Source organism: Delphinapterus leucas, chromosome 19 (assembly GCF_059928025.1).
Source record: "Delphinapterus leucas isolate spDelLeu-1000000601 "Yukka" chromosome 19, BTC_Dleu_Yukka2, whole genome shotgun sequence".
NCBI lineage: Eukaryota > Metazoa > Chordata > Mammalia > Artiodactyla > Monodontidae > Delphinapterus > Delphinapterus leucas.
The window spans coordinates 58,421,617-58,553,449 of NC_143147.1; the positions used below are offsets into that span (position 1 = coordinate 58,421,617).

Here is a 131,833-nt window from a genome sequence, read left to right on the forward strand (position 1 = left end):
GGGACAGAGGGAGGATTCATGCCTGGGCTCTGCTCCCAGCCTCCGACCACCCAGCCTCTCTCAGGGAGTCTGCAGCCCCAGTCCCAGAGTAGGGAGAATCACAGAGACCCCATCGTCTCACCCGCGCCAAGACTGGGGGTGTCCCCTGAGGTCTTATCAGCTCTGGGCCCACCTGCGGCCCACTCATCACCAATGTCAGCTTCCCCAGGGGGAGCTAAGTGGCCCGATCATGGTTTCCTCTGTGGACCACTCTTGTGGGAAGCCACAGAGTCCCAGTGGCCAAGGGAAACAGTGAGGTCAGGGAGCGGGGTGGCAAAAGGCTAGAGATGAAAGAAGGGGTACCCAGGGGCAGCTGCTGGTTTGGGGGAGCAGCCCCATCCTTGGCCTCCCTGGAGGGCCATGGACAGGTCTCCCCATGTGACAGTGGGCTCCCAGCGGGAGAGGGGGCTGGGAGGACCTGGAAGGGGCCTGGCCTTCACCTACCTGGGGAGACTTGTTCGGAGGGAGGGGCCCATGCTTCGGTCAGAGCTGGGTGGGGGGGACCCCGGAGGTGCTGGCGCAAGACCAGTTCCTTGTGTGGAGAAGGGCGGCAGGCAGTGACATCAGCACAGACAGAGATGTCTTGCTCTGTTTGAGGTGGGCTGAAAAGAGTCAGAGGGTAGCTTTGTGTGTCTCAGGCATGCCAGGCTCACTGAATGTTATACTTGTGGGTTAGGCCCAGTGGGATTTCACCAAATGAATAAATCCCTTCTCCCCATGTTCCTGACAAAGAAGGAACATAGGAGAAAGGCCTACCTCCGGCCTCTGTGCTTTACCATGGGGACTAGTGGCAAAATGAGCCCAGGACCTGTAAGGACAGTGGGTGACGCCAAACCTGCAGTGCTCAGTGAGCCATCGATGTGACACACTGACTTCCCGACTTCTCTTTTTCTATTTTTTGTCCGTGCCACGCGGCATGCGGGATCTAAATTCCCTGACCAGGGATCGAACTTGTGCCGCCTGCAGTGGAAGCTCGAATTCTTAACCACTGGACCACCAGGAAGTCCCCAACTTTTCTAGAAATGTTGCTGCTTTACATTTTCCACATCACAGGCTTCCCGTAGCAGCAAAAATGCTCAGGACAGAAGCAACCAAGATTTCTTTTCCGTAGATGAACGGGTAAATAAACTGCAGTCCATCCAGACAATGGACCGTTACTCAGCACTAAGAAGAAATGAGCTATCAAGCCATGAAAAGACTGGAGGAACCTTAAATGCATATTATTAAGTGAAGGAAGCCAATCAGAAAAGGCTACATATGGTGTGATTCCAACTCTATGACATTCTAGAAAAGGCAAAACTATGGGGACAGTAAAAAGATCGCTAGTTGCCGGGGGTGAGGATGGGGCTGACTAGGTGGAGCACAGAGGATTCTTAGGGCAAAGAAACAACTCTGTATGGTCCCACAATATGGTGGGTACATGTCATCACACATTTGTCCAAATTCATAGAAGGTACAAAACCAAGAGTGAATGCTGATGTAAACTGTAGACTCTGGGTGATGATGACAGATCAGTGTAGGTTCATCGATGGTAAAAAATCAATGGTACATCACTCTGGTGGGGATGTAGATAATGGGGAGGCTGTGCCTGGTTAAGGGCAGGGAGTATACGGGACTCTCGGTGCTTTCTGCTCAGTTTTGATATGAGCCGTGTTGAGAGCACGGACCCTTGACGTGACGTGGTGAAAACAGCAGCTCCAAGAGGACAAAGACTCTGGTCTCCCTTGTTCGTTGCTGTTTCTCAGCGCCTAGAACGAGGCCTGGCACTCAGCAGCTACTGCAGAAGAACTTGTTTAGTGAATGAAAACATTAATCAGAAGCAATAGAAAAAAAAGTAATAACACACTCCGGGAAATGTTAAAGCCACAGGGAGATGTGAAGAGAAGACACTCCGGGAAACTTTAAAGCCACAGGGAGACGCGAAGAGAAGAAACCCAGAGGTTTTGGTAAAACCTGATATATGTGTACTACCTAGTTTTAATGACCTTTGCAGGCCCTTTTAGGAAAATTCTTTAAATATATTTTGAATAACATTGCTTTATTTGTACATGCAAATACTTGTTACAATGTGTGAAAGTTCACTCCAGCAGCAATGAGCACACCTGGCACCCAGACCTTAGTCTCTTACACCATCTCCAATAAGAGGAACCAGGGCTCCTTGGAAAACACCTAGCGGGAAACGTGCAGGATGAGCCCCGGGCATCTTGCAGTGCCTGCAGTGAGGAGGTGCCGAAAACCCCACCCCCATTGATGGGGGTACGTAAGGGGACACATGGAAGGCTTTGAGCAACAGAATAAAAAAATATAGTTTTGGACTATAACTCAAAGTATAAAATAAATGTGTAAAGTATAAAATAAAATAAAATAAAATAAATTTATAAATAAATTATAAATAATTTATTTATAAATAAATTAAATTAAATTTATAAATTAAATAAAATAAAATAAATTAAGTGGGGGAGAAAAAAAAATCTCTTTGCAGAGTTCCAAATAATTTAAGCATACACCCCCCTTAAGCGTGGGCCACGCATGGTGACATCCCGCCCCCAGAGAGAACAGGATGGAAAGGGGGAGAAAGAGGAACTCCCCAGTGGAGACACCTGACAGACACACCTCAGCCAAGTGACCAAGGGCACAGCCACGGTGAGGAGTCATGTGGAGAGCACAGGCCCTGAAGGGATGTAATGAGAAGAGGGCACTTTCCCTCTGTGGTCTCCCTCCCCCAAACCCATAAGCCCAGACTAATAATGAGAAAGACATCAGACAAACCAGCAGAGGGACAGTCTGCACCTCCTTGCCCAGCCCTCCTTCAAACCGTCGGGGTCGTTCAAACCAGGAAAGTCTGAGAGACCGTCCCAGCCAAGAGCAGCCGGAGGAGATGTGGTGACTAAATGTCCCACGTGGGGTCCGAGACAAGTCCTGGAGCAGCAGGAGGACATGAGGTTAAAACTGGGGAAACCTGAATAAAGTATTCACTTTCCTTAATAATAGTGTATTAATAATGATTTATCAATATTGGCTCATTAATTGTAACAAATGTCCCATAAGATGTTCCCAATAGGGGAATTCCCTGGTGGTCCAGCGGTTAAGACTCCACGCTTCCACTGCAGGGGGCCTAGGTTCAATCCCTGGCTGGGGAACTAAGATCCTGCAGTCTGCGTGGCGCAGCCAAATAAAATAATAAAGAGAATTAAAAAAAAAAAGGTGTTCCCAATAGAGCACACTGGATATGAGGTATATGGGAGCTCTATCAGTGCAGTTTCTTTTTGCATCTACAGCTGTTCTAAGAAAATAAAGTCTATTTAAAAATTTTGTAAAAGGAAGGTTTTTTTTTTTTTAATCTTTTTTACTTTTTTGGCCACACTGTGCAGCACGCGGGATTTTAGTTCCCCGACCAGGGACTGAACCCATGCCCCCTGCAGTGGAAACTCAGAGTCTTAACCACTGGACCGCCAGGGAAGTCCTGTTTTCAATTTTTATTTTTATTTTTTATTTTATTTTTTAAAGCAAGTTTTGTATTCATACAAGAATATAAACCTATTTATACTTCATTTATTATTTTTTAATTTTTCATTTATTTATTTTAAAATTATTTATTTATTTATTTTTGACTGGGTTGGGTCTTTGTTGCTGCGTGGGGGTTTTCTCTAGTTGCTGCAAGCCAGGGCTACTCTTTGTTGTGGTGTGTGGGCTTCTCACTGCGGTGGCTTCTCTTGTTGAGGAATAAGGGCTCTAGGCGCGTGGGCTTCAGTAGTTGTGGCTCTCCAGCTCTAGAGCGCAGGCTCAGTAGTTGTGGCACACGGGCTTAGTTGCTCCACGGCATGCGGGATCTTCCCGGACCAGAGCTCGAACCCGTGTCTCCTGCATTGGCAGGCGGATTCTTAACCACTGAGCCACCAGGGAAGCCCTACTTCATTTTTTTTTTTAATTATTCTTTTTTTCTGGTTTAGGAAGTAGTGCCTATTTATTTTAAAACTGGAAAACACTGAAAACCCAAAGAAGAGCCAAAGCACCTCGGACGTGACAGTGGGGCATCTCAGGCTTTTACTCAGCCTTTCTCTCTCTTCAGAGGCACATGTGCCCACAGGTCCTTTTGTCTTCACGCAGATCGCTGTCCTTGTGATCTCCCACCACGTTACCTGATCTTCTATGAGGCGACTTCAGGGCATCCTAAGTGTCCCACATGTGGATGTGCTCAAGTTTACTCCCCAATCCCTACTGATGAACTTTAAGTGATTTCCAGCCACATTTACTTCGTTGATATTTCCACGCTGTGGGAAGCTGTCAATTTAGAATCGCTCTGTTTCTGAAATTGTAACACGTTAGCAAAGCTCACGAGCAGAAAACATTGTCACCAAGTAGCCCAGTGGCCAAGCAGCTGGGAGTTGGTGTCTAGAATTGGGAGCATGGCCTATGGCAGGGTCCAGGAAGCCTCACCATGGTCCAGCCATGAAGCAGCCGCCCAGACCGTGGTGGGGACCCCAAGCTACCCTGGGCCCTGTGGGCGGGCAGAGCTAGAATGGCAAAGCAAGGAAAGATGATTTTGTTGTGATTTGTTCTCAGATTCTCACGGCCTCTTTCAGAGAAGGAGCTGATAATTTTTAAATTATTTATTATTATTATTTTTTAAAGAATCATTTTTATTTTTGGTTGCGTTGGGTCTTTATTGCTGCATGTGGGCTTTCTCTAGCTGTGGAGAGCGGGGGCTCCTCTTCATTGCAGTGCGTGTGCCTCTCATTGCAGTGGCTTCTCTTGTTGCATAGCACAGGCTCTAGGTGCGCGGGCTTCAGTAGCTGAGGCACACGGGCTCAGTAGTTGTGGCTCGCGGGCTCTAGAGGCCGCTGGCTGGGACACTTCAAAAAATTCAGTGTTATGAAATATTAAAAAAGCAGAGACTATTCCAGAATAAAGGAAAATGAGAGACATGACAGCCAAATGCAATGTATAATTCCAATCAGATCCTGGAGCAAAAATTAAAAATGCTATAAAGTGTAGTTTGGGGGCAGGTGGGGGAAAACTGCAGGACTGTATATTAGGTGATCATTCGTCAATTTCCCAAGTGTGGTAGCTGTGTTCAGGTTCTGTAGGAAAACGGCCTTGCTTTTAGGAGGTGTCCGTGGAAGTATCTAGGGGAGAATTGTCATATCTCCAGAATTAATTAATGTTATTATTAATTATTAATGGGGGGGAGAGAGAGCACAAACAGGGCAAAGTATTAATTATTCTTTTTTTTTTTGGCTGCAGCCCGCGGCATGCGGAACTCCCCTGACCAGGGATTGAACCCTGCGCCCCCTGCAGTGGAAGCACGGAGTCTTAACCACTGGACCACCAGGCAAGTCCCAAAATATTAATAATTCTTAAATCTGGGTGAAAGATATATGAGTGTTCATTGTGCTATTTTGCAACTCTTCTGTAAATTTGAAATTTTCCTAAATGAAAAGTTGGGGGAAATACACATAAGGCTGTATATATAGTGTCAGAGGGGATTGGTTCCAGGACCCCCTAGGATACCAAAATCCACTGATGCCCAAGTCCCTTGTATAAAATGGCATAGTATTTGTGTATAACTTACGCACATCCTCCCGTACACTTTATTTTTATTTATTTATTTATTTATTTATTTATTGGTCAAATTGCTTGGCTTGTGGCATCTTAGTCACCCGACCAGGGATTGAACCTAGGGACACGGCAGTGAAAGTCTCAAGTCCTAAGCACTGGACCGCCAGGGAATTCCCCTCCCATATACTTTAACTTATCTCTAGATGACTTATAATACCTAATAGAAAGTCAATGCTATGTAAATAGTTCCTGGCTCATGCCAAATTCAAGCTTTGGTTTTTGGAACATTCTGGAATTTTTTCCCCCAATATTTTCAATCTGCTGTTGGTTGAATCCGTGGATAGGGAACCTGTGGATACAGAGGGCCAACTGTATACACGGGATGTTCATAGGGGTTGAATCTAGGAGATAGAATTACAGGCAAATTAATTACAGGCAGATTAATTACTGGCAATCTTTCCTTCTCTTTTTCTGTGCTGATTGGGCCTGAGCATGTACTACTTTGACAGTCAGAAAAATTTCTTTTCCTTTTCAAAAACATTTCATATATTTTTAATATTTTAGACTAAAACTGGGAGAGTTGAGTTTTCCCTAGGTGTTTACATGTCTAGGAGGGACAAGTAAAGTGCTCCATTATGATCCCCCCAAATAATAACTAAAACTTAACTCCCCTAGGTCAGGCTGGGGGCTGTGAGAAGAATGAGGGTGGGCACCTTTGGGAGGGGGCACAGGATCTCCACTCCCCTTTCCCACCACCTCCCAGGAATCCAGGCTGAGTGTGGGCCAAGGGACAATGACAATGGGGTCCTGAAACCATCCCAGCTCTGAACCGAGCCCTGCAGGGCTCCCAGATCCCCCACTGCCTCCCTCTCCTCCCTGTGCCCCTCCCCCTTGAAGCTGCTGGAGCTGGGTTGCCTGGTCCTCTCTGCTCTTCTCCCTCCTCCTCCCCCACGGGCAGTGGCACCGACTGACCGACAGAAGCAGGTGCTTTGGAGGGGGGGATGGTGCCAGCAGCCAAGGGGTTAATGGTCCTGGCAGGGGCTCGATGGATCACAAGGGTCAGATGTCCCTCCCGGATAGGGACAGGCACAGGCACGCAAGCTGCTATTCCCGGGCTCTGATCACGGTCACCTATTTATAGAGCTGGGGGGGGCCTCGGCCCTCCCCACACAGGCGGTGGAGAGGCTGCTCTGCTGCAATGTCACCAGCGTCACTGCCACTGCAGGCTGCTGGCATCTGCCGCTGCCGCAGGCTCCGGGGCCACCAGGCACCGTGTGAAGCAGAGACTCGGCCGGCCACATGGGCAGCACCATGGAGCCCCCCGGGGGTGGGTACCTGCACCTGGGCGCTGTGACATCGCCTGTGGGCACGGCCCGCGTGCTGCAGCTGGCCTTTGGCTGCACCACTTTCAGCCTGGTGGCCCACCGGGGCGGCTTCGATGGCGTCCAGGGCACCTTCTGCATGGCCGCCTGGGGCTTCTGCTTCGCGCTCTCGGTCCTGGTGGTGGCTTGTGAGTTCACCCGGCTGCACAGCTGCCTGCGCCTGTCCTGGGGAAACTTCACAGCAGCCTTCGCCATGCTGGCCACGCTGCTATCCGCCACAGCTGCGGTCATCTACCCACTGTACTTCACCCAGCTGGAGTGCCTACCCGAGCCCGCGGGCTGCACAGCCAGGGACTTCCGCCTAGCAGCCAGCATCTTCGCCGGGCTCCTCTTCCTGGCCTATGCCACGGAGGTGGCCCTGACCCGGGCCCGGCCAGGCCAGGTGGCCAGCTACATGGCCACGGTGTCGGGACTCCTCAAGATCGTCCAGGCCTTTGTGGCCTGCATCATATTTGGGGCGCTGGTCCACGACAGCCGCTACGGGCGCTACGTGGCCACCCAGTGGTGTGTGGCCGTCTACAGCCTGTGCTTCCTGGCCACAGTGGCCGTGGTGGCCCTGAGCGTGATGGGCCACACGGGCGGCCTGGGCTGCCCCTTCGACCGTGTAGTGGTGGTGTATACCTTCCTGGCTGTGCTCCTCTACCTCAGTGCCGCAGTGATCTGGCCTGTCTTCTGCTTCGACCCCAAGTACGGTGAGCCTGGGCGCCCCCCCGACTGCCTGAGGGGCAGCTGCACCTGGGACAGCCAGCTGGTGGTGGCCACCTTCACCTATGTCAACCTGCTCCTCTACATCGCTGACCTGGCTTACTCCCAGAGGATCCGCTTCGTGCCTACCTTGTAGCCCGACAGGCAGCAGCCCGCCCACCTCTGCTCTCCAGGGGCTCAGGCACCATGGGGGACCCAGGTGAGCCCAGACCTCCAGAGACAAGCCAGAGGGAGGCAGCCAGTAGAGCCATGACTGGGCTTCTGGCAGTGCTCAGCAGCTCATCTCAGGGAGGGGCAGAGGGGGGACAGAACAGGTCACGGGGAAGGAGTCTCTGCCAGGCAGCTCCCAGCCCCTCTCTCTCCCTGTCTATCTCTCTTTGTCTCTCTCTGTCTCTCTCCATCTCTCTTCATTTGCTGGCACACCCTGCCTCCGTGCTGGCCACTGTAACACATGAGAAGACTTTGAAGCAGGTGCTGTTGTGACCCACTTTGCAGATGGGGACCCTGAGGCTAGGATTAAGAAGTTGGCCCCAAGCGTCCATAAACGTCTGGAGACCACATTTGGGCTGAGTAAACTAAGTGGTGTGAAAAAGGAGCGTGGTGAGCCTGCGCTTCCTCTAGCCTTGAAGGGGCAGTTCCTGGAAAACTGGAAGGACAGCTATCCAAGCACGGCCCTGCCGGGGCATCTGTGCCAACTCGAGGAGGAGCTGGGAATCAGGACCCCGCCTTGCCGCCTCTCAGCGGCCACAGCTTTGGAAGCTGAGCAAGGACTCTGGTGTGGTCACACAGGGCAGCCTCATCATGCTGGAGACAGTGCAGGCTTGGAGGGACCCATGGGGCGGCAACACTGACAAGAGCACAGCATGCTAAGGAGAAGCTGGGTTCCCACCCAGGCAGGGAGCCGCCACTGGGCCCCCGCTGTCTGCCCCGATGCGGCAGCTTCTGCAGTGCCTGCCATGGGCCCCGGGGGGCTGGCCTAGGGCAGCCCTGACCCAAGGGAGGACCAGCCTGGGGCAGCCACTGGGGCATGGAGCCTGGGCACCAGGCATCACCCTCGTGCTCACAGGCCCACCACCTCTGTTCAAGTGTTCATTTGCCTGGCTGCCAACCACGAGGGCCTCCTGGGGCCATTGCCCTCCACACTCCAGGGAGCTTCTCCCACTCAAGAGCCCAGACTGGGCCAGCCCAGAGTAGCGCACTAGCTGCCGAAGCACAGCAGCCACTCAGCCCATCGACTGGCCCCTGGCCTTGAGCAGGAACTAAACACCAACGCTGATTTGCGAGAAGTTTCTGCTTAGGACGTGGTAGCCAGAGGGGGTGGTGGCCAGCTGTACCTCCTGGGTCATCCACCAGCATGTTCCCAGAGAAGAGACTAGACTGGGCTTGGCTGAGGAAGGAGGCAGCTGCGGGAGGGCTGGGGCACTCTGGGGGTAAGAGTGGTCTCCTGAGGAAGTAGTGTCCTCTCCCCAGGTGGGTGACAGTAAGGGGAGGATGGGGGTGGGGAGCTCTCGGCACTCACCACCACCGCTGGGGTTTCCAAGGGCCCTGGGCATAGCAGTGGGCAGAGGGGCTGCTACACTCGTGGCAGCAGAGCCCAAGCAGCTGTTAGGCACGGGGTCCAAGGGCTCCCTGTGCTGGCACCATGCACAGTGTGAGAGAAGTGGCCTGCCTGCCCGCTGGGGAGGGCACACGCACAGGGGTCCTTTACCTGGAGAGGCCCGTCTTCAGCAGCAGATCCCTGAGGGGGCAGGGGCCCCTGTGTCCTGAGGCATCGTGAGGGCCCTGCTGGCTGAGGGAGGGCGGGGGTTGGGAGTGTGTTACCAGGTGACAAAGGAGCATATGGGCCACACCCTTCCCAGCTCACAGGGAGGCCTAGACAGTCTTCCTTTTCTAATCAAATTTCTGAAATGAGTTAACCGTCACCAACTCCCAATTTCCTCACTGTCCTATGGACTTCTGCCCCCAGAGCTCCACCCACCCTAAGTTTCAAAGATCCTGAGGGGGAGAGAGAGGAGGCAAGGGGTTCCAGGGCTCAAGATAAGCATGGCAGATGTTGTCTGGCCTCCGGGAGGCTACCCTGGGGATTGTCTTCATGCTATTCTCTCCCTGGATCAGAGGACTCTTGCTCTTTGGAGGAAGGAGTTATTTGTCGTTGTCACTTGAGAAACAATACTTTTTAAAGGATGGACTCTGTTCTCTGATTATATACAGTCAGTTAAAATGGAGTGGGACCCCCAAGTTTGCGTCTATGGGTTTGAGTCTGGGCCACTCCCTGAACAGTCCACTTTGGACCGGATCTTACTATAGCTCCTCCCTCAGAGGGTGAGGACTGAACACCAGAATAAACATACGAGGAGGCCTGGACATCTGCCGCGTACACACGCTCACTACACAGTGGTCTGGTGGTGTTGATGTTGGTCATTATGTCAAGGAGAACTCACAGCCCTGCTTCTGCGGCACAATCATCCAAGTAACACTGAAATTACATTTCAGAACAGTTTGTCGTCATTTAAGATACAGAACCGAAAAAATAAAGCAGCTCACCCCCTCCCCTGGTGGGGGGATGGGATGTCAATGATGATGCTTCTTACTTTGCCCTTAACCCTGCTGCTGACTGGGACCCCAGACTATCCTGAAACCCAAATGCAGACTCAGCTCAGACGAGCCCTGAGCACGTCCTCAGGGGGAGATGACTAGAGCTTTTTTCTTCGGAAAACCTAGGGTCAAAAAATTCCAGACCCTTCAGATGAGATGTCAGGAGACATGGGTGCTCTGTGGAAACTGGGGGCACTAGGGGGTCATCTTCCTCTATCTACTGGTTGATCACCACCCACCCTGAGAGCCTGTTTGAGGAGGTTCACGCGGTAACAGGCCAGTGGCCCCCAGTGTCATGCAGTTTTCAAAGGGCGCCTGAGCCTTAGAAGAGACTTGGAGAGCAGAAACCCCAGGTGGGAAGGAGGGGGTCCAGATCTCAGGGGGACCGACCTAGACCTCCCAGATGCCTCCCCGCTTTGAGATTCTGAGAAGGTCCGGGCTATGTCGCCAGTTTCCAAACCCGAGTGAGGGCCACGCCGTCACGGACGCCAGCCTGACGTGTCCGTGTCCATGTCCAACGACAGGGCCCAGAGAGAAGAGCCCTAGCCCAGGGCCACTCTTTGAGGGCCCAGCTCCTGCCGCCCCTCCCCCGGTGCCCTCAGTCCTCAGGCGCGGTCCCGGGGGATAGGGGTGGGGGCGGCGAGGGTTTCGGTGCGCTGGGGCCGGGACTGAAGGCGCAGGTTCGGGAGTGCGGGGGCGACTGGACCCAGCGGGAGGGGGCGGGGGTGAGCGGATGATGCAACTGCCCCTCGGCGCCTCCCGCGCCCCCAGATTGGCCAGTTCCAGGGCGGCCGCGCCGCGGATTGGCTGGGGCGGGGGGCCCCCCGGCGCTGGGTGCCGCGTGGCGGGCGCGCAGCTGCGGACAGGGGGAGACTCGCACCGAGTAAGTGGGTAATTGGGAGCCAAGCTGTGGGTCGGGGTTCGGCTCGGGCGGGAGGTGGTGCCGCCGGGCAGAGGGAAATGCAAGTCCGCGCACTCGCCTCCGGCGTCGGGGGGGCTCGGACCTGGGGGAGCGTGGGCGTGGGGAGGGGATTCGGGCGTGGGGGCGTCCCCCTACCCCATGTCTTCCCGACCCTTTCCGGAGGCTGGCTCACCCCTCTCTGCCTCCTGTCCGGGAACCGCAGGAGCAGGTCGGGACGCTGCGGTGGGCGGGGGCACCGGAGCGGGGGAGAGTTAGACCCGCTGGGATGGGGGTCACCGGTCGGCGGTGGAGTGGCCAAGCCTGGCACTGTCCGCCTAACTTCTTGTTCTGGATTCTGTCCATCTTCCCGCAGCTGCTCCTGCGGAGGCGGTGCCAGCTGTGAGGGCAGTGGGCGCAGGCCTCCAGACACCATGAGCGTGGGCTTCATCGGGGCTGGCCAGCTGGCCTTTGCCCTGGCCAAGGGCTTCACAGCAGCCGGTAGGCGCTGCGGCCAGGAAGGGGCCAAGCGTGAGAGGGTGGGCCAGTTACTCTTCCCCAGGCTGCGAGGTGAGGGTGGAGTCTGCATTAACGTGCCTCATTTGAGCACTGTGGGAAACGGTAGCCTTGGAAGGTTTGGGGTAAGGCAGGGGTTGCTGTCTTACCCTGGGTGGTGCGATTTCTGTTCTTCCTGAGGATGTGGTGGAGGGACGCCAAGACTGGCCTTGAGGGAGGAACTCTGTCTCTCACAGGTGTCCTGGCTGCCCACAAGATAATGGCCAGCTCCCCAGACATGGACCTGGCCACTGTTTCTGCCCTCAGGGTAGGTGCAGGGTGGAGGATGACCAGTCAGTATTTCTAGAGGCCAGTGTGTGATAGCCCTGACCCTGGAAGGCCAGGAGTAGCAGCCCCAGAGGGAGGCACCATGCCACAGTCCCCCACGCCAATGAGAAGAGGGTCCCTGGGCTGGAGTATCTAAAAGGCCCTGCCTCCTGGCCTGCAGATGGGTCCCCTCCCTATGCTTTTGGGAACTTGGTGACTGGCACATGTGCCGCTGGTGGTCAGGAATGGGGTTCCCCAAGTGGAGCCACCACAGGGGATCACAGTATGGGGGCCAGGAGAGACCACCTGGGGGCTGAATACAGTTTCAGTTTGCCATAGCTGAGTGAGGGTTCCATGTCCAAGGGTGGGGGCAGGCTACCAGCTTGAGACCACTATCCACACCACCACCCGCACTTGACGAGGTGGTCAGGGGTTTGGGGGCTGCAGCCCTAGGTGGGGTGGGCTGGGACTGTGGTTTGGATGCAGTTTCGCTTGTCCGCCCACAAAAAAAATACCTTCCAGATCAGGATGCTTCCTCCACTTTTGGGTGGGAAGGGCAGTTAGACGGTGTCAGAGCCCCGTGCCTTGAGCCCCCAGCCCTGCCATGCCCACGTTCCCATCATCCTCTGTGCTGTTCTACACAAGGGGCTCTCGGCCTGCGGGGATACTAAGGGGGCCAGCCAGCCACATACAGCAGGCTGAGCTCGCCTTGGCGCTCCCTGCAGAAGATGGGGGTGAGCCTGACGCCCCACAACAAGGAGACCGTGCAGCACAGTGACGTGCTCTTCCTGGCGGTGAAACCACACATTATCCCTTTCATCCTGGATGAGATTGCGGCCGACATTGAGGATCGGCACATCGTGGTGTCCTGTGCAGCTGGCGTTACCATCAGCTCCATCGAGAAGGTGGGCACTGCGGGCCAGGGTCCGGCGGGGTCTGGAGATGGGGAGGAAGCGTGCACTGCAGAGGGCTCAGGAGCCCTGGCGTGCTCCACACCTGGTTCTCCATCTTTGGAATGGGTGTGTTTGTATAGCTCACAGAACTCAGGAAGCGTTCAGTTGGGTGAGCATGTTCACACCCGCACCCAGCACAGCATGCTGGGCAAGGGGCTGGGATGGACACACAGCCAGTTTCTCCCCCAGAAGCTGACAGCGTTCCAGCCGGCCCCCAAAGTCATCCGCTGCATGACCAACACGCCGGTCGTAGTGCGGGAAGGAGCCACTGTGTATGCCACGGGCACCCACGCCCAGGTGGAGGATGGCAGGCTCCTGGAGCAGCTCATGGGCAGTGTGGGCTTCTGCACGGAGGTGGAGGAGGACCTGATTGATGCTGTCACGGGACTCAGCGGCAGCGGCCCAGCTTATGTGAGGACTGGGGAGGAGCGGGGGCAGTAGGCAGTCCCCAGGATCTCAGGGCATGTCTGCCCATCTTCCACCCTCCTCCTTGCTCTGGGCCCCTGCGGGCAGAGCTGCCGGACTAACCACTGCCTAGAGGACATGGAGAAAAGGCCTGGGACAGCAGCTTAGGTGCTTTCTCTCTGCAGGCATTCACAGCCCTGGATGCACTGGCTGATGGGGGCGTGAAGATGGGGCTTCCAAGGCGCCTGGCAGTCCGCCTCGGGGCCCAGGCTTTGCTGGTTAGTGTTCTTCCTGACCCTCTGGTGGGGGCCACTCCTTACCAGGACCAAGACTGGTGCTCTGGGGTGGATGGGTGGAGAGTCAGTGGGTGCTGCATTGGCTGGGGCTGGAAGCAGTACCCTCACAACCTTCAGCCCCCCCCTCTGGCTTCAGGGCGCCGCCAAGATGCTACTGGACTCCGAACAGCACCCAGGCCAGCTCAAGGACAACGTCTGCTCTCCCGGTGGGGCCACCATCCACGCCTTGCACGTGCTGGAGAGCGGGGGCTTTCGCTCCCTGCTCATCAATGCCGTGGAGGCCTCTTGCATCCGCACACGGTGGGCCCCCGCTGCTGCCTGCCCACTCAGTCATTCACTCACCAGATGTTTATCAAGCTCTGGCCTACCAGCGGGTAGGGTGCGGGGAGCCCTGAGGTTCCCTGGGGTGGCGGTGTGCAGCATCCCTCACCACGCCCCATCATCCTGTGAAGAGGGGCCCTCTGGGCCCACGCTGGGCTCCGCACGTGATTTCATCACTTGTGGCCTTCAGACTGGGGTGGTCCTCCAAGCCAGGGAGGCAGACCACGGGGAACCTCTGTGGGGCTGATGATAACACATTCCTCTTGGCCTTGCCGGGGAGACTGAGAGAGTTAGAAGCACAGGATGCGCTGGCACAACGACAGCACATGAGAGCTGAAAGAAATCCAAAGAGCAGGGGATGGACAGGCCTCCAGGATGGACAGGGCTCTTTCTCACCGCCCTACCTGCCCTCCAGTCCAAGCCCACAGGCTTCTCTGCCACTGCCTGACAGTGAGGCTAGAACGTAATGCTGCTCTCCTGGCACCAACCTGCAGGGGAGACAGATGAGGCATGTGTCCCGTGCTCAGGGCCATGAGGGCTCAGTGTCTGGGGGGCTGCTGGTAGATTCGGTCACCCTGAGCTGGCTTGAATGAGGTGAGAGGCTGCTGAACGGCAATCTAGGGGAGAGGTAGCTGGCGGCGGGAAGCGCAGGGGCAAAGGCCCTGAGGTGGGAGTGACGACACAGCAGCACCCTAGGCTGGCAGGTGCTGGGAGCTGTGCGCTTCTTGCCACTTCCACTTGGACCCCTGGGCTCGGAAGGAGGCGGAGCCCTGGACACAGCCCTCCTCGCTGTCTCCCCAGAGAGCTGCAGTCCATGGCCGACCGGGAGAAGGTCTCACCAGCTGCCATCAAGAAGACCATCCTGGACAAGGTGAAGCTGGACTCCCCTCCCGGCACCTCACTGGCCCCTTCTGGCCACTCCAAGCTGCTGCCCCGCAGCATGGCCCCGGCAGGCAAGAAGGACTGAGGTGTCCAACCTGCCCGCAGGCCACTCTCTGCCTTTTCCTCCTGGGCTCAGAGCTCTGTGCTGGGAGTGTCTAGCCCCAGGCCTCACAGGATGTCCTCACATCCCCCGTGGCTCTGGTCCACTTGGGTCAGTGGAGCTGTAGCCAGGGAGGGGGCACATCACTTCCCAGTGGGAACCTCCATGGTCCCCAAGTGTATCCTGGTCCAGAACAAGGAAGGATTCTCTGACCTAAGCCTCCCCCTTCCTCTGCCCCCAAACGAGGTCAGGACCACCTTCCTCCAGAGCTCAGGAGGCTTGGGGGGCTTCAGCACCCAGTGTCAGCTGGCTTGGGCTTGAGTACAAAGGTCAAGGTCCCCCCCGACCCACCCCACCCCAACCATGAAGGCCCAGCCAAGGAGAGAGCTTGATCCCACTCCTGCCCTTTCTCCACTCTCCACTCCTTCCTCAGTGTGGGAAGGGCCAGAGGGTCCCTGGAATCCAGCAAAAGGGCCCATAGTTCTTGGCCAGCGTGACATTTGAGAAAAGGGCTCCTCAGATGGTTGAACATCCGAGGCCCCAATACACTCAGGCCATCATCTCCCATTCCTGGTCCAACCAACAGATGCTGTCATTTCTGTCTCTGACTTTTCAGGTTAAATAAATTGGTTTCCAGCCCCAGTGTCCTGACTTCTAACTTTGTCACCACCTGTGGAGGGAGGCCCAGACCTGTGCCAGAGGGTCATTGCTGTCCGATGTAACACTGAAGGCTGAGCCAGCAGCCCACAGGCCCAGAGCCCTGCATTCCAACGCAGCCAGTCTGGCTGGTGGGGCTGAGTCTCCAGTGAGCAGAGGGGGAGGGGGCTTCTGGGGCCTCAGTCACTAGAGGCATGACTGGAAGCTGGCACTGTAGGCTGGGCTTGGGAGGCCCTGCTGTGGGAGGGGCATCAGCCTCAGCACCCTCTATGCCTCCTGGTTTGGTGGGGGCAGATGTCTCCCCGACTCACCCAGGTGAGGCCAAGGGTGGGTGAGGAAGAAGCTTCCTAGGAAAGTGTATTAGGGTTCTCCAGAGAAACAACCAGTAGGAGATGGCTTATATATATATAAGAGGGAATATAGAAACAAAAGAGATTTATTATAAGGAGTTGGCTCACACAATTATGGAGGCTAGCAGGCAGGCTGGAGACCTGGAGAGAGCCAATATTTCGATTCAAAGGCCGTCAGGCAGGGAGGGCTGATGTTGCAGGTGACGTCTGAAGGCAGAGGCTGATGGAGAGTTCTGTCTTACTCTGCAGAGGGTTGGTCCTCTATTCAGGCCTTCAACTGCTTGAGTGATGCCCACCCACATATGGAGAGCAATCTGCTTTATTGGTGAAAATGTTAATTTGGTCTAATGTTGAAGTCTACTGATTCACATGTTAATTTCATGCAAAAACACCCTCACAGAAACAGAATAATATCTGGTCACCCCATGGCCCAAAGGTTGATGTAAAATTAACCATCACAGGAGGCCCACGAGATCAAAGGAGCTGCTGAGGTCAGAACCCTTTATGGGGCCAGGAGGGCTCACATTTGTTTGATCAACAGTTACTGAGCACAGAAACAGTAAGACACACACACACCCGGGTGAGTATATCAGAGGAGCGGGGCTGGGTGTCTGTAGGGTGTTGGCAGGGGGCACCCAGGTGAAGCAATGGGTCCCAGGAGGGGCAGGGGAGGGGACCAGGAGAGCCCCTGGGCAGAGGTTTTCCAGGAACTACATTGCAAGGTCTCAACTCCAGTTCGTTTCCTTCCCCTGGGCCTACTTAGAACCAAGGCCTGATGCAAGTGGGGTAGGAGAGGGAAATCTACAGGAGACAGGAAAAACAGAGCAAGTGAGGGGCAAGACCACATACCCTTGACCCTGCCAGGGTGGCCTCCAGAGTCTAGGTCACACCCCACGTACTGACTGCCCAAGGCTCTCACGGGGCCTAGAGTCCCTACAGGGCCCTCCTAAGGCATAAGCCCCTGGCACAGGCCACCATGCTGGTGGATAGAAGCTGGCATGAGGTGGGCTGTGGGCCTCCCCTGGCAAAGTACTTGGCAGTGCAGGGAGACCCTGGCACCCTCCCTCTGGGGAAAAGATGTCCCAGAAGAGATTGTCCCAAAGGCCACACATCTGCCCAGGACCAAAGCTTCCCCCTGGCTGTTCCCTTAAGTCAAGGCCAGTCTCACTGTTTGAGTGCCTGCTGTGTGTGTCAGGTGCTGACCAATAAGACAAGGGGGGCATGCTGCTGCCACATGTGCCCTGGGTCTGGGGTCTGGAGGAAGCCAGCAGGTGGCTCTAAAGTGAAGAATCACACGTCACAGCCTGGGAGGAGGCACAGGAGTCCAGACGAGCTTTGCGGTGGGCTTTGCGCCACCCCGTGAAAAACACACTGGGTTTCAGCAGGCAGGAACGTGAGCCTTGGTCCCAACCACCAAAAGCCAGATGTGGGGAAGTGGGGCAGAGCCACATGGGCCTGAGAAGGGGTGTGATGCGGGAAGAAAGCTATGAGGTCTCTGGTGTTCTGCAGGGACTGACACCTGGGGAACCCCCTGCAAGTGTGAGCACAGACCTGAGCAGAGCAGGCCAGAAGGAGCCGGCAGCTGGTGGTGAGGATGCTAGAGGTCCAAAAGGACCTCTTTCTTGGCCTCAGAGGCAAGTCTTTGTGATTTAGTACAATAAAAGTTGAGGGCTTGGGCTTCTCTGGTGGCGCAGTGGTTGAGAGTCCGCCTGCCGATGCAGGGAACACGGGTTCGTGCCCCTGTCTGGGAAAATCCCAGATGCCGTGGAGCAGCTAGGCCCGTGAGCCATGGCCGCTGAGCCTGCGCATCCGGAGCGTGTGCTCCGAAACGGGAGAGGCCACAACAGTGAGAGGCCCGTGTACCGCAACAACAACAAAAAGTTGAGGGCTTTAGAAGTCTTGCCCTGGGCATATTAAGGCCCTGTAGGTTCAGAGGGAAGCTACTGGAGTCTGGCAGAGAGAGCTGCTGACACCTTGATGTCCCCTGGCTCTGGGGGCCTCCTGGGTTGGCCTCCATCATTCATTCAGTGGCACTGAATCCCCTTGAGGACCCAGCAGCCCTCACTCATCCCTCTTTCAGCTCACCTGATTTCTACTGACCTGCCTGACAGAAGGGTAGGTCACCCTTCCTGGCTTTACACTTGAGAAGGTAAATCAACGTAGAAATTGGATCCCTTCAATTTCGCTTCTTCCTTTCGTCACCTCTTTCTCTGGGAATTTTGAACAGCAGTGAGAACTCCTTACAGAAAGTGCAGGAGCAGACATGGACCAGTGACCTGAGTTCCAGGCAGATGTTGATGAAACAGGAAAGGAAAGGTGCAATTCCTACATCAACTATTAATTCAACAGATGTTTACCCCACACTCACCCTGAGCCGGACTCGTTCCAGGAACCGCCTGAGTCCTTGTCACTCATGTGAGCTCTCGGGATGTTGCGTGAAGACAGACCATTACACAGAGGATCTTGGAGGCGGCCTTGAGAAGACCTAAGTTTTGAATCCTGGACAAGCCCTTCACCTACAGGAGCGTATGGGTCTCCTGTGTGCCAGGCCACTGTTCCTGGCAGGGATGAGACCCGCTCCAGTTACGGAGGCAGTGCATGCAGTCTCACAGGCGGCATCAGAAACACCATGAGAATCTTCTCCATAATGCGTGGGGACCTCGGGTCCGAACCTGCACCCTGGACACGTGGCCTTTGAAACGTCTACACAGAAGGCTCAGGAGAGCATTTGGGCAGGATCACCAGGCCCCGCCTCGAAGGGGGCGTGGCCAGTCGGGAGCGCACTCCCGGGCCAGTCCCGCGAGACCTCACCCACCAGGCGCGGCTTGCGTTGCCCGGGCGACAGCGCCCGGGCGCGCAGGCGCAGTGCGGGCGTGCCCGCCCCCCGCCGCCGCCGCCGCCGCGCCTTCCCCTTTAAGCCCCAGCCGGTCGCGTCGCCGCTTCATGAATGGAGCCCACGTGACCAAACATCATGTGACGTCTGTGGAGCGGCGGCGGCGGCGGCAGCGGAGGAGGATCCGGAGCCCCAAGCCTGGTCCGGCCCGGCCTTCCCAGCGCGCTCGGCCCGGCCCGCGCAGGCGGCGAGCCCCCACTCTGGGCCCGGAGCCCCCGCGCGGCCAGCCCCGCGCGGCCTCGGAGCGCCCGCCCCGCCCCGCCCCGGCCTCGGCCCGCCGGGCCCGCAGTGTGGTGGGTGAGTGCGGCGGCGGCCGGGCCGGGGCCGGGGCCGGGGCCGGGGCCGGGGCCGGGGGCCAGGGCCGAGCGGGGGGCGGGCGGGTGCTCCGATCCGGGGGCGGGTGCTCGCGGGGCCGCTGCTCCTTCCGGCGGCCTGTGGCGGCGTGGTCCGGGTGCTCCGGGCTTTGGGTCTGCCCTGTGCCCTGCTGGCGGCCCATGCCTCGATTTCCCCACCGGTCCGGAGCGGCTCCTGGTCCCTCCGCCGGGGGTGCTGGGGTGGGCGCGCGGGCCCGCAGGGGCGGGGTGGGGCGTGCGCTGGTCTTGCTCGGTGAAGCCGGGGAGTCCTGGAGGGAGGGACGGCCGGGGTGGCGGGAGGAAAGGGTGGGGTCGAGCGGGGCGCCTAGGGCTCCGTGGAAGAGCGCGGCGGCCCCAGCCTGAGCTGCTGATTCATCAGGTGTCTGTGTCAACGCCTCCCAGGCGCGGGGTCCTCGGCTGGCTAGGGGGAGGAAGCGGCACGTGGGGGGGGGTGGCTGGGAAGACCCTGCCCGCTCCGGCTTCGCTCCGTCACACGCTTGCCAGAGCCCAGAAGGAGACTTGCTGAGTCATCAGCATGAGGTCACTCGATGCTCGTCCTGATGCCTGGGGGGATTAGAGCTAGGGGCCTGAGAGGCCGGGAAACAGGGGTAAGAGGGAAACCGTGGGGAGTGAGAAGGGGCCAGGCCCTGGGCTGGGGCGCCTGCTTAAGTTTGGGCTGATGTGGGAGTTTAGGGTAGGGTGGGTGAGGAGTAAATGGAGAGGTCGCGGTGCAAGTTATCCCGGGGTAGAGGGTGAAGCCCCTGGCCTGTTCATCCCCTCCCAGGCAGGCTCTTCTCAGGCTGCTGGTCCCTGACCCGCCTCTGGGACAGCTCCCCAAACTGGGAAATAGTTGTGAGTGAGAAGAGGGGAGGAGCTTAGGGGGGCCGTGCTTGCGGGCTGGGAAGTAGGCTTTCCCTATGACTGGTCTGTTTGGCCAGGCTGGAAAGTCTCCCGGTGGGAAGAGACCGAGGCAGTGGGTGAAGGAGGGATGCCTGTACTAGAGTCCTGGGTGACAGTGGACAGGGCAGAGGGCGAGTAGGCGCAGCTCTATCAGGAAATTGTAAATGAGAGGAGGCAGCAGGACTTAGACTCTGATCAGGGGAGCGAGGTGTCTGGTGAGCAGGCTGTGGCTCTCTTCGCAGCCTGGCCTTGGGGTCCGGGTTGAGGCTGTGGGTGGTGGTAACTTTGAGGGCGCCCAGCAGGTGGACTGGTGTGGATGGCATGGGTTGAAGAATCCCAATCACCCCAAAGTTGTTCCACTTGAGGTTGGGGCGCAGTATTGTGCAGGTTAGCAAAGAACGTGGCCCTGATGGGTGTCAGGCCAGGTGGTAGGGACTCCTGGGGAGTGACAGCCTCAGGGTGGTGTGGCTTGAGCCACTTTTCCTGGGTGTATGAATGGTTCCTGGTCTTCAGGGGTGGGGGAGTGTTTCGTCTAGACCAGAGCTGACCATTCTTGCCCATGCGTTCGTGGCTAGGTAAGGCTGACCTTGTAGTTTGTCCTCAGGCATTCCCTGCCGCTGCCCTCTCCCCCATCCCTGAGCTTATAGATGCCAGATGTCTTAACACTTCAGCTGATCTTTTGGCTGGAATTTTATGCCCCAGGAAAATGCAGATTCCTGGAGGGATTTTTTTTCAGATCTTCTCAGCTACTTATGCTTTGGTGGAAATTAAGTTTTAGACTTTTTTCAGAGGGCTTCTGGAGGAGGTGGGTCTAAAGGGCAGGGTGGGAGTGTAGCGGGCTAGGTGGGGGCTCCAGAGTGACCAAGGCCACACCTGCCTTGGCTTGGGAGGCTTGGCCACTGGGGTTTGCAGGACAGGAGAAGGAACAGGGGCGGGCTGGCCTCTTGTCTACTGTCCATGCCCTGGAGTTTGGGCCCAGGGGAAGGGGATGGAGTTCTTTCCCCTTTCCTGCTGGCTCTCACCTTGAGTGGGTGGCCCTGAGTACCTTGGTGGATCAGTGCTCTTGGGACCACCCATGCCTTCTCCACAAAATGTGCTCAGCCTCAGGGGGAGCAGAGGCGGGAGGAGGGCTGAGGGTTCTTGATCTAGTCTCTGGGATCCCCTCCCTCTGGTTTCTAGAGGTGCCCTGAGCCATCAGTCCTAGCCCATGCCCAAAAGCTGTCTCTGTCCCATCAGTGTGTGCCCCCAGGTAGTGGAGACAAGGCCGGGAGGCTGGAAACATGGGCTGTGCTGAGACCCACCCCTCCCCCACCCGAGCACAAGCACACCTTTGATTAGGAGGCGATTGGCTTCACTTGTGCTGAGTTCAGGGCTTCTGTGGAGGGTGAAATCTGCCGAGGAGGCACTTTTTAGCTCCCAGCCGCCACGCTCGGCACTTTTCTGTGTGATCTCTTCAGGAAGTCACCGTGTGCTCAGCATTCGTAGGGTGGAGGGAGGATGGCGGGTGGGAAAAGCTGGTGCCAGGGCTTTTCCTTTGGACTGACAGTGGCAGGACCAGTGCAGTGACGCTGGACCTGGACCTGAGGTTGGGGGAGCTCCTCCAGCTCTGCCTTGAGGACTTGACTCCCAGGGTAGGCGTGGGGCCCTGAGGACCTTCTGGCCTCCAGCTCCTCTGCCCCATCCTCTGCTCTGGAAGAACATTGGGGCCGGAGCCTCGGGGCATGGCTGTGGGGAGGCGTCTCTGGCCCCCTTGCCTGCAGCCTCGCATCCTGATGCAGGGCTGGGTGAGGAGGGGTCTCTACCCTGAGTGAGTGTTTGCCTCCACCTCGCCAGCCATACTTTAGTGACCTGATAGGGCTGAGAAGACCCCGCAGCCCCAAATTGCCTGAGTGCTTGTAGCTTCTCCAGGAGGGCACCACAGTGCTTGTTAGGCCTCCATTTACCTCCCTGCATCTAACCTGGAAGGTCATGGAGGGAGTGGGGGGGGGCAGAGGGGGTCCAGCTGAGCCAGGAATCCCAGGACTAGGTGGGTAAAAATGTCCTTGGCAGGGCTGCGGAAAAGATGACCAAGTGGGTGGGAGGGTGGCCTCTGGTTTTTGTTCCTTGCCCTGTGGGTGCGGACCCTGAGCAGGGAGCCAGAGAGTAGTCAGTGGCCAGAGAGGGCTGAGCAGGCCGCTGGGGGTCGATTGTGGGCACTCTTGTGAAATACCCTGGATAGGGTGGGGCAGAGTACAAAAGGCTGCAACCCAAAGCCACAGGATGGTTACTCCATCAGCAGCAGAGGTGGACAGAGAGGGCCAAGGGGCCTGGGGCCCGGCTTCTCCGGCTGGAGTGTCTGCCACCAGTAGGTTTGGGGAACTCCCACCAGTGTTAAAGACAGAGTCAGAGCTGGTTGGACAGCTCCGTTTGCTGTTCTTCAAAGTGAGCAGTCTGGGAGAATTGGCGCTCTCCTGCATCCTCTCCTCTGCCCGAGTCCCCAGTGGGGACACCCAGTGAGCCTTCATGGGAGCAGGGCTTTGCCCCAGGCCAGCTTAGGGGAGGTAGAGCCCTAGAGTACACACTCACAGGGGCGCTGGCGGTGGCCCTCACCTGCTGTTGGCCAGGCTGGCCTTCGTTGCCCCAGCAGCTTGCTGCTGCCCGTCCCCTGGAGCTGTGTTGGCTGGCGGCCTTGGGGAGTGCCAGGCTGGTGAGAGAGCGGGAGCGATGTGCTGAGTCAGCATGACTCGCCAGGAACAGCCGTGCTCTGGGGCGCACTGGGGTTATTTTTAAAGCTCCCGGCTTCCTTCTAGGCTGGCCCCTCCCTCATCCTTCTAATCTCTCCCCCGGCCCCTTTTCTTGCCTCTGCCTCCCTAATAGCCCTTCAGTTCCCCTTCCCCCATCAGACCCTCCTGGTCTCCCACCTGGTTCCCTAGGGGCAGGGGGACAGGGAGCAGCCCAGCTTGGGAGAGGCGAGGCTGAAGGGCGGTCCTTGAGGCCAGGTATCAGGGGAATGGGCGGGCAAGGGGTGAGGCTGGGGACTGGGTGCCTTCCCCTGAGTGGGCAGAGGGTGTAAGGGGGCTCAGGGCTCTGTGTGGACTGGGTAGGGGAAGGGTCTCCAGGGTCCTGACCTACGCTCCCTGTCTCACAGAGTGCCTGCTTGCTGTGCCCTCGGGTTATGACGACCCCCAATAAAGGAAACAAGGCCTTGAAGGTGAGCAGATAGGGTGGGCAGTGTCTCAGGGCTGGGGTGGCACAGGGGCAGACTGCCCCCACTTGGCCTGTGACCTCGTGCGCTATGCCCTCCCCAGGTGAAGCGGGAGCCGGGAGAGAATGGCACCAGCCTGACAGATGAGGAGCTGGTGACCATGTCAGTGCGGGAGCTGAACCAGCACCTGCGGGGCCTGTCCAAGGAGGAGATCATCCAGCTGAAGCAGCGCCGGCGCACGCTCAAGAACCGCGGCTATGCCGCCAGCTGCCGCGTGAAGCGGGTGACCCAGAAGGAGGAGCTGGAGAAGCAGAAGGCAGAGCTGCAGCAGGAGGTGGAGAAGCTGGCCTCGGAGAACGCCAGCATGAAGCTGGAGCTCGATGCCCTGCGCTCCAAGTACGAGGCCCTGCAGAACTTCGCCAGGACCGTGGCCCGAAGCCCTGTGGCGCCAGCTCGGGGTCCCCTTGCTGCTGGCTTGGGGCCCCTCGTCCCTGGCAAGGTGGCCGCCACCAGCGTCATCACGATAGTAAAGTCCAAGACGGACGCCCGGTCGTAGGGATGCGCTTGCCCAGGCGGGTCTGCAAGGGGCCAGTAGGCGCATGGCAAATTCAGCAGCCCTGTCCCCTTCTCCCTCCCTCCTCTTTCTCCTCTTCTCTTCTTTTCCTCCTCTCCTACCTCCTCCCTTCCCTGCAAAGCACAACCTGCACCCCAGGGGCACCAGGCTGAGCCCCTTTGATCTCGTCGTTGTCATCGTGTGTTTTGTACGTTGAGATTGGTCAGTTTGGTGGTGACGTGGGGTTGCACCTGCCCCCTTTGTCCCACGAGCAGGTGGGCTTGGAGTCCAGAGTCGGCCTGTGGGAGTGGACAGAGAGAAGGATTGACCGGGTGCTCTGGGGCACATGTGTCCCTGAGCAGGGAGGGCTGCAGGGCAGGAGAGAGGCTGTTCTCCTTGCAGAATGGCCCACAGGCTCTGACAGCCGCCAGGCTAGCGGGAGGCTGGGCAGTTCACTCTCAGCTCGGCCTGCAGGCGTAGATAGGCACTGCTCTGCAGAGTAGGCTGTCCCTGAGGGCCCTGGACAGGTGGGCCACTGGTCTGGCGCTGGGGGGGATGGGGTGTCGTGTGGCTGTGGGCCGGGGGCCTTGGCACTCACACCTGACGTGTTGCACTGAACAAGACCAAATCACTGGTTGTGAGCGTACGTGAAGGGTGTGTCCAGTGTCCTGCGATGGGTCCTGTGTCACTGTTTACATGACCTATTTGTGTGGTTACATAGCCCTTTATTTAAAAGAGAGAAGTTCCTTTTACGAAGTTATTAAATTATATGTTTAAAAGCTAAAGAAAAAAAAGCTGCAGAGTATTTATAAAACTGTCTTTTTAAAAAAAAAAAAAGCAAGAACATTTGACCGTATAAACAGAAAAGGGAAGAAAGTATAATAGAAACTTTGCTACTTTAAAAAAAGAAAAAAAAATCCTTTCTTGTAAACTTACAGACAAGTCTTTGTGGCTGTTGAAGTTTAGTTTTTATATACACAGAGTTATCAGACGTTATTTATAAAACTTAGTTAAAAAAAGACAAAAAAAAAAGCCAAGCCGTGAGCGACCAGAAGGCGCGTCCTGACGTCCTCTTTGCTATCTCTTTTGCAATTGTACCGAAAGTGACTTACTCCTTTGCCCTTCCTGCTTCCGTCTCTTGCCGGTGCCGTGGTGTTGTCTGTGCCTGGTGAGGTCTTGTGCAGCGTCACGTGCTGGTGCTTCTGGTGACCTTTGACCTGTGGGTGTCACTTCTTGTGTCTGTTCTCCCGTGTTTGTTTTTTGGATTTGGTTGTGGTTTTGCTTCTGCTGGCTTGTCAGGCCTGGGCTGTAGTGCCAAGCTGCGCCTGCTCCAGTGGAGCTTGGGGTGTCTGTGTCTCCAGCCCAGCCTCTTCTGCTTTGGCACCCACCCCGAGCCCCCGGGGGGTCAGATGCAGGGCTCTGCCACACCCCTCTGCTGACCCTTGGTTTCGCATGTGTGTCTCAGGCTTGGGCTGATCCAGTGGCAGGGTAGGTGAAACTGGGGGTCATCCTGGGCCCCCCTCCCGCCCCCTCACTACTTCCTTGCCCACCATCTCTGGCCCTGGATGGGGGCTTGCAGGGACCACAAGGAGTCACTGTGGGTGCCCGCCAGGCCAGGGCCAAGCTGCCCCCGACTGTCTTCCTTCTGGCCTCCAGTCAATGTGTTTGGGCTCCAGCCACCAATCTGGGGTTTGTTCCGGTGGGTTTTGTGTGGGCCTCAGCAGGGGAACCCCAGGGGCCCGCAGCCCACTCATCCCAGAACTGTTTCCATGCTGCGGGACGGTGCTTCCCAGGCAGAACCAGGTGGTTTCGGGGCCCACCTGGGGCAGCCCCTTCTCCTTGCCTGAGGGCCTGGGGGTCTCCACCAGTGCCAGACAAGGGCTACGGTCTCCAGGGCCAGGTCCTGTCCCCCCTCTCCCCCTGAACATGCTGGCAGCTCTTGGCTATGGGCCTTCTTTCAACTCCCTTTGGGGTCTGTGTCTTCCAGGGATCCACTGCTTGGCTTGTGGAGGTGCTTCCCCGGGGCTGATCCCACCTCCCCGTCCTGGCCACTCAGTGAGGCAGTCAAGTCTCCCAGACTTGGCTCAGGCAGCTGCTCGTAGGCATGTGATGGGGCTGCCTGTGGTGCCTGCTCCCCAAGAGGCTACTGCCCTGGCTCTGGCCGTGTGGGGCTTGGCTACTCCTTGGAGTTGCTGGTTGGCTTCTCTGGGGGTCCTGAACCCCTGAAAAGGCACAGACAAGTGAGCTAATGAAAAGAAAAACAATGCGGCCAGGCAGGGTTTAACCTTGTGGACAGCAGAATCTTCATCCCAGAGTTTACAGTGTGCCTGTGGGATAGGAGGGGGGATGTGCTGTCAACTTCTGTTGTCTTGATGGGCTGATCTTGGCCCTAGATATTCAGAGACATTCCTGGCTGTACCCAGGTTGGCCTGCAATGGAGATTTTGACCATTGACTCTGAATCACTTAGTGGCTTCCTTTGCCTGCCTGCAGTCTGGCTTTGTCTACCTAAGGTCCAGACGAGAGTAGTTGATGTTTCTTGTAGCAGCAAGTTGGAATCATATCATAAGAATCCCTAAAGAGAGATCATTCCCTGTCCTGGACAGGGGGAGGGACAGGCTCCCCATGTCCAAGTACAGTTCCCACTTTTATCCTGGCTGGGAGGTGGTCCTCCATCTCTGTGCACCCCTGCCATGCTGTAGACCTAGAGAGAGGAGGGTTTGAGGGTGAGCATGTGCTGAACAGAAATTGCAGGTCTTTGGTTTCGTTTACAGACGCTTCTGGAGTTAGTGAAGCTATACTTCCTTTCGAGGTTTTTGGATTTGGAGCAACTGTTCCTTGGGTCTGGGGGAGCATCCTGCTCCCATCAAGCCAGTCTCTCTGGGGCTGCTGTGCCCCTTCTCCCCTTCACTTTGGTTATTGACAGTAGATCCTGTGTCCACATGTGACCATTTGGCGTCTTTCTGATTCTCGTTAATTCGTTTTTCCTACTGTGAGCGTGTTGTGTTCTCTCTCCTCAACTTTTTGACACAGCGAATTGAGGGCTTTGGCCGAGGCCAAGTCTCCCAAACTTGTCCGCTAAGTAAACCATAATGTGCACCTTCCTTCACACCTTGCCCTTGCCCACATCCTCCCTATCCCAACATGGACACTCAGATTTCAGAGGAGAACCCTTTGAGAACAGGTCAGCTCCTTCCCAGAGTATGGCCCCAGGGAGCCCTCCCCATGGCTCTTGGCTGCTGCTCCAGGTGGCACTGCGTTTGTGCAGGTGAGAAGTTGTGGCTGCTTTGTGGTGTGCTGGTTTGTGCCGGGTGCCAGGCCTCCCTGGAGGCTTTTCTACTCTTGGTCCAGGCTTCAGGTCTGGGCATAACCCTGATCAGCAGCAGCAGCCTTGATGGTCGGTGGCTGGGCCCACGGCTCTGATGAGCTGCAGCCTGCTTTGGGATGGGTGGTCGAGCCCCATCTTGTCCCTGCGACTTCCCTCTCTGGGGTGGCCGGTTGGCCAAAGCTTCCGTCCACAGCTGGGAAGCCACAGCCTGCAACACTGTTTCCGCTCTAGGATCTTTTAAGTTACTTTTTTAGGCTGTGGTTTGGTGAAAGGAACCAACACATTAACGATTTTTTTCCCCAGAAGCCACTGAATAATTCTTGCTGGCCGGTTTTCGCCTTCCTTTTGGCTGTCTGGTTTTGAAGCAGATGGGAAGAGGCAGGGGTGTGCCCTCGAGACTGATGGCTTGTCCTGCTCTGGCCTGTGTGTCCTGAGCATGTGCTGTACCTGTTGGACCAGTCGCACACATTTCCACCCCACTCTGCAGCAGCAGCCTTGGTACGTGGGTGTCCCTTCAGTCTGAGCTAGAGTGTAGGAGAGCTTGTCCCCGATGACCTGTGAAGGGGGACCCCTCTAACAGCCTCATGTCCCAGCCCCCCCCTTCCCCACATCCCCTCAATCTGAAGCCTTTAACCAAACGGGAGTGGGTACAGAAAGCCTTCTCCTGGCATCTTAGGGCAGCAGGACAAGGGCTGTCCAGTGTGTCCAGCTCTGCTGCTCTCCTGGCGCTGAGAGGTGGGCGGAGCAGAGTTGATCAGACCCTGCGTGCCCTGCCTAGGGCTGAAGACAGGAGGTGGGGTGGGTACGCTGGGATCTGCCGGGGCGGGCGGGGGTTGTTGAAGATCCAGGTGGGGAGGGGCCCCACTGGAGCACTCTGGCTGACCTGGGTGGCGTCGGCCTCGCGCCCTCCCTACCCTGTGCAGTATTTATTGCTAAATTATTGTCCAGGAGGGGCGGCACTGGGCCGGGCCCCGGGTATTTATTGCTGTACATAGTGTATGTTTGTGATATATAAGGTTTTCTTTATTTTGTATATGATCAATAAACACCTTTTAAAGAGACTGGCAGGTGCTTCCTTGGGGCGACGCAAGGGCGGGGCGGGCCTCGCGCGCATGTGTCGGCGCGCGGCCTGCCGGGAGGCGGAAGCGGAAGCGCGAGTCTCCCCGGGAGAGATGGCCGCCGGGGGTCTGAGCCGGTTGGAGCGCAAGGCGGCAGAGCGGGTTCGGAGGCTGCGGGAGGAGCAGCAGAGGGAGCGCCTCCGCCAGGTACGGCGTTGCCCGCCCCGCGCCGCGCCCCCAGTCCGCGCCGCCCTCACCGCCTGCCCCGCGCCCGCAGGTGTCGCGCATCCTGAGGAAGGCGGTGGCCGAGCGCAGCGCGGAGGAGGGCCGGCTCCTGGCCGAGAGCGAAGACCTGGTGACCGAGCTGCAGGGCCGGAGCAGGCGGCGCGAGGGCCTGAAGCGGCGGCAGGAGGAGGCGAGTCCGGGGTGCGGGCGGGCCGGGCGGGGGCGCGGGCGAGCCGGGGCCGGCTCACGACCGACTTCGACGTCTCGGCAGGTGTGCGACGACCCGGAGGAGCTGCGGAGGAAAGTCCGGGAGCTGGCTAGCGCCGTCCGCAACGCCAAGCACCTGGTCGTCTACACGGGCGCGGGGATCAGCACGGTAAGGAGACGAGGCAGGGACGGCCGCGCCCCGGGTCGGCTCCCAGGTTGTGCGAAACACGGACCGCCGGGGGCGGGCGTGGGGCGCCCCCTTCTGGGTGTCGGACCCCAGCACCGAGCACCGTTTTCTGTTAAGCAACAGTACCGATTCGCAAAAGCTCGACTTAAAAGCACTTCTTGAGGGTCTTTCTTTTCTTAGAGACACTCAGAACGACTCTATTTGGAACTTCGAAAAATAGATAAACATTCTTAAATGCTTGAATTTTGTATTGTATCCAGTTAGAGACAGGAAAGGAAGAGGGATAAAAACGGGATGTAATAGTTTGGTGCTTGTCCCAAGGTTATGTATTGGCAGAGCTAAACCCCATACTATCTTCTGATTCCCCATTCGTTGTGTCCGCTGAATGTTGAAGTAAGGTAAGTGGAATGCAAGGCAGTATGCATTAGAGTGCACCAGGTAAGGAAGAGAAATGCTTTGGCTTTTGATAAGTTTTATCAGGAAGCTACCTGGGTGGTAGAATGTGACTAGCTTTGACAGTGTGGATAGCACGTTGTTAAATTGCTGGGTGCGAGTTGAGTGTGACCTACATGTAGGTCCAGCAGAGGTGAATAGCAAGGATTTCTGTGGAGAGGTCCATAGGTGATGATAATAAACCATATAAACGAATGACTGTAATGTGAAGCTGGCTGTGCTAGGCTGCTAGAATAGAAATCCAGATACGCCTTCTGTGGTCTCTGAGAGCTGGGAAACCCATCTGGTTGTTTTTTTATGAGAGGTGGCATTGAGTCTGGGCCTTGAAGGGTGGGTAGGATTTTACAGATACTTACGAAGTAAGACACTCCATACAGGGATGACTGAAGAAGCCCAGTAGCGAGAATGCGTGAGGTATGTTAACTGCTTTAACTTATCAACACTTGGAGCCCTGGCACATGTGACCTCTTGTCATCATGTAAAAGCAGTAATACCATCTTTTAAAGAACTGTAAGCAGCTACTAAAGCCACTTGCTGTTCATTAATTTGCTCTGTTACTGTTTGAGGTTTCCTTTTTCCATGTGGGTCAGACCCACTGGTCAGGTGGGCATTTTTCTGAGCTTTAGCAACAGGGAATAGACAGGGCTCCCTACAAGGGAGGTCACTCACACCTCAGGAAGCACAGGGCACCTTGATCCTGGCACACTGTCTGTTTTCTTCTCTCGGGGTGGCTCTGTTTCACTGGATTGGGAACTTGGGAGACGCAGTAATGTTTATCTCATTGAAGAGGTTGGTCTGTGTGGAGGTAGGCCAGGAAACACTTACAGCATCAGGATGTGAGGACGTGGAGGGAGGCATGCAGTGAGCCTAACCAGTCCTCCCTCTCAGTATGAGGACAGACATGGCCACAGAGCCCAGGCTGTACTACATGCTAGAGAGTCTCCCAGGGCGGGCAGGGCTCCTTGGAGCCTAGAAGGATGAGCTGGACCAGGTTTGGGTGCAGGGGTCCTGGCAGAGGGAAGGAGCACAGGGGGTGCACTCCATCTGGGAGGACAGGTTAGACTAGGAAATGCTCAGCCTAAGGAACGAATTGAGGCCAGTCTGTGGGCCAGCACTTCTCAAAGTGCTGGGAGAAATTATTGGGAATTCTGCCAGTGCCTACAGTGATGTCTTTTCACTGGGCTTATCTCCTTTCTGAACCTGCAGGCGGCTTCTATCCCAGATTACCGGGGTCCTAATGGAGTGTGGACGCTGCTTCAGAAAGGAAGAAGCATTAGGTAAGCAGCCTAGCACAGCCTTCCCACCTAGTTAAGCAGGGACCTGACCTTGAAGCTCTCCTCACCTTCATTTCCCGTCTGCCTGGCAGTGCTGCCGACCTGAGTGAGGCCGAGCCGACCCTCACCCACATGAGCATCACCTGCTTACACGAGCAGAAGCTGGTAAGAGCCCAGGGTGGCTGGTGCACAGCCATCCTTCGGTATCCCCCTTGGATACCAAAAGCTGAGGGTGCTCAAGTCCCTTGTGTAAAATGGCGTAGTGTTTGTATATAACCTGCACACCTCCCCCCATACTTTATTATTTACTTATTTATTTATTTTTAAAATAAATTTATTTTATTTATTTTATTTTTGGCTGCGTTGGGTCTTCGTTGCTGCGAGCGGGCTTTTCTCTAGTTGCGACGACCAGGGGCTACTCTTCGTTGCGGTGCGCGGGCTTCTCACTGCGGTGGCTTCTCTTGTTGCGGAGTTCAGGCTCTAGGAGCGCAGGCTCAGAAGTTGTGGCACACAGGCTTAGTGGCTCCGCGGCATGTGGGATCTTCCCGGACCAGGGCTCGAACCCACGTCCCCTGCATTGGCAGGTGGATTCTTAACCACTCGCCACCAGGGAAGTCCTCCCCACCCTCATACTTTAAATCATCTCTGAATTACTTGTAATACCTAATAAAATGTCAGTACCACTTAAACAGATATAAATACAATGTAAATGCTACACAGATACTTGCCAGTGTGTGGCAAATTCAAGTTTTGCCTTTTGGAACTTTCTGGATTTTTTTTTCCCCGAATATTTTTGATCTTTGGTTGGTTGAATCTGCGGATGTAGAACCGTCAGGTACGGAGGGCTGACTGTACTCACTGGGTCCACGGCGAGGACCGGGAGGGCCACCTTGGTGCCCAGGTGACAACTGCATCCTACTTCCATCAGCCAGTGGACCCTGTGATGAGTGCCCACCAAGCAGTTTAGATTCCTGGTTTGAGCCTACCTCTACTCCTCCTGTGTTTCCTCTCCAAGAGTAGAGAGCAGCCTCTCCGCTGAATCATCACATAGAGGGTCCACACAGGCCCAGAGCTCGTGAGGGTAGCCCCTTCCCCTTGTGTTTCTCTTGCATTTTTCCCACAGACCTCAGGAGCCACCTAGATACAGGGGAGGCTAGTAGGAAACCTCTGGAGATCCTCTACTAAGCACCTGCAGCCGAGTGGGGAAGGGGTCGAGCCTCCTGGGCCTTCAAGGACCTGAAGCGTGATGACCCAAGAGAGCATCAGTTTGGGCCCCAAGCTCCTTTCCAGCCAAGAGGGGGCGGTGCAAACATTTGCCCTCCTGGGGGCTCCTAGGGCTTCTGAGTCGTTGGGGGTGGGCCCAGGGCCCTCCCCACCGGAGCCTCCTGAGTCCTACTGGGACCAGCCTGCTGCCCTGGGTTTGCCTTCGATGCTTTGTGCAGGGTCGGAGTTGCCGCTGGCTTGGGGGCTCTGGGGCGGGCAGGGCTCGGTATGGTTTCACTCCTGAGTGCTGCTTCCCCCCTTCCTCCTGCTGACTGCCACTGTCGCCCTTCCAGGTGCAGCACGTGGTGTCTCAGAACTGTGACGGGCTCCACCTGCGGAGCGGGCTGCCTCGCACAGCCATGTCGGAGCTCCACGGGAACATGTATATCGAAGTGAGCGGTCCCTCTGGGACTCGGGGGCCTGGGCAGGCCAGTGGCTCCTGCTCACAGGGCCCTACTCTCCTCAGGTCTGCACAGCCTGCACTCCCAACAGGGAGTATGTGCGGGTGTTTGATGTGACGGAGCGCACTGCCCTGCACCGACACCAGACCGGCCGCACCTGCCACAAGTGCGGGGCCCAGCTCCGGGACACCATCGTGCACTTTGGGGAGAGGGGGACATTGGGACAGCCTCTGAACTGGGAGGCGGCCACCCAGGCTGCCAGCAGAGCAGACACAATCCTGTGCTTAGGCTCCAGCTTAAAGGTATGCGAATGGCACTGTGGATGGGAACGGGTGAGCCTGCCCGCAGCTGGCCAGCTCAGCCTTAGACCCCAGCTTCCTGTAGCCTCCTTCCCTGGTGTGTGTGTGTGGTCTGTCTGTCCATCCGTCCATTCCCGCAGGTTCTAAAGAAGTATCCACACCTCTGGTGCATGACCAAGCCCCCCAGCCGGCGGCCCAAGCTCTACATTGTGAACTTGCAGGTAACTCAGGTGTTCAGAGGTGCCTCCCTAGACCTGGGCCTTAGGAGAGCCAGCAGTCCCTGGGACATTTATGTCCCACACTAATGCACCACGAGGTCTGGCTGAGTAGGGGCCAAGGCCAGCAGGCCATTGGGAAGGAGTGAGGTGCTGTCCTCACTTACCTTCTCCTGTCCCCAGTGGACCCCGAAGGATGACTGGGCTGCCCTGAAGCTGCACGGAAGGTGTGATGACGTCATGCGGCTCCTCATGGATGAGCTGGGCCTGGAGATCCCCCGCTACAGCAGGTGAGGGGGCACAGACACATCCCCCACTTCCCTGCCCCTGTGTGGATGGGTTGTGTTGTCTTTTGTGAGCTGAGTGTAGAGAAAGCTCTGAGCTGCGGCAGATGGCATCTGAGGCGTGACTGCAGTGTGGTGGCCTCTGCAGGGACCAGCCCCAGCATTGGCTGAGGTGTCCTGGCTGGCGTGATTCCTGCGGGGAGAGGGAATCTGCCAGGGCACACCTGGATGTCCCCCTTCACCTCAGGCAGCCTGGACGGGAAGGTGCCTTGAAGGGATGTGCTCTCAGCAACTCTGCTCGTCAGGATCTGGGTGCACTGGCTTGGGGAGCTGGAATACTTTGGGGAAGCTTAAACAGATTGTGCCTGAATACAGAATTTGTGATAATTGAGATGTGGTGTGTGTATTGAGTGAAAAGTTTACACTTTCTTTCTCTGTGAATTTTCAGGGTCTTATAGGGGAAATCAATAACTTCTTTTAATCAAAGGGTTGGAGAATTAAGGATCCCTTCACCTTCTGGGCCTGGCAATTCTTGTATGTTATGTTTGTGGTGTTCTGTAATGTGGGCCTGTTGTGTACTGTACTTTTTTTTTTTTTTTCACATTAACTTAGCTCATTTTCTTTATCAGTGCTTATCTGTATATTAAGTTTATGATATGTGGTTCTACATCTCAGTCAGACACATGATCTCTTCACGGTGTAGTGTTTAGGCCACGCCTCCCTAGTCAGCTTCCCTCCCATCAAGTCCTGCAGTCTGGGAAGGGGAAGAGGGTCTGGTCTACCTGTCCCTGGCCGTACAAGTGAAAGGTGGGGCCCAGAGTTGGCTAGTGACTCACCCCTCCTGGGGCTACTGCCGCCCTACCCCATGTGTGCACAGCCCCCTCAATCACCGACGAGGACTGAGTTCTGCAGAGGCTGGGATAGTCTGGGTGCTGGCCTTTGAGTTACTTGCGGAGCTTACCCCTCTCGCAGATGTTGTGGAGCTACCACTGAGCAAAGCCCAGCCATGGTTAAGACGTGGGAGGGATGCAGGGTGACCTCAGTCAGCTTTCCCGTCCTGGGGCGGGTTGTGATTGTGAGGGGCTCCCAGGCACGCCTGACCCAGCTTTCCCTTTGCATAGGTGGCAGGACCCCATCTTCTCGCTGGCCACTCCCCTGCGTGCGGGTGAAGAAGGCAGCCACAGTCGCAAGTCGCTGTGCAGAAGTCGAGAAGAACCTGGGCCTGGGGACCGGGGTGCACCACTTAGCTCAGCCCCTATCCTGGGCGGCTGGTTTGGCAGGGGCTGCACCAAGCGCACAAAAAGGAAGAAAGTAACATAACCTGTTGCATGACCGAGAACAGTGATGGCACTTTGCAAATGACCGGGACTCTTCTTCAGGGGCAAGTGGCACTGTTAAGGCCAGGACTGCCCCTGGAATTCTCTGGGGGTGACATTTTCACCCTGACATGTTTAGCCATTTGTCATTGTGGAAAGCTCCCTTGCACTGCTGTGGTTGCCCCCCTGCATGGGCCTAATGATGGAAGACACCTCGCCCAAGCAGCCTCTTGTAAAGAGGTGGCAGCCACACCCTCTGTGAAAACAGGACTCGTGTTATTTCACACTTGGCCGCAAAGAGGAAGCACACGGCTGCCTTACCTCATTCACTAGGCTAGTCTCAGGGGCCTCAACTCTATTTCTACCAATTCTTACTAAAAATGTTAAATTTATAGAAGCCTTTTTCTGTATTGGGTATGCTGCAAAGGAGTGGTTTTTGAGCCTTGGCTCTCAGCAGGCCGTTTTATTGTTATTAAACATCTCTGCACTGTCTTCCTCCTGTCACCGAGTGACTGCCTTTCTGAAGCGGTGGGTGGGAGCGGGCGCCTGGCGAGACTCCTGGAGGGGCGGATGCGCCCCACGTGGTCCTGCCCCAACCGCCGCTCCAGGTGGGAGCTGAGGGCTGGTGGGCGCAGGCTATTGGCCGGGAGCGGAGGGGCGGGGCCTGGCCCGGGCGGGGCTCGCCATTGGCCGCGCGAGGGAGGTGAGGGGGCGGGGCTCCGCGCGCGGGGCGGGGCGGCGCTCGGCATTGGCTGTGAGAGGCGGGTGAGGCCCGCGTGACGGCGCGTGCGTGCGCGAGCTGCGGCGGCTGGGAGTGGGGAGCCGGCCGTGCCGCGCCGCCGGTTCGGGGCCATGATCCGGAACGGGCACGGGGAGGCAGGCGGCGCCGAGCGGCCGGGCCCAGGGGGCAGGCGTACCGTGCGGGTGTGGTGCGACGGCTGGTGAGCGCGGTGGGGGGCGGGGGGCACGGGCGGGGCCGCGGTGACAGCTGTGGTCTCCTTCGCCGGGGTCGGGCGGCCGGCTAGTGCGGGGCGGGCGGCGCCTCGGCCGCGTAGGACGCCTGGAACCCGGGTCACCGCGTCGCCGCGGGCAGCGCGGCTGAGGGTTGCTGGAGTCTTTCTGCGGATCCCTACATGAGCGCCTTCCCCGGACGCTCCTTCTCTCACGTTTGCCTTTAAGCCGGAGACCCAGCAAGGCTGTCCCACCTGCCTAACTCGTGCACGATAGTGGCCAAAGTTGCGTGTCTAACCTTGATGACTTTAATCATCTCAGTGCCCTAGGAGCTCTTTTTGTCAGAAGGAGCCGTGCACCCAAAATGTCTTCCCAGAGTTCTCCTTGTCCGGCTCCCAGCTTGCCGGCACAAAACCAGGAAGGTTCTTCTAGGTATCTGGGCAAGCGTCAGCGCAGGCATTGCCCGATCTGCGTAAGACCCTAATGAAGCCCCCAGGCTCCTGGGTCCATCTGAGGAGGGCTACAGTGCCGAACTGTCCTCTTTTCTGGCAAGCCAGATAGCTGGAGTGGTGTTGAGATAAGTTTGAGGCCGTCAGCAGACAGGAGGAAAGTGAACCTCTAGTGATAAGTTGACGACTTGGATGCTTCCTCAGACCTCATTTGATGGAAGCAGAGAAAGAAAAACATCTGGCTAGCCCAGGGCTTCAGCGGCCAGCAAGTGGGGCTGCCATACTCCTGGGCCTGCACCTGAGTCACCTTGTGGAGGGGGCGTGGCTTCCTGTCCGTTGACTCTGACCTTGGCCCTGACCAGGCCTGGCCCCTGCCCCAGCAGGCCACAGCCACGGCCACAGTGACTGGGATACAGCCTGGACCCAGGTCCACCCTGCATTCTGTGCCATGCACCCTCCTTCTGCCCAGCCTGTCCAGTGGGCACAAGGGCCTGCCAGGCTCCTGAATTTGGACTTCCCTCTTCCCTTAGCCCAGGACCAGAGCCCTGTGCCCCACAGGGTTGTCTGCTGGAGCCTGATGTGCTGGGGTGGGGCTAGCAGGTGGCGCTGAGCAGAATGGTTTTGTACACCTGGGTCACCTGGAAAAGCAGGGACAGCTCCACCTACTCAGAGGGCAATACAAGGCTGGGAAGAAGCAGAGTGAGAATGAGGGCCCACCTCAGGGCCCACAGAGAAGTGGATGTCCCCTCCGCCACACATGGCAACCCGAGTGGAGCTGTGGTGCTGTGTGTGGCCTTCAGCTGAGAGTTCACTCTTAACCAGGCCTGGATTTGAGGATGAAAGCTCTAGTACCAGGTGACAGGGAGGTGGTTGTTGGCCCCAGAGAGCAAAGCTTCACTGAGTTTCCAGAGGCCTTGGGGAGCAGGCAGGATTTCTAAAGCCAGTGACTGCCCTTGTTCATTGGCTGGACTTTGTTTCGTGTTCGCCCGCGGGACTGTCTGGCTGTTTCGCGGTAGTACAGAGCCCAGTCCACCCCTGAACTAACATTGCCTTCTATTACCTTTCAGAGGGACTGCCCGTGACAGTTTGTATTTGGGAAGGGGAGGGGCTGAGGGCAGAGTGCTGTCCCAGGTGTGGGGAGCAGGGGCTGTTCTGTGCACTCACCAGCCCTCAGGTCTGCCAGGCCTTGTCCCCGGGCACAGCCATGCTCGCTCAGTCTGACCTTGAGCCCAGGGGCCAGTAATGTGGAGAGCTGAGCACCCCGCCCCTCTGAAAGCCCAGGCCCAACCGGAACCTGGGAGCAGTTCCCCATGGTGGCTTCTCAGAGGGCTTCCTAAGGATACTGCAGAGGAGCAAGACTGCACCCCCAACACTGGGATGATGGCCCTGCCCTCTCCACAGCTATGACATGGTACATTATGGCCACTCCAACCAGCTGCGCCAGGCACGGGCCATGGGTGACCACCTCATCGTGGGTGTACACACTGACGGTAAGCCGGGCTGCCAGGCCCACCCTCCTCCCTCACGCCCGTGACAGACGCCACAGGTCCCCGTGGTGGGTAGGGCCAGGCCCAGCCGTCCTCCCCAGAAGTGCAGCTCCACAGGCTCGCCCCAACCCCGGCCCAGGCCAAGCCATCCAGAGCTTTCCCGTCTTGCATCCTGTCGTGAGCTTGGGGGGCAGGGGTGGTCCAGTGGATCAGCTGAGGGCCCGATGAGAGACAGCCTCCCACCGTGAGCCCTCATGTGGCCGCAGACCCTGCTCGATTCTGGGAGGGGACTTCTGAGGAGGAGCCAGTGAGCCTGTGGCCAGCCTTCCAGGGGTCACCCACCTTGTTCTTTGCCCTCTTTTCTCTCCCTAGAGGAGATCGCCAAGCACAAGGGGCCCCCGGTGTTCACTCAGGAGGAAAGATACAAGATGGTGCAGGCCATTAAGTGGGTGGACGAGGTGGTGCCAGCAGCCCCCTATGTCACCACGCTGGAGACGCTGGACAAGTACAGCTGCGACTTCTGCGTCCACGGCAGTGAGTCGGCAGGGCAGAGCCCCCGGGGCAGGGGAATTGGGCAGCTCCAGACCTGACCATCAGAGGGGCGTCCGGAGGTGCCGGCCTCCTCACACTTTGGGGAGCACAGAGCTTTTGAGGGTCTGAGGAAGCTCTGGGTCCTTCCCCAGAAAGGAGCGCATGCACACCAGGGCAGGCCTGGAGCCAGGGTATGGGCCTGGAGGTCTTCATGGCTTTGGGTTAAGATCCTTGTTCTTGTGTGCGTGTCACCCCTTAGATGATATCACGCTGACTGTAGATGGCCGGGATACCTACGAGGAAGTGAAGCAGGCTGGGAGGTACAGGTAAGCTCTACTTGCTGAGTGCCCCGCTTTTCGAGGAGCGGGGCTCCCAGCTCCCATCGAGCTCCTTCTGCCTGAGAGGGCAGCGTCCGGGCCGCAGCCTGTTTCTTGTGGCCTGGACTGGAGCTGGGGGTGCCATACATCTGCATCGCCCAGTACGGTAGCCACTGGCCACGGGCAGCTGCTAAGCAGGGGAAACGTGGGGTATGACTGGGGAGCTGGCTTTTGTTTGAGTCACTTTAATTGAAAAGGCTAGTGTGGCCAGCAGCTTGAATGGGGCAGTGAAGCCTGGGGTTCCCTTGGCAGGGAGTGTGTGATGAGGCAGGACCTGGGCGTCAGTGGACAAAACAGGACCAGAGCCACCCTGTATGGCCTGCTCACTCCGACACTGCAAACTTGGGGCTTAGTGACAGCGTTCTGTCCAGTCATTTCCTTTGGTTGATAAAATCTCAGTGGTCCCTCCACTCTCCTGGTCTTGGTTTTTTGTTGTGGCTGAGAGTGGCGAGGAGATGCCCGGGTCTGTGCACAGCATGGCTGGGGGCTGGACCACGGTAGACTCAGCCACAAGCAGAGTTGCCCTTAGGTGGGGCAACTTAGGTGCCCATAGGAGGTGCAGCCTTGCAGGTGTGTCCCAGGATGAGAGCCCCACCCCCAACTCTTTTCCCAGAGAATGCAAGCGCACCCAGGGGGTGTCCACCACAGACCTCGTTGGCCGCATGCTGCTTGTGACCAAGGCCCATCACAGCAGCCAGGTGAGTCTTGGGGCCAGAGCGGAATCCCCGAGGTCCCAGAGCTGGGAGGGAGGGATCGCCTACCCCACCCTTGCCCCTCAGTGGGCACTAGGACAGCAAGCTTCGGTGTCCTGGGGTTGGTTGCGTCTGGAGGGCAAGGCCCCTCAACCCCCTGCCCTTCCGTGCAGGAGATGTCCTCCGAGTACCGGGAGTACGCAGACAGCTTTGGCAAGGTGAGTGTCGCCTGTGCTGTCTGGGCCGCTGCCCAACCCCCAGGCCACCCCTGGGGAAAGACTGGCCTGGAGCCTTGCCCTCTACCCTGCTCCCTGCTTTCTGGACACTGACCGGGTACTGACCGCCAGTCTTGCTGGCTGGCCGGTCCCAGCGGCCACTGCATGGAGGAGAAGTGAGGACTGCCCGCGTACGAGGGGTCTCTAACCAGGTGGCCTGGTCCTCTCTCCCTCTGTAGCTCTCTCACCCGACACCCTCCAGGGAGACACTTTCCTCAGGAGGCTCCTCCCAGGTGACCAGACGGTGGCCTCAGGGTGCCAGGTCCCCACGAGGGCCGTGTCCACTGGCCTCTTCCTAGCGGGTTCAGTGCCAGGCCAGGGTGGCGTTGGCTGCAGCGCCTGCTGTGGCCATGGGACAGAACCCCAGACCCACCGGCCATAGCGGCCCCGCCCAGCCTGGTTGTGGTGTGAACCAGGCACCTGCCAGCCAGCCCTCGGCATCCCTGCCTGAGATGTCTGCCTGGAAACAACAGCAGAGCGACAAGCGAGTGGCAGGCTGTGGCTAGGGGTTTGGAGTCCCGGCCTATAGCCCCCATGCCTGCCCCCGCCATCTCACACCTGTGCCGCCCAGAGCAGACTGACAGGCGGATGCGGGCAGGCCCAAGGATGGGCACAGGCAAGGGACGTGCCTGCGAGGCCTCTGTCGCTGACCAGGTTGTTCTCGGCTTACAGTGTCCTGGGGGGCGGAACCCTTGGACGGGGGTGTCCCAGTTTTTACAGACATCCCAGAAGATCATCCAGTTTGCTTCGGGGAAGGAGCCCCAGCCAGGGGAGACGGTCATTTATGTGGCTGGTGCTTTTGACCTGTTCCGTATCCTCTGGGACTGGGTCGGGGGTTGTCCCTGCCCCAGGCCTTTTCTGTGCATTTCTACATCTGCCCCAGTGGGCTGTGGGGGCTAGAGGGGCCTCCCTGACTCTCGAAGGCCCAGGATTGCGGTGGGGTGCAGGGGCACCACTATCAGCATGGAGAGGCATGAGCAGGTGGGTGGGAAGGTACCTGCCTGAGCCCCTGCTTCTGTGGGCAGCCGCTCCTCATTGGTTCCTCAGTCCTTAACCTGGGCACAGACATCGGGCACGTGGACTTCCTGGAGAAGGTACATGGCCTGGCGGAGAGGCCCTACGTCATCGCCGGCTTGCACTTTGACCAGGTCTCACCCCGGGCAGCCGGTAGCGTGGGGGCTCTGGAGGGGCTCCTAGGGTTGGGGTTGGGCACAGGCGAGGCAGAGGTGGCAAGCTTGGGCCTCTTCCCAGGGAGAAGCCCAGGGAGAGCCTGCCATCGAGGGCTTCCCCACACTGGCAGACGCCCCACGAGGGATTGTTGGGAGGGAGCACGGCCTCACTCCCACCCCAGCTCACCTCTGAGGTCACCAGCTGACCCAACCTTGTTCTGGCTCTAGGAGGTCAACCACTACAAGGGGAAGAACTACCCCATCATGAACCTGCATGAGCGGACCCTGAGCGTGCTGGCCTGCAGGGTGAGTGCAGGCGGGCAGGTGGCAGGCCCAGCGGCGCCTCCTTCCAAGGCTGGAGCTGCTTCTCCGCAGGACCCTCCCCGGGGTACAGGAGTCTGGGGCTTCACCATGCTGCCTCTCAGCCCCTACCCCACAGCCTGGTGAGGCCCATCTAACCAGCTGTGCTCCCTTTCTGCCCAGTATGTGTCCGAAGTGGTGATTGGGGCCCCGTACTCGGTCACAGCAGAGCTCCTGGATCACTTCAAGGTGAGGACAGGGCTCCTGGTGGGCGGCTTCCAGGGAGGGTCTTGACTGAGTGGCACCAGGCCAGCTCTCTGAACCCAGGCTGCTTCCCTGGAGAGGGCCTTCTCGGGGCAGGGGACCATGGGGGGAGATGCTGGGAGGGCGCCCTGACCCCCGCCTCCTCCCCAGGTGGACCTGGTGTGTCATGGGAAGACAGAAATCATGCCTGACAAGGATGGCTCCGACCCATATGAGGTGGGTCATGCTGGGCCCTCGACAGACATGAGGTGGCCACTGTCTGATGCTTCCCAGCCACCTAACGCCCCCGCACCTCATCATGCCTGTCTGGGAAATGGGCAGGATGACAGCTGCCACGCTGATGGCCTCACGGCTTAAGGAGGCAGGTTGCTAACGGGTGGGAATAACTGCCCCCACCATAGTGGGGTGGGAACTCTCTGAGCCAGGGCAGCAGGGCAGTCTTCTTGGGGTCCAAAGGAGGGCTCTCACCTCCTCCTCCTCCTGGCCTCCAGGAGCCCAAAAGAAGGGGTATTTTCTGTCAGATCGACAGTGGGAATGACCTCACCACGGATCTCATTGTCCAGCGCATCATCAAGAACAGGTGAGTCTCAGCCAGGCTGCTGGGGGCACTGGAAGCCGCTGAGGCTTGGGTATGGGTGCACCACTCACCCCCACCTGGCCCCCAGGCTGGAGTACGAGGCCCGGAACCAGAAGAAGGAGGCCAAGGAGCTGGCCTTCCTGGAGGCCATGAGGCAGCAGGAGGCGCGGCCCGAGAGGGAGAGCGACTGTGACTTCTGACCAGAGGGGAGAGGTCGCCAAGGGTCCTCTGAGTGCTGGCCCTGTCCCAGCCCTGCCTCGAGAGCTTGGCTCGGTTTTTAACAAAGCTGCGGTGCCCTCCTTTCCAACCATCTGGCCATGGAAGGGCTGGTGTGGAGGACACTGCCTTTCACCCTGCCTGTGAGGTGTCCGTCTTGCAGCAGGCCCTCCTGCCCTTCCTGCCGAGCTGCACAGTGAGGGGATCCAGCACAGTGGAGCAGCCCAACAGGCAGGATGAGCAGGGGGCACCTTCAACAGAGGTGTGCCACCCTGCGTGCCCGGAAAGGCCCAGTTTCCATCCTTCTGGCTTCGCTGCTGCTCTCCATTCTGCCCCCAGGAAGCTCCTGCAGACCCTGGATGCCCCCACCGCCCAGCTCGAGGCCGTGGCCTTCCTGCCCGCCCGGCCTCCGTGGGAGCCAACTTCAGGGAGCAGTGACCCAGGGCCCCGACCCCTTTCCTCCTCAGAGTGCAGACCATGTCACCTCCCACATGAGCGGCCTCTGCCCTGCAGTGTGTCCCTGGCGCCCCGGGGCCTGTCGCCCGGACGCTGCACCCCCTGCTTCCCGGGCCAGCCTCCCCACAGACTATTCTTGGTTTTGTACCTGACCAGCTGGTGTGCAACCAAATAAACCTGCTAGGAGGTGCTCTGCCTCAGGCTCTCAACCCTGCAGGGCAGGACCAGGAAACCCACCACCTTGGCCGTGCTCCCCGCTGCCCACCCAGCAAGGAGGGGGCCAGCAGGCAGCATGATGGCAGCAAGGAACCCCCCAGATCGGGCCCCCAGACACCTCCAGCTGCCTCCCACGTGGCAGGCGACAAAAAAAGGGGAGGGAGGCAAGGACCAACAGAGTACCTTTGGCCCCAGGGTCTGTCATGGGGAAAATGAGAGGCGGACACCCCGCGGCCCACATAGAGCTACCTGATCCAGGAAGGAATTAGGGGCTGCTCCCTGGCCCAATCCACAGAATCTCAAGGTCTTCTGCACCCAAGTCAGGGTGCACTTGGAGTAGTGCAGTGGCTGCAGGGTGCTGACCCAGGTCACCTCTTGATGGGGTGGGGGGGGAACAGTGGCAGTGGTTTATGGCTCTGTGGTGTTCAAGAGTGAGGACTGTGATGTTTTCTCAGTCCTCTGCCAGTTTCCTCCAGAATGGCCTCTGCCCTGCGCTGCTGAGCCAGATGGGGCTGGAGTACCCTGTGGCCCGGCCCCATGGGAGCCCCTGGCCAGCGGTCACTCCTTCTGGAAGGTGGGCCTGTCCTTTCTTTTGGTCCTTAAGGTCCAGCCTAGAACCCGTGCAGGAAGCTGCAGTGGGGGACTACGGTGCACGCACCCTGGCCGGGCAGCTGCTGCCTTGCTTCCTTTGTTCCCTCCTCGAGTGGGGGGAGCTCACTAAGCTGTGAGAGGCACAGGGCCCTCCCTGCACCCCCACCCCACCTGGGCCCCCAATTTCAGGAGCCCAGTGATGCCAGACTTTCCCACGCTCAGATCCCTGGGGGGCAGGGATCAGCCAGTCCCCTGTAGACTGATGTAAGTGTGGGACACAGGAGAGGCCGGAGGGTTCCTCTTGAGACTGGAGTCAGCCCTAGGCCTGCTGAGAACCCCCTGCTGGGTGGCACCTCAAGGTGAGGACTGGGGAACAGTCCGCAGCAGCAGTCAGGAAGCCCCAGGTGAGCCACGCATGGTTGGAGGAGACTCAGGGCCTGGGGGTCCAGGAAGTGGGCTCCTCCAGAGACTGGTCCACCCAGGTGCAGCAGGATTGCGGGTCCCACCCCCAGCCTAAGTGGAGGGCCGGTAGGTCCAGCTGGCAAGGCCCCATGGGGGTGGGGGACACCACTGAGACAGGCTGCAGACCTCTGGGACCAGGGCTCAGGCCAAGGACTCAAGTCAACTTCATTGGGGGTGGGGAGGGCAAATCAACCTGCTAAGATGCCCACGAGTGAATTAGGGAATTAGCCTGAGTGTGAGGTGGGGGGAGGCTGGCACAAGGCAGCTGTGCTCAGGAGCTTTGGCCCTACACAGCCCCTCCCTCTTCAAGGTGGGGCAGCACCCATTGCTTTGGGGATATCTGCTTCCCTGTGGGTCTAGGGAGGGCTGAACAAAGAGTTCCCAGGCCTGGGAGGAGCCAGCTGCCTGACGTCAGATTCAGGATTAAGCTGCGGTGGCGCCCAGCTTTGTCATCCCCCTGGTGCAGCCCCTCCTGGTCCTGGAGCTGCACATCTGGCTGCTTTCCCACTCCTGCTGGGCCCAGCCTATTCATTAATTCACTTGGCACAAGTATTGTCCTGTGCTGTGTACTTTGAGGAATTTTGGGGGGCTCCAAGAAGAGTGACCCCAGAGCTGCCCCTCTGGTAAGGGAGATCTTTGGTCTCAAGAAACCTAGGATTTGAGGCAGGAGGGCCTCCCGGTGTGGAGTGTTCAGGGGAAGCTTTTATAAGGCAGGACATTTGAGCTGGCCTAATAGACTTGATGGCTAGTGGGCGACCCAGGCACCACCTCCTGGGAGGATCCAGGAGCTGCGTGGACAAAGGCAGGGAGGTGTCGGGTAGGGGCTGGAGGTGGGGGACATGGAGAGCAGCCTTGCAGAGCCAGATGTGGGGCTCCAGAAGATGTCTGGGGCCGATACAGCTGGAGGCCCAGCAGCATTTTGCCAGCAGTGGGGCTTGGGAGCTCCTCTGCAGGTGTTTCCGTGAAGCCTGTTGGCCTGAGGGCCCTAGTTGCTGTCTGTGCTCCTAGGTGGCCAGAGTCCGGTTTGGAGATTCACAGGTACTTGCCCACTCCGTCTGCTGGGCCACCCGCCCCCCTGGAGGCTGCGAGTCTCATTTATTCATTAAGCCATTCACTATGGGGATGGGTGGGCGGTACTGGGTGCCATCTGGTGCCAGGGCAAGGGCAGGCCCCAGGGTGTGCCCGCGGGAGCCAGGCCAGGTCCACGCTCCGGGATCGGGCTTCACGTGCTGCGATAGTCCGCGGCGCGGAGTGACAGGAAGACGTCGGCCTTGCACTGGAACATGGCTCGGCCGTCGGGGAGCCGCTCGCAGCTCTGCAGGTTCCGGGTAACGTCCTCGACGCACACGGCCTGGGGGCGGGGGGAGGAGGAGGGGGCGTCCGCACCTCTCCAGCGCCCCGCACCCTCCAGCGCCCAGTACTCACGAGGCCCCGCAGGCTGGGGCGCAGCTCCGGGAAAGGCGCCAGCCCGTCCCGGGGGTCCCGTGCCCACGAGGGGGCTCGGAGCGCCGCGCGCACGGCGACCTGCGGAAGCCGGACAACAGCCCCGCGGCGCAACCCACGGAGTAGTAGGCCGGCCCCGCCGCCTGCTTGTACCACGCGAGGCTGGGGGGCGCCAGCAGCAGGCACAGCGCCAAGGCGGCGGCCACCAGCATCGCGAGCCCGGCCATGGGGACGCGGGCGGCGGCGGGCGGCGGGGCGCGAAACAGCAGCACCGGCGCCTTATATCTGCGGCTGGGTGGGGCGAGGTGCGAGGGCGGACGCCGGGACGCAGGGGCCTCCCCATCCCAGAGGGAGAAGCCCCATGGGGTCAGCGCCTATTGGGCACAGGGGCGCGCTGGAGGAACAGATGGTCGAGAGCTTGGTGGTGATGAGACGCCCCCTTCTCCCCCACCCCGGCCCACCTCCCCGTTTCTGACCCTGCCTGCTCTTACTGGGAGGCGGCCCCCAGGCCACTCCCACCAACCTTGGTCCCTCCTGGGTCTGGCCTCAGTGGGAGCGGGGGCAGCAGTGCTGCACTGAACCCTCAACCAGTCCGATGGCGCCCCAGCCCCGAGTCACCCCCGGAGGTCCCCAGCACTCATGAGGCTGGAGAAAGAGCCACTGACTGCACTGTGCCCAGGGGACAAACAAGCAGTTCCCACCCTAAAGGGGAACTGACCAGACGACAAGGGCTTCTTGAGGAGGCACGGAAGTCTGGGAGGGCCTGGGGGCAGAAGTCAGTTTCAACAACTGGTCTGGTCCTCAGAGCTGATGGCAGGACAGGCAGAATGGCTCACAGGAGAGATGAGGGGAAGCCAGGGGAGAGCATTTGCAAAGGCAGGTGCTGTGATCCTGTGCCACCATGGCGGAGAGAGAGCTGAGGTTATGGGATCCTGAGAGGACCTGGTGTGGCCCCTGAGCTTCCCGGGAGAGGGCAGATGGCTGGACTCTGGGTGTGTGCAGGGCCTGGCAGGCAGCTGTGTGTCCAGCTCAAGGGGACCAAGCAGGCCCTGGGAGGACTGGGCTGGAACCCAGGAAAGAGTGGAGAGGAGCCCACCTGGCAGGGAAGGGGCAGTGGCCTGCCAGGAGGACCATGTGACCTGTGGCAAGCTGTGGACCCCTCTGGGGTGAGTGCACCTGTCCCAGTGCAAGAAGGCTAAAAGCCTGGAGGCTGGGCTCAGGGTCTGGCACCCCAGGCATGTGGGTACTTCCTGTCACAGGAGAGCATTCCCCAGGGAAGGAAGGACCTCAGGGAGGGGAGGCGGACTGGGGGTAGGCCAGATGGAGGCCAGGCCCCGCAGTGGGACCCTCTACAGTTGCCACAGCCCACTTCTCAGTGAGGGCTGGTCTTCCTACTGGTCTGTGAGCTCCTTGGTGACCCTGGATCCAGACAGTGTAGACAGGCCCCTAGAGTAGAGCTGCTGCCTAGAAACTGGCAGCCAAGTAGGAGCACCCAGGAGGCTGAACCCAAGGGTCCAAGATGGAGGGCACACAGCAGGCGACGTCAGCCATTAGGCTTGCTCAGCTGCCCGTCCTCCTGCTCACACTTTCCAAACATCCTGGCCACGTGCCTTCCCAGGACAGACACCAGCACAAGGGCCCTGGCAGTTGGGTTTCTGGGCAAGGAGCACATGACCTCCAGGTTCTGTGAGGGCTTCCTTTCCTCTGGGCACAATGTTCAGATGGGAAGCATGGTACCACATGGGTGACCATGCACTGCCCAGTCTTCTCGCCTGGGGACTGGGGACAGGTAAAGTAGCATAAAGGTGCTCAGCAACCAGCTACAGGACAGTGGCCCCGAGGGGGGAGGTCATCGAGAATAGACTGGAAGGAGCCAGTGCTCACAAGACATGCAGCCTGCAGCGGTCTCCACCCAGAAGCTGCACAAGACCATTAGGTCTGGGACCGCTGCCCCCCAGGGGCCACCACCCCATGGGAGCTGTGGTGGAACAGAAGTGCTCAAAGATGGCCCAACGGCTGTCCTTCCCTAGGAAGGGAGACCCTCAGGCACCTGCAGACACATCCTAACGTCAAGGACATCACCCCTGACAAGGAGCTGGCTTTCAGTTGGAGCAGGGGAGAAAGGGATCAAGAAAACCCATCACAGCTGCCTCAGCAGAGCCGGTTCAGCACCACCAGCACCTGCTCAGGGAGGGCCCACCGGCAGGAGGAACCAAAGCAGTGGCCAACAGCTGTGTCCTGCCAGGGTCCTAACGACCAGCCTGAAGAGTGGTCCGCAGGGCTCCGCACGGCTAGGCTCTTCAAGCCGCTGAGCCCGTCCCTCCTACCCCGGCTCCTCCAGCTGATCCCAAGCTCCTGCTCCTCCAGGGGATGTGACTCAGGGCCTCGCGGAAACACAGCGAGATGTTTATTCATGAGAGTTTTCATTTCGGCGCACACCAAGACAGCCTCAGCACCAAGAAAACAAGCAACGGGAGGCCTCTGGCCAGGCTCATGCGGTTTAATGAGTTTTACTTATTGGATAAAAGTGTCAATGTTGTGATGGAAAAAAACAAACGCAGCTCCAGTCCTCGTTTCAACCCTGTCACAGCCCAAAGGGGACTGTCCCAGTGGAGACCATGGCCACCCAGAGCTAATGTGGGGGTGGAGCCGTCTCAGGGCGAGGGGGGAGTAGGGCAGTGCAGCCTCACTCCTTGAACTTCCACTCCTGGCGGCACATGGGGCAGTGCTGCTGCACCTGCTGCGCGTTGAGCCACTTGAGGATGCAGTGCATGTGGAAGCAGTGCGAACACTGGCCCCACACCAGCGGGCAGTCGTCACCTGGCACCTTGCCTGCGGGTGGGATGAGAGGACTAGTGAGTCACAGAGCTCGGGACAAGCCAGGTGGGGGACGTGCACCCAGGGTGGCCTTGTGTCTCAGAGAGGACAGGTTTCAGGAGTGAAGCCACAGATTCTGCCGTGCAGCTGCCCCAGGTAAACATCTGCAAAGCCCACCCAGGCTGCTCCTGCTTCCACTCCCCCCGCAAGGGGGAGCAGCTCAGGGAGCTCTGCAAAGCCCACCCAGGCTGCTCCTGCTTCCACTCCCCCCGCAAGGGGGAGCAGCTCAGGGAGCTCTGCAAAGCCCACCCAGGCTGCTCCTGCTTCCACTCCCCCCGCAAGGGGGAGCAGCTCAGGGAGCTCAGCGGCAGGAAGAGGTCTGGCCTCCCAGGGGCTGGGCCCGTCTGCGGACACACCACAGCTCTGCCACTGTCACCTGGCACCTGTGATGCCAAGAAGGTTACATCAGTGTGTCAAGGAGCCTGCAGAGGTGACCCGCCTCTGAGCGGTGAACTATTCCTCTTGATCAAGGTGAGGTGGGCTGGGGCCTTGGGACCTAGATGGCTCCTTCCTTAGGCAGCAGGGACCCAGTGCAGTACCAGGGAGTGGGCTGGGGACACTGAGGTGCTTATGGCCCAGGCTGGTGGCAGCTGGGAGTGATACAGAACTACCTTCCATTTCCTTTCCATTTCTAGCCTAAAAGGATCCTACCTCCAAGGCCCAGGGCACCTGCTGCTGGCACTCCACCCCACACACCTGGAAATGCTACCTCTGTGGAGAGGGCCTGGCACAGAGAGGACACGCTACACTGCCTGTCATCAAGAGAAACTAGCCTCTCTCTGATTTTCAAGAATCTAGAAAACCCCATCACGCAGCTGGTGCCAGTAGAGCACAATGGCCTCCCCCAGCCTCGAGTCAGGTCCCCACGGGCATTAAGGAGCTGCAGCTTGCTTCCTCCACCCTCTCTTAGGGGTGTCATTCCCCCAATCATTGCCCTGGGGGCCCTTCACGCCTATCAAACACGAGCTGTATCCAGATGTCACTAGCGCATAAACACGGTGGACCAGCTGGACAAGCCAGGGCAAACAGGGTACATCCTGTCCACGAAGTGGTTCCTAAGTGCAGGGCTGAACCCCTGTGACCACAGGGCTGGGCTGGTCACCTGTGGTCCTGGTCCTCACTCTTGACACCAAACACAGGGACAGTTGACTGTACGATGCGTTAAAGAGATAACACCATGGCTGAGCCACATGACAATGCTCTCAAAACCTCATGTAGCACCTGCTCTGAGCTGCACAAGGGGCTGGGAACCTGGCCTGTGCTCTCATCCAACCTCACGGTGCTCCCACAGCCTCCGTCACCCGACCTGACAGACAGGAGGCACGACTCACGAAGGCAGATGCCACTGCCTGAAGGGACCAGGAGGCTGGTATGGGTGCCAGGTCTTAAATATCCTTCAATGTCTGCTGAAAACATTCAGCTCCTTCCCAATTCGCAAGCAGCCCCTGCCCCACAGTGGTACCTAAACCCCACGGAGCCAGAAGGGATGGGCACTTCCATCTTTCTACTCTTTGGTTTGGGGCAGTGTTCCTCAATCTTTTAAAAAAATCCTTTCAATAACGAAACGCCACACCCTTTCTGAAACTTTTATGACAAAAAAAACAGAAAATAATTTACTTGGCAAATACAAAACGATCTAACTCACTCTGCTTCCCAGGCCAGGGGGGTGGGGTGAGTAGGACTCTGTGCCAGGAACCTACAGGGTGTGACACCTGATTTATATTGGTTCCCACCCACCCAGGGTCTTTCCAACCTCAGCAGAACTATGCTTGGAATCACCCCTAACACATTAGTCCCTATAAACAGAGTCTGGAAGAGGGTGAGCAGGGGCCAGCCAGCCTATTGGTGGGGGTACCCAGCCATCCTGTCCGTTTGAGGCAGGGCTCCTGGAGGCAGCCCGCCGGGGCATCTGACAGCACAAGTGCAAGCCGACAGTGACTCATGCCAGTGCCGGTGGAATCTTCTTAACAAGACTTTCACTCCCAAAGCCCAGGGACGAGGAGCAGATTTATGACAGCCTGAGTCACTCTGGATTCTCCATAGGAGTTCCATTTCAGCAGAGAGAAACCCAGTGTCACTTGATCTGTATAGAAAGCGCCCTGGGCTAGCCAAACACTTTGCTCATTACAACTGGCTCACTCTAACCTCATAACCAGCAGGTCCAAAGTTCAGACTCTAAACCCCCTCTCCCTAGCAGCCAGCACATGTGAGCAAGCACCGCACACTGGGATGCGGCCCCTGGTGCCATCTCAGACACAAAGGCTCACTGGCCCACATTAGGCCGAGGGAATGGCCACATAAATGCTTCCGAGGACTTCTCTGTTCAGAGGTCACAATCTGCTGCTGAGGAAGTTGCAAGTACCTACCCACAGCCTGTGCTGTACCCTTAGGAAGGGTGGTTTTAAATGGATTAAACCAAGCCAGACCTTGTGCTTCTACTTTCCTTCCCTGTTATGTAAAACCTCATCAAGTAGAGCCAATCACTGATTTCCCAAGATTATATCCCACCTGTTTGATTAAATCAGGATAGATTAGCCCCTGGGTGATGAGATTTCCTCTCAGGAGATGTAAAGATTAAGACTAAGGTAAAATGATATTTGCACTACAATTCAATAATTTCAATTTCATGGTAAGAAGCAAAAACCTATGATTATTCCAATGCTCACAGCCCCACAGTGACAGGCCTGTTCACTGACTTCTCATCAGTCCCCAAGTCCCACTTCTCTCTTGGGACCACCCTTGTCCCCTAGGCAAAGCCTCAGATCCTTTCAGTTGGGTCTGACTAAAAACTAAATTCACTGGTGCAAAAATCTGCTTCTGACCCAAATATATAACCAAACACTTTCACTTCACAGAATACAGTGGGGACAAAGGAACAATGCAAAAGACACCACCAAGAAGAAATCTGATAAAACCCGAGCGCAGGCATTCTACAAGACAACACTTTCTGAAATAATTAGATGTCTTTTTTAAAAAGGGAGAGAGAACTCGAAACAGAACTGCTCTAGATTAAGTAGCGGAGGAACAAAGTGATCACACCTTGGGTCCTGGCTCACACCACCCAATAATAAAAAGACATTTGGGGGGCTTCCCCGGTGGCGCAGTGGTTGAGAGTCCGCCTGCGGATGCAGGGGACATGGGTTCGTGCCCCGGTCCGGAGGATCCCACATGCCGCGGAGCGGCTGGGCTCGTGAGCCATGGCCGCTGAGCCTGTGCTCCTCAACGGCAGCGGCCACAACAGTGAGAGGCCCGCGCACCGCAAAAAAAAAAAAAAAAAAAAAAAAGACATTTGGAAACAACTAAAGAAATCTGAATAAGGACTAGGAATGAGGGGCAACAGTAAGGAACTATCGTCATGTTATCTGATGTGACAACAGTGGTGGGTAAAAGTCAGCACTACATTTAGAGACGCAGCTGAAGTGAGTGGGGTGAAGCTTCACATCTAGCATTAACTTTAAAACATCTGGGCAAAAACAAATATGGACACATGTTACTCACTGCTCTATGTGCTGCATGGGGGATGACCTTATAACATTACGTTTTTGTGTTCGCTTGAGAATTTTCAAATAAAAGGTTTTAACACAACTTTTTGTTCCACGTGTCTCATAGCGACTTCCATCAGGATAGGAAGCTGTGCTCTTTTTCTTACAAAACTTTTGACGGGGTCTTTGTACAAATATGGGCCCAAATAGCCTGGCTTTTCTCTATTAACTTTTCCTGGGGAAAGGAAACCAAACCCTAGGGACGCTGTGCAGGTATTTCTAGGGACACGCCAAGGCCGGAGGGTAGGCAAAGCTCGAGAGAGAGCGGGCAGGGGGCACTCACAGTCCGGGCAACAGCCATTGAAGGCCATCCGGCAGATGCCGCAGTTCTCGTCGTTGGCCACCCAGAGCCAAGTGGCCACGCCGTTCCAGCACTTGATCTTCACCTTCATGGCGCGGGAAGCCTGCGGGGAGGAAAGAGACCACCAGGCTCCGTTGAGTATGCGGAGCTACAGCACTTGTGAGCCAAAGGAGTGCCGCCCCGAGCCAGAGGGTCAGCGCAGGCAGGAGTCGCCGCCGAAGGGCAGCACAAGCTGTCTACAAGGGGGCTGGGGCTGGGACCGACTCCTCGGGAGACCGGGACGCTCAAGGCGTCTGGCAACACCGCACTTCTGCGCGGGCGTCCAGAGAAAGGCGCGTCGGATTCCGTTAACAATTGCAAAAACGTGCTCTGCGCAACTTCTGAAAGGGACATGACTGACGGGGTGAGAGATGGAGACCCACGCCCTCTCCCTACGAGGTCACGCCGTAACAACCCCGGGCCAAGTCGCGCGAGCCGCAACCGCTCCCCGCCGCGGGACTGGGGTGCGGGGTCTGGGTGCAGTGGGGGAGGGGCAAGGGAGGGTCGGCACGCCCGGCCCCGCCCCAACGGCCTCACCCCCGCCGACCTAACCGCGCGCCGCCCCACCCGCTTTCAGTTGGCAGCGCCGGCGCCGCGCGGGAAGGTATGTAAACGACTGCGGCCGCGGCCCGGCAATTCTCAGCGGCGCCTGCCGAGCCCCTTGGCCCAGCGCGCACGCGCCGCCTCGCTCCTTGCCGACGCCTCCGACCCACAGCCAATCCACGGCCGCTCCGAGGACGCGGCACCGGAAAACCCCGCGCGGCGCAGGAAGTGACGTGCCGACGTGCTGACGCGCGGGCTCAAGCCGAGGCCGATTCCGCGCCCGCCATGGCCGACAAAATGGATATGTCTCTGGACGACATCATTAAACTGAACCGGAGCCAGCGAGGCGGCCGCGGCGGGGGCAGGGGCCGCGGCCGGGCCGGCTCCCAGGGCGGCCGCGGAGGCGGGGCGCAGGCCGCAGCGCGAGTGAACCGAGGCGGCGGACCCATTCGGAACCGGCCGGCCATCGCCCGCGGCGCGGCGGGCGGCGGCGGCAGAAACCGGCCGGCGCCCTACAGTAGGGTGAGTGTGGAGGCCGGGTGGCGGGCCGCGGCAGGGGAACGGGCCGGCGGCGCGGCGCCGGGGCGGGCAGCCAGCCGGCCAACCGGGCTGGGGGGCGAGGGCGCCGGCCGGCCGAGCGGACGGGGAGGTCGCGCGCCGGCCGGGCTCCAAGGCGGAGACCCCGGCGGCCTTTGTCTTGGCTGGGCGCCCGGCCTCATGGCGCCGGGGGCCGAAGGGCCGTTGGCGCGACCGCCCGGGAGATGGGAAGTTAGGTGGAGGGAAGTGAAAAGTTGCGGGACGTGTGGCCCTGACGGTCGGCTGCGGCCTGGAGTGGGCGGGAAGCGGGGGCTGCGGGTCCCTCTACGCGCCTTCATCCCTGCCGTGATGGGGGAGGGTCTTGCTATGGCCGGGAGGTCGAGGGCTAGCCCTGGAGTGAGACTCACGGGTCTCTTTCTGTTTTTATCTTTATTTTTTCTTTAGCCGAAACAACTTCCTGACAAATGGCAACATGATCTTTTCGATAGCGGTTTTGGGGGTGGTGCCGGCGTGGAGACCGGTGGGAAACTGCTGGTGTCAAATCTGGATTTTGGAGTGTCTGACGCTGATATTCAGGTAAGGGACTGGAGCTTCTCGGTGGGCAGGTCACCCCGCACGGAATTGATTGTGGTGTTTGGGACGTAGCCCTGAATCCCCACCCACCTTAGGACAGTGAGCCCTCCCAGGCACCCAAGGGCTAGCCACTGTGCCCTGTAAGGGGCTCCAGGAATGCACAGGAGAGGTCAAGCTAGAGTTGAAAGTCTGACCAGTGGGTCAGTTTGTGCTGGAAGACAGGCCCCCAGCTTAGTCTGAGGAGCCGCTGCTCTCCGTTACTAAGACGTGTTCGTTCTGTGGATGAAGGCCCTTTGCCTGAGCTTTTCTAACAGAAGCTTGGTTGAATGTGTGTCGTTTCTGTGTTATTGAAAAAAACTAGGCTATTTGCCTTCTTTACTTTGTGCCTGTTTTAACGGTTTGTTGGGAGGAGAAAGCCTTTCATTTGTAGAACTGACAAAGCACAGAAGCAGGATGGTGCCAGCATCACTTTGGCTCCATTTGCCTTAAGGCCTATGTCTTATATGGAATTTTGTTCCCTGTTTTATACTCACTTATTTTCACTTCCTGGGTTTTGTTAGTGGCATGATTCTCAAACTCATCTTTGGTTGAAGCCTCCTTCTTTCTTTTCTTTTTTTTTCTTTCTTTTTTTTCTTTGATTGAACCCCAAAGGCATTTAAATTTGCTTTCTATAATGATATCTTGGGGGTCAGTCCAGGAGATGGCTGGGTCAGGGTACTGGGCCTTCCTGGGTTCAATTTCCCAGAGCCCAGCCACTTTACTTTACCGTGGGAGGACAGAGCAAGGCCGGTGAGCACTCACAGTGTCTCAACACTTTTTTTAAGGTGGTTTCTGGCATCCACTGGAAACCGCTTTTGGTGAACTCCACTTCCCGCTGTGTGCCTGCGGCCGGAGTAGCCCCACACTCTGGGTTCCCTCTCCAACTCCCAGCCTGCCTGAGGTCAGGGCAGTTTCCATGGCAGCGCTTGACTTCAGGCTTTGCGGCAGGCTTGAGTAGGAGGAGAGGGAAAGGTGAGCCAGAATCTGCCCTGGGGGAGGGGCTGGGTCAGGGCTCCCAGTCAGCGGGCCCTTGGAGCTGGTCCACAAGTGGATAGAGCCCCTTGCTCTGTGATCTTGACCTTTGCTGCTTCTTGGCACAGTCCTTGGGTGTGTTGTAAATTTTCCTTTGTTGAAGAAGATAGCGACTTAATCTTGTGCCCTTCACTGGTGGGCTTTGTGATCCTTTACCTGCATCGTGGTGCAGATGTCAGGTCCCCAAGTGGGCAGGAGCCCTCGGGCCCAGCTGCTCTTGGAAATTGTTGTCCCACCTGTCCCATCCCATACCCCAGACCCCACTACCACTGCCCTGCCCCCGACATGTATGTCTGCCTCCCAGGGAGATACCCCAAAGCAGTTCATACTTCCAGGGAGTGTCCCTGGGGCGCCAGAAGAAAAACTGCTTTGCTGATAACTGCTCTTTCTGACTCTCAGGAACTCTTTGCTGAATTTGGAACTCTGAAGAAGGCGGCTGTGCACTACGACCGATCCGGCCGCAGTTTAGGAACAGCTGATGTGCACTTTGAGCGGAAGGCAGATGCACTAAAAGCTATGAAACAGTACAACGGTGTCCCTTTGGATGGTGCGTTTGGGATTGGCCCAGAAAGGCTACAACACTGTAGCCAGTTTGTGGAGCCTGGGGCTGGCCCCAGCCCTGCAGGAGTAGGACCCCCTCTACCTGAGGACACTTTGCATTCGCCCCTTTGTCTCTCTCTTCCATTCTGCCACTTCTCATGCTGCCCCGTACATCTGGACCAACCTCTTGTGAACCCCCATCCAGCAAGCTACATTCCTCCCCTCCTTCAGCTCCTTCCGGAATATTCACTTCTGTGAAGCCTTCTCAGAACCACCATAGTACACCTCTGAGTACCGGGCTGTAGTCGTAAAGGCAAAGGTACTTTTCCGCTTGTGAGCACCCCGGACACCTGACAGACACCCACCTACACTGAGTGAGAAGGAGCTAGGAGGCGCTGGTGGGGCTGTCGTTGGCAACATTTCGTTCTGCCACCAGCATCTCCAGGCTGCTGCTCTTGTTGGGAGCATTGAGATGCACAGCGCCCCTTTCTAGTGCTTCCGTGGAGGCCAGGGTGTGTGCCGCCAGCAGGCCTCAGAGCCCTCTAACGGGAGCTGGTCCTCTTGTGCTCTCTGCCGCAGGCCGCCCCATGAACATTCAGCTCGTCACCTCACAGATTGACACACAGCGGAGACCTGCACAGAGGTGAGTTCGGGGCCTCTGGGCGGGGCTGGCCTGTGGGTGTCCACCTACCCCGCAGACCTTTCCAGGCACGTGAGCAAGTTCCCTTTTTTTGCTAGCATAAACAGAGGCGGGATGACTAGAAACCGTGGTTCGGGAGGTTTTGGTGGTGGCGGTGGCACCCGGAGAGGCACCCGTGGAGGCAGCCGGGGCAGAGGCAGAGGAACCGGCAGGAGTTCAAAGCAGCAGCTTTCTGCAGAGGAATTGGACGCCCAGCTGGATGCTTATAATGCAAGAGTAAGTCCCAGAGGAAGACTGGGTGGGGGCCGGTCAAAGACCAACTGGAGGAGGACCTCATTTTGAGCGAGAACCTCTCTTTCTCTGTTTCAGATGGACACCAGTTAAACAGACTGGCAAATCCGTGCATGGACCAGGACCCGGAAGTCTCGTCCGTGCTCCCTGGTGGGAGGGGTGACAGACTGGGGCTGTGTGGCCAATGATGGATTTGTTTCTTTTATGTTTTAAAATAGGATTTAAAATTCATGTAAAGGTTTCTTTTTTTTTTTTTTCTTTTTTTTTTTTTTTTTTTTTTTTTTAATTCTGAAACAGACCTGTTTTGTACTGAGTTATTTTTGGGATAAATTTTACTGGTTGTTGTTGTGGAGAAGGTGGTGTTTTCACCTTTGCCATAATAAAATAGAAATGTGTGTAGAACTGGAACTGTTTAATTCATCTCACTCTTGGAGTCCTCACCTGGGCCAGAACTCTGGTGTGGTCTGGCGGGCAGGAGGGACACAGGATCTGAGGGGGAAATGGGGCAGGCCTGCCAGGCACGTGGCACTTGGCCTGCAGGTTGGAGTTAGTCCTGCAGGAGGATGGTGGCTGCCGCTCTCCCATCTCTGTTCCCGCAGATCCGAACTCCTTTCTCTCCACCCCCAACCCCGGTAGGTGGGAGGATGTGGAGCAGTGGTCCTCAGCCTGCAGCTGCCTGTGCACTGCCTGCACAGCCAGGTGAGGGGCGGGGTGGGGTGGGGCGGGGTGCCCTGTGTTTCTGCCAGATTTCATATGGCTTCTGGGTTGAACTGTTCCTTTCCTTCTGATGCTCTGGTTCTCAGAAATGTGATTTAGCAGTTCTGACTTTGCAACATAATCCCCTCATGTTTTTCGTTTTTTGTGTCATCAAGGAAGGAGCACTGTGTTTAGGGTGTTTTCTTAGTTGCGTACTTGGTGATGTAGCTAGTGGGAGCTGCGGAAGAATATAACTCGATCTGCAGAGAACTGGAGGGGCTGGCAGACACGGGTGCCCATCTGGACCACTCCTGGGACAGAATAGAGCTGGACAGTGACGTCACACGCTTGAACGCCAGTGACCTGCCGTGCAGTTTCTGTGGTTCAGGAGGGGCCGAGATTGGAATGCAGGGCACGGACACCCCTTTGTGCCCCCTCTCCTGAGGGCATGCCTGGGAGCTACTCACAGGGTCCTGGTTCTGTGGCTCACAGGTACATTCCAGGGTGGGGTGGGAGGGGGAACCTTTATCACCTGATGCTGGGTTGGTTAGAACATGGTGACAGCTTTTTAAGAATAGAGACTGTGGGGAGGGGTGGGTGGGGGCCTGCAGAATGGAGCTCAGAGTCACCCCAGCCTTATGGCAGCCATTGGTTCTTCCGGAGGCAGCTGCCATGGTCTGCAGCTCAGGAGGCTTTCAGGCTTCCATGTTTGGGATGGGGCTGGAGTGAGTCACAAGGAAGGGGTGTGATTAAGGGGTGGCCTTTTAACTGTCAGTTACTGAGCTATCACTGCAGAGCCAGCGGCTGCCACTTGAGCTGCCTGAGCCATGTCAGGCGCTTAATGGAAAGATGGGTGAGGTGACTCATCCCTGCCCTCAGAGGAGCCCAGTCTAACAGGAAGGGATCGTCCAGGGCCTGGCTTTAGGTGCCATGGTCATGAGGGGTGGGTGTGGTAGAGGTTGGAGCATCTGGGCAGAGCTGGGCAGCATCCCTGAGGAGGTGGCCTTGGGCTAAGCAGGCACGTTCCAGGCAAGGAGACTGCTTTCTGGATGTTGGGAGAGGCGGTAGGACATCTTGCTCTGCTCCGCCTGGAAGCTGAAGAGCACCTGATTGAGGGGTGTGCTGGGCCCAGGCCAGAGGCTGTAAATGGTGGGACTAGTGGCCCCTGGGATGGGGAGCCGTGGGCTGTTGGCTCAGGTGTTTGGAGCTAGTGATGGCCAGGATTTGGGGGCTTGTGGGCCATCGTGAGGAGTGGCCAAGGGGTGCTGCATGGGAGGAGGATGTCTTTAGTGAAGAGAAAGTTTCAGGAAGAAAGCAGGCCAGGGACAGGGGCTGTGCTCAATGGTGGGTCCAGGTGGGCAGAAACACCGGATGTGGGTAGGCGTCCAGATGTGGACCCAAACGAGGGTTGCTTTGAGCTGGATGTCTCTGACCTGGAAGTTGGCTTGGGGACACTAGCTGGAGGCAACAGGAGTAGGCAGGGGGTGACATGGTTGCTGGAGGCCTGTGGTGGGGAGGCGACCGAGTCAAAAAGCCTGTGTTTTGGCAGGGAGCTGAGAGAAGCCTCCTCATCGTTTTAATCCTCAGTCTTCTTATTTGTGAAATGGGAAACCCCACATTACTTCAAGGGCTGGAGGACCATGTGCTTTGCTGTTCACGTAGGGATACTCTTGGAAAGAAGGGACTGGTGAGTGTGCAGTGGCAGCTTCTGTGCTCCAAGGCAACTCAGGCTTCTGGTCACCTGAGGGCAGTGCTGGGTGTCCCTGTGATAGCCAGCACTTCCCCCAAAATACTGGTCGAATGAGTGAAAGGATGAAATAGACTTGGTGCTCTTGCACGTTTTCTCCTTCATGTTCTTTGCTCAGACGCTGGATTGCAGTCTCGCAGAACGGGTGGATGGGGCTGCCCCTCTTGCTGGGTCAGGCCCCCACTGGGATGTGCCCCAGCCCACCTCCCACCATGTGGTCTGAGTGGAAAGCTCAGTGATTGGTCCAGGAGTGGCAACACGCCTCGCCTGGCTGGTCAGTTAGTCTTCAGGGTTTTCAAAGGTGTTGAGAAGAAAGCCAGCGCCAGGTAGGGTGGCACACGCACAGGGACTGGGGCTTCTGGGCTCTGATGGGACGCTCAGGTGGAGAGGAGCCACTCAGCTCCTGGGTGTGTTCCTGACATTTGCTTGGTTGAGCAAAGATACACGTGGTTTACAGAGCAACGTGGATAAGGAGGAACAGCCCTGTTCCTTGGCAGGTGATGGGAAACCCAGCAGGAGCCAAGGTGCCAGAGTCGTTGAACAGTTGTCACACTCAGACATGGTTTGAAATACTGGAAGAGGAAAGTTGCTGTGTCTGTGCTCAGCAACAGTTCTCTAAACAAGGGTTTTGTTCTTGCATGCAGGGAGCTGAGGCTCTAATACAGGAAACAAAAGTGAGAATTTATAGTACAGTCTAACAACTACAATAGAAATAAGTGAAGCAAAACATAGAGCATTTGTGTTCTGCTGGAACGTACATTCCAATGGGGGAAAGGTGGGAAAAGTGAAATACAGGATGTCAGGTGGTGACAAGGCTGTGTAGGAAAACAAAGCAGAGGATGGTAAGGAGTGGGGAGAGGCCTTTGCTGATGAGGTGGAGGTGTGAGCACCTGGATATTTGGAGGGGAGCCTTGCTGGCAGAGAGAAGAGCAAGTGCAAAGGTCCTGGGGTGAGAACGCCAGGACAAGCCAGAGCCTAAGCGTGGCTGGGTGGAGGGGGAAGAGGTTGTGGGGCCTCACTACTGGCTTCTGTGCTGGGCTTTGAAGGAAGTAGCCCTGTGGGGGCATCTACCAGAGGTGCAGCTTGGCTTGGGGAGGGGCCGCCAGGGCCTAGCATTTGGAGACTGACGTGGGTGACGTCCATAGACAATGACTGAAAAAGCAGAGATGATGGAGTAGGCTTTTGTGTTTTTGTTTTAATGTGTATGGAATGTGAAGTACTCTTAAGAGCACTAGTTTTTTAACTGAAAAAAAAAACTCAGTACAAAAGGGTAATGATGTAAACAATCACCTTCCCAGCATTGTCCAGACGAGACCCTTGTTACTGCAGGATTTTTTTTTTTTTAATGAGAGCTTTATTAACATGTATCTGACATACTATAGAGTTAACCCAGTTACAGTCATTTTACTACATTCACAGACTCACAAATCCACTACCACATTCAAATTCCAGAATATTCTCATTACCCCAAAAAGAAACGCATTAGCTGTCATGCCTCAGTTCCCCTCTCTTAGCCTCCACTTGTCCACTTTCCGTCTCTGTGGATTTGCCTGTTCTGGACATTTCATACAAATGGATTTATACGATATGTGACCTCAGTGTCTGGCTTCTTTACTCAGCATAATGTCTTTGAGGTTCATCGTTGTTATAGCCTGTGTTAGTATTCAGTCCTTTATCTTGCCAAATATCCTATGGTGGTTATTTCACATTTTGTTTTATCCGTTCATCAGTTGATAGATATTTGGGTTGTATCTACTTTTCGGCTATTGAAGTAATGCTGCTGTGAGCATCTATGTACACATTTTTATGTGGAGGTAGTTTTCAGTTCCTGTGGAGTGGAATTGCTGGGTCATAAAGCAACTGAGTTTAACTTTTTGAGGAGTTGTGGATCTTTCCACAGCAGCTGCACCATCTTGCATTCCAGACAGCAGTGATAAGGGCTCCAACTTCCCCACTTCCTTGCCAGTAGTTGCCGTCTATTTTTTTATTTTAGCCATCTATAGGGTGTGAAGTGGGTTCTCATTGTGGTTTTGCTTTGCAGTTTCTTTTCTTTATAATTTTTATTTTTTTAAATGTCTGGATTGAATAATAGTTATCATGGATAACACGTTCCTCCCTGGACAATTTGGAGGCCTTTCCTTGCAAACACTCATAGCCTAAATGGAATTGAATGTCCTGTTATTATCACCAACATTCATCACATTCAACAAAATAAAATCGTAAAAGGTTGATTTAGTTGAACATGATGAGTACCTGTACTCCAGTTTTATAAAGATGAATACAGAGATCTCTTTATATTACCTGTATTCTTTAGATTTTATAGAAATGCTCAATCAGAAATGATGTGATCTTCTTGAAATTGACATAGCTAGCATCTTCCCTAATCATTTCTATTAAAGTCGGCCTATTTCTCCGTTTAACTGTGCATGTTCTTAAGTGTCATTTTGTAATTTTGATATTCAGATTTATAGAAAAGAAGTGAGAATCACACAAAGAATTCCTGGATCCTCACCCAGACCCCCAGGTGGAACCCCGCTTCTTTTCATTCTCTGTTTTTTTCTGAACTGATGGAGAGTAAGTTGCAGCGTGATGCCACTATACCCCTAAATCCTTCCACGTGTATCTCTTTAAAAACAAGGACATCATCTTACATAATCAGACCTTAACACTTGATAACAATACCGTTATCTGAACCACAGACCTTATTCAAGTTTAGCCAGCTGAACTAATAGCCTGTGTTGTAAATGCTTTCTCTGGTTCGCATGGAAGAGGAATGCCTGGGCCACTGCCTTGAGCTAAAGATGTCTGTAGTCGTCTGTAACTGGTAGTACTTAGCCTTTTCGTGTCTTTCACGACCTTGACACTTTTTGAAGATCAGTCTCATTGGGGATTGTTTTGCTTTGTTATGATCAGTCCAGGGTTATGTATTCCAGGCAAGAATACCACTGAAAGGGTTTCCTTTCAGCATGGTGGTCTATCTGTCTGATTACCCATGCTGTGACCTTGCTTGTGTGGTTCAGTAGGAGCTGCCAGGTTTCTGGACTGTAGCATTATCCTTCTCCCCTTTATAATCTATAAATTTATTGGAGGAGAACTTTGAGACTAAATGAATACTTGTTTCTCACCTCATTTTGCCTGCTGATTTTAGCATCCTGTGATGCAATAATTCTTATGGTGTTTAATGGTGAGTTTTTTACATTTCCCCCATTCTTTCAACATTAATTGGAATTTTTTTCTAAGAAAGAGCAGTCCCTTCACCATTTATTCGCTTATATATATCAGTATGGACTTGTGGGTATGTATTTGATTCTATGAGTCATAATCCGGTAACTGTTAACTCTGTCGCTCAGACTGTTAGGATTCCTCCTGTGCCCTTTTGACATGCCGTGTCCTTTTTTTTTTGGCTGCATTATATGCAGCATGTGGGATCTCAGTTCCCCAACCAGGGATCGAACCCATACCCTCTTGCAGTGGAAGTGCAGAGTCTTAACCGCTGCACTGCCAGGCAAGACCGCCATGTCCTCTTTAAAGCACGTCCTGACTTTCTGGCCCCAGGAGAGGCTCCAGGCTCACCTTCTAGTCCCTGGCTCCTTTCATGGCGACTGTATTTAGCAACCAAGATCTGGATATTGGGTGTGCTCTTTGCTACTGAGCTGTTGTTGCATCTGAGCCCTCTCAGGACAGAGCTAGGAACTGTATATACTAATTCATGCATACACATCTATATTCACTTCTGTATCTATTTAGCTGTATATATGCATTTTTAAAAACCATGAGTTCATACTGATATCTCTGATTCCAACCCAATTCCATAGGATTCCTTCTCACCTCCCCTTATTTGTAAATTCTTTCCCTGACAGAAACATGGCTCTCATTATCAACATGATATTTGCTTATATGATGTAAATCCCTTAAGTGTCCACCTAACCTGATTTTAGAACTCTAACATATAGTCCTGTGAGAAGCATTTACTAACTAGGGTACAAAATTGGGTTCTTCTGTGAGTTGAGCTCAACGCATAGAAGAGTATCCAGTGAGAAAGTACTGGTTTCCAAAGTTGCTTATGCGAGTCCTTCTCTTCCACCCCCTTCAGTGTAATTTGTACTATAGTTAGTTTCTTTTGTTACACCTTGCATTCCATTGTGGCTTCCTCACACACCCTGGTTGATTTTTTTTTTTTTTTTGGTAATTTACATATATTGTCATGGAATTACATATGATTGTATAATTTTCATAAATGTTTATATGGCTTACATTAACTAGCTGTTATTATTAATGAGTCACCCTGGGATCAACTGACCATTTAGGGGAAAATAGCAATAAATAATATATATCATTAAAAATTTTAATATAAAAATAAACCATCAAAGTACCAGGAGGTAATCTCATATTAGTTTCATTTTTCTAATTTATTATTATTTTTAAATTTATTTATTTTAGGGCTCCCCTGGTGGCGTAGTGGTTGAGAGTCCGCCTGCTGATGCAGGGGACACGGGTTCGTGCACCAGTCCGGGAAGATCCCACATGCTGGGCCCGTGAGCCACGGCCGCTGAGCCTGCGCGTCCGGAGCCTGTGCTCCGCAACGGGAGAGGCCACAACAGTGAGAGGCCCGCGTACCGCAAAAAAAAAAAAAAAATTTATTTTATTTATTTTTGGCCGCATTGGGTCTTTGTTGCTGCGCGCAGGCTTTCTCTAGTTGCGGCGAGCGGGGGCTACTCTTTGTTGCAGTGCGCGGGCTTCTCTTTGCAGTGGCTTCTCTTGTAGTGGAGCATGGGCTCTAGGCGTGCAGGCTTCAGTAGTTGTGGCACACAGACTCAGTAGTTGTGGTTCTCGGGCTCTAGAGCGCAGGCTCAGTAGTTGTGACGCATGGGCTTAGTTGCTCACGGCATGTGGGATCTTCCAGGACCAGGGCTCGAACCCATGTCCCCTGCATTGGCAGGTGGATTCTTAACCACGGCACCACGAGAGAAGCCCAATTCTCATTAGTTTCAAATACATCAGCTTGTGTAAGCTAGGCCAGAGTTAATTTTTATGTTATCTATGTGGGTTGTACAAACAAATTATAAAATGTTTTAGCACGTTAATTGTAAATTAATATCTGTATATAAAAATCAATGTGAGCATTCCAGTTTTTTTAAATGTACAAAGCCATCATAAACAAGCCATTCAAGTTACCATTAATGATTTCATAGAGTTAATATTTCTTTCTGGGTTGTTTTCTTTTTTGGTCCTTGTCAAATATATAAACATCCAAGAGTTGATGATGATACTTAAAAAAACCTGATGTTCACCTCTGGAGATTACTTTGGCACTAATTCATTCTAAAAATTGACAAATAAAAGCAAAGGAACAAACATTTAATGTTTTTTTCTATACAAACTGTAATTTGAAGGGATTAAATAGCTGATGACTGGAGGTTCTTTTAAAAGAATTCCAGCTAAGAAATGCAGAAATGTTAGAAAAATCACCATTTTGTGATACCTAATAAAAGGATGCATGTTGGGAAGAGTCCTCAGCAGCGGATGTGGTGATGGATGATGGTGGACCAGGCAGCTCCCGGAGCCTACTGCACCTCACTGCAGGTGGGACCAGCAGAGTGTCCCCTGAGATGAAGCATTGGGAAGCCCACAGCACCTCCCGAAATTGACCTGGGGCTCATCCCCCCTGAGATGTAAGGGGAATAGAAGACCACACCACACTACACCACACCTAGAGGATTCACCTAGCAAATCCAGAAGTGCCCACGGGAAGTTCTCACCACAGGTGTCCTGGCTTCCTCCCCACCTAAGTGCCACAAGCATAGAAAAGGAGTCAAAAGTGACTGTGGTATAATAAATAAGTAGTAAATTGATCTTTCTCCCTGGTTCCTGGGACAGAGCTCCTAAATCCCTTGGAATTTCCTGAATGATAGGATCGTCTTTTGTTATTCATAACGAGGCCCTTTCAATTCATGTTAATGAATGACTCTTGGTCGGCCCCTGGATAGTTTCAGACTGGATGCTGGTCACCAGAAAGACCAAGACTTGATTACTGGGTTGGAACTCTCAGCCCCACCCACCCACTCACTATCCCCTGACCTCTGGGGAGGGGAGAGGGGCTGGAGATTGAGTTAATCACCAACATTCAATTATTTAATAAGAATCCCCCTGCCAATGCAGGGGACACGGTTTGAGCCCTGGTCCAGGAAGATCCCACATGTCATGGAGCAACTAAGCCTGTGCGTCACAACTACTGAGCCTGCACTCTAGAACCCGAGGGCCACAAACTACTGAGCCTGCGTGCTGCAACTACTGAAGCCCGCTCGCCTAGAGCCTGTGCTCCGCAATAAGAGAAGCCTCCGCAATAAGAGAAGCCACTGCACTAAGAAGCCCCGTGCACTGCAACAAAGAGTAGCCCCCGCTCGCCGCAACTAGAGAAAGCCTGCACACAGCAATGAAGACCCAAAGGCAGCCAAAAAAAACTATATGATGCCATCATTTTAGGACATTAAATTGTCAAAGATATGTTCTTTTAAAAGATTAACACAAGCTTTTCTTGGAAAGGGTAAAACCAGGGATTTTCATAGAGGTGACATGATCCTACAGGTACAAAATCTTAAGGAATTACACAAACTTTAAGAACTAGTAAATGAGGGCTTCCCTGGTGGTGCAGTGGTTAAGAATCCGCCTGCCAATGCAAGGGACATAGGTTCGAGCCCTGGTCCGGGAAGATCCCACATGCCGCAGAGCAATTAAGCCCATGCGCCACAACAACTGAGCCTGAGCTCTAGAGCCTTCAAGCCACAGCTACTGAAGCCCGCGTGCCTAGAGCCCGTGCTCTGCAACACAAGAAGCCACCGCAATGAGAAGCCCGCGCACAGCAACGAAGACCCAACGTAGCCATAAATAAATAAATTATTAATTTAAAAAAAAAAGAACTAGTAAATGAGCTTAGTAAGGTTGCAGAATATAAGGATATAACATCAATACATAAAAGTCAACCAACAATTCAAAAATGAAATTAAAATTCTATTTATGTCAATACAAAAAAGAATAAAATTGGGACTTCCCTGGTTGTCCAGTGGTTAAGACCCCGCACTGCCAATGCAGGAGGCACGGGTTCGATCCCTGGTCAGGGAACTAAGATCCCACATGCCACTCAATGTAGCCAAAAAAAAAAAAAAGGAACAAATTTAACAATAGAAGTGCCAGACCTGCACACTGAAAACTGAAATACTGCTGAGAGAAACAAGATTAAATAGTTGTGTGGGGGTGGGGGAGGGACAGACTGGGAGTTTGGGGTTAACTGTTACAGAATGGATAAACAAGGTCCTACTGCAAAGCACAGGGAAGTATATTCAATATCCTGGGATAAACCATAATAGAAAAGTATATAAAAAAGAATGTATATATGTATATAACTGAGTCACTGTGTTGTACAGCAGAAATAAACACATTGTAAACTATACTTCAATTAAAAAATTAAAGGACAACAACAAAAAAAAAAAATTAAAGGACTTCCCTGGTGGTCCAATGGTTAAGACTCCCTGCTTCCACTGCAGGAGGCACGGGTTCAATCCTTGGTCAGGGAACTAAGATCCCGCATGCCACAATGCATGGTCAAAAAAATTTTTTTAATAAATAGATGTGTAGAAATCTCATGCTTTGGGTTGGAACATTCAATATTGTTAAAATGGCAATTCTCCCCAGATTGCTCTATAGAGTCAATGTAATCCCTATCAATAGGTGCTCTTGTAGAAATTGAGAACACATTTTTAAGATTTATATGGAAATTCAAAGGACCTAGAATAGCCAAAACAATTCTGAAAAGAATAATAAAGTTGGAGAACCTACACTACCAGATTTCAAAACTTACAACAAAGCTACAGCAATCAAGAGGTTGTGGCATATAGATTAAGGAACAGAATTGAGTCTATAAATAAACCCTTAAGCTTATGGTGAATAAAATTTCAACAAACGTGTGAAGACAGTTCAGTGGGGAAAATTATTAGTCTTTTCAACTCTTGACACGTGTTATACACAAAAATTAACTCAGAATGGAGTACAGACCTAAATGGAAGCTGAAATTATACACATAACAGAAGAAAATATAGGAGAAAATCTTTACAACTTTGGCTTAGGCAAAGAGTTCTTAGACACAACATCAAAAGCATGAGCCATGAAAAAAATTGATGTTAGAATTCACTTAAAAGGTTTTGCCCTTCAAAAGACATCATTAAGAAAAACAAAGTCACAGAAAATATATCTGACAAAGGACTCCCATCCAGGACCCATCAATAGTCTTACAACTGAATAGAACAACCAAACTTAAAAATGGACAAAAAAACTTGAATAGATGTTTTACCAAAGAAGACTCTTCAACAGGGAAATGCAAATCAAAGCCACAAAGAGACACCATGTCACATCCACTAGGACAGCTTTAATCAAAAAGACAGGGACTTCCCTGGTGGTGCAGTGGCTAAGAATCCGCCTGCCAATGCAGGGGACACAGGTTCGAGCCCTGGTCCGAGAAGATCCCACATGCCATGGAGCAACTAAGCCCGTGCGCCACAACTACTGAGCCTATGCTCTAGAGCCCGTGAGCCACAACTACTGAGCGCACATGCCACAACTACTGAAGCCTGCATGCCTAGAGCCCATGCTCCGCAACAATAGAAGCCACCGCAATGAAAAGCCCACCTGCCGCAACGAAGAGTAGCCACCGCTCGCCGCAAATACAGAAAGCCCGCGTGCAGCAATGAAGACCCAATGTAGCCAAAAAAAAAAAAAAAAGACAATGCCAAATGTTGGCAGGGTGTGCCCAACTGGAACCTTTTCACATTGCTGAAATGTGAAAAGGTGCATCCCCACCTTGGAAAACACGAGGAATTTCACACTTGGCAATCTACCCAAGACAAATGAACAAACGTTCATGCAAAGACAGCAAATGTTCACAACAGACAAAAAGGAAACCAAAAGTGCATCAACTGACAAGTGAATACAAACAGAATATGCTCTACTTATACAATAAACAGGAGAAAATGTGCATTCTACGCTGTAGATGGACTGCAAAACATTAGGTGAAATCACAAGACACCAGAATACTATATATTGTGTGATTCCACTTACAAGAAATGTCCAGGAAAGACAAATTTACAGATGCACAAAGCAGGACAGTGGTTGCCAGGGTCTGCGGGGGAAAGGGGGCTAGAGTGGGCATCAACTACAAATAACTCAAGGGAAACTTTCTTGGCATGAGGATTATGCACCTCTACAAATTTACTAAAAAATTCTTGAATTGTAAACTTTCAATGGGTGGATTTTGTAAATTATACCTCAGTAAATCTGCCTTTCTATGTCATTAAATATTTTTATTTGAATAATATAAGAAGTTTTAATCACAGGGTTTTTTAATTAATATATATTAATATTTACTACAGTGTAGATGTTCTGGGGCTGCTCAGTGATCTGCTCTGCTTTTCAGATCCCTGTTAGGAAAACGTTTGATATTGTAAAAGTGCCAAAATAAATGTCCTTGCAGCTAAACCTTTGCACACAGCCATGGTTCTTTCCTCAGAATTCTGTTAAGGTTCAAGGTGTACTTTCATAGCCCTCCCCAGCCCCGCTGGGCATTCCGGGTGTGGCCATGCATGTCACATCTTTTAGGTTCTTTGCTAATTTGATAAAAGGTTCAAAGCAGCGTCATTCCTCCCTTGTGATGGTGCAGAAACACGTCACATTCCAAGGGGTCCAGCTCCTGCAGGTCCAACCCTCACCTATGGAAAGGATGAAGGGCAGGGACACAATGTCAGCACTGGGTATGGTGTTGCCAGCCAGTCCCAGTTGTGGGAGACTCTAAGGACCAGTGATCCTTGTCCTTCAACAGGACACTGCACAGAGCAGAGAGGATGATCCTATTAAAGAAGACCCTAACACAACTAATGCAATGTATGAAGCTCTAACAAAAAGTAAAAGAACTCAGTACAATCAAGGAAAATATTGGTTAGATCTTTAATGATATTTAAGAGTTTGTTATATTTTCTTGGTTGGTATTCCAGGTACCTACTGCTCTTTAATTACTCCAAAACGTGGTGTGAAACATATTTTACTATGGTCACAGATTCTGAAGGTTAGGGAGTGAGACAGTTGTTTCGTCTGGTGCCACAAAGCAGGTCTTCTGGGTCTTCAGCTCCAAGTTTCAGATTAAGAGAAGCCACACCCCCCAGCCTCACCCTCACCAGTCTTGACCAGAAGCCATGACGGGATGAGACTTCTGGGGGTCCTGGGAGGCAGAGAGTGTGTTTTACACGAGAGGGTCACACATCCTTTGTTTCTATTCCCGTTGAGAGGTGGAATCTAACTCTGTCATGATGTGATTTCTTTTGTGTTATGATTCCTACCCATCTTGTGTGAAACTTGTAGGATCTAAGCTATTGTTAAGACATGTTATGTAGTTCAAAATGGAGTCACACTGGCCAACGTGAACGTCCATGTTAATTGTTTTGAAATGTCTGTTGTAGCACTGTGAGTATCTTAAGTGATAAACTAAGAGTGTTACTTTAGATAAGAAGTTTGATGGATGATGTATGTCACTGGAAGAGAAGGAACAACTGATAGAGTGAAGACCCCTCCCCCAGGGGGTAACTGTTGCTCCTTAAGAGACCACTAAGCCCAGTGACTTGAAGACTCTTCCCTGAAGGACCCGACTCCATGTTGTTGAGAGCTGTTCCAGCCTTTTGAACGTTGCCAGAGGCCCTGTCAGAGCAGAAGGCAACTTCCCATTCACACTTGTCTCAAGACCTGTGGCCAGACCAGAGATGCTGCTTGTGCTGAGACGCCTCCTTCTCAGACTTCTTCTTGGAGTGGTTCATTACCCCCTTTTCCCTACTTTGTAACCGTGTGTAATAAACTGAGTGATTCGTGAATTGAATGTTGGCTACTGTTCCCTACATCTCCATTCCTGATTCTCACCTGCCCTTACTGCTAGGCCGTGCCCTTCCTTCACAGTAGACAGGCCTCTTGGAACATTTGCTCTTGGAGTCCAGCGGCCAAAATCCCATGGGAGTTGTGTGGGCGGTCCTCGGGCCAACAGCCCAGGCTGTTGAAATGGGGCCATCTTGACGGCCAGTCTTCATGGCCAGTCTTTGTGGCTGCAGCACGACCAAGCTGATTACAACTGCACGAAAGAAAGCCCAGCCCTCAGCCCACAGAATAGGAGAGAACCATAAACCGCTGCTCCAGGCGTTTGGTTTGTTTGTTTGTTTTTAGGCTGTGCCACACAGCATGTGGGAATATTGGATCTTAGTTCCCCAACCAGGGATCGAACCCATGTCCCATGCAGTGGAAGCGCAAAGTCTTAACCACTGGACCTCCAGGGAAGTCCTGGAGTGGTTTGTGGGATGACTGTACTGCTATTATTTACTCCCAAAGGATCCTTTTCTTTTTTTAATTTTTTTTTTTTTGAAAATTTATTTATTTATTTTGGCTGCGTTGGGTCTTCGTTGCTGTGCGTGAGCTTTCTCTAGCTGCCGCGAGCAGGGGCTACTCTTCGTCACGGTGTGCGGGCTTCTCACCGCGTCACAGGCTTCTCTTGTTGCAGAGCATGGGCTCTAAGAGCGGAGGCTCAGTAGTTGTGGCGCACGGGCTTAGTTGATCCGCAGCATGTGGGATCTTCCCAGATCAGGGATCGAACCCGTGTCCCCTGCATTGGCAGGCAGATTCTTAACCACTGCGCCACCAGGGAAGTCTGAATCCTTTTCTTTAGAAATAGATACACGCTGAAATATTTATGACATTTGACGTTTGCTTCAAACTTGCTGCATGTGTTAAGGAAATGAGGGGACACATGACACAGGATTGGACACGAGCTGGTGGTTACCTGTTGAAGCTGGTGATAGGTCCCCTGGGCTTCATAATCCCGTTCTTTCTACCTTGGTCCATGTGGTGGGCCGCCTCCTTGTCCTCATGCTCCTGTGCTCTCCTCCGGCGCTGTACTGGGGAAGGTCCGTGTGACCAGCAGAAGACAGCAGAAGCGATGGCACTTCTGACACTAGGTTGTAAGGGACACTGCAGGTTTGTTTTTGGCACTTTCTGTTTCCCTGGCTTGCGTTCTCTTGCTGCACGCAGGATCTTCGTTGCTTCATGCGGACTCTTAGTTGTGGCATGCAGGATCTAGTTCCCCTACCAGGGATTGAACCCTGGCCCCCTGCATTGGGAGTGCAGTCTTGCCCACTGGACCACCAGGGAAGTCCCTCTGTTTCTGTTTCTGAGGCCTCACTTGAGGGATGCCAACTGCCTTATAGAGATGCCAGAAGCTGTGGGCAGCGGGGAACTAAACCCTCCAGCCAACAGCCCGCTGCATATCCTTGAGACCAGGTCCCAGGCTCACAGCTGACCACAACCTCACAACACTGGAGCCGGAATCACCCCGCAGAGCAGCTCCCTAATCCTCGTTCAAGATAGTAAATGTTGGTCGTTTTAAGCTGCTAAATTCCAGGGTACGTTTTTACCCAGCAATAGGTGACTAACATAACAAGTTTGGTATTTTTCAAAAAGCACTTGGGTTATGGGAAAGCAAACTTTTGCTCAACCAGCGATTCAGCAGTGCAGCTGGACGGCTGGCTCTAGCATCGCGGTTTTCAGTGGCAGGAAGCCTCAGAAGCACACACCGAATAAACACCATACTGGAATGCTCTATCTTTGGCCAACTCAACTTCCTACACGTAAAGGGGACAGTGAGACTCTTAGATACAGAAAACTCGCAAATACTCATCAAAAGTTACGACATTTCGAAAAGATACCAAGGTCAGTATTTCGCATTAAGTTCTATGGCCTAAAAGGCCCTCCTACGCGCAATCTAGGGGTGTGTGTTTGTGATGATTCTGGTGTTGAACATTTGGGGGCTCAGACCCCGCGAGGAGGAGGAGGAAGTGGGGTGCTTGGCGGGCATTGGCGGCGCGGGCTCCGCCAGGCCCACCACATTGGTCACAAATCATGGGCCCCACCTGGAGCTGCAAAATGCTCCCGGGTTGAGCGCATGGGCAAGAGAACCCGGGTCGGCCGTGGCGTCTGCGGCAGGAGCTCCTGGCAGGGCGACCACATGCTGACTTGGTCTGGAAGGAGCGAAAGGCTCGGCAGGCGCACCGACCCCTCTCCTGGAAGGGCGCGCTAGGCCGACACCCGCGGATGAACGTCCGGCGGTAACTTCCAGGAGGCCGAACAGCAGCGACTGGGCGCGAAGGCCGCCTCAGGCTGGACGGCGACCATCCGCTGACCCCGGCTCCTAGAGGGGACAGGCCGGGCCCGTTTGTCCTCGCATAATGACGGCTGCATACCCACATAAGGAGGCGTGGCCGTGGGAGGCGTGGCCGTGGGAGACGCGCCCGTTGACAGACGCGCGTTCCAGCACCTCGCGGAAATGCCACGCCGCGCCCACGTCCGCGTGGGGCTCAGCGAGACTGTGACACTGCCCCGCCCCTTCAGCTTGCGGGCTGACCCCTGGGGATGCCTGGGTCCAAAAAATGCCTGAGGCAAAGGGCGCAGACGCCCCAACGGGATAGGCCTCCGCAAACGTCCCCACCGTCGCACCGCCCACGCGGGACGCGCCCACGAGGCCGTGCCCACAAGATGGCGGCGGCGCGCAGACGCCAGGCCCCGCGCGCATGCGCTCTCCGCAGCCCGCCCGTCGCGAGCGGAAGTCGCGTGACCCCGGAAGTGGCCGGCCGGGCGCGCGCGGGCGGGGCGGCAAGGTTCGTCATTCTGTGCGGGAGGGAGCGCTAGAGCGGCGAGGACGATCCTCCGGTGAGCGCGGGCGGCGGGGCTGGCGAGCGCGGTGGGCGCGGCAGGCGGGGCGGCCGCGGGGGAGGAGGCCGGGGCCGCGCCTTTGTTCTCGCCGCCCGCCCCGCCCTCCAGCCCCGCCGAGGGGTCTGCGCCGGGCGGGGGCGGCATTGACAGCGGGCGGTGGCCCGGGCGTAGGGCGGGCCCACGTGCGGGTCGGGGGCGCTGGGATCCGGAGGCGGGGGCTTGGGTGCTGGGGGCGGGATCCGGGGGCTGTGCAGGCTTCTTTTGTGGTCGTCGCTCGTGCCCAGGACCCCCTCCCCGCTGGTGCGCGCGGGCCCGGGCCAGGCCGGACGCCCCTTCCCTTGGGCGGTGAGGTCCCCGCGCCCCACCCCACGCGCCGGGCCGCGCCCGGCCCAGATTGCAGGCCCTGCGGAAGTGCGGGCCGCGCCATCGCTCTTAAAGGATCCTGTCGCCTGCGGCCGCGATTGAGTGGCGTTAGGGCGTGAGTCTTCTAGAGGAATTCCAGAGGAAGCAGCAGGGAGGTCTGGAAAAGCGGGCTGGCCCCACCCCGCCTGCGGCGGCCGGGCGGTTCCGGGTCCCTAGCGGCCCTTTGTAAGATCTGATCCTTGCGCGGGTCCCAGCCTTGGCTATCTTTACTGGCAACTGGTGGCCCTGACCCACCTCCTGCACCTCCAGGTTAGATCTGAGCGGGTTTCAGATACTCCTCAGGGATTCTAGGGGGTGCGACGGTCATCCTTACCGAAGGAAGCCCAGTGGCTGCCCCATCGCTGCTCCTCGCTTTGTCAGCACTGCTGCGGGCTCTTCTGGGGCAGGGTCCGGAAGGAGGGTCCTGAGACTACCACATGTTTGCAGCGGTTCGCAAATTCTAGGTCGCAGACCCTCACAATTGGAGATATGGTTGGCAGACACTTAGGATCTCTCATGCCATTTTAGGACTTACCTGTGAGACTGAGGTTGGCCTTGTCATCTGAGCTTTAGGAGAGTCCTGTGTTTGAAGGGTGAGACAGAACTGACCCGTGTCTTGCACAAAGGCTTTGGTTTGCAGCTAGGACGTGTCCGAAGGAACCCTCTGGTTAGAGAGGACCCAGCAGGAGGGGTCCCTTGAGGCAAGGGCCTGGGCAGTTCAGAATAAGCAGCAGGACTTGGTCCTGATGTTGCCTGGTGGGACCAGGGTGCTGCTGTTTCCTGGGCAGCAGGGAAGCTGTGCCTGGTCTCCCCTAGGAGCAGGCTGCAGGTTCCATTTAGCTCTGGGTGCTGGACCTGGGGTGGGGTGCCCTGAGGTAGGCAGGGCAAGGAGGTAAGTGTGGCCCCTCTGGGCCTCAGGAGCCAGTGTCTGGGGCCTTTTCAAAGTTCTGGCTGTCGTTGCTTTCCTGTTACAGAAGGTGCACCTCTCCTTGGACCCAGGTGGGGCTTGGCCACCTGCAGAGATCTGACGCAGATCACCTGGGGGACCTGCAGAGGGGCAGGAGGGGGAACACTGTGGGTCCCTCCGAGATGCCACAGCCCATGCTACCCTGCCCACAGGTGTCCCAGACCTAGCTAGAGGTGAGTATGGCTGAGCAGGAGCCCACAGCCGAGCAGCTGGCGCAGATTGCGGCTGAGAACGAGGAGGATGAGCACTCGGTCAACTACAAGCCCCCGGCCCAGAAGAGCATCCAGGAGATCCAGGAGCTGGACAAGGACGACGAGAGTCTGCGCAAGTACAAGGAGGCCCTGCTGGGCCGCGTGGCCGTGTCCGCTGGTGAGTGGGCCCCGGTGGGTGTGTTTGGACACCTGTTGCTTTTCTGGATGTTTGCTGCTATTTTCCCCACTGGTGAAACTCTAACTTGCTGTCACTTTGCAGACCCCAACGCCCCCAATGTTGTGGTGACCCGACTGATCCTGGTTTGTAGCACCGCCCCGGGCCCCTTGGAGCTGGACCTGACAGGTGAGTGGCATCTCTGAGGTTCCTGGCTGGGGCTGCCTGGCACCCTGTTGCTTCCCCTGAAAATAGTTTGTTGGGGTGCTGGCGCCCTCTTGTGGGAAGCACAAGAAGTGTAGCCAAGTGGTCTTAAAAGGCTCTGGCTTTGGTGTGGTCTAGGTCTGGGTTGCCAAGGGTTATGTGGGGGGGCCAGGTGGAAGGGGCACCCCACCAGGGCCAGAGGCTTCCCCTGGCTGAACCTCCTAGTGTGGCGTTCCTCTAAATGCAGGTGATCTGGAGAGCTTTAAGAAGCAGTCCTTTGTGCTGAAGGAAGGTGTGGAATACAGGATAAAAATCTCCTTCCGGGTAAGGAGGAGGCTCAGGGAGGTGCCAGGGTCTGGGGCTGGGGATCCTGGCTGAGCCCTGCTTGGGGTGCCTCCTTGCAGGTGAACCGAGAGATCGTGTCCGGCATGAAGTACATCCAGCACACGTACAGGAAAGGCGTTAAGAGTGAGTGAGGGTGGGCGCCAGGCCCGAGCCCCCAGGAGGGAGGTGGCCACCCAGGGGCTCAGGGATCGGGAGGGAGAGAGGAAACACCCAGCTCTGCTCCCTGACTGACGCCTTTTCTGCATCGCAGTTGACAAGACCGACTACATGGTGGGGAGCTATGGGCCTCGGGCGGAGGAATACGAGTTCCTGACCCCGATGGAGGAGGCCCCCAAGGGCATGCTGGCTCGAGGCAGCTACAACATCAAGTCCCGCTTCACAGACGACGACAGGACTGACCACCTGTCCTGGGAGTGGAACCTCACCATCAAGAAGGAGTGGAAGGACTGAGCCGTGGCTGGGAGGTGGGCAGGGCGGGCGGACAGAAGGACGGACATGCCCCTCCCCACCCCTCCCGACCCCAGACCAAAGTGCTGACAGGGCCCGCCCACGCTGCCGCCACTCCCCCTGGTCTGCCTCCTGGCCGGCCTGTCTGTTCCTCCTCCACCCTTCCAGCCTGCTGGCCCCAGCCTCCTCGGTGGTCTAGTGTTGTTGCTGCTTCCGCCTGTGCTGTGGGGAGGGAGGTCTACACCTCCCCTTCTGTATCCCTTGAGGTTTCCCCACCGTCCTAACCCGACCTGAGGTCCTGGCAAGGGAGCCAGGCATTGCAGAAGGGCTTAGGTCCCCTGGGCCTTCTCTGTTGCCCCACCTCGTGTTCTGGCACGCCCTCCTGGTGGGGGTGGGGTGTACCACGTGGGGCCTCGTTGGGCCGGTCGTCCTCCAGCTTTCACTTCTCCCCGGTCAGTCCATCCATCGCTGTCAGTAACCGTCTAACCATGATGCCTTAACATGTGGAACGTGTGCTGAGGGGGCGTCACTAATCTCCTAACCCCGTGTCTGCATGAGCATGTGGTCTCCCCCAGTCCCTGCCCCGTCTGTGATCCCCGTGGCCCGAGAAGGTGTGTGGGATGTGCTGCTGCTGCTCCCCGGTCTGCCTGGGCCTGGCCAGTCCCCCTCCCCCTGGCCAGGGCTGCGGGGACGGCTCCAGGGGCTTGGGAAAGCCAAATGCCAAACCTTGAGCGGCCTCCAGTCCCATCTGGGAGGCTGGGTGTCCTCACACCTCTGCCTTCTCTGTCCCGGTGGGCAGTGCCTAGAGCCCACGGCCCCAAGAGAGAGCCCTCAGCAGACAAAACCAGTGGCCAAGCCTTACCTGTCCCGCCTGGGCCTGCCGGCCTGGAGTCATGTGCCTGGCCTGTCGGTATTTATTGCCTCCATATGTGCCGTCCTCTGGGCCCACTGGCCTGCTGCCTCTGCCCCCAGGCTCGGTGCCACCATCCCCAGCAGGCCAACCAGGACCCAGCCAGGACAACTGTGGGACCAAGCTTGCACAGCTGGAGCCGTCCCCTGTGCCCCCCACCCAACCCTGCCCCTCCCCGGTCAGGTCCGGGCCTAGAACGCACAAGAGCCTGTCCTGCTTCTCCTTTTCTGACCGGGAAATAAACTCCCCCTAAGGAGCCAGGGTGTCTGCTGGTCGTCTCCTGGTGGGAAAGGGGAAGTGGGGCCCCATTCCTCTGCTACCCCAGGGCACCCAGAGGCCGGCCAGGGGCCAGGTGCAGTCGCCACTGCTCCTGTGGCTGTTGAAGGAGAATGGGTTTTAAGCCCTTTCTTAGTCATGTCAGCCCGCGAGGCCAGTGCTACCCTTTCAGCTCTTGTGGGGAAAGGGCGGGGCACAGTCAGGCCCTGGGCCCGGTGGGGTGTCCAGAGTGACTCCGGCACCCGACTCATGGGCCCTGTCCAGGCCTCTGGGAGGGAACGCTTTCAGCCTCAGAGAAGAGGAATCGTGCTGAAGACTTGGGAACAAATGGGATGACTGGGTCACAAGGGACCTGGGATAAGGACTCCAAGCTAGGTAGGAGGGTGGAGAAGTTGGCACCATGGGCAGCAGGGCCAACGGAGGGTGACATGGAAGGCCGGCCAAGCCCCTGTGCCCTGTAGGGCCAGGCAGGGCCAGAGGTCCAAAGGTGGGATTGGTGAGGTGAGATGAACGGGAGGAGATGGGGACCCTCGCTGCATGGAGGTACAAAAGAGCACCTAGTGAGCCCTGAAGGACTGCCAAGGGCCATGCATGCTCCACAGCCAGTCCCGCTGACCATCAGGGTCTCTTCAGGACCTTGGGGTAGCAGGGACTGTGCTGCCTCAGAGCATCACCCCCAAGGGCACCCAGTACCTAAGACACCCTTTCCCAGTCCTGAAGCAGGAAAGGGCAGTTAGGAATCCCCAGCTCCGGAGTGTCGGTTCCAGAAACTCCCTTTTATGGCTCAATGTTGGTTGCAAAATCTCCCTTTGTGCTCTGAGCTGGTGAGAAGAGTGGTATGTGTCACACCTAGGCAGCCGCATCCCTGAGCCCGCCTTGGCTGCACCTCCCAGAGCTTGTCACTCTTCCCAGTGCTTATCAGTAGGGTGAGCCCTCCCAGGACCTTATCACCAGCTGGGATGGACTCGGAGGTACCCTTTCACCTCCACCCGCAGTTCAGTGACCACATGTCATGCCAGGATGGCACCCACAGGGCTGGTTATCTCCTGGCCTTCCTTACCAGGGCCCTGGTGGGATTTTGGAGTCTGGGCACTGGGCCGGGTAATGGGATAAAATGCCACTTGGTGCAGCAGCTGGCCCAGACGTAAATCCAAGAGCCGTACCCCCCAGCTCTGGAATCCACAGGGGTCAAGAACCCTAACCAGCCTCTCCCAGGACTGTCTGCCGGAGGCAGGGGGAGGTAGTGAGACTGCACAGCTCTGGGTTCCGAGGCCCAAGGCCTTTCCCACTAAACTCAGACACAGCTACCTCTGAAACAACTCTACCTTTGGAGGGGAAAGGCTCCCAGGCGGTGGCTACAAGTTTCAGTCTGCAGGAGCCCCGGGGCCAGCCACAGCCACTCTATCTCTCCCTGTCCACCTCCTAAGAGGTCCAGTGAAAATCTTCAGACGTAGGGTCAGCCTGTGCTGGCAGCAGTGTGGTTTATTGGGCAAGGGCCTTCCGAGGCTCCGGCAAGCAGAAGGCCTACTAGCTCTTGGATTTTCCAAGCTTTGGTTTGATATGTGAACTCAGACCCCAAGTGCCAAGTAGTACAGACACGCTGCCAACAGCCAGGACTTTGTTCTCGTTCCTCCTCTCGTGAAGGATTACATGAGGTGGCACCTGCAGGACCTGCATGACGTGTCTCTCAGGTCCCAAGTCTAACCTGATCCTTCTGGTTCCACCCCAAACCCAAACCTGTCTGTACAGCTCAGTGCCGCTGGGCCTGGGTTCCCTGCCCTAGTGAGCCAGTGCCTGTGACCCTTCCTCTCCACTCCCTCCCTCTGTCCATAGCCCTAGTCATCCCCAAGCTTCTGCCTCCTCAGCCATCCCCTAGATGGACCCTTCTTCCACTGAGGAGAGTGGCAGTGGACACCAGGTCAGCGCCTTTATTGTGACTACTCACCAGTTATTGTAGCTTGCTAGAATCTTCTCCATGCCCAGCACTGTCATACTTTACAATCAGGGTCCACTTCAGTCCACCAGGGCCACGCTCACCACTGCACCTTCTTCCTATGTCCCAGCTCACCCATGTGCAGGGCTGTGTGGCCCATGGCACAGCCCTCGCTCCCCTGCTGCTGCTCCACAGTGGAAACCTGCAGTCAGGAGGACTTCCTGGGTGTCCACGAGCCAGCTGTTAACTCCCTCAATGCCTCCAATTGGGTTGAAAGGGAGTTGTTTTATTCTGAGAACTTTCTTTGTTTTTTTAAGTTTTGGCCACACCAGGCGGGACGCAGGATCTTAGATCCCTGACCAGGGATCAAACCTGCGCCCCCTGCTGTGGAAGCGTGGAATCTTTTTTTTTTTTTAATTTATTTCTTTGGCTGCATTGGGTCTTCGTTGCTGCGGCGCAGGCTTTCTTGAGTTGTGGCGAGCGGCAGCTGCTCTTCGTTGCAGTGCGCAGGCATCTCATTGGGTGGCTCCTCTTGTTGCAGAGCACGGGCTCTAGGCGCACCGGCTTCAGTAGTTCTGGCTCACGGGCTGTAGAGTGCAGGCTCAGTAGCTGTGGTGCACGGGCTTAGTTGCTCCGCGGCATGTGGGATCTTCCCAGACCAGGGCTCGAACCCATGTCCCCTGCATTGGCAGGAGGATTCTTTTTTTTTTTTTTTTTGGCAGGAGGATTCTTAACCACCGCGCCACCAGGGAAGTCCCCAAGAACTCTATTTTTGAGAGTAGTCTTTATCAATATGTTTTATCACTCAGTTGTTCAACCAGTGTTTAATGAGCACTTCCTCTGGGCGTGAGAGACCCCTGGAGGACATCCTGAAGCAGCTGTGCTGGGTTCAGAGAGATGCCAGAGCCACAGCCACTGGGGCTCTGCTCTCCAAAGGTGCACTCCAGCTCAGGGCACTGGTATGAGAGTGAACACGGCTCCGTCGCCTCTTCCTAGAGTTGCCCATGAAAGGCATGTGAGTGGCCTTAGGAAAAAGACAGATGCTGGCCCTCCCCTCAGGGCCAAGGCTTGCAGAGGTGTACAGTGAACCTGGCCTGTGTCCTGGGGGGCAGGATGCACCCCTGCACCTCACCCAACTACTGACCAACCCCAGAGACTGGAGACCTGGGGCATCCCCAAACCTGGCCTCCCTCCAGCTTTCTGGGAACCCCACTTCCCTGCGGACGTGCTTTGAGAAGGTGCACCAATGCAGGCAAGGCATGAAAATACCGTGCCCTGCCCAGGCCAGAGCCCTGGTTTTCACAGAACGATGACTTGGCTGGGTTCACCTGGGCTTGGGCTGCAGAACAGTGGCCTGTCATCACCTGCATCAAGGTGTGTCCCAATTACCCTTGGCTTTGGCCATGGAGGCCCAGACTGAACCAGAGTGAGCGTCAACCACAGCCAGCAACTCAGATCCTTGCTGTTCTGCGTCTGGTCTGTTCTCCCCTTGGTCCCAGTATTCTCATCTTTTGTAACTACTTTACCGTATGCTGTGAGGCTAAGCTGCCTCCAAACCATCACAAACTAATCAACATCTTGGTATCTCTTCACTCTGTCCCTATCAGATGAAAAAACTAAAGTCCAAAAATTTAGGCATCTAAACTCTGATTTCATGAGTGCCTCTGAAATCTAAACGTGGTACAAATGTCCCTTGTCTCAGACCCAAATTGTGGTCTGTAAATCGGGATCATGGCAATCACAAAAATGTTGGGAGATAGGGCAAGAGATATGAGGCAATTCCCACCCTTTCCCAGAGAGCAGAGGGTGCCTGTGATGGCTTATTTTGAAGCACTGCCACTCAGCAGGCCAGCACCCGGGCCAGGACCCCACTGAGCTGGGGTGGAGGCTGCAGCTGCAGAGACACATGTTCGTAGCCTTTCGTTGCCTGAGGCCCAGCTCCTGTACAGTGCCTTCTGTGAGGTAGACAGGCATCCCAGGAGCTACAACCACCTCTGACTGACTCTTGTTCTACTGGCCCTGGGGGAGGGGCACAGAGAACCTGGCCTTGACCTTCAGGAATTCATATTCTAGGTGAGGAAGTACCACAAGAGATGAGAAGACAGGCCCTCAGGAGCTACGTGTCAATAAATGCAAACTCTCAGAAGTACAAAAACATCTTTTTTGCTGTTTTACCATTTCTGAAATCAGGATGTTATTATATAGCCAACGTGTACATTTAATGTGGGAGTGTCCTCCTTTTTCCTGTCAAGTTATTAAATCGATGATGAATGAAAATCAGTGGGGTTGGCATTTCACAACCGAGGAAGTGAACACAAATGAAGAAGAGAGTGTAGACGGGGGTGGGGTGGGGTTAGAGTTAGGCTTTGAGCTGTGAAGGAAAAGGAGCTGCTCCGTCCAGAGCCGCGCCGCCCGACAGAATCAACATTTGGGCGACGTATGTTATTTTAAATGTTCTAAAGCCACGTTAAAGAAAAAAACTGGATAAAAACAAAAAGCTTTAATACTTTTACTTAAGTCATCGTATACAAAATATCTCAACATGTCAATATAAAAAGGCATCAAGGGAATATCGTACACTCCCCTCCCGTCCTCAGTCTTGACGTCCGGTGCGTGTTACGCTCACTCCCAGTCACGCTGCTCGGCCGCATTTTAGAACTCGGTGGCCGCTAGCGACTCCCCTAGTGGACGGCGCGGGTCTACCCGGGCGCCTGAAAGCGACCCAGAGGCTGCTTCGTGGGACTGGCAGCCGGTGGGAGGGAGGGAAGGTGCCGCAGGAGACGGTGCCGGCCCTGACCCTCTCACCAAGGCAGGCGCCCCATTCTGGGCCCAGCCGAGTCTTGCCGGCCCCATCGCGTCCTGCCTCGGTCCTCCCCGCGCCCCCCGCGCGCTGCCCCTGCGCCTCGCTACGCCGCCACCTGGAGCGCCCGAGCCGCCCGCTGAGGCCCCCGGGGCGACGCCCGAACCGGACCCTGCCACTGCAGGGGCCGCACGGGCCTCACGCGCGCCGGAAGCGCGTCAGCTCAGTTTCCAGTCTGCAGAGCTGGGGGGGCGGTGTCAATTGGGGATACGCGGTCCAGTCAGAAAGCAACACGAGGGGTTTCGGAGGCGCAAGCGCGGCTCCGCCCCTCAGCTGGGGACTCCGCCCCATTGCCACGTTCGACGAAGGATTGCGCGGGGTGCGCTCATGTCTCGGCCAATCAGGAGTCGCAGAGCCCAGGCCCCCGAAGGTAGCAGCCATTCCAGACCCGCTGAAGGTGTAGGAGAAAGCCACCAGTCACAAGGCCAGGGAGAGAAAGTTCTCCGCCAGGAGCCAATGAGAGGCCGGGAAAGAGTGCGAGCGCGAGCTCCTTGGCCAATCCTGGGCGAGGGTGAGGGAGGTGCCCGTAGCGATTCCGAATCCGGGGCCGTGGCCAGTGTGGACGCCCAATGCGAGAGCGGCGGAGGCGGGCCCCGCAACCCACCGGCCAATCGGAGGTGGGCGCGGGCGGGCGCGCGCTCTGCGGCCTGAGTTATAAAGGCGGGGCGGGCAGTGCGCGCTCTTGTGGCCTGCTGTCCTGGCGGCGCCAACAGGATCGCTGAGATCGTTTCGACATGCTACGCCGTGCTCTGCTCTGCCTGGCCCTGGCCGCGCTAGTCCGCGCGGGCGCCGGCGCCCCCGACGAGGAGGACCACGTCCTGGTGCTCCATAAGGGCAACTTCGACGAGGCGCTGGCGGCCCACAAGTACCTGCTGGTGGAGTTCTGTGAGTGCCGCCCGCTCGTCCGTCCGTCCGGGCCGGGCCTCGCCGTCACCGCGGCGTGGGGACGGAGTGGGGACAGAGGAGGGGCCAGGGGTGCAGGAGCACCGGGGGGACAGGGGGACGGAGTGGGGGCTGGAGGGTGGGGGGGCGCGGGGATTCTGGGCGCCCCGCCCCACCCTCCCTCCCCCGGCCCCGCCAGAGGTGGGCTGGGGGTCTAAAGGGCTGTCAGCTTTCCGGCCACCCCATGGATGCGCTGACTCCTAGCCCCTGGAGAGGCGCATCCTTAAGCGGAAACAGCCTACACACCTGTCAGCGTCCGTGCGCTGGCCATGTCTTGGGGGCATCCCTCCTGCCCAGCTGGACCCTGAGGGTGACCAAGGGCAGACAGCTTGAGTGTGCTTTTATGCCTGAGGTCCACATGGCAGGATGTCTTGGATAGCCTAAGTAAAACAGGGTCGACTGTGTAAGCTGCTACAACTACGAAGGACCACGCAGGGTCCAGTCCCCTAATTGCTCGCCTGGACCAGTTCCCAGAAAACACTGCCCCTGCCCACACCACCTTCCACCAGGAACAGCTGTCTTCTGATTAACAGTGTTGCCAGCCAGAATCCAAAACCTTTGTGTCCATAAGTGTTTGAGCCCTGACTATTTCAGGGGGAAATCTTAGGCCTAACACAGCTGCTAACCTGAGTTCAGAGAGAGTCTAAAGAGCTCGGGTTAGATGTGAGTCTTGTACTCATGGTTAGTCTCACCGAGTATACGGCTGCGTATATGGCTGCCGTGGCTTTAGCTGCCTAACTTCTTTGGTTCCTAAAGGGAAATTCCAGGGACTCAACTGCCCTGATCGCCTGCAGGTAGTAGGAAGTTACTAATCATTGAAGACAAAGCAGAGTGGGGCTGGTGGTTTGTCATTCATGGCCTCTATCGGATATTGCCCAAGAGAACCAAGCTATCAGCTCAACCTGTGGGTTCAGAGGGGTTATCTTGGTTCAAAGATAAGGATTTTATGGAGGGAAGTACCAAAGGAGAAGGGAGGGGAGGCAGTGGAGTGGGTCGGTGCTGCCTTCTAGGTCTTGCTTTCTCTCCCAGATGCCCCATGGTGTGGCCACTGCAAGGCTCTGGCCCCGGAGTATGCCAAAGCAGCTGGGAAGCTGAAGGCAGAAGGTTCTGAGATCAGACTGGCCAAGGTGGATGCTACTGAAGAGTCTGACTTGGCCCAGCAGTATGGCGTCCGTGGCTACCCTACCATCAAGTTCTTCAAGAACGGAGACACGGCATCCCCCAAAGAGTACACAGGTGTGACCGCGGCACGTCTTTTCATTGCCTGCAGTTCCTGAAGATAACAGAGGCGTGGAGGAGAACCCATTCTTGAACCCATTTTAGGTCTAGTTCAGACTCTGAGGGTTGTGTGAGGAACATTCTCTCATTCCTGAACCTCTCAAGTGGAGAGGGTCATCCCAGGGGGGTGGCTAGTAGGCTGAGGCTTGTCCTAAGGTTGACCAGTAAGTGGGGGGAGGCTGAGCAAATGGAGCAACACGTCAGCCTTTGCTGGCTCTCTGGTGTGCCTGCCACCAAGGCGGGAGCAAGGGCCTTTCACAGAGGAGGGGCAAGCGGAGATCCGTGGGTACCGGTCTGGGGCTCGTGCCGGTCGTGGCAGAGCTTGAATCCATGCCCGGCTTCGTCTGCGGCACAGGCCCTCAGTCGCTGCTCGGCCGCCTCCCCTGTGTAGCCTGGTCGGTACCAGTGACAGCGGAGAATCTTTGTCTGTAAAACAGGTTCTGTGGCTTATCTGCTAGAATCCTTTAGAGCAGCCCGTCTTGTTAGTTCTGATGTCAGCAGCTCTGGTCTTCTCAGTAGGCTGCTGTTTCATTGCTCCCACTTTTACTTATGTTCACTTTTGGAATGGAAGTGCATTATGCAGAGTTACCATGGTCCCTGGTCACTAACACTAAGGCTTTGTAGGTGAGACAACTCTTCCTGACTCCACCTGTAACTGATAGCACAGCTTTCACTTATTCTCTGCAGAATGCTTTTTTTTTTAAGCTATTTTTTAAAGATTTATCTTAAGTGTTTTGTTTCTTTTTTGTTTTTTAAAAATATTTATCTATTTGTGGCTGTGTTGGGTCTTCGTTGCTGTGCGCGGGCTTTCTCTAGTTGCAGCAAGCGGGGGCTACTCTTCGTTGCGGTGCACAGGCTTCTCATTGTGATGGCTTCTCTTGTTGCGGAGCACGGGCTCTAGGCACGCAGGCTTTAGTAGTTGTGGCTTGTGGGCTTAGTGGCTCCACGGCATGTGGGATCTTCCCAGACCAGGGATCAAACCCGTGTCCCCTGCATCGGCAGGCAGATTCTTAACCACTGTGCCACCAGGGAAGTCCTAAAGCTTTTTTTTTTTTTTTTGCGGTACGCGGGCCGCTCACTGTTGTGGCCTCTCCCGTTGCGGAGCACAGGCTCCGGATGCGCAGGCTCAGCGGCCATGGCTCACGGGCCCAGCCACTGCGGCATGTGGGATCTTCCCGGATCGGGGCACAAACCCGTGTCCCCTGCGTCGGCAGGCGGACCCTCAACCACTGCGCCACCAGGGAAGCCCCCTAAAGCTATTTTTTAAAAAATATTTTATTTATCTATTTTGGCTGTGCCGGGTCTTAGTTGCGGCATGCGGGAACCAGTTCCCTGACCTGGGATCGAACTCGGGCCCCCTGCGTTGGGAGCATGGAGTCTTACCCATTGGACCACCAGGGAAGTCCCTAAGGCAGAGTTCTTTTAAACATGAGATTTGGCAACACTTTCCAGGTTGGACCAGGTAGTTGCACCCTATGAGGGGAAAAAGGGTAACTAGCCTCAGTCTCAGGAGGAGCAGTTTTCTTCCTTTTTGTTTTATCTGCTTGGGTGGCGTGCATGGGCTGATCTCTTCCTCCTGTCAGTCCAGGAGGCATGTGGGGCGAGGACGCCTGAGCAACCTTGGCGCATGAGGTGGTAGAGCCCAGCCCGTTTTTGCAGGGGAAAGCTGGCCTTGAGGCTGGCTTGCTAACCAGCCCTTTCTTCCAGTCCTGCCACATCTCTGATTAAGGGGAAGCCTAGTGTGAGGCCACTGGGGGAAGTGCACATGTGTTCAACGAATTTAAATGTCGAGGAAAAGTTACACGATGCACAGGTGTTAGTGGAAAAAATGACTTGTAATCTATCATCCAGAGGTCACCACTGCCTTTTCCTCCTTTAAACACAACCACAGTCTACCATATACTCAGATGGGAGTAGCCCTGGCATTTGGGCAGGTATGTAGACAAGATGCCTTTTCTGTGGCAAGAGGATGTTTTGCTCTGGTTTTGGCAGAGAGGTCGGATAAGGATGGGCGGGGAGGGTGGGCGCACCCCTGGTTTCAAGTGGACCCTGCATGTGTTTGGGTGCAGCTGGCAGAGAAGCCGACGATATCGTGAACTGGCTGAAGAAGCGCACAGGTCCTGCTGCCAGCACGCTGTCTGACGGGGCTGCCGCGGAGGCCTTGGTGGAGCCCAGCGAGGTGGCAGTCATCGGCTTCTTTAAGGTAGAGGCTTTGGAACTTCATCCCGGGTCTTCCTTCCTCCTGCTGTGGCCTGGGCACCACAGTCTGCCCTGTTGCTGACCAGGGCAGGGGTTCTCAGTGTTGCGGTGGCAGCCACCTCTGTTTCTCCTCTCCAGGACGTGGAGTCGGAGTCTGCCAAGCAGTTCTTACTGGCAGCAGAGGCCACTGATGACATCCCCTTCGGGATCACATCCAACAGTGACATGTTCTCCAAATACCAGCTGGACAAGGACGGGGTTGTCCTCTTTAAGAAGGTGAGTGGCCCTCGGGCAGCGTCCCCCCCCGCCCCCCGTGGGTAGTTGCGGTGCTGTGCTGCAGGGCTGGTGTTGCCTTCGAGGACCTTGCCCGGGCGGCGCTGGCTGCTGGACTGAGGCCCACCTGTTATCAGGGCCCATTTTGCAACGTCAGGTTGTAGGAGCCTCTTAAACAGTGGCCTTCAGCCCTTCAGCTGTGGGCCCTTTGTTCCAGCTTCTGTGGTGGCCCCGGTGCAGTGTTCTATGGAAGCCAGGCGGCTTCGGAGTGTTAGCTTGTTAAAGGAAAGCTGTGGTGATACCTGTACCAAAGTTTGGCATTTTAACCACTTTTAAGTATAGGATTCAGCGGCATTAATTACATTTGCGATGTTGTGCAGCTGTCACTCCTGTTTGTTTCCACTCTGGAGTATTAGTGGTATGTGTTCCCACCCTGTTGGTAGAGCCTGGCCCCAGGGCTCCCTCGGGCTCCTCCGGGCTCCCCCAGCCCCATGTCTGTTATTACTTGCGTGTGTCTTTGAACCACTGTGCGGTCTTGCTAGGACACAGCTGAGATTGGTGTGTGCATGGCATTACCCGAGTGGGCGATGGGGGTCTCTCTTTTATCTTAGCCAGCAGACAGTGGCTGAGCACCCATGCTCTTGGGACACAGCTGTCCCTGGACTGGGTGCTGAGTGGAGGAGGGAAGGCTGGGGGGGAGGGGCTGGGACTGGAGGCATGTCTTCAGGGGGTGGGGCTGGGCCTTTGACTCCTGTCCTGTTTTGTCCCCAGGGTTAGAAGGTAGTTAGAAGTAGTGTTACAGCAAAGTTGTAAATCGAGTGGTCAGAAAGGACACAGTGTTTGGGGGGCTGATCCCCCCACTGTGTGTGCACTCCCGGTGGGGCACTGCTGAGCCTCCAGCACCTGGGGGTGGGGAGCATGGGGCGGGGGCAGGCCTCCCAGCTGCACAGGGTTTTGGGGCAGCTTGCTTTCAGCTCTTTCTGAAGCCCCTTTTTCGAAAGAACTCAAGGCATTATATATGCTCTCTTTTCTTAGTAGACATCCTCATGATGTCCCCTAAAGGGAATAGAATTGCTAAATTAGTCGATTGTCTTCCCAAAAGTGCCCAGGAAACTGTAATTAACAGCTGATCAGGAAAAAACCCTGCCGAGTTGGATGGAATTGAGTGGAACAAAGGTCCTGGGCTCACCCTGCAGTTCTGGGTGAGGGACTGGGAGACTCAGGCCTGTAGAGCTTGCAAATCCCCTTTCATCAGCTTGGTCCACACAGTTCTTTTCCATTATCCTTGAGATCTGGAGTGGCATTTGTCACACTGGATCGATGGTTTTGGTGATCATATGTCCTTGAAGGTTAGCACGATTGTTCCTTGTTCGGCAAAGACTGTAGTCACGGTAGCTCATCTGTTCTTGGCCTCAAGTCTTTGGTGTTCACGCAGGCTGGGCACAGCCGACCCCCTCCGGTCTGGTGCTAGTGGGCGGGCATCCCCTCTTGCACTCGTTTGCAAGTCCACACAGTGACTGTGCTGGAACGGCATGGCTTCCTTGGGCAGCTGTGAGGAAGAGCCTGGCAGAGCCCACAGGCTTTGTACCGGGGGTCAGACAGCTCCTCAGATGAGAGGAAGAAGATGCAGACTCCTGCCCGGCCTGTGGTCCCCATTCTCTGCCATTACTTGTTCCCCTTCCTTCAGGCTGTTTGCCTAGTTCCTCAGAGTTAGCTGGGTCTTCCAATGGGCAGCCTCGAGAGTGGGATGGGGCTCCCAGGAACGGCCAGCTGCCACTTGAGAGAGAGGATGGCGAGGGTGGGGCTCCAGCAGAACTTGAGCCCGAGATTCCCAGCTTGGGTCCCAGGTCAGCTGGGTTCCAGGTCGTTGGAACTTGGACCACTGGTTTGAGAGCTGATCATCCTGTGTCTTTGGTTGGTGTTTACTTTGTTTTTCTTTTTCATCTTTGAAGCTGAGGGCTTAAGAGTGGGTGTGGGGCCTTTTTGTGACATTCTCATTGTGGTCTGGAGGGGTGGCCTTTGCCCAGGACCCCAGGCCTCCTGCAGCTGGCTGTTTGGTTTTTACCAAAGCAGACACCGAACATAGTGTAACATGGCAATATTACCTCAAAGACTGCGTCCCAACAGAGGCACAGCAGTTTTGGAGGAGTGGAGATGGCGGCCTATTTGCCTCTAATGGGGGCTCCATTTTATGCCTGATGGTGCCCAGCCATGGCCAGGCCAGCCTCTCGCCTCCATTTCCTTCCTATTTCTCTGCACCTTCCCTTTGCGGGTGTGGGGAAGGCAGAGCAGGCTTCAGCTCCCTGCTCCTGGCCCTCCGTGTGGTCCTACTTAGCAGCACGTGTTGTGATCAAGCCATGTGTCAGGCCCTACATAAGTGCAGTGGGAGTGGGAAGTGGCCACCTGCTTTTCTGGAAGTTACTTTAGGAAAACACAGAGGGAAATGACCCGGAAAGGAAGGTGAGTGGTTTTTCTCTCCAAGTCCCATTTGAGTTCACAGGGGTGATGGGAGGCTCACTGACCTGCTGGACAGGCCAAGGCACAGCTCAGCCTTCCTCACAAGGAGCTGTGTCTGCCATCCCCATCCAGAGCAGGGCCGCATCTCGCGGCTCTGCGGCGGCAGCCCTCGCCCTTCGTGGCCTCAGGACTTTGAAACTCTTGACAGGTTACTGGAGTTCCCAGAGCTTTTGTGTGTGTGGATTACACCTATCCATTTTTATTGTGTTAGAAGTGTTAGAAGTTAGAACTGAGAAATTTAAAAAAAACAAATAACTTGTTCATTTTGAAGTAACAGTAATAAATGTTAACATGTTATCAAAAATGACATTTTGAAAAAAAAAAAAAAAAAAAATGACATTTTGGGGGAATTCCCTGGCGGTCTAGTGGTTAGGAATCCGCGCTTTCACTGCAGAGGGCCTGAGTTCAATCTCTGGTTGGGGAACTAAGATCCCACAAGCTAGATGGTGCAGCCAAAAAAAAGATATTTTTGTGAAAATTAATTTTTCCCAAACAACAACATCTTAGGGGTAAGAGTGGTATTTTAGATTTCTGCTGGTCTCTAATGTCTGCCCAAACAGAAGACAGCTGGGTTCTCCTGTTTGCCTTTAGTCTGACGTAATGTCACACCGTACTGCACACTCCGGGGGGAAAGGGTGACAAGGCACCTGCCGTCTGAGCATGATTGTGAAAATCACTCTGACCTTGCATCCACCCTGGGAGGGCCTTGGACCCACAGGGGTGAGGCCCGCACTTGGAGAGCTGCAGTTTTAGGGACTTGGCAATGAGGAAGTCCTCTGGCACCCAGGACGTGGGGTTCTCGTGGCTTGTCAGGAACATGTCGGGGCAGGGTCTGGGTCAGCTGCTGCCATCCTGGCACGTGGGAGGCTGCCTGCCAGTGTTCGTGGGGAGCCTGCGTGCGCTCCTAGTGACCTCACTGTTGCCTGGTTGCCCAGAGGATATGTCCCTGCAGCCGTCACCTGGTTTTGCTTTGGACGGAGGCACGTGGGTCCTGCCCCCAACTGTGCTCATAACCCAGACAGGAAAATGCTGCAGACTGCGTTCCTGGCCAAGTCGGGCCAGCCGGGGCAATAGGGGGCTTTGTGGAGAGCCTCGGCATCCACACCTTTCTCTCTCCACAGTTTGATGAAGGCCGGAACAACTTTGAGGGGGAGGTCACCAAGGAGAAACTTCTGGACTTCATCAAGCACAACCAGTTACCCCTGGTCATCGAGTTCACTGAGCAGGTGTGGCTCTGTGCTGCTGGTCCTGTCCCTGGTGGGGGGAGGTTTTGGGAGGTCATGATGTTCGGTTGTGGGGACCCCCACTTGCAGAGCCCCTGCTGTTGTCCAGGCTTGTGGTGGCATTGGGGCCATTGAGAGAATAGCCTGTGTCAACAGTTTGGTTTGTGACTCAGACCAAGTAACTTGCGTTTCTAACACAGACAGCCCCGAAGATCTTCGGAGGGGAAATCAAGACACACATCCTGCTGTTCCTGCCGAAGAGCGTGTCTGACTACGAGGGAAAACTGAGCAACTTCAAAAAAGCTGCCGAGAGCTTTAAGGGCAAGGTGAGCACTCCCGGTGGCCTGCGGGCGGCTCGGCCCCAGGTTGAAGGCTGGTCCAGAGTGTTCTTCCTGCCTCAGGACAGCCTGTTTAGTCTCGGGGTCCCAGCTGTTGGGAGTGGGCAGCAGGGAGGCAGAGGGAGCCCTTGTCCTACAGTGCCGTCAACGTGCCTTTTCTCCCCCAAGATCCTGTTTATCTTCATCGACAGCGACCATGCCGACAACCAGCGCATCCTGGAGTTCTTCGGCCTGAAGAAGGAGGAGTGCCCGGCCGTACGCCTCATCACGCTGGAGGAGGAGATGACCAAGTACAAGCCAGAGTCGGACGAGCTGACGGCAGAGAAGATCACCGAGTTCTGCCACCGCTTCTTGGAGGGCAAGATCAAGGTACAGGCCATGTCTGGGGGTGGGCTGGGGGTACTGCTGAGGATCCTGGTGGCGCACCTCCTCCTGAGGCTCTGGAAGCAGCTAGGCAGCGGAGGGGTCCCTGGGTGACCGTGCATGCCTGACCCTGCTCTACCTGCCCTCTAGCCCCACCTGATGAGCCAGGAGCTGCCTGATGACTGGGACAAGCAGCCTGTCAAAGTGCTCGTTGGGAAGAACTTCGAAGAGGTCGCTTTTGATGAGAAAAAGAACGTCTTTGTGGAGTTCTGTAAGTGAGGCCCTCCAGCTCCTCAGGGCTCGGTGGGGCAGGGTACTTTCCGGCCGAGCAAGACTCAGAACGGCTCTCTTTCAGACGCCCCGTGGTGCGGTCACTGCAAGCAGCTGGCCCCCATCTGGGATAAGCTGGGAGAGACGTATAAGGACCACGAGAACGTCGTCATTGCCAAGATGGACTCCACAGCCAATGAGGTGGAGGCGGTGAAAGTGCACAGCTTCCCCACGCTCAAGTTCTTCCCCGCCAGCGCCGACAGGATGGTGCGCCCGCCATCGAGGGCTGGGTGGGAAGGGTGTGCAGGGGCAGTGGGGGGCTGTCAGGTAGGACCGCTTCCCGCATCTCATTCCCCTCCGCACAGGTCATCGACTACAATGGGGAGCGGACACTGGACGGTTTTAAGAAGTTCCTGGAGAGCGGCGGCCAGGACGGAGCCGGGGATGATGATGTAGGTGGTCACCGGACCCCGCGGCCCATGGGACATGCTTTCTCAGTGCTGCCGGGTAGCACTACACAGGGGCGTTGCGAGGGTTTTTAGGTGCCAGTGTTTGCTCAGGAATCTTCCCAGGCTCGTCTGGTACGTTCCCTGTCGAGCTGAGGTGCTCTGCTGGGTGTGAGCTCAGGCCTGTCCACATCAGCGAGGGTCACCTGGGGGTAGTGGAAGGGACGTCAGAAGTGCCAGGCCAGGAGGGTGTGGCAGGGTGGGCGTGGTGAAGGGAATGGTCAGCTGAGGCCGCAGGGCCCGCCCGGAAGCGGAAGCGCGGGGATGTGGGACCAGGGGGCAGACCTGCTGGGGGGCGGGGGCAGGTGAGGAGCGCCAGGGCCGTTTGTGCCGCTGTGGTTCATGGGCTGCCACTGGCCTCTCAGACTCCAGGGCTGCAGGGGTGGATGTTACACACCAGCAGTTCCCTGCTTGGTCTTCACGCTGGGGCAGCCCCTGCGCTCACCTGCTGGATGGCGTGGGCTGGGCTGCCACAGCACCAGCTCTGCTTCCACCCTGTCTTGTGGGCAGAAGTCCCCGTGCCTCACTCTCCTCGGGAAGCGCACCCCACATATACGCACATCTGCTCACAGAGAACAAAGTTGGCTGCTTGTGTCCGAGCGGCCAGCTGGTCCCTGGCGTACTTGGCATGGATGTGGGGGCCTCAGCATGCCAGCTTGGCCTGGACCTCTCATTTCCCTTCTTTTTCATCCTCCGTCCCAGGATCTAGAAGACCTCGAAGAAGCAGAAGAGCCTGATCTGGAGGAAGACGATGATCAAAAAGCTGTGAAAGATGAACTGTAACACAGAAACCAGACCTGGGCACCCAAACCCGGCACCTCCCAGTGGGCTGCACAGCCTCCGGACGCCCACAGACCCTCCCGGAGAGGGAGCGTCGATCGGAAATGCAGGGAACTTTTTTGAAGCCACACTTCACTCTAACACACGTGTAGATCTAAACCCGTCTTCCTTTGCTTTTCAACTTTTGGAGAGGGGTTTATTTCCAGGCCAGCCCAGCCCATCTTGGCGGGCCTTTTTTAAAATTGTGATGTACTTTTTTGTACATGGTTCTGTCCAGAGTGCCCGCTAAAATGTTTCGGAATCTCACGCTGGCAATGTCTCATTCCTGTTAGGTTTATACTATCGCTTAAAAAAAATTCCATCTGTGGGATTTTTAGATGTTTTTGGAAGTCAGGGTGTCTGTTCCACCTTGGCCAGGCCTCCCTGGGACTCCTGTCCCCTGTGTGGGGCGGGACCAGGCCGGTCTGGACAGGTCCCTCACCTCATGCGGTGTTGCCATGGTGGAGCGTGGCTCCTGTGTCGTTTGGTTAAATGGTGACTTCAGGTTTCTGTCACAGGGGCCCCCCCCATGACTGGAGGGTGCAGCTGCAGCCCCCTCCTTCCCCAAGCCAGGGTCCTCGTTGCTCTGTGACATCCAGGGTGGCCTGAGGCCTGCACCAGGCAGAACCAGGACCCTCCGTTCCCAGGCTGGGAGACGGCCACGGATGCTTGCTTGAGCCGAATCACATGTTGACAGTTCTTCAGGCATTTCTACCACAATATTGGAATTGGACACATTGGCCAAATAAAGTTGAAATTTTCTGCCTGTTGTTGCCTCTGCCTTACAACCTCCAGGCACGGGGAGTGGGGCTGGAATTCCAAGTTTCTCGGGAGAGGAGGTGGGCTTGGTGGGGGCCACTCTTGTTGAGACATCTCTTTCTTGGAACGCAGCAGAGACGCAGAAGCGTGCACAAATCCTGTGGGCACAGTGTGCGGAGCTGTCACCATCATGACGGGGTGAGGGGTGCCTCTCGGCCCTGTTCCTGTGCCGTCAGGCTGGTTTACCCGTGACGCAGTTCGGCAGCTTTACCCGCCGTGGGCGTCCAGTGGTCACAACATGGATTCTCCCCATGTGCCATGTCAGGACATGATGGTCAGGGACGCGTGGCTCTAACCTTAACCCTCGGGTGGGGAGTGGCCCCTCCCCACCGCTGCCTGGAACCACTGCGGCTTCTGATGAGAAATCAGGGGCGTTCAGACTCAAGAATGCTGTGCTCATCACCAAACCTTCATGTAAAAAAGAATCTGGAGTTAAGGTCGCAAATCTCTAGTTTTTCAAATGTCATTTGACTTCTAGAACCTCTGCTTACTCATAGTTTACATAGGGAAGAGTATCTCGATTGATTTTTTTCCCCCACAGACTCAAAAGTTGCCATCCTGGCTGCAGTGTTGGGCTGATGGCACCTGAGCCTGGATTGGTGACACCTCTTGGGCCTTGGGGAGAGCTCTGAGTGGGAGACCCACAGGGGGCCAGCTGGGCTCAGGTGGGTGTCTGTCCCCCGGCCAGAACAGCCCTGCCCAGCCCGGGGCTTCCCGTCTGTTGCTCTGTGCGCACATCTGTAGCCACGGGTAGGACAGCAGGGCTGTTGATGACGTTATTGGAGGGAACAGGTGGAGATCCAGTCCACTTAGGGAGGTCAAGGACAGACCAAATGTGGCTAGGTCTCCGAGGAGCCCGGCCTGTCGCTCCGTGTGCTCCAGCGGTCCCTCCAACTTGCTGCCTGGAGTAGGAAGTGTGCATGCATTTCCTGATTCCCAGCCCCCACTTCTGATGCTGCTGGGACCTTGGAGGTGGCAGGGGCAGGTCCAGCAGACGTGACCATGAGACTTGCTGTGAATGTGTTTCCCTTTGTGGTCTCGGCCCATGGGGAGGTGGGTGTGTCACGTCCCCCATGACCACAGCTACGCTCCAGCTAGAGGCCCAGGTGTCTGCTCCTGCCCTCACAAACCCCAGGACTGCTCCTGCCTTTCACCTGGGCGTGTGGTACACAGCTGGTGTCCAGGGAGAACCTGGTGTTAGCACCCTTGGCAGCACCAACCAAGCCCCGGCTTGTCCACATGCTCTGGCATCCAGGTACCGCTCCCCAGCTCAGCCCATGGCCGGACTCCCTTCCCTGGTTCTCAGGTGGTCTGTGCTAGGGCTGCTCCAGGGTCTGTGTGTGTTGTGCCTCAGCTGTGCTGACACAGAGAGATGTGTATCCGTGAAAGAGTGAGCTCGGGCACTTGGAGCTTCTGTGGGAGATCGCTGGGGAGGTGTCAGCTCTGCCCTCCTAAACGTGAGCGGGTTCCCCAGGGTTATGCGTGTGGTTTCCAGAGGAGGGAACCCAGGGTGGGCTGAGAGCAGGGCTGTCAGGAGTCACAGCTGCAAGGGGTGGGCTATGTCCCGTGACAGGCGTGGGTGACCCTGCAGACCAGCTGTGTGGAGCCTGGCCCTCCGCATAGAAAGCTCGGGGCCAGGCGTCGCGGCCCGGAACAGGGCCGTCGTGTGCTCCTGGGAGGGGAGCGAGTCACCGATGCCTTTTCCCCCTTTTGCCCAGGCAGCTGATTAGCACATTCCTGGCTCTGGGTTTGCTGGGACGTGGTGGCTGGAGTCCCAAACCCCCGCAACGCTGGTGGATTAGCGAAGTAACTTTGCAAGCTATGGGGTAGGCAGTCAAGGCTTAACAGCCTGGGGTGTCCCAATCTCTCTCTTCCTCTGTCCAGCTGGTAGGAAGCTATTGGCCTGGAACTAAAAAGCAACTGCTGGGCCTGTGTACTGGACCCCTGAGGTCTGGCTTCTGCACCTGCCAGGAGGCAGCTGAGTGGGCCCTGCATAGACTCCCCTCCAGGCCCCTGGCTTGTTTTCTGCTAGACGCAAAGCTTTGCTAGTTGAGTTTCCTTGGACTTTTCAAAGTAAGAGTTTTGCCCTGAATGTTTCACTTGCTTTAGTTCTCCAGAAGGCAGAACCTTAAAGTTGTGCAAACCAGGTCACTTGAGAAGTTCACACGGGCAGAGGCTCAGGGGCAAAGCTGTGTAAATACAGGTTTGGTGCTGGTGTGGTTATGTGAAGAGCAGGTTAGACTGCTCATGGCTGGCTTCTGCCGAAAGGCTTCTGAGTGAGTTGCTGTAGGCCATGTCCATGGCTTTGAGGACGTGCTGCCCGTGTCCTGAACAGAATGACTTTCAGACATCTGTCCCTTCTTGGATCCAAATATCCAAACGGAAACCCCAAAGCCGAGATCCTGAGCTCTCTCAGCTTGCCTCTAGCAGGATAGAGCGGGAGGGTCGCTCTTGGGGTCGCCAATAGACCCACCCTGATGGTTTGCCCTGCCTGGCCTAAGGCCTGTCACTGGTGGGAAAAACCATGCTGTTGGTGGCAGCTTCATCGGAGTTCTTTCATTTGATCCTCTGAGCAGGGCAGGCAGACAGAACTTTCCACAACATCAGAAAAGGCAATCTTCACATCAAAGGAAAGTTCTGTCTCTGTGTACAGCATAGGACTTTGTCTCTGGGCTTCACGTAAACAAGCCGGAAGAAACTGTACCCAGTTCCTCCCAAGTAACCAAGAGTTAGGGCCACCCAGCATCATACTCTGAGCCTGAAATGCAGGAACACTGGGAACCACCCCTCCCTCCGGGCCCCTGCAGGGCCTGAGTCAGGTGGAGTTTCCCATGTAACATTAGTGGCAGCAAGGCAGGCAGAGAAACCCTGTCAGGACAGGGAGCCCACCGTGGGCAGTGGCCTATCCTCAGCAGCATTTGGCCCAAGGCTTTGCACCTCAGGTGCTGATGCGTTTGTTGATTTGATTTTGTTGGATCAAGCTCAGCCTGGTGATGCAAGGACTTCCGGTGCCCAAGTCCCTGCCCCCCATACAGAGCGCTGACTATCCGTGGTTCTGTCAGCATCCAGGCCTTCAGTGACTGCCCGGAGGATCTTGCCAACGTTAGGGGCTGAACCGCACCCCCCTCAATATTCATGTTTTGAGGTGTTAACCCCCAATACCCCAGCGTGTGACCTTATTTGGAAGTGGAGTTGTTGCAGATATAATTGCTTAAGATGAGGTCATACTAGAGTAGCGTGGGCCCTAATCCAATGGCTGATCTCCTTATGAAAAGGGGAAATTTGGACACAGACACCTACTCAGGGACAGCACCATGTGAACACGAAGGTGGAGATGGGTGATACGTCTACAGGCCAGTGAACGTCAAGGACTTGCCACCAGAAGCCAGGAGATGGGCCTGGAGCAGATTCTCCCTGGGAAGGAAACAGCCCTGCCGGCAGCTTGATCTTGATCTCCAGAACTGTCATTTGAGACCCCCAGTCTGGTACTTCATTACAGCAGCCCTGGAAGAGCAATACGGCCAGCTTCAGATGCTGCGGGGGCTGTGTGGACCCCACAGGCCCAGCTCTGCTCCCAGGGCGTGTCCCCTGTGAGCGTCCATCCATTGGCTCTTGTCTCGCACTGAAGCCTGAGCCCCACCTCGGTGGCCCTGCTGGTGTAGCTAAGAACCCTAAGGGCTTTTGGAATCTCATTTCTGCCCTGTTGCCCTCCCAAGAGAAAACTGCAAAAGTCAGTCCGTAGTTTCAGACTTTGGCCGCCGCACTGAAGACAGCCAGTGCTGGCCCAGCCTGCTGGGATATCTCACAATTCCGCTGCTTGTACTCCTACAGGTAAGTATGCTCTAGGTCAGGTGCAGAGGGCACACACCGCCCAGGATGTGACAGCTATGGCGTCATGGTCCTTGGGTAGCAGACTAGATACCATGTTGAGTGTGAGCACCTGTGTTCTTGGCATGAAGCAGCAGGAGCCTGGAACCAGGAGGAATATAGGGGAATGGGAAGGAGGGGAATGAGGACCTGGGTGTGGAGGGGGCTGGGGGGGGGTCCCAAAGTAAGGTCGGATGGGTTGAGTGGGAGCTGAGGCATTTAGATTCTAATCTGGGAGATTTCCAAGCAGGGCAGTGCCACTGAAGCCCACGTTTTGGGAAAACTGCCCTGAGAGTGATACGAGCCATGATGGAAGGTGATAAGTGACAGGGAGATGAGTAGGGATGGGCCGCCTTCTCCACAGCAGGACCCTGTCCTGTGCTTCCTCAGGTGTGGGTGGCCCCCTTGCCTTCCCAGGAGTCAGAGGCAGCTGTGCTCACCACACATCATGCCCTTCTCCCCAAGTTCCCGGGACTGTAGGAGACCCTGACCTTGGTACCTGTTTGCCTTCCTTATGGGCCCTGCCCTTCTAGCGCCTCTCCTGCCCTCTGTCAGGCACCTTCGAGGTCCAGCTGAGGGGCAGGGAGCAGTGGCCAGGAAGGATCTGACCCCTTTGGCCAGGAACAGTGACAGGTGGGTTGAAAGATGAACCACTAAACATGATCCTGAGGGCACGGCTGGAGCGGCTCAGTTTCAGCCCCTCGGGTGTAAGCATGACTGCGCAGCTTTATATAGCTCTGCGGGCCCTATATAAGCAGGAGGCGCCCTGGCCAGCGGGAGCACGGAGAGCACCGAGGTGGCTGTGCTGGAGATCAGCATCAGCCGGAAGAGCCTGCACGCCACTCTGGTCTGGGCACCTTCCTCCCCCAAGCAGTAGGGTCCCCACAGGGGTGGCCCACACCATAGCTGCCAGGATGCCCAGCAGAACAGTCCGCTATGCCCGCTACAGCCCGAGGCAGCGGCGCCGGAGGCTACTGGCTGATCGCAGTGTGCGCTTCCCTAACGATGTCCTGTTCTTGGACCACATCCGCCAGGGTGACCTGGAGCAGGTGGGGCGCTTCATCCGGGCTCGGAAAGTCTCCCTGGACACCATCCACCCCTCAGGTGAGTGCCTGTGGGGCCAGTGAGGGTCTGTGGGGCGGCAGGGGAAGGCCTGAGCCTTGACCCCTCCTGTCCTGTTCAGGTCTGGCTGCCCTTCACGAAGCAGTGCTTTCTGGAAACCTGGAGTGCGTGAAGCTGCTAGTCAAATACGGGGCGGACATTCATCAGCGAGATGAGACAGGCTGGACACCCCTGCACATCGCTTGCAGCGATGGGTACCCTGACATAGCCAGGTGAGAGGGTGGCCTCCAGGATGTGGTCCCCCAAAAGGTGGCCCTGCTGGTGTAGCTAAGAACCCTAAGGGCTTCTGGAATCTCATTTCTGCCCTGTTGCCCTCCCAAGAGAAAACTGCAAAAGTCAGCCGTAGTTTCCAAAGGGTCTGGTTTCTTCCTCCTCACCTCACCTGGAAAAATAAAAAGCAGGTGGACCTCAGAACCCCAGCCTGCTACCCTGGGGCAGGGGTGAGCATCCTGCAGGCCACCTCCCTTCCTCAACCAGGGATGCCCTTTGCACCCAGGTACCTCATTTCCCTGGGGGCAGACAGAGAAGCAGCCAACGACGATGGTGATCTGCCCTCGGACCTCATTGACCCTGACTTCAAGGACTTGGTGGAGTTATTCAAAGGGACTAAGATGGACTGAGCCCAGCCCCGCCCTCCTAGGGCTCTAGCCTTCCCTGGAGACGTCAGGTGCCCACCTCCCCCAAGTGCCAGGAGTGCCCCACCAGCCGGGCTGGGGGCCGCCCAGGCTGGCCAGGACCCCATACTTGGGCACAACCCTCGCCCCCCGACCCCGGCCTGGCTTTTCCTCCAGGTGAATTTTTTATTGCGACACTTTCTACTTTTTCAATAAACCTGATTCCCAAGTCCGTGGTGATGGCCTGATTACTGGGGACCGGCCCGTCCCAGTCCTTCGGCTCCGGCTGCTCCGGTGGTCAGCGGACCCCGCCCTCCACTCTGGTCTAGGGGTCCGGCAGTGCCGGAGCAAGGAGCCAGAGCCCCGTGGCTCCCGACCGCCAGTCCCTGCAATTCGTCGACCCCACTGCCCCCCGGCCCTGTCCCAGGACCCCGACCCCGCCGGCCCGGACCCCCCAGAACCCCACTGCCTCGAGAGCCCGTCCGCGCCATCCCCCGTCCCCCGCGGCCGCCAACTCCACAAACCCCACGGACACCAGACCCTCGGCCCCAGCCTCAGTCTCCTCCCCTACCCTGCGCGCCGGCGGTCACGTGGCCGGCGCCCTCGCGCGTGCGCGTGCGCGGAGGTGCGCGTCACTTCCGGCCGGGCCCCTGGCAGCTGTAGCGGCGGCCGAGAGGGCGAGGTGAGGCGGTGGCGGCGGGGGCGGGGGCGGCGGCGGGGGCGGGGGCGGGGCGGGCGCGGCCGGGACCCGCCCTGGTGCGGCGGCCGCGAGGGGAGGGCCCCGGGCGGGGTCGTGGGGCGCCCGGCCCGCCGCGGCGGAGGTTAGGGAGGGGCGCGGCGGGGCGGGCAGGGCCCGCCGGGCACGGGACTCAGAGGGGGCAGCGGGCCGCCCTTTTCCGCCCCTGAAGCTGCAGCCACCCAGTCGTCCGGGGAGCAGCCCTGATGATGCTTCCTGACCCTTGAGCGCGGCCGGCCGGGCTCCCGCGGTTCGCCTTCCGCCGCCGTCCAGCCTGTCCCAAGCTCCTGGCTTCTGAGCCAGGCGGGGCGGTGCCGGGTGCGGGGTGGGAAGCGGGTAAGAGGCTGCCCGCCGTCGGGGAGCTCACCGGGCCCCGGGGGCTGCCGGGGTGGGCGGGAGCCGCAGCGGGGAGGCCGCAGACATCAGATTTCCAATTACAGAAGCAGACCAGGTTGTGAGAAACTTCAGGTAACGTGGAGGTGCACAAGTCGTGTCCCCGACCTGTCTCGGGGAGAGTTCCCAGAGAAGGTGGTCGTTAGCCGGGCCCCCAGGGACCAGCGCGATAGTTTTGGGTAGACAGGACATTTTGAGCAAAGGCCCTGAGATGTCAGTGGGGAGTGTCCAAAGCTTTTAGAGAGGAGTGCAGGTGGGGAGGGAAGGGGGCAGGAGCTGAGTCCTGAAGGAGGAGGCTTGATTTGGGGTGAGTGGAAGGGCTAGCGAGATTTCCACGTGAGGAGGGAGGGGGTGCACACACTGGGGTTTGTTGCTCGGGAGGGGAGCTGCTGTTGACACCCAGGAAAGTGGGGGAGGGGTGGTGCAGTGCTTAGAGGCTTTGCCTGGGGGACTTCAAGAGACTGCCGGGCCCATTTGGCATCTAATACGACAGTGTCCTGCTGGCACTTCCTTGGGTGATAGATCGTTTTCTAGAAGTCTCATTGGTAGAAACTGGGCTGTTGAGAGCCCCAAAAACACCGAATATTGAAGGAGAAGTGGAGTCTAAGAAAATTTGAGTACCTATCAAAAATTCTAAAGGAACACAGAGTGGCTGCAATTGTGTCATTGATTGTAACTCCAGAATATCCACTGTCACTTTCCCAGACCACAGAGTGTCATCTCGCCCAGTCCTTAGGCAGATGGCTGTGTGTGGGGAAAGAGTTCAAGGCTGGGGGCCTGGAGACTGGGCTTTGGCGCCCCCTGCCCCCATGCCTCCTCCCAGGAGGTCTCTGAAGCCCTTTGTTCCCATGGAAGAGCAAGGTGCTACATAGATCCATCCAGGAGGACTCCCTCCCTGTCTCTGAACAGAACCACATCAGTGCCAGGGGTCAGGAACCTGCCAGGAGTACAGGCAGGGGTGGAGGCAGGCTCTCGGGTGCTCAAGCCAGCTGAGCCATCTTGACCTAGCCCTGACTGCTGTGGCCCTGGAGGACCAGAGGTTGGGAGGCCCTTGTGGTCCAGACCCCATTCTGCTGGGTGGAAGGTTGCTTCACCTGTCAGGCCTCCAAAATGGGGGTTATCGGGGTGCTACCTGGCTCAGTGCAGTGGCCACCCTACAATTGGCCCTTGGCAAATGTTTACCGTGGCCGGCAGCGCTGCTGCCCCTTCACAGTGTACTCTACGTTTGTGGGTCTCCACCACGCCTGAGTGGGCTGTCTCTGCATTCGGTTTGCCCAGGGCTATCCTGGCTCACGGTTCGTAATCAACAGCAGCCCTTTTACTTTCAGGAGTGCCCAGTTGGACAATACATTCCTTCTGTGATTGCCCTGTCCACCATCATATTGGATAAGCAGCCACGGAGACCTTGTTTGAGATGGTGGCTTCATGTGGCTATACTTGGGTCCCTGTTGAGCAGGAAGGCCTGGTGAACATTCTTGGGGAATGTTTTGGCTCAGATGGGGATTCTGAGGCCCATAGAGGGAAGAGACTTGCCCAGGGGCAACAGAGCAGGGATGGACGACCGCCACTCACAGAGTGGCTCTGGACCCTGCCAGGTGCCGAGCATGCAGCCCGCTGGCTGCTATGGGCTAGTCAGCCGTGGACAACAGTCAAGGCCTGCAGAGCACACTCGGGGGCAGTGTATGGTTCTCCGTGGCGCTGGCAGCAGCAGAGGTGGCTCTGAGGCACAGACTGTGTTTGAGGGGTGGGCCCAGTAGGTGGTGACACCTGATGAGATAGATTGTGGCCAGACTGAGAGCTTGATGGCAGTAGAAGACCCTGGTAGTGTCCGGGTGGGGAGTGACTTGGCAGGGTGGGTCTTGGGAAGATCGTGCTGGCGTGACGTATACCGGGGATGGAGAAGAATAGTGCAAGATACTGTCCCGACACAGGGATTGGAGGGTGAGCAGTGGATGTTGGACCAGGGGTGGGTGGGAATGGGAAGAAGTAACTGAAGAGCACATGCGTGGAGGCTTGAGATTTGTGGGCCGAGGGGAGACTCGTTGCATAATCAGATCTAAGACCTCAGTGGTGTGAGCTGGGTCTCCGTGGTCCGCTGAGAATGGAAAAATGTTGCTAACCTTTGTGCTGGTGATTGCCAGATGCAGCCCAATTTCAAAGCTATTAAAATAGGAAAAAAGTTTCTCAGAGTTGGTGGGATATTGGAAATGTGATGAGGTTTTGAGCTCCAGTCTTGAGGAAATAATTGTGCCTGATAATCGCTGTGAGCAAAAGTCGGAAAGAAAACAAAGGGAGGGAGATGTTTGCGGAAGTGGATGCTACCTCCCTGCTGGCCAGATGGACTTGAGGCTCCAACCTCAGTGGGACTCTTGTGACCTGCTGGGCCTTTTTACGTGTCCCTGGCACTTTTCCAGGCATGCCATTCACCTGGACCCTCCACACCGGCCTCTGTAGTGGCCCTGCTCAGCACTTTCCCTGGGCAGTAAATGTGCTCGGGTTTCCCTCCACTTCACCCCACAGGCCACTGTCAGCCCAGGCCTCGCACCTCCCTTCGCAGCCAGGGACAGGCAGTCGTGGCTGATGGTCCCACTTCCTCCCCTCGCTCCACTGAGACCCTTTGTGCTAGGTCGATGGAGATTTTGTCATGCTGGTTCAGCGGTCACCTCTTCGTCCAGGTCTTAACCTTGAGTCCAGCTGCCCCCTTGGTCATCTCTTCCCTGACCTTGTTCTCCCTCCCCCATCCATGCCTTTGTGGCTCGGCCCTCTCTGCTGGAGCAGCCGTGTGTCCCCAGGCTTCTGTCTTTAACATCAGTGGTGTGATTTGCCCACTGTTGCTGTGGCTCGTGCTCGCGGCTGTCACCTTCTGTAGTGGAAACAGGCCCCATGTATATTGGTCCCTTTCAGTGGCTCTACCCTCTGGGCGCTGACAAGTACCGCTTCTCTGGTCACTCCGGTGCACCTCTCAGTGGCCACGTGGCCCTTTCCCTTGGATACACACCTAGGACTGGAATAGCTGTCATGGGGTGTGCATATTTGTTAGGGTTTTCATGGAAATTTCCTTTGGGGTCAGCATGGGGGCCCAGCTCCTTGGAGGAGCCCCAGGAGGTGATGAAGGTGAGCGAGTGCAGCTCACTGTTCCTCTGTCTTCAGGGGAGCAGCAGGGACCTGGCCTCTTGGGAAGCTGCTGGTACACTCAGGAGAAGCCTTGGTGTCTCTGCGTCCCGCCAGGTGGCAGGATCTCAGTGGGGGCAGGGCAGGGCCAGCACAAGGTTCTGAGGAGAAAGGCCCCTGGAGGGAGGCTGAGCTGCTGGGAGAAGACGGAGGACTCAGAGTTTCCTCACATCTAGGAAGGCCAGCTGGTAGGACACAGGCCATTAAAGATGGACCTGGTTAGGTGTGACCTTCCCCATTGAGAGGAGGCAGACGGTGACTCCTTTTTAAAGAGTCATTTTACTCGTCCTTCAAGTCCCAAGGACGTGAGAGGGTGTCCAGCACCTGGCCGAGGTGTTTCCCGGCCACTCTGACCAGGGCATCAGAAACCTTGTAACTCAAGTAGCACATCTGTATGGGCAGGCGCCCAGTGACAGGTGCACAGCTCCGTGGTTTATGGGGGACACTAGCCTCTGGTTGGGAAGCCCAGCCAGTGGGGGCAGCGAGGGGTGGGTGCCCACTGTAGAGACTGAATGCTCCAGGGGTCCGGGGCACAGGCCTCGGGACTTCAGTGACCAAGGGGAGCAGGTAGGTGCCCAGAGAACCCCAGAGCCACGTGTTCACGTGCATGTGTGCAGGCAGGGCGACGGGAGCTGTGAGGGTCTGGCACCTGAGTCGGGCCTGAGACTGAGCAGGGGGCCCTAGGCCAAAGGCATGTGCCCATAAAGGCTAGGCAGCCCCCAGAGGCTGTGACCAGAAGAGGCCAAGGCTGCCCTGGAAGGAGAGGCCCCAGGGATGGGCAAGGCTGGGAAGGCAGGTACCCTGAAGAAGTGGCCACTCAGGTCCAAGAGGACAGACTGCAGGAGGGCTGAGGGGGCCTGGGCAGGAGGGGCCAGCCTAGAGCGGTCAGGGGCTGGCTGGTCCTCCGGGGACCTCCCTCCTGTTGCGGAATTGGAGCCTCCCACCTCACCCTGCTGCCGACAGCCCCCTGGGACTTGAGTGTTCTTGAGCCCTTTGAGTGGCCCCACGGCACCCTCAGGCCAGAGAGGGCTTACCCTTTGTGCTCTGGTGTTCGTGGGGCTGGCGCCTGGGCAGGAGAACCATGGGCAGTGAGATCCCCCGAGTCCAGGAAGGAAGTCACTTTGTGAGGAGCTGGGCCTCTCCCCTGGCATGGCACAGGGTTCCACGTGCCCCCCCAGGAAACTGGCTTTATGCTTTTGTTTTGTTGTTGTTGCCTCAACCTGTGGGCTGTGTTTACCTGTGCAGGTGTTTGTTTTTTTTTTCCCATCTGCACTGTGTGGCATGTGTGATCTTAGTTCCCCGACCAGGAATTGAACCCAAGGCCCCTGCAATGGAAGCACGGTGTCTTAACCACTGGACTGCTAGGGAAGTTCCCCTGTGCGGGTGTTTAAAGGCCAAGGGAGCCAGAGAAGAAGTACCCACCGTGTCTCATCCTCCTGGCCCTTCAGGAGGGGCTGTGGCTACATGCTCTAAGCATTCTGGGGCCCCTCGGCTCCAGGGGTGTGTGGGAGAGGCACTTGTGCTCAAAGACCCTTCCCAGGCTTCCCCCCCACACCCCCAGCATCTTGCTCTGGGGCAAGGCCAGGCCTGGGACTGGCCCTGTGCAGCCAGCTTCCTCAACCTGCGGTGTGTGTCCTCAGCCAGAGAGAGCACATTGTCCAACTGGCCAGTTTGAGAGTGAGCCTAAAAATAGACCCCCATCCAGGGCTGTATAGTCCCCTGGGCTGAGAGAGAGGCTGTAAACAGCACACACCCCAGAGTCTCGGTCACTAGGTTGGGCCTGGCGACTTCCTCCAGGCTCACAGCCCTCCCCCAGCCCTTCCGTCACACCCCGGGGACCAGGAAGCTGGGCAGGCTCTGCTGGGCTTCTCACCATTGGGAAGCACATCCCCATTTTACAGATGGGAAACTGAGGCTCAGCAGAAATGACACACTAGGCCCTGCAGGCAGTGAGGGCACTGGGACGACCGCAGGCCTTCCCCACAGACCCACGCTGTGCCGGCAGTGGTGCTCTGAGACTTGAACTGGGAATGTCAACAGAGCTGCCTGACTCTGGGGAAGGTGCTCCCAGGCAGCAGTGGTCCAAGTGCCGGGGCCACTCGGAGCTCATGCTGCTCTGACCCGTGCATGTCGCTGGCCCAGCCCCATCTGGCTGACCCTGCCGCACCCTTAGCCAGCTGGATTGTGGCTAGACCCTGTCTCCTGGAAGGCAGGGAGGCCACAGCTAAAGGGAAGAGGCAGGTGCACCCCACGCCCTTCCAGTCTCTGGAGCTCTTCTGGAGAGGGTGGTCTCCGTCCCATTCCTGTGTCGTGGGCTTCCCTTCCAGAGGCCGAGGGGATCCGGCAGCGGAGTGCGAGGACCAGACACCCCAGCGATGACCAGGTGGGTCTTGGGCAGTGGAGTGGCCTCCAGGTGGGAGGGGCCTGCCCCCAGCCCCTCCTCACTGGCCGGGTTCCCCCAGTTCCCCTGTCTCCAGAGTCGTCTACAACGGCAAGAGGAACAGTAGCCCCCGCTCTCCCCCCAACAGCAGCGAGATCTTCACCCCGGCCCACGAGGAGAATGTGCGCTTCATTTATGAAGGTACACGGGGTGCCCCCAGCCAGGCCCCCTGAGCCCCTCCTGCCCCTGTACCCTCACTCCACCCCAGGCAGGTGGGGGTACCCAGCTCTGGTCACGGGAGATGGTCAGCGCTGTGGTGTTCCTGACAGGGAGCAGCCCAGAAGAGGCAGTATTTGGAGCCAGTGGTGTTTGCTCGGGGAAAGGGGGGCCGTGGAAGACAGTGCACCCTGGGAAACCTGGGGCATCCTGGAAGTGGTGTGGCTGGGGTGTGTGAGCATGTGTGCACAACATTTGTGCCAGGAGGTGGGGGATGGAGGAGGCGGGAAAGATGGGGGGCCTGCCTGGAGGAAGTGCTGTACCCCAATGAGTCTCATATGCCACTGTGACTGCAGCTTTGGTCATGGTACCATGAGGCTGAAAGGGGCATGGTCTGGGCAGGGCTCCCCGAGGGAATGGGGATGTGTTGGGGACAACTTCAAGTCAAGAGCAGGCTAAGCCAGGGGGCCAAAAGCTGTGAAGCGGGAGTTGGGGGCAGGGGGCCTGTGGGGCCACTCTGATTGGGGGGGAAAGGTCAGGAGAGGGTGTCCTCCAGCTTGGACACTGACTGGGCCGGACTGCCTGATGCTGCAGGCCTGGGGGTCTAGAGCCCCTGACCACCCCTGCTTCCTGCAGCCTGGCAGGGCGTGGAGCGGGACCTGCGCAGCCAGATGTCGGGCAGCGAGCGGGGCCTGGTGGAGGAGTATGTGGAGAAGGTCCCTAACCCCAGCCTGAAGAGTGAGTGGGGCTGGCCTGGGAGGGAGGGGCCGGCCAGGGGGTTGAGCTGGGGGCAGGAAGGCCCACCTGCTTCCAAGACAGCCTGGCAGGGTGGGCTGGGTCCCAGGGCTTTCAGAGACAGGGGCAGGACGAGGGACAGACCCTGCCTCTCCACCTGCGCCTACCGCTGACCGCTCTGTCCCCTGGCAGCCTTCAAGCCCATCGACCTGAGCGACCTGAAACGCCGGAACACGCAGGACGCCAAGAAGTCCTAAGGCGCACCGGTGCCCCTCCCCTGGCCTCTGGGAGATCTGGGTGCAGCCTGCTGTTGGCCTCCTCCTCTCCTGTGGGCCCACCTTCTGGGAGGGGGAGGGGGCCTTGCTCCCAGTGGTCTGAAAACCCCAGGACCAGGACATGATTGATGGCCAAGGCCTGCCCCTCCTCCCTAAGCCCCCTCCTTTCCTCTTGGGGGATCTCAAGCTACCCCCAACACTAGGAGGGCTTGGGCCCTGCCAGCCCCTGCCCTCCCGTGGGCCTAGGTGGCTCTTTTGAGCTGCCTGGCCCTGCCTGCCCCCCAGGGCCTTGACCCTGACTCCCTTCACCTTCCCCTGCCCCCCCCCCACCCCGGCCACTTCCAGGATCAGGAGGGAGACGAGGGGGCCTTTGTTGTCTCTTGTGCTGGTGGGATTGGGCTGGGTTAGCTCCTGAGGTGGCCAGGAGGCAGGACAAGGGTGATCCCACCCATGCCCAGCATGGGTCCCCCACTGACCCCTGCTGCGTCTCTGGCCTGGACACAGGGGGTGTCTGACCCCTCGCCCCACTCTCCAACTTGGCCCCTTCCTTCCCTGTGTCAGCTTCAGGATGGCACCAGCTGCCTGGGCCTGGGACACTGCTGGGTGCCCCCTCCAAGGGGTCTTGGGCAGCCAGGCCTGGCCCTGCCTTGGGAAGGGGCATGGGGCTGGCCTGAGCTGGTGAGGCTGCCCAGTGGGTCCTGCCCTGTGTGGTGAGTTGGGAGGGTCTTCAGGGCCATTTTTTCTTCCTGTGCTCTCCAAATCCAAGTGTCTGACTGGAACCTGAGGACGAGTGAATAAAGGCGGGGTGGCATTGGCTTGGCCACTTGGTCTGTGAGGCCCTTGTCTCGGCTGCCCACACAGGGCTGGAAATCCAGGGTCATGGTCCAGGCCCAGAAGTTCCGTCTGATCCCTGGGCTCCACCAGGGGGCTTGGGCCTCCTGGGGGGCAGTGGGAGGTGGAGGTGGGGGCCCTGGAAGGTAACACATCCCACATCACTCTGCGGCACTGGGTCCTTGGGGAGCGGCTCCTCTGCTGTCCGGATGGAGGAGTGGCTGCTGGGCTCAGAGCGCCCCAAGTGCACTCAACCTTCAAACCTGGACATAGCCCTGGCAGACAAGCCAAACCGGAATTTATTTTGGGAACACCCTTTCCTGTTAGAGTATTCTGGGGCTCCAGCAGCCCCACAGGTGGCTCTGGGAGGTGTCTTTTCCTGGGGGGAATTCCCCAGGGATGGGGGTGCAGGAAGGATGGTTCATGGAATAAGCAGCAGCCATGGCTTGCTGCCAGTGGGTGCTGGCTGGTGCCAGGCCCTGAGCCAAGTTCCTGTAACCACACAGGCCTGTTTGCTCCCCAGGGACCTGTGGGGCATCCTGCCAAGGGTTTGCGTGCCTGCTGGGCTGGGTCACCCAAGCAGCCCCCCCGTCTGTGGCTGGAAGGGGGTGGGCGTGGCCTGCCTGGGGTGCAGGGACCTGTGGCCAGAGGCTGAGTGGGCACACAGGCACACATGCCCTCCACCCAGCGTGTCCTAGACCACTAAGGATGGGGTGATGTCCAGCCAGGCCACTGCTGCACTTGTGGCATTGAGCAAGTTGCTGAGTCTCCAAGCATCAGTTTCCTCAGGTGGAGCTCAGCACCTGCCTCCTGGGCGGCTGCCCAGTGCTAGTGCTTGCTGCCGCTATCAGTCACCTGGTGGATGCGCTTGACGGGGCTCTCAGCCACCAGACTTCAGCGGGACTGGACATCTGCATCCTGGCGACCGCAGTCATGGCCTTGCTGTGAGCCCTGGGGCACGTCACTCTCCTGTCCCACCTCAGTTTCCCCATGTGAAGTGAGGGTGTGGGCTGTGGTGGTTCAAAGGCCTCTCTCCGAAGGGGTGCTGGAGCCCCCTGGCAGCACACCGGGGAATGTCTAATATCTTGCTGCGTTGGTTAAAAATTTACTTAACTTTGCTCCCAGCCCTCTCTAGGTCATTCCTCCCTCCTGTGGGGCTGGAAGGTGGGAATGGGGCCACACCGGGCCCCAGCATCTGGGTCTCCCCTGCCCACAGCCACCCTCCTGCTAGCAGTGGTACCTTGCCCCTGTGTGGGTGGGCCCATGGGACACCCTGCAAGGCCTTTTCATTCCCGCTTTCCCCGCCAACTTAGATTATCTGAAATAGAGGCCCTGGACCTGGAGTCTTCGCCGAGAACACCTTGGAGGTGGGAATGTGGTTAACAGGCGGTGCTGGGGTGGGGGGTGAGGAACTCGGTTGGGGGCACTGGAGACGGAACCCTCACCAGCACAGTGGGCTGCCTGGCTGACCATGAGTGGCTGGAGACACCTCTCTCCCCCTCAGACAGTGAGGGTAGAGGAGACGAGGGGAGCATCCTGGTGGAACAGGGGTGCCCAGTCCTCCATCATGTTCTACCCTTGGTGGCGCTCATATCACTGTCTGCTTTCATTCAGTGCTGACAACTCGGGGGGCGGAGGGTGGATTTTATTACCCTGATCTTACATATGAGGAAATGGTGACCTCTTGTAGGAGACTGGCCTTAATCTGATTTTTAAGCTTTTACTGTTATCAAAATCTGAATTTAGTAAGTACTTCCTGAGCATGTTCATGTAAATTGAGCATGAACAACAATTCCCTAATGTCATCTAACACCCAGTCCATAGTCCCCTAGTGTCTAAAATAATATATTCCACATGGGTTATAGACTCAGAATAGAAAGGCCAAGTGCATCGGCTGAATCTGCTTGATGCGTCCCTTAAGACTTTCTTAGTCACAGTACCTCCTCCCACATTTCCCCTCCATTTATGATTGAAGACCCGCTGGATACTTGATGTTGGAGTTTCCCAAACTCTGGTTTTCACTGGTTGCGTCTTTGTAGTGTTAACAGACTCCTTTGTTGCCTGCATTTCTGTAAACTGAGGTGAGAGATGGATGCTTGATGGGATTCACTGGAGGAAACTTTGGATGTAAAGGGATTGCGCTGGTTGCTGTGTTGAGAATAGGCTGCAGGTTCAGGGTAGAAGCGGGGAGACCTGTCAGGAGGGCTACCTCAAGTGAATCGTGGGAGGAAGAAGCTGGGTGAGGGGGCAGGTAAGGAGTTCGATATGGACTGTGGAATTCAAGTTGCCATTGGATGTCTGAGTGGAGGTGCCAAGAGGGAAGCTGAGTCTAGAGTGGATTTGGGAGGGCCCCAGAGGTTGGAGATATAGTTTGGGAGTAATTTGAATATTGGTGTTTTTTTTTTAAGGTTGATAAAGAAGGGAGGAGGGTAGGACCTGATCCTTGGGCACTGCACTCAGGGAGAGGAGGAGGAAGCAGGACCAGGGACTGAGAGCAGTAGAGAGCAAGGTCAGAGAAAGGGCAGGTGGGGGAGGACCTGGGGCTGAAGGCTGCCATAGAGTCCAGGAGGCCGAGGCAGTCAGAGTTCGGCTAGTTGCAGCCCTCAGACTTCTCCCACCCTCTCACCTAGAGCCAACCATTTTCAACTTTCCTGCTGATTCTTTGGTTTGTACTTCTATGTCTAAATAGCATACGTGAACCGTTACTTCTTGGTTTTCCCATTTCATTCCGTCCCCCACTCCCACTACACACGTGCTCTTACCATCCGCTATCCTCCCTAGATCTTTCTCTCGTAACTTTGGTTACATCAGTGTTGAGTATTTATATTATGATATCTATGTATTTAGAGATGAGCCTTGTGGTAAATTGTGGGGTTTTTTTTCTGCCCAACTTTTTGTTTTCCTTGAAGTTATTGCCTTCTTTTTTCATTTGCTCAGTTGTCTATGTACTAAGTCCTGAACTCTCCACCAGGTCATCTAAGTCTCCTCTCAGTGTGTTCAGTCACTTTGATCCACTTGAGGGCGTCTCTCCGGTACTTTCGCCCTGCTTGAGGCTCCTTCCCCCCGCCAGTGACCCACTCTGCCTGGCACACAGCTGCCATCCTGGGGATGCCCCTCAACTCTCCTAGGTCTGATCAGTGTTTATTGTAGTCCATGTTTTCTTTTTTCTTGGTCTCCACACTCATTTTAGTAGCATGCGTGTGGGGAGACACACACACACACACACACACACGTACGTGCTGGGTGGTTCCCATGCATTCTTTTAGGGGAAGTGCCTGAGATTTGGACTGGGGTGGAGGTGGGAAGGGAAGTAGAGATGGGGAAGGGGCAGAGGGCCTGGAGTGTTTGTCTTCCTGAATGGAGGGTGATGCTGTGTGGGTGCTGGGCCCTGCGTTAGAAAGTCAGGTTCCCCCACCATCACACCTGCAGGACGGCCTGGTCAGAGCCAATGTTTATTGGCCGGATGAGCCCAGCCCCTTCCAGGCCTACACCTCCACTCCTGACTCCACCGGCCTGCTCCAGTTCCCTTGGGGACAGGGACAGGGTGAAGGAGGACAAGGGCAGAGGGAGTCAGGATGGGGAGGGCTGTCAGGAGGCCCCTAGGTGAGCGGCACACCCGCAGGGCAGTCACCAACCCTGAGCTCAGCTGGCGTGAAGGAGAACTTGTGCCCTCCCTGTGCTAGGCTTCTGGGCATGGAGGGCTGGCAGGGGTGCCCCTGTGGGCAGGGGCTCAAAGGAGCACTAGGGCCTAGGGAGCCTGGGATGAGAAGTGACCTGAAGCCTCAAGATCAGGGGTCTCAGGTCCTCAAAGGTGCAGCCAGCCACACTGCCTCCCTGCCCTGCAGTCCCGACCGATCATAGTAACATCGCATCCCACCTGGGCCACAGGAGAGCCCAATCTACCTTAACTCACCTCCTGCCCCTCCCTCCCTGCCATATCCGGTGGCACGAGGTGAGGGCCCCCTCAGGAGGGCCCCAGTGCCTGGCAGGTGAGTAATTCTATTTACCTTTCCTGAGAGGCCTCCTGTCCTTTCATTTGCTGCAATTAGCTCAGCTCTGCCTAAGCGGCTCCAGCTCACGTGGCTGGGCAGGGACCGTGGACACCCCCTCCCCCGAGTCCCAGCGGTCCCCCCCCCCCCCCGCCAGCTCCTAGGAGCAGGGCCGCCTGGCTGGCCCATTTGGCTTGTGCTCTTGGCTTCTGTGGCCCCTTCCTCTTTTGACAGTGCCCCTGCTCCTACCCCCTTCCACGCATACCCCCCACCAGGCATCATGACACCGGACACAAGGGGCGCTCTTGAGGGGTGACTACAGTCCTCGCACTGCTGCTGCACTTGTCTCCACCCTCTGCATCAGATGCACCGCGCCCCGGGGGGCAGCTTGGACTCAGGGCGCACCACCTGGCTCTTCCTGCATGAGTGCCAGCCCTCATTGACTGCCAAGCAGGGTGCCCACCCACCAGGCGATGGGCAGCACTCTCGCACACAGCTGCCCTTCCGCATGCGCTTGGAGCAGCAAGGACCGCAGTGATCCTCTGTGAAGTGGCTATGCTGGGCTGTGCCGCAGTCTTTGGAAAACTGGGCTGCGCCTGCACCTGGACGGTCTCGATTTTGGGGTCCATCTCTCCCCGCTTCAGTCGGCTACATGGGCTGCGGATTGCTGGGGTGGCTAGAGTTGGGATGAAGCAGAGGCCAGTAGAGGACATCCAGTTCTGGATTATCTAGTTCTGGATTATCCAGTGATGCCCTTGCTGGGCCTGAGTCCAGCCCCGGCTTCGGCTCTAGCAGGGAGCCAGGGATGTTCATGTGGGGTTGGTAGAAGGACTGTGATGTCGGTGGCTTCCCTCGGCCATTGACGCCCTTCATGCCCCTCTGCGGGCGAATGGTGACACTCCGGGGGTTGAGGGGCCAAGACTGAGTGGGGCCCGTCCACTCTGGCCCGGGGTGGGGGTGAGCCACCACCCCCCACCCTGGCACGAGGGCTGGGGACGGCACGTGCTGGTGGGGCACCACCAGCCACCACTCACACACACCCTCAGGGATTCCAGCTCCAATTCACCTGTATGATGGGGCAACAAGGAGAAGTCTAGAAGGAGCAAGCCAGCACGGGCCATCCACGGCTACTCCCTTCTCACGGGGAGGCCCTGGGCCCAGCTGGCCCCTCTCCTCCAGCCCAGCTCTCCACCCAGGGTGAGCACAGAGCTCTTTATTGTTGGAGGACACATGTTTTCTCTAACTCAGACACACTGACACACACGGGGACACACGGGCATGCATTCACAGAACAGCTTCCCCGCCACCCCCCCTCCCCCACCCCTTGGCACAGAGCAGGTGCCCCTCAGACCGCCACACTGGGGACATGTGGACAGCAGGGTGCTGTCTGGCTCCCACGCTCTTGCCTCTGTTGGGCATCGGTTATGGATTGTCCAGTGATGCCCTCTCTGGGCACCTGAGTCCAGCCACAGCTGAAGTTCCAGGGGGCTTCAGAAGGGGTTCTCAGCCAATCCAGGGAGGCCGCCAGCCAAGTGGGTCTCCGTAGAGGGGTCCTGGCTAGTCCTGTTGCTGCCACCGCCCCTTGAGAGCAGCAGCTTCTCACTGGGGGGGCCACCAGTGGGTCTGGCCGTGTGGCTGCCGACATGGCACTCCTCCTGCAGTGCTTTGCCCTCGCGCCAACGATGCCAGCGCCGCAGCAACTCCGACTGCACCTGGGGTGGGCAGGCGGGTCGGGCCAGTCCCAGGGCCTGCCCGTGCCACCCTCTCAGGATCCCCAACCCCCTGGCCTTGAAGGGCTATGTGGCGCCCTGGTTGTGGAGCCAGGCAGGCTCTGTCACCACAGAACGCTGGGGTCTGGGAACACCTGGGGACCCCCTCACCCTCAGGTGCACTCCCTGAGGACGGGCTGAGGCTGACCCATCTCAGCAGGCCTGACACCCAGTGTCCTGGAAACTGAGCCCAGTAAGTGCAGGTGGACACGAAGGGCTCACACCCGAGGGGTGGGGCCAAGGTGTCTACACTCCCCCTGACCCCAACCCCAGCGCTGGTTCCAGACCCACACCCCCCCACCTACCTCCTTGTTGAGGAAACAGTAGAGAACAGCCACCAGCAGGCCCTGGAGAGATGGGGGAGGTCAGGGCTGCACCCAGGCTGGCCTGGGGGTTGGGCGGTTGGTTAAGGGGCGGGCAGGCACCTGGAAGGAGCTGAGGAAGAGGTCGAAGAAGAGCTTGGCGGAGCGCAGGGTGCCCTGGGCATGCTCGTCGGTCACAAAGGCAAACACCACCTCGTGGACCCCCAACAGGGGGATGAGGGTCAGCGTGGACTTGGCCAGCCTGCGGGGGCAGAGACTGAGCCACCAGCCCAGCACCCCCTGGGGCTCTGGTGCCCCCCACCCCCACCTACACTCCTCTGGCCCCCGGGGTTCCGCAAGCCGCCTGGCGCCCTCCCACTCCCAACGCCCACACCCACCGGAATTTGCAGTCAGTATAGCGCATCTGGTGGGCTTGCAGCTTGGCCGCCAGGAGGTGAAGGATGCGGACGAAAATGAAGAAGTTGATCTGTGGGTGGGGGGGACACAGCTCAGGGCAGCTCTTGGCCCCCACCTGTCCCTCCTGGAGGTGGGCCTGGCAGCCAGACAGACCCTGGCTCCTGGGGCCCTGGGGCTGTGGGCACCCAGTCAAGGATGGACAGCCTGGCCCAAGGCCCAGGGCGCCAGCCAGTGTCCTGGGTGAGTGCCAGGCCTCCCTCCCTGTCCACCCAGGCAGGATGCTGTCTGTCTCCTCAGGCTGCTGCAGGCCGATGAGGAAGGAAGGGGCTGGGGGGCCAAGTCCAGCAGCCTCCCGGCCCTCCCTGCAGTGCCAGCAGGTGCCTCATTTCCTCACCAGGATGGCCAGGAAGACAGGGAAGCGCAGGATCCACCAGAAGCCCATGTTGTCATTGCTGGTCCAGCACCTGCAGGGTGGGGCCTGCTTGTGTCCTGGCAGCCTCGTAGCCCCCCCGCCCCCTGATTCCTTGGGATCTAATTAGTGCCTCAGGAAAAGAAGGGAGATAATTACCAATGACCTCCACCCCGGGGAACCAGGTTTGCTTAGTGACCCCCACTGCCTCTGGCCGGAGACCCCTGAGCCACTCCCACACCCTGAGCCACATGGCCATTCCCCACGGGGCCAGCCCAGCACCTCCCAGCCAGGAGAGGCGAATCCCCCTGCTGGCCCGCCAGTCAGATACTCACTGGATGTTCTCAAACAGACACTTGACCACCACCCAGGGGGTGACGAACAGCATGGGGGCACCTGTGGGGGAGAACAGCTGTGGTCTCGTGGCCCTGGCCAGCCCGCTGGCCCCCTGCGCACCGGCCCACTCACCCCAGCCGATGCCCAGGTAGAGGGGGAAGCAGCTCCTTTCAGGGATGGTGGCGAAGCTCAGCAGGCTGTGCAAGTACACGCCCTCCACCAGCAGCCAGCAGTAGTTGGCCACGACGCCGTACTGCATGAACACCGCAGCCACCCGGCAGCCGGCCACTGCCTGGCCGCGGGGGCAGCATGAGTGCGGGCCTCCCAGCTGCCTGCCGCCCAGGGCCCGGAGGCCAAGAGGCCGGATCTGGGAGCTCACCCCGTCACTCAGCCAGACGCTCACGCTGAAGTCGTCCCCAATCCTCTGGCTGTAGCGGGTCTTGAGCAGCGTGTCGATGACCAGCACAGAGCTGGCCTTGAGCACGAAGGACGCGAACAGGTTCACGTGGATGTAGTTTCGGGTGCAGTGCAGCTTGCTGTGGGGACAGCGAGTCAGTCCCCGCCCACCCTGCCCGCTGGGGCCCCCCATGAGCAGGGCGGTGGGCATACCTGAGGCCCAGCAGGATGGCCAGGGCCAGGAGCAGGGCCCCCAGGGACAGGGAGTAGCCCACGGTGTACATCACCTGGAAGCTGCTGTACATCTTGGCCACCTCCTTCTGCAAATCGCAGTGGCCAGTCAGGGCTGGAGAGGGCCATCTTGCCCCTCCCCACAAGCCCCCACTGCACCTGCCATGGGCTGACCTGGACCTCAAGCTCCTTGTCGTCCATCTGGCACTGGGAAGCATTTCGCCATGGCTGCCCCCGCGGCCCACGTACCCACTGCCCATCAGGCCCACACCTCTTGAAGACGAGGCGGTGCTGCACTGCGGGGGCAGGCTCTGGTCAGCTCCCCGCCCCTGGGCTGAGCCCCCTCTGCCAACCCCCCACATCCCTGCTGTGGTTACCTTTGTGGTGCCAGGGCAGGTACCAGGGGCAGGAGATGTTGGCTGTGGTGTTGGGAGGGGTGTCCGGCCAGCAGGAATATTTGTCAAAGGTTCTATTACAGACCAGCTCTGCAGAGGCGGGGACAGGGTTGCTCCTCAGCAGGGCCTGGCCTGCACAGCCCCCTGTTGTACGCTCTCTGCGCCCCAAGAGGCCGCCTCCCAGATCTCCCTGACCATCCTGCCTGCCCTGGACGCCTCTGTCCAGCCTGATCCTGAGCTCCAGCTCTGCCCGGCCACCTCCCCTCAGATACTCCGCATCTCCACCCAGGGTCTTCCCTCTTCCTAGTGCCCTTCTAGCAGCACTTCCACCTCTGGAGGCTGAACCCCAATTCTGTTGGCATCCTTCTGGGCCCAGCACCGGCCCCCTCCCTCCCCCAAACAATGGCTCGGCCTCCCAGGCAGCTCCTCCCGCCCCAGTGTCTCTCTTTGCACCTGAGTGGTCTTCAGAACTTGCCCAGAACGCTGTACCTCAGTCTGCCTGAGCACTCCAGATAATGGCTCATCTCCTTCCCCCTCACCAGCCCTGGTGCCCTCTGCCTGCCCCTCTCGGTCCACCTCCCCCACACACTGTCTGCCTCCTGGGCCACGAGGCTTTGCTCCATGGGAGGAAAGACGGTGTCCAGGCCGTGGGCCTGAGGGGTGCCCAGCAGCAGGGGAGGGGCACGAAACACCCCAGTTCTGGGGCATTTCTACCGTTTCTTAAATGTCCTGGTCTGTGGCCCTGGGCTAGTCACCAGCTTTTCTATGGCTCAATTTCCTCACCTGTAAATGGTGGGTGGGGGTTGCGGGGACTGCACTCGGGCCGAAGGCGGGGCTCACCAGTTGGGGGGGGCAGCAGGCTCAGGTTGTGGAGACACTGGTCACCATAGAGCTTCCACTTCTCAAACAGGAAGTCCATCACCTGAGCGGAGGGGGCCTGCGGCTGGGGGTACAGATGGATGGACAGAGGGGACAGACTGGCGTCAGCATGAGGGGCAGGCAGGCTGGTGGGACAGGGGGACTGGCAGCAGCGCTCACCTGGCAGGCCAGCAGCAGAAGCAGGAGGAGGTGGGGGCAGCGCGGCAGGACGGGGGGCATGCCTCTGGGCAGCTGCCCCCCACATCTGGCTGGGGTTGCACAGCTGGGGCAAAGAGGTCCTCGTGGGTGCACTGTCCTCCGGGGGCTGCTCAGTATCAGAGCAGCAGGGTCTGTGCAGGGACACCCAGGAGTGAAGAGGCCCAGCTGGTCTCCGTTGTGATCAGCAGGGTGTCCTGCTCCCCTAAAACCATCCCTCTGAGTCTCCGAATCCTACTAATGAAGTGAGAGCTGGGAGGGAGGGGATGCCAGAAATGGTCACTCTGCCAGTGGCAGGTTGGGGGTCTGGCCCTGCACCTGGGGGTTCTGCTCAGGGTCCTGGGGGCTGCTCCATCTCACAGACCGTGGCTGTCTGTGTGGCGGCTCTGACAGTCCCAGAGCCCCTCTCCTACATGTTGGTTAAGCGGCCCCAGTCCTGCCTGGTCCCAAAGATGTCAGAGGAGGGAGCAGCCTCCCTAGCTGCCCAACTCCTCCCTTCGGCTCTCGCTATTTTTCCCACCTATTCTTAGCTCCTGGGAAAGTCAGCATGGCAGGCTGGGGCAGGGTACCAGGACCATCCATCACTTGGTCCCCAGGGGCATGGTTATCAAGGTGGCCCTGGGCCAGCTCCCAGACTTGGCAGGGGCCAGGAGTGCCAAGCATAGGCTTAGGGTGGTCCCTGTCACATCCATGCCCCCTTGCCCAGGACTGGGGTGTCTAGGTGCTCCCTTGGGCCACGCCCAAGACTCCGGCCGGGCTTCCTGGGTCCCATGGGCCATAGCACACAGGCAGCTGCAGCGCATTCCTTTGAGATTAGCACTGCCAGCTGCCGGGGGGCTCAGACACAGGACCCCTGCCCTCGTGGTGCCTGCAGGGGGGACCTGAGGTGCCTGGTCGTGTCCGAAGCCTGCACTGGGGACATTAGCAGCCCCGTAAGTCATCGTGTCACCGCTTCCAGAGTCCGTCTTCTGATCCACTGAATCCCACAAGGGCGGTAGGAAGGGGCTTCCTTTGGGGCCTAGGGGTGGGGCCCCTAGGAACTACCCATGCAAGCCCCCTTAGGGCTGTGGATGGCATCCTGCCACAGAGTGAGCATGTGATGGACCGATGGATGGACAGATGGACGAAACTGGCTGGCTGGAAGGCAGTGCCTGGGAGAAGCCAGGGAGAAGGTGGGGAGGAGGGATGCAGGCTGTGACTGAAGGTGGAGGGTTGCTGGACAACCCTGGATCTCAGCCTCCTCCCATCAGAGTCCAGATGGGCCCTCATGGGGCCAACTCACGTGGGCTCCTCTGTGATCCACTCCTCACCCCTAACGGGACCCTGAGATGCCACCACATGGGGTGGGCACCTGGACCATAGCCTGCTGTGGGGCTCCTCACCCTGGCCCTTGGGCCACAGCGCAGGTCAGGCCTGGTGAGGCAGGGCCCAGTAGTGGCTGGTCCCCAGGCCCTGGTCCAGGTGGAGGAGCCAGAGCGGCGGGCCTTCTCAGGGGAGTAGCCCCCAGGCAGGTGGAGGACAAGGGGCAGTTCAGGTGTCCCCAGCCTGAGGGGCCTTATCTCCTGATTCTTATCAAACAGCCCGGTCTTCTGCCCTGCCCTTGCCCACCGAGGCCACGGAGCCAGGTGGGTGAGGACCACTGTGACCAGCTGCTGGAGGAGGGGAGGTGGCTGGGAAGGCTCAGGGAGACAAGGGCAGCCTGGATGGCTAGAGGCTCTGGGGGCAGGGCAAGGGGAGAGTGACAAGGGATGGCTGGGGTGGAGTAGACAGTGGAGATGCAGGCAGGGAACATGGGGAGGAAGGATACTGCCCCCTGCCCAGGGGCCCTGCAGCCGGTGGTGAAGGGAGGATGAAGCTGCGGGGATAGTCCAGTGAGGAGCTCCAAGGCAAAATGTCAGCCCCTCAGAGTCCAGCTGGGGTGTGGTGGCCAGGCTGTGCCTCAACTTTCCCATCTGAAAAGTGGGAGTTCACCTTGCTCACCTCCTAGGGCTGTTAGGAGAACCCAAGGTAGGTGGGGCCACACCCAAGCAGCCTGCCTTCCAGCTAGGGGTCAGTTAGTCTGGGAACCACAGAGAGAAGCTGAGCCCCGGGGTAGAGGGGAGAGAGGGATGGGCTGCCCTGGGGCCCCTCCTTCACTGCCCCTCCAATGGCAGCCAGAGCAGAGGAGTAGGGAGGCCTTTCCATAACCCCTACTCCCATCCCTGGTCTGGTATGTGGGGCTGGGAATCCTTGAAGATTCACCCCACACAGTTCAGCACCTACAGATCACAAGCTGGTACCCCAGCTCAGAGCACCGGTGGCCCCACGTCCCTAGGGATCAGGGCCTCAGCACCCCCCAAGCAATACAAGAGGTAGAGGGTGAACCTCTCACTAAGTCTCTGACAGAAACACAAGGGGCAGAAGTGGATGAGGCTCCCATGCCTGTCAGGGGAGTACGGGCAAGACATCTAGACACTTCTCTGAATGAGGACTGGGCAGAGTGTGGGGCTGTGCAACGACTTGCAGCTGTGCAAGGCTGAGGTTCTAAGGTCCCTGCCCTGAGCACCCAGGTGTGAGGCTGCCGCCACAGGAGCGGGGGACGTTGCAAGGCCCAGTTCTGGTCCCGGCACCAAGGGTAAATAATTCAACTTCTCAGAGCCTCGGTTTCCCTACTTGAAAAGTCCCTGCGTCCTCAACACCATGGAGGACAATGAGATGTGCCACTTGAAGGGAAGGACAGATTATCACGTGCAGGCCCCCTCCCTTCCGTGGGGGACACTGCAACCCCAGAGGCAGCCTGCCAGCCCCAGGGATAAATATCCGTTGAATGAGTGAGGGCTGAGGCTGGGGTGCGGAGGTGCTGCTCCAAGCCTCCCATTGGCCTTGGCGTCAGGGCTGCCGTTTTCCACCTTATTACCCTCCCCGGCACGGCTCGGGAGCCGGGGGAGGCGGGGGACTACGGGCCAGGGACCAAGCCTTCTCCCTTCATGGACCTGGAGGCTTCGCTCCCTCTCTGGCCCTGGACTGCACCTGCCCAGCACAGATAGCTCAGGATCAGAGACTCTTGGCGGAGTGGGAAGGAGGGCCAGCTTTCCCCCGGCCCCAGCCCGCCCCCTCCTCTCTTTCCCAGCCCCCTCTCTCCACCACGGGCTGGCTGGCCGGCGTTCTGTCTCCCCGCCGGGCAGAACACACCACTCCTGGGTGCTCAAAGCTCAGTTGTTTTCTCCAGTTTCCCCTGGGGATGCCCCAGGGCTCCCAGACCTGCAGCTGGGGGAGGGGCCCCCAGGATGGGTGGATCTCCATGGAGGAGAGCGGGGCGCTGGTCACCCCAGCTCCTCCCAGGATCTGAATAGGTGTGGTTGTGGCCTACCAGCCTCTGATGGGTATGGGGGTGGGGGGTGTTTGTGAAACCAGAGCAAGTAGCGGAAGGTCATGGCCCCAGGGCGGGATCAGGGGCCACAGGTTGTTGACAAAGCCTGATTCCTGCGTCCTCCTCCCACTCTGTGGGGGCAGGGCGGGCCTGGATGTGGGCCAGGGTGCTACTCCCCCACCAACCCTCATCCCCCAGCACAGGAGGGCCGAAAACAGCCCGGACAGGTCCTCGGAGGATGCGGGCGCCCAGACCTCAGGAGTCAGTCCGTTTCTTGTGGGGGCAGAAATCCTGCGACCCAGAAGTGTGAGTGGGGGCCGCCGGAGAGGAAGGAGCAGGCAGGGCAGTGACCTGCCCTCCCTGCGGATCAAAGTGACAAGTGTAGGCTCCGCGGATGACGCCCCTCGGCCCCTCCGGGGAAACCCGGGTAACCAAGATACTGCTGGGGAGCTTTGGGAAGCAGAGGCCCGCTGGAGGGAAGCAGGGCTGCCCCCCGCGCCTCTGGGGGTGTCTCCGAGGTTCTGTGTATGCGCGGGAAGGGGGGGCGGGGAAGGGGGGTGCTGGAGGGAGGAGTCGGGAGCGGAGAGGGGCAGCAGGACAGCGCGCCTGGCGCTCACAGACACCCCACCCTTTTCCCCGAGACGCGCTCCCCAGGGAGGAGAGGACGGGGGAAGCGCTGAGACCCCCAACCTTCTCGATAGTGCGGAACCAGGTTGACCGTCCGAGCTGGAAGGGCGCATCCTGGGGTTGGGAACGGGGTGTCCGACGGCGATGAGGACGGCGACACCCAGGGCCCGAGACCGCCCACCTAAGATAGGGGTCCACGCCGGCCAGTCCCGCGCTCCCGCCTTCGGCCCCCGGCCGGGAACGTGTCCTCGAGCCTGGCCCAGGTGCTCACCGCGCGCCGCTCCGGCCGCTTCGCGATCCCCGTAGTCCTCCGCGCGCACGGGTTAGGGGCCGGCCGCCGCTCGTCTCCACGGCGCTGCCAGATCAGGGTCGGCGCCGGCTCCGCGCCCGCGCCCCGCGCCCCGCGCCAGCCTCTAGCAAACTTTCCGGCGGCTACGCTCCGCGGCGGCGGAGGGAGAGGAGGAGGGGGCGGGGGCGGGGCGGGAGCGGCCCGAGGGTCCCCGCCCGCGCCTCCGCCCTCCTGCCGCGCCTCGGGGAGCGACTGCGGGCCCGGGAGCCCCTGCCCGCAGACCCCTCCCCGCGCGCCCGTGCCCGACTCTTGCCTTGCGGACTCCTACCCCACGGGGCCCTCCCCGCGGACCCCGCCCCGCAGAACTCCCAACCCAGAGCTCACTCGGCAGACCCCCGCCCGGGCGAACCGGGCCGGCAGACGGCAGCTCCCCGCGGGGACAGCAGCGGTGGATGGACAGGTGCGGTGTGTGGCGGGCGCGCGGCCGGGCGTGGGGGCTGTGACTCCACGCCCCTTCCTCTCGTCTCCTCCGCGTTCCCGGGCCCTCACAGCTTCTTTCCCGGGTACTGATTGTCGGAAGGACTGACCCCTCACTTACCCCGCACCGTGGCTCCTAGGCGAAACTCCCACCGCGCCGGAGTGGAGTGGGGGGCCAAGGCGGGGAAGGGCGGCCCCTGGGGTGCCTCTTTAAGCCCGAGGGTCCCGCGCCATCTCCCTTAAGCACCCTCCAGCACCGTTCATCCAACAGCACAACCCCTCCCTCCGGGACCCCCCCCCCGCGCTCCACACACCCCAGCAGTCAGCCCCCAGTGACCGCAGGGTCACCAAACCTCATGCACACTTTGGGGCCTCATCTTTCCTGGCCTTTCAGTATCTGGGGACATGGATGGTCATGCCCTCCTTCTGGAAAGTTCTCCCATGGCTCTGGTTTCCAGGCTGGCGTTCCCACCTCCTTCTCTCTGCATTCCCCTCCACTTTCCCTTGGACAGTTCCTAATGTTCCCACTGCCAGATGCCCAGGACCCCACCAGGACCCCTCTCCCCTGACCCTTTCCCATCTCCTGAATGTACTTCCTCTGCCCACCCACCTGCTGGACTCCTGGCAGGGATCTTGAGGTCTCCAGTGCATCACCAAATCCTGATTCTCCCTCTCGCATTTCTCTGGAATCTGTCTGGGCTACCTCTCCACTGTCAACCACTGTCTGGCCACCATCACCCTGGGATGCTCTCCCTGGCCCACTGGGTCAGCTCTTTTGTTAGATGCTGTCCTTTGTGTTTGGGGCCCTTCTCCCTACTGCTGTTTTGGGGGACATTGGAACCCGTGGTTCTCCCCTACCCATGGCTCCCCCCTCCGTCCAGCCCCCAGAGCAGAGCTGAAGCTGGTTCCAGCACCCTGTGACATACCCACAGGCAGCTGGTGCTTGGTAACCTGCCCTGCCACTGTCTGAAGGCTCAGGAGGAGGGGCATTTCTGGGGGTGCCCTCCAGACCCCCATTCTTACCAACCCACCTGGAACCCTGTCCCCAGAGCAGCCTGTTTTGTTTCAGGCAGTCGCCAGAAGACAAAGGTCAGAAGCAAAGGTCAGAAAGTCTGGGCTGCTCGCATAGGGCCAAAGGCGCCGGTGCTGGATGCAGGTGCTGGGGGAGGGGAGCTTTCCGAGATCCTCCTCCCCCCTTCCCTTGCACCCCTCTTCCAGCTCTCCTCCCACTTCTCTTGGGGCAGGGCACCCGTACGGGCAACAGAGATCTGTGTAGGTGCCCCCTACTCTCCCTACAGCTGTGATCTTGGGATCTTGCTTGTGATCTGGGTGGGCTCCTGCCTGTGAACAGGGTCCCTGGCACCACGCTGGGTGGCTGTGAGGCTCAGGGGGGAAGCTACAGGTTCTTCCCAGAGGTGGGATAAATCTGAGGAGCTGGGAAGGTCATCCCTGCTGTGTGACCTTCAGAGAGGCCCTTCCCTCTCTGGAACTTATTTTCCTGAGGAAATTCTGGTTGGGTGGAGGCCCAGCAGTCTGGGGGAGGGGCTGGGTGGCCCGAGTTGGGTTCTAGCAGGAAGAGATGTGAAAGAATAAATGTAGAGTTTATTCATAAATGTATGAAATGGGGGGGGCATACTTGAAATGTGTGGACACGGTGGGGAGCAGAAGGGGGAGGGAGAGGGAAGAGATGGAGGAGGGGGTGCCTTCCTGGGTTGGGCCACCTTTATTTACATAACTGAATTCATAAGACATAAATAGAGCAGAAACTGGGAATGAAGGGGGCTGGGCCTTCCCACGGAGCATTGGAGGTCTGGGAAGTGAGGAAGGGGTCTGTCCATCACTGAGTCCCTGAGGGTCCCGATGGGGGTGGCACCCTGGAGGTGTGCTGGCTCCTGTGTGCCAGGGCAGGCCGGGGTTGGGGGCTGCCGTCCGCAGCCACAGGAGTGCTGCTCCGTGCGTCTGCGCTGTGGGCTCTGAAGAATACACCAGCAGAGCTCGGTTCAGGCACCTGGCCGAGTGTCATGAACTGGTACTGCGCACAGAGCCTGGCAGGGAGACCCAAACACCCCAGCATCGAGTTCTGGGCGGGAGATGTTGATAAGTGGCCAAGAAAGAGGTGGCCAGATTGGGTGGTGCTGGGCGGAAACCCAGGGCAGAAGGACCCCCCAGCGCATCAGGACCCAGAAAATGTGGAGCTGCAGGAAAGGATTCAGGGGGAAAAGAGATGGTGTCCCCAGACAGAGCTGCTGTTAATGTCGCAGGGTGGTTCCTTTCAGGTCTCTTTACTGTTGCTTTTTTAAAATTAATTAATTGATTTTGGCTGCGTTGGGTCTTCGTTGCTGCGTGCGGGCTTTCTCGAGTTGCGGTGAGCAGGGGCTACTCTTCGTTGCGGTGCACGGGCTTCTTATCGCAGTGGCTTCTCTTGTTGCGGAGCACGGGCTCTAGGTGCGAGGGCTTCAGTAGTTGTGGCACGCGGGCTCAGTAGTTGTGGCGCATGGGCTTATTTGCTCCGCGGCATGTGGGATCTTCCCGGACCAGGGCTCGAACCCGTGTCCCCTGCACTGGCAGGCAGATTCTTTTTTTTTTTTTTAATTTTTTAATTTATTCATTTATTTAGTTTTTGGCTGCATTGGGTCTTCGCTGCTGCACACAGGTTTTCTCTAGTTGCTGAGAGCTGGGGCTGCTCTTTGTTGCGGTGCATGGGCTTCTCATTGCGGTGGCTTCTCTTGTTGCGGAGCACGGGCTCTAGGCGTGTGGGCTTCAGTAGTTGTGGCTCGCGGGCTCTAGAGAGCAGGCTCAGTAGTTGTGGCACACAGGCTTAGTTGCTCCGCAGCATGTAGGATCTTCCTGGACCAGGGCTTGAACCTGTGTATCCTGCGTTCGCAGGCGGATTCTTAACCACTGCGCCACCAGGGAAGTCCCCTACTGTTGCTTTTGATAGAGTTTTGTGTCCAGCTTTCCCAGCATAGCTGGTAACATAAGCATTTCCCCATCTTAATAAGAGGTCTTCTCAACACCATGGAACCTGGGCACTTAGTATTCTATTGTGTAGATATGTCAGACTTTACTCAACCATTCACAGGCTATAGGAATCAGAAAAGGGAACAACCCAAAGCCCCAGCGAATGGGCACTAAGCTGCATCCTGGTGCCTCTCTCAGACATTCTTGAGAGACTGAGAACCAATGGAAAAGAGGACACTGGATGAAACAGAGCTAATGCAGAGACCAGCTAATGAAAGAGTCCTTGTGAAATTTAAAAAAGGAATCTAAAAACTTAAAAATTTAATAGAAGGATTGAAAGAATGAGTTGAGGAAATCTCACAGAAGAAAGAACAAAAATCTGAGAGACAGAAACTAGGAAAGCGAAGATAAGAGATGGTGGAGGATCTGTGCAGAAAGCCTAGCACTTGAGGGACAGAGTTTCCAAAATGAGATCAGAGGAGGAGGAGACAACTGTGAACAAATAATACAGAGCTCTTCCCAGAACCTCTGTAGTGGAAAAGCCGCCAAGCGGCCAGCACAGTAAAAACAGCAAACCAGCTAACGGATTCAAAAACTCCACCACGTTGCATCATCATGAAGTTTCAAAGTCATCAGAATAAAGAGAAGATATTGAAAATTTCTAGAGTGTGAACGTAGGTCTCCCGGAGAGAGCACTGCTCAGCGTGGCATAAGACCGGTCGCCAGCAGCCAAGCGAGCCACATTCCCAGGGACAGGACTTCTCACCTCACATCCTCTCTCCAGGCCCACCATCCTCCAGGTCGTGCTGCAGGTGCTAGGGCAGAATAGGACATTTCCAGACACCAGAGGACTCTTACTTCCCACGCAGCTCTTCTTAAGAAGCTCCGAGGTTGAGCCACCCAGCATGGAGCGGGGTGCCATGCCAGTCAAGAAGATACTGGATTTTGAAGGCTTAGTACAAAAACAGAACGTAAAGTATCATGAATTGTGTGTGCTGGTCACATGTTGAAGGGATCCTCTTCCTGACAAATTGGTTTAAATAAAAGGTATTACTAAAGTTAATTTCACCTGTTCCTTTTCCTTTTTAAAAAAATTTTATTTATTTTGTTTATTTATTTTTGGCTGCATTGGGTCTTCATTGCTGTGCGTGGGCTTTCTCTAGTTGCGGTGAGCAGGGGCTACTCTTTGTTGCGGTGCGCGGGCTTCTCACTGCGGTGGCTTCTCTTGTTGTGGAGCACGGGCTCTAGGCACGTGGGCTTCAGTAGTTGTGGCACATGGGCTCAGTAGTTGTGGCTCGCGAGCTCTAGAGCGCAGCCTCAGTAGTTGTGGCACACGGGCTTAGTTGCTCCACGGCATGTGGAATCTTCCCGGGCCAGGGCTCAAACTCGTGTCCCCTGCATTGGCAGGTGGATTCTTAACCACTGTGCCACCAGAGAAGTCCCCCCTTTCCTTTTTAAATGTGGATACAAAATATTTGAAATGACTAGTTGGTTCACAGTTGTGCTGCGTAATATTTCTGTTGGGCGGCGCCCTCTAAAAACGCCAAGAGACTGTATAAATAAGGAAATGTAATAACAGCCCCCACCCCCCTCCCCCGGGCTGCCCACCGACCCTTCCACTAACAAAATGTACCCAATTGCGGTGTGAATGCAGATCGTTATGCCTCTGGATTGAAGGGGGGCGGAAGGGGTCAGAAGCAGGTGGGAGGGCCCGTCTCTGGTTGGGGTGCCAGGAAGTTGGGATAATGCTGAACAGTGCAAATCAAGACCGATTCAAACATCGATTGAGCCCCTGCAATGTGACAGGCACTGTTCTGGGTGCTGGGAGACAGAGGGCAGCTGACATCTTAGCAGAAGGAGGCAGACGATACACAACCCAACAGATCGGTGTATTCCTATTGCAACGTGAGGTTCTGTTGAGGGCTGTGAAGAAAATACAGCAGGTGAGGAGATAGAGTGAAGAATGTGGCTACTGTAGATAGTTTCTTCTTAAAGTCCCGGATGTTCCCAGACCTTGCCCAACCCTCCCCGCAGAACTCCCACTGCCCTGAATTGGGTGTTTCTCTCTCAGTTTTTCATACTTCTGTTAAACGAATATAGGAATGATTCATGATATCCATGGCATGTTCTTTTTTTTTCCTTTTTTATTGAAGTATAGTTGATTTACAATTCCGTGGCATGTTCTTAAAGCACCGGGTCTGATATATCTGCTCTTCTGCTCAGCAATATGCTTTCGGGCTGCGTTTATGCTGACCCAGGTGGCTCTGGTTTGTTTATTTAAAAAGAAATTCTTTTTTGAAGTATAGTTGGTTTACAGTGTTGTGCTAGTTTCAGGTGTACAGCAAAGTGATTCAGTTATATCTATACCTGTATTCTTTTTCAGATTCCTTTCCATTGTAAGTTATTACAAGATACTGAATATAGCTCCCTGTGCTATACAGTAGGTCCTCGTTGTTTATCTTTTTTATATATAGTGGTTTATCTTTTTTATATATAGTATCTTTTCTATATGTAGTACTGTTGATCCCAAACTCCTAAATTTATCCCTTACCACCCTGATTCCTTGATTATTTAACTGCATGATATTCCAGCGTCCAGGGAAAACCCACCTGCTTTGTTCATGTTTCTGTTGGAGGACATTTGGCTTTCTTCCTCCCTGTCCCTCTTTGACCTTTTTTTTTTTTTTTTTTTTTTTTTTTTTTTTTTTGCGATACGCGGGCCTCTCACTGCTGTGGCCTCTCCCGTTGCGGAGCACAGGCTCCGGACGCGCATTCTCAGCAGCCTTGGCCTGCGGGCCCAGCCGCTCCGCGGCACGCGGGATCCTCCCGGACCGGGGCATCGGCAGGCGGACTCTCAAGCACTGCGCCACCAGGGAAGCCCCTCCCTGTTCCTCTTTTCCTTTCTTTTTTTGACCATGACAATAGAGCTGCAAGGAACATTTCGGGACAAGCCTTTGGTGCATGCAGGGGGCAGGGTCTCTCCCGGGGAGGGGTGCTGTGAACTGCTGTGCTATCAGGGGGTGCACATCTTCACATCTTCAGCCTCACTAGATATTGACCAATTGTTTTTGGAAATGATGAGCCCATTCACGGTCCCACCAGCAGGGTTTAAGAGTTCCCGCACATACACTCACTAACACCATATTTTATTTTCAAATGCACACATGTATTAATTTCATAGCATGTGTTAAAAGTCAGGTTTATTGAGACATGATATACTCTTGAAAAATGTACAATTGAATGAGTTTTGACAAATATATAGTCATGTAACCACCACAGGCAAGATATAGAACATTTTTGTTGCCCCCAAATTCCCTCAGGACCCCCTGTAGTCTGTCCTCCCCCCGCAGGCCCCTGGCCATCACCCACCTGATTTCTCTGCCTATAGATCTGCCTTTCCAAGAATACATATAAATGGATCATTAGCCTTTTGTACTTGGCTCCTCACTTACTGCCAAGCTTCTGAGATCCATCCATGCTGCAGCCTCTAATAATGCTTCCTTCTGTTTATTGCTGAGTCCTACTCCACCGGATGGGTGGCCCGAGGTTTGGTGATTCGTCCAGTTGGTGGACATTTGGGCTGTTCCCAGCTTTTGGCATAGTGAACTCTTCTGCTCTGAACGGTTGTGTGCAGATCTTTGTGTGGACACGTGTTTTCCTTTCTCCTGAGGAAACACCTCGGAGTGGGACTGTGGTTCCCAGGCCCTTGACTAACTTTATAAGAAACTGCCAAGCTCTTGTTCTGAGTAGCTGCACCGTCCTGCGTCCCCCCTCCCCGCCTCGACCCCTCGGCTCTCTTGGGATCTTCAGGATTTTTGGTTGTTGATTCTGATTTTTTAGCCATTCCACTACATATATAGTGGTATCTCATTGTGGTTTTGGTTTGCATTTCCCCCAAAACTAATGATGGTCAACATCTCTTCATGTGATTCTTTGCTGTCTGTATGTCTTCTTTTATGAATCACCTGTTCAAATCTATTGCTGATTAAAAATTGGGTTTTTAGGGCTTCCCTGGTGGCACAGTGGTTGAGAGTCCGCCTGCCAATGCAGGGGACGCGGGTTCGTGCCCCGGTCCGGGAAGATCCCACATGCCGTGGAGCGGCTGGGCCCGTGAGCCATGGCCGCTGAGCCTGCGCGTCCGGAGCCTGTGCTCCGCAACGGGAGAGGCCACAACAGTGAGAGGCCCACATACCGAAAAAAAAAAAAAAAATTGGCTTTTTAAAAAATTCCTTATACATTCCAGTACAAGACCTTCACCAGATACATGTTTTGTAAATATTTTCTCCCGTTCAATGGCTTGCTCTCCTACTTTCTTTTTTTTTTAAATTTTATAAATTTATTTACTTATTTATATTTGGCTACGTTGGGTCTTTGCTGCTGTGCGTGGGCTTTCTCTAGTTGCAGCGAGCGGGGGCTACTCATTGCAGTGCGCGGGCTTCTCATTGCGGTGGCTTCTCTTCTTGCGGAGCATGGGCTCTAGGCACACGGGCTCAGTAGTTGTGGCATGTGGGCTCAGTAGTTGTGGCTTGCGAGCTCTAGAGCGCAGGCTCAGTAGTTGTGGTGCATGGGCTTAGTTGCTCCGTGGCATGTGGGATCTTCCTGGACCAGGGCTCGAACCTGTGTCCCCTGCATTGGCAGGCAGATTCTTAACCACTGCACCACCAGGGAAGTCACTCTCCTACTTTCTTTATTTGTTCTTTTTTTTTTTTTTTTTTTTTTTTTTTTTTTGCGATACGCGGGCCTCTCACTGCTGTGGCCTCTCCCGTTGCGGAGCACAGGCTCTGGACGCGCAGGCTCAGCGGCCATGGCTCACGGGCCCAGCCGCTCCGCGACATGTGAGATCTTCCCGGTCCGGGGCACGAACCCGCGTCCCCTGCATTGGCAGACGGACTCTCAACCACTGCGCCACCAGGGGAGCCCCCTGCTTTCTTATTAGTTTTTCAGAGATCAGAAGTTTTTAATTTTGATGAAATCCAAATATCACATTTTTGTTTCAGGACTTGTGCTTTTTTGTGCCCCATCTGCGACACCTTTGCCTAATCCAAGGTGGCTAAGACTTTCTCCCAGGTTTTCTCTTCAACTTTTGTCATTTCAGCTCTTACACTTCGGTCTATGACTTACGACGGGCTAATCTGGCGTGTGGCGCAATGTGTGTTTGTTTATTTGTTTGGCAGATACACTCAGTTGCTCCAACACCATTTACTGAAAAGAGTATCTTTTCTTCAGTGAGTTACCTCAGCACCTTTGTGGAGAATCTCTTGACCATTGTTGTGGGTCTCTTTCTGCACTCTCTCTTCTATTTCATTGATATGTATGTCCATGTTTATGTCAATACTACGCTCTCTTCGTTACCATAGCTTTGTAGCATGTCTTGAAACTGCGTACTGTGACTTCTCCAAATTTATTCATCGTTTTCAAAGATGTTTTGGTAATACAGATTCATTGAATTTTCATTTTCATATTAAAATCAGGTTGTCGGGACTTCCCCAGTGGTCCCATGGCTAAGACTCTGTGCTCCCAATGCAGGGGGCCTGGGTTCGATCCCTGGTCAGGGAACTAGATCCCACATGCCTCAACTAAGAGTTCACGTGCTGCAGCTAAAAGATCCTGTGTGCCGAAACTAAGACCCAGCACAGTCAAATAAATAAATAAATATTTTAAAAAATAATAAAATAAAATCAGGTTGTCAGTTGCTACAAAAAAGCCTACTAAGATTTTGATTGAGATTCATTTGAATCTATACATTAATTTGGGGAGAAAGGACATCTTAACACTGAATCTTCCCACCCATGAACAAAGTGTATGTCTTCATTTATTTGGGTCTTCTTTAACTTCTCTCAGCAATGTTTGGTCATTTCCAGTACACAGATCTTATATATATATTTTCTGTTAGGAAAGTATTTCATTATTTTTGATGCTATAGTCAATGGTGATTTTGTAAAGTTTCCATCTCCAGTTGCTCATTGCTAGTATATAGAAATACAATTGATATTTTTGTATGCTGATTTTGTAACCTTCGACCTTGCTAAACTCACTTATTAGTTCTACTGGTGTGTGTGGATTCCTTGGGTTTTTCTATGGAGATGACTGTGCAGTCTGTGAGAAAGGACGTTTTCTTCCTTTATAATCTGTGTGCCTTTTATTTATTTTTCGGTAACTTATTGTATGGGCCGTGACCTGTAGTACAACATTCAGTATAAGTGGCCAGAGCTCATATTCTTGCCTTATTCCCAATCTTTGGGGGAAAAGCATTCAATTTCCCACCAGTAAGTATGATGTTATTCACAGTTTTTTCAGAGTTGCTCTTTATCAATTTGAGAATGTTTCCATCCACTCCTAGTTTTCTGAGTCTTTTTTTATTTTTTGCTGAGTCTTTTTTTAAATCATGAATGGATGTTGAATTTTATCAGATGTCTTTTCTTTTCTTTTTCTTTCTTTTTTTTTTTTTTTTTTTGCTGCACGCGGGCCCCTCACTGCTGTGGCCTCTCCCGCCGTGGAGCACAGGTTCCGGATGCACAGGCCCAGCTGCCATGGCTCACGGGCCCAGCCGCTCTGCAGCATGTGGGATCTTTCCGGACCGGGGCACGAACCCGCGTCCCCTGCACCGGCAGGCGGACTCCCAACCACTGCGCCACCAGGGAAACACAGATGTCTTTTCTTTTTTATGAGATTATCTTTTGATTTGTCTTTCTTAGTCTATTGCTGTGCTGAATTATACTGATTTTCAAATGTTTACCAACCTTGCATTCCTGGGATACATTTCACTTGGTCAAAAATATTATCCTTTTTATATATTTCTGGGTTAGATTTGCTAACATTTTATTAAGGATTTTTGCAGCTGTGTTCATTAAGGATTTTAGTGTGTAATTTTATTTTCTTGTAATAAGAAAGTTGTCTGGCTTTGGTATCAGGATGATACTGGCCTCATAAAATGAGCTGGAAAGTACTCCTTCCTCTTCTGTTTTCTGGAAGTCTGTATAAAATTGGCCTTATTACTTCCTTAGATGTTGGTGGAATTCACTGGTGAAGCATCTGGGCCTGGAGCTGTCTTTTTGTAGGAAGGCTTTTAACTACACATTCAGTTTTTAAAATAGACATAATGCTATTTCCCTAGATATTGGCCCATTGCTATTTGAAATTATTATGCCGATTTTTAGTACCACTAGCAGGATTTAAGGGTTTCTGCTGTGGGAATTCCCTGGTGGTCTAGCGGTTAGGACTCTACCCTTTCGGGATCTCAGTTCCCTGTCCAGGGATTGAACCCAAGCTACAGCTGTGAAAACCCGGTATCCTAACTACTAGGCCACCAGGGAACTCTCAGTATTTTCTTAAAGTAAAGCAAAAGGGTGCTGGGTCACAGCTGGTGGAAATGTGTCTGGGATGGGGTGGACCCTTCCTGCTGGGGCAGCTCAGAGCCGAGGTCCCTCCTCCCAGGTGTTCATTGTCATTCCTTCCTGACCAGCCGGCTCCTCCTCCCCTGATCTTGATTTTTTTTTTTTTTTTAACATCTTTATTGGGGTATAATTGCTTTACAATGGTGTGTTAGTTTCTGCTTTATAACAAAGTGAATCAGTTATACATATACATATGTTCTCATATCTCTTCCCTCTTGCGTCTCCCTCCCTCCCACCCTCCCTATCCCACCCCTCCAGGCGGTCACAAAGAAACTCCTGCAGGTGGCCTTCGCTGGCCCTGCTGCTCTCAGTCCTCAGCAGCCTTCCTGGGTTCCACTGCCATGGTCCTGGCTGGTCACTACTGAGCCCCACTCCAAGCGCATCCGCTCGCACAACCACGAGCCCTCTATCCGGCTAAGACTGCCCCTCACGCGGGCCTCCTCTGTCTCTTGGACGCCATGGCCGCTCTCCTGCTGACAGGGACCCCCACACACACCGAACTCCCCTCCAGCCTCCATCTGTGTCTTCAAGATAAACTGAGGCTCTGGTGGCCACTGTGCAAATGGGCCATGCCCAGACCCCACCCCCAGAGGGCAGGTGGTGTGCTCAAAGGTGTTGGGGAGCCGGGGACAGGGAGAGGCCAGGCCCCCCATGACCAGCCACAGCCATCCCCAAGTCTAGACAGCCTCTGGGGCACCGAGGACCTGTCCCTACTCACTGCCCATCTCCTGGGAGCGTCAGCTCACCCGCCAGTGTTTACCCGGCTCCTCCGCAGATCAGGCTCGGGGCCAGCCCCACCTACACACCCTCTGAATTCTCCCAGCCAGTGGGT

The 131,833-nt window shown here is 56.5% G+C and overlaps 14 protein-coding genes across 32 annotated transcripts; 10 read left to right on the forward strand and 4 right to left on the reverse strand.

Moving 5' to 3' along the window:
* The first annotated feature begins 6,287 nt into the window (after nucleotides 1-6,287).
* MYADML2 (myeloid associated differentiation marker like 2) lies at nucleotides 6,288-7,871 on the forward strand. The gene has a single exon (XM_022589905.3). The coding sequence runs from the start codon at nucleotides 6,898-6,900 to the stop codon at nucleotides 7,819-7,821; it is 924 nt and encodes a 307-aa protein (XP_022445613.1). The 5' UTR covers nucleotides 6,288-6,897; the 3' UTR covers nucleotides 7,822-7,871.
* A 3,225-nt stretch (nucleotides 7,872-11,096) lies between these two features.
* Nucleotides 11,097-15,618, forward strand: PYCR1 (pyrroline-5-carboxylate reductase 1). 3 transcript variants are annotated; one of them, XM_022589299.2, is made up of 8 exons: nucleotides 11,097-11,163; nucleotides 11,555-11,679; nucleotides 11,931-12,001; nucleotides 12,726-12,905; nucleotides 13,143-13,364; nucleotides 13,544-13,636; nucleotides 13,791-13,954; nucleotides 14,777-15,618. In XM_022589299.2, exons 2-8 carry the CDS (start codon nucleotides 11,613-11,615, stop codon nucleotides 14,940-14,942), a joined length of 963 nt encoding a protein of 320 aa, XP_022445007.1. In that variant the 5' UTR covers nucleotides 11,097-11,163; nucleotides 11,555-11,612; the 3' UTR covers nucleotides 14,943-15,618. The 3 variants fall into 3 exon arrangements, with proteins under 3 accessions (XP_022445007.1, XP_089757663.1, XP_089757664.1); XM_089901537.1 differs by having other exon boundaries at nucleotides 13,146-13,364; XM_089901538.1 differs by lacking the exons at nucleotides 11,097-11,163; nucleotides 11,931-12,001 and having other exon boundaries at nucleotides 11,565-11,679.
* Nucleotides 15,619-16,032: 414 nt separating this feature from the next.
* On the reverse strand, nucleotides 16,033-20,163 carry LOC149746786 (uncharacterized). 2 transcript variants are annotated; one of them, XR_016389036.1, is made up of 2 exons: nucleotides 18,333-19,050; nucleotides 16,033-18,240 (listed from the first exon to the last, which is right to left on the reverse strand). XR_016389036.1 is itself a non-coding variant. In XM_089901543.1 (2 exons), the coding sequence occupies exon 1, from the start codon at nucleotides 19,351-19,353 to the stop codon at nucleotides 18,934-18,936; it is 420 nt and encodes a 139-aa protein (XP_089757669.1). In that variant the 5' UTR covers nucleotides 19,354-20,163; the 3' UTR covers nucleotides 16,033-16,278; nucleotides 18,333-18,933. The 2 variants fall into 2 exon arrangements, 1 of the variants encoding a protein (XP_089757669.1); XM_089901543.1 differs by having other exon boundaries at nucleotides 16,033-16,278; nucleotides 18,333-20,163.
* MAFG (MAF bZIP transcription factor G) lies at nucleotides 18,926-25,382 on the forward strand. 3 transcript variants are annotated; one of them, XM_022589303.2, is made up of 3 exons: nucleotides 18,926-19,150; nucleotides 23,238-23,300; nucleotides 23,398-25,382. In XM_022589303.2, the coding sequence occupies exons 2-3, from the start codon at nucleotides 23,265-23,267 to the stop codon at nucleotides 23,848-23,850; spliced, it is 489 nt and encodes a 162-aa protein (XP_022445011.1). In that variant the 5' UTR covers nucleotides 18,926-19,150; nucleotides 23,238-23,264; the 3' UTR covers nucleotides 23,851-25,382. The 3 variants fall into 3 exon arrangements, with proteins under 3 accessions (XP_022445011.1, XP_022445012.1, XP_022445013.1); XM_022589304.2 differs by having other exon boundaries at nucleotides 19,047-19,154; XM_022589305.3 differs by lacking the exon at nucleotides 18,926-19,150 and adding an exon at nucleotides 19,494-23,088.
* Nucleotides 25,383-28,271: 2,889 nt separating this feature from the next.
* Nucleotides 28,272-34,848, forward strand: SIRT7 (sirtuin 7). 3 transcript variants are annotated; one of them, XR_002646788.3, is made up of 10 exons: nucleotides 28,272-28,439; nucleotides 28,510-28,647; nucleotides 28,729-28,833; nucleotides 30,511-30,581; nucleotides 30,671-30,743; nucleotides 32,135-32,233; nucleotides 32,308-32,544; nucleotides 32,627-32,762; nucleotides 32,940-33,046; nucleotides 34,162-34,275. XR_002646788.3 is itself a non-coding variant. In XM_022589301.3 (10 exons), exons 1-10 carry the CDS (start codon nucleotides 28,287-28,289, stop codon nucleotides 34,358-34,360), a joined length of 1,263 nt encoding a protein of 420 aa, XP_022445009.2. In that variant the 5' UTR covers nucleotides 28,272-28,286; the 3' UTR covers nucleotides 34,361-34,848. The 3 variants fall into 3 exon arrangements, 2 of the variants coding, with proteins under 2 accessions (XP_022445009.2, XP_022445010.2); XM_022589301.3 differs by having other exon boundaries at nucleotides 32,682-32,762; nucleotides 34,162-34,848; XM_022589302.3 differs by lacking the exon at nucleotides 34,162-34,275 and adding an exon at nucleotides 33,489-34,133 and having other exon boundaries at nucleotides 32,682-32,762.
* Nucleotides 34,849-35,128: 280 nt separating this feature from the next.
* PCYT2 (phosphate cytidylyltransferase 2, ethanolamine) lies at nucleotides 35,129-42,290 on the forward strand. Of its 5 annotated transcripts, XM_022589306.3 has the most exons (14): nucleotides 35,131-35,297; nucleotides 37,158-37,246; nucleotides 37,616-37,777; nucleotides 38,034-38,100; nucleotides 38,765-38,849; nucleotides 39,017-39,061; nucleotides 39,298-39,351; nucleotides 39,791-39,929; nucleotides 40,184-40,266; nucleotides 40,516-40,593; nucleotides 40,771-40,836; nucleotides 41,002-41,067; nucleotides 41,343-41,431; nucleotides 41,517-42,290. In XM_022589306.3, the coding sequence occupies exons 1-14, from the start codon at nucleotides 35,209-35,211 to the stop codon at nucleotides 41,626-41,628; spliced, it is 1,224 nt and encodes a 407-aa protein (XP_022445014.1). In that variant the 5' UTR covers nucleotides 35,131-35,208; the 3' UTR covers nucleotides 41,629-42,290. The 5 variants fall into 5 exon arrangements, with proteins under 5 accessions (XP_089757660.1, XP_089757659.1, XP_022445014.1 ...); XM_089901534.1 differs by lacking the exon at nucleotides 37,616-37,777 and having other exon boundaries at nucleotides 35,129-35,297; XM_022589307.3 differs by lacking the exon at nucleotides 39,298-39,351 and having other exon boundaries at nucleotides 35,132-35,297.
* A 2,225-nt stretch (nucleotides 42,291-44,515) lies between these two features.
* NPB (neuropeptide B) lies at nucleotides 44,516-45,161 on the reverse strand. The gene is given in 4 exon segments (XM_022589310.3): nucleotides 44,516-44,720; nucleotides 44,795-44,827; nucleotides 44,829-44,861; nucleotides 44,863-45,161. Coding segments are annotated over 4 exon segments (372 nt in total). The 5' UTR covers nucleotides 45,040-45,161; the 3' UTR covers nucleotides 44,516-44,591.
* Nucleotides 45,162-47,296: 2,135 nt separating this feature from the next.
* Nucleotides 47,297-52,263, reverse strand: ANAPC11 (anaphase promoting complex subunit 11). Of its 2 annotated transcripts, none has more exons than XM_022589311.2 (3): nucleotides 52,139-52,263; nucleotides 51,515-51,635; nucleotides 47,297-47,644 (listed from the first exon to the last, which is right to left on the reverse strand). In XM_022589311.2, exons 2-3 carry the CDS (start codon nucleotides 51,621-51,623, stop codon nucleotides 47,499-47,501), a joined length of 255 nt encoding a protein of 84 aa, XP_022445019.1. In that variant the 5' UTR covers nucleotides 51,624-51,635; nucleotides 52,139-52,263; the 3' UTR covers nucleotides 47,297-47,498. The 2 variants fall into 2 exon arrangements, with proteins under 2 accessions (XP_022445019.1, XP_022445020.1); XM_022589312.2 differs by having other exon boundaries at nucleotides 52,119-52,247.
* ALYREF (Aly/REF export factor) lies at nucleotides 52,211-56,168 on the forward strand. The gene is made up of 6 exons (XM_022589309.3): nucleotides 52,211-52,636; nucleotides 53,096-53,227; nucleotides 54,695-54,842; nucleotides 55,415-55,478; nucleotides 55,574-55,751; nucleotides 55,845-56,168. The coding sequence occupies exons 1-6, from the start codon at nucleotides 52,400-52,402 to the stop codon at nucleotides 55,857-55,859; spliced, it is 774 nt and encodes a 257-aa protein (XP_022445017.1). The 5' UTR covers nucleotides 52,211-52,399; the 3' UTR covers nucleotides 55,860-56,168.
* A 15,715-nt stretch (nucleotides 56,169-71,883) lies between these two features.
* ARHGDIA (Rho GDP dissociation inhibitor alpha) lies at nucleotides 71,884-75,887 on the forward strand. Of its 3 annotated transcripts, none has more exons than XM_022589314.3 (6): nucleotides 71,884-71,987; nucleotides 73,512-73,728; nucleotides 73,831-73,914; nucleotides 74,177-74,253; nucleotides 74,334-74,397; nucleotides 74,525-75,887. In XM_022589314.3, exons 2-6 carry the CDS (start codon nucleotides 73,539-73,541, stop codon nucleotides 74,722-74,724), a joined length of 615 nt encoding a protein of 204 aa, XP_022445022.1. In that variant the 5' UTR covers nucleotides 71,884-71,987; nucleotides 73,512-73,538; the 3' UTR covers nucleotides 74,725-75,887. The 3 variants fall into 3 exon arrangements, with proteins under 3 accessions (XP_022445022.1, XP_089757668.1, XP_089757666.1); XM_089901542.1 differs by lacking the exon at nucleotides 71,884-71,987 and adding an exon at nucleotides 72,488-72,662; XM_089901540.1 differs by lacking the exon at nucleotides 71,884-71,987 and having other exon boundaries at nucleotides 73,507-73,728.
* Nucleotides 75,888-81,364: 5,477 nt separating this feature from the next.
* Nucleotides 81,365-92,194, forward strand: P4HB (prolyl 4-hydroxylase subunit beta). The gene is made up of 11 exons (XM_022589315.3): nucleotides 81,365-81,585; nucleotides 82,672-82,878; nucleotides 84,990-85,123; nucleotides 85,258-85,395; nucleotides 89,031-89,135; nucleotides 89,333-89,458; nucleotides 89,639-89,839; nucleotides 89,984-90,104; nucleotides 90,189-90,370; nucleotides 90,469-90,555; nucleotides 91,312-92,194. The coding sequence occupies exons 1-11, from the start codon at nucleotides 81,435-81,437 to the stop codon at nucleotides 91,390-91,392; spliced, it is 1,533 nt and encodes a 510-aa protein (XP_022445023.1). The 5' UTR covers nucleotides 81,365-81,434; the 3' UTR covers nucleotides 91,393-92,194.
* Nucleotides 92,195-92,292: 98 nt separating this feature from the next.
* On the forward strand, nucleotides 92,293-98,114 carry PPP1R27 (protein phosphatase 1 regulatory subunit 27). 2 transcript variants are annotated; one of them, XM_022589907.3, is made up of 4 exons: nucleotides 92,293-96,078; nucleotides 96,648-97,218; nucleotides 97,298-97,448; nucleotides 97,733-98,111. In XM_022589907.3, the coding sequence occupies exons 2-4, from the start codon at nucleotides 96,774-96,776 to the stop codon at nucleotides 97,854-97,856; spliced, it is 720 nt and encodes a 239-aa protein (XP_022445615.3). In that variant the 5' UTR covers nucleotides 92,293-96,078; nucleotides 96,648-96,773; the 3' UTR covers nucleotides 97,857-98,111. The 2 variants fall into 2 exon arrangements, with proteins under 2 accessions (XP_022445615.3, XP_089757665.1); XM_089901539.1 differs by lacking the exon at nucleotides 92,293-96,078 and having other exon boundaries at nucleotides 96,088-96,747; nucleotides 97,064-97,218; nucleotides 97,733-98,114.
* Nucleotides 98,115-98,482: 368 nt separating this feature from the next.
* Nucleotides 98,483-106,579, forward strand: MCRIP1 (MAPK regulated corepressor interacting protein 1). Of its 4 annotated transcripts, none has more exons than XM_022589318.2 (5): nucleotides 98,483-98,532; nucleotides 104,478-104,533; nucleotides 104,613-104,731; nucleotides 105,383-105,484; nucleotides 105,674-106,579. In XM_022589318.2, exons 2-5 carry the CDS (start codon nucleotides 104,526-104,528, stop codon nucleotides 105,736-105,738), a joined length of 294 nt encoding a protein of 97 aa, XP_022445026.1. In that variant the 5' UTR covers nucleotides 98,483-98,532; nucleotides 104,478-104,525; the 3' UTR covers nucleotides 105,739-106,579. The 4 variants fall into 4 exon arrangements, with proteins under 4 accessions (XP_022445026.1, XP_022445024.1, XP_022445027.1 ...); XM_022589316.3 differs by lacking the exon at nucleotides 98,483-98,532 and adding an exon at nucleotides 98,700-98,922; XM_022589319.3 differs by lacking the exon at nucleotides 98,483-98,532 and adding an exon at nucleotides 98,931-99,054.
* Nucleotides 106,580-111,894: 5,315 nt separating this feature from the next.
* GCGR (glucagon receptor) lies at nucleotides 111,895-116,123 on the reverse strand. Its single transcript, XM_089901546.1, is given in 13 exon segments — nucleotides 111,895-112,288; nucleotides 112,651-112,692; nucleotides 112,771-112,909; nucleotides 113,046-113,146; nucleotides 113,149-113,265; nucleotides 113,267-113,528; nucleotides 113,809-113,869; nucleotides 113,942-114,345; nucleotides 114,419-114,525; nucleotides 114,611-114,732; nucleotides 114,814-114,921; nucleotides 115,615-115,774; nucleotides 115,870-116,123. Coding segments are annotated over 13 exon segments (1,905 nt in total). The 5' UTR covers nucleotides 115,930-116,123; the 3' UTR covers nucleotides 111,895-112,066.
* Nucleotides 116,124-131,833: the final 15,710 nt, after the last annotated feature.

Bases quoted from the DNA above. Each gene is read 5' to 3' on its own strand.
- PCYT2 (XM_022589306.3), top strand. From the start codon at position 35,209: ATGATCCGGAACGGGCACGGGGAGGCAGGCGGCGCCGAGCGGCCGGGC. The intron at 40,267-40,515 runs GTCTCACCCCGG...TTCTGGCTCTAG, and splicing joins CCGGCTTGCACTTTGACCAG to GAGGTCAACCACTACAAGGG. The intron at 40,837-41,001 runs GTGAGGACAGGG...CCTCCTCCCCAG, and splicing joins AGCTCCTGGATCACTTCAAG to GTGGACCTGGTGTGTCATGG.
- ARHGDIA (XM_022589314.3), top strand. From the start codon at position 73,539: ATGGCTGAGCAGGAGCCCACAGCCGAGCAGCTGGCGCAGATTGCGGCT. The intron at 73,729-73,830 runs GTGAGTGGGCCC...GTCACTTTGCAG, and splicing joins CCGCGTGGCCGTGTCCGCTG to ACCCCAACGCCCCCAATGTT. The intron at 73,915-74,176 runs GTGAGTGGCATC...CTCTAAATGCAG, and splicing joins CTTGGAGCTGGACCTGACAG to GTGATCTGGAGAGCTTTAAG.
- ALYREF (XM_022589309.3), top strand. From the start codon at position 52,400: ATGGCCGACAAAATGGATATGTCTCTGGACGACATCATTAAACTGAAC. The intron at 54,843-55,414 runs GTGCGTTTGGGA...TCTCTGCCGCAG, and splicing joins CAACGGTGTCCCTTTGGATG to GCCGCCCCATGAACATTCAG. The intron at 55,479-55,573 runs GTGAGTTCGGGG...TTTTTTTGCTAG, and splicing joins CAGCGGAGACCTGCACAGAG to CATAAACAGAGGCGGGATGA.
- ANAPC11 (XM_022589311.2), bottom strand. From the start codon at position 51,623: ATGAAGGTGAAGATCAAGTGCTGGAACGGCGTGGCCACTTGGCTCTGG. The intron at 47,645-51,514 runs GTGAGTGCCCCC...TCCCACCCGCAG, and splicing joins CAATGGCTGTTGCCCGGACT to GCAAGGTGCCAGGTGACGAC.
- MCRIP1 (XM_022589318.2), top strand. The intron at 104,732-105,382 runs GTACACGGGGTG...TGCTTCCTGCAG, and splicing joins TGTGCGCTTCATTTATGAAG to CCTGGCAGGGCGTGGAGCGG. The intron at 105,485-105,673 runs GTGAGTGGGGCT...GTCCCCTGGCAG, and splicing joins CCCTAACCCCAGCCTGAAGA to CCTTCAAGCCCATCGACCTG.
- SIRT7 (XM_022589301.3), top strand. From the start codon at position 28,287: ATGTGTCGGCGCGCGGCCTGCCGGGAGGCGGAAGCGGAAGCGCGAGTC. The intron at 30,582-30,670 runs GTAAGCAGCCTA...TCTGCCTGGCAG, and splicing joins CAGAAAGGAAGAAGCATTAG to TGCTGCCGACCTGAGTGAGG. The intron at 30,744-32,134 runs GTAAGAGCCCAG...TCGCCCTTCCAG, and splicing joins GCTTACACGAGCAGAAGCTG to GTGCAGCACGTGGTGTCTCA.
- MAFG (XM_022589303.2), top strand. From the start codon at position 23,265: ATGACGACCCCCAATAAAGGAAACAAGGCCTTGAAG. The intron at 23,301-23,397 runs GTGAGCAGATAG...TGCCCTCCCCAG, and splicing joins AAGGAAACAAGGCCTTGAAG to GTGAAGCGGGAGCCGGGAGA.
- PYCR1 (XM_022589299.2), top strand. From the start codon at position 11,613: ATGAGCGTGGGCTTCATCGGGGCTGGCCAGCTGGCCTTTGCCCTGGCC. The intron at 12,002-12,725 runs GTAGGTGCAGGG...CGCTCCCTGCAG, and splicing joins CCACTGTTTCTGCCCTCAGG to AAGATGGGGGTGAGCCTGAC. The intron at 12,906-13,142 runs GTGGGCACTGCG...TTTCTCCCCCAG, and splicing joins CCATCAGCTCCATCGAGAAG to AAGCTGACAGCGTTCCAGCC.
- P4HB (XM_022589315.3), top strand. From the start codon at position 81,435: ATGCTACGCCGTGCTCTGCTCTGCCTGGCCCTGGCCGCGCTAGTCCGC. The intron at 89,459-89,638 runs GTGAGCACTCCC...TTCTCCCCCAAG, and splicing joins CCGAGAGCTTTAAGGGCAAG to ATCCTGTTTATCTTCATCGA. The intron at 89,840-89,983 runs GTACAGGCCATG...CCTGCCCTCTAG, and splicing joins TCTTGGAGGGCAAGATCAAG to CCCCACCTGATGAGCCAGGA.
- PPP1R27 (XM_022589907.3), top strand. From the start codon at position 96,774: ATGATCCTGAGGGCACGGCTGGAGCGGCTCAGTTTCAGCCCCTCGGGT. The intron at 97,219-97,297 runs GTGAGTGCCTGT...TGTCCTGTTCAG, and splicing joins GGACACCATCCACCCCTCAG to GTCTGGCTGCCCTTCACGAA. The intron at 97,449-97,732 runs GTGAGAGGGTGG...CTTTGCACCCAG, and splicing joins GGGTACCCTGACATAGCCAG to GTACCTCATTTCCCTGGGGG.
- LOC149746786 (XM_089901543.1), bottom strand. From the start codon at position 19,353: ATGGGCCGCCAGCAGGGCACAGGGCAGACCCAAAGCCCGGAGCACCCG.
- MYADML2 (XM_022589905.3), top strand. From the start codon at position 6,898: ATGGGCAGCACCATGGAGCCCCCCGGGGGTGGGTACCTGCACCTGGGC.